The 144,179-nt window shown below is 43.8% G+C and overlaps 1 long non-coding RNA gene across 1 annotated transcript; it reads right to left on the bottom strand.

The window, feature by feature from the left end:
• Window positions 1-58,605: 58,605 nt before the first annotated feature.
• LOC138249246 (uncharacterized) lies at window positions 58,606-118,781 on the bottom strand. The gene is made up of 3 exons (XR_011194809.1): window positions 118,701-118,781; window positions 85,123-85,256; window positions 58,606-58,883 (listed from the first exon to the last, which is right to left on the bottom strand). It is a non-coding gene; the product is annotated as an uncharacterized lncRNA (long non-coding RNA).
• Window positions 118,782-144,179: the final 25,398 nt, after the last annotated feature.

Genomic DNA, 144,179 nt, shown 5'->3' with positions numbered 1-144,179 from the left:
ACAGAAACTGCTTGGTGTAGAGCATGAGCATTAGAAATGACTTTGTGTGGAGGACTGGGAGAAGAAGGAAATAGGGAGACACAGGTTCAGGAGAAATGGGGAACAAGAGACTGTCACAGTAATTCGACTACAGGGATTTTGTCGAGATTGCAGTCAGTGGCTGCATTTACAACAAGAAACACTGTATCCCAGTACTAGAGGGAGATGGCTATTCCACATCATGTGATACAGATCCGCCCCATCCAGGTGGCAGCAGAAGCAGGCAGCAGAGGCCCCGGGGAACATTTTGTTGATACTCTTAGGGTCAGGTATACCCGGTGTAGGTAGTAGTATTGTATCAATTTAAACAAGCATTACAAGAGGTACAAGGGGTATAGCTTAGAACAGAGGACCAGTTTCTGTCTGTCAGTACTTGTTGCAGGACGAAGGAGAGTGAGCTCATGCTTAGCTTGCGAGAGCATTGATCTATAATGAAGGGTAATTGCATGACTCTGACTAGACGTGATGCAAATAGTCTGAAGATGATTATGTTCAGTGGGTTCTTCCCCTTTTCTACCTTACAGTCACTGTATGGCAACTGTCACAGCCCCATAGAGTAGGAAATTGTGTGGGGGTGTCAAACTCAGTCATCAAATCTGGAAAGACATGTAGTTAACCATTAAGAAACCAATAGTTGGCATACCTCGGTGCTCACACCCCCATAACCCAGTCTAGTCCCCCATATGGGAAGGTATAGAAGCATCAACATGGGAAGATCTTTAGTATAAGGAGAGTGTGTGTTGTTGTGTTGCAGTGCTCTGGTCCATGCAAATCGAAAAGAGGATAGCAGCGGGCATTCAGATCCACCTCAATTCATACATGAAGGGGCCTGTGTTGGACCACAAAAGACACTAAAATATACACAAAAGTGATGGATGGAATGGAATGCTTGAATTAATTTCAACCACTGGTAATTGCTCAGGCCGCATCACAGTCCATCATTATTCTGCACACAATACTATCTCAGATTGGATCAAGCGATATGCAAATCAGTTTTAATCCTGCTCCAATGGGAACAGTCCAGCATGAACTTGCAAGGCCAGGTCCTCCATGAACCAGGACACAAGCAAGCCAGGTACAGTTTAGTTTCAGTGACAGTGTGTGCATGGGACACACATCTGGGCATGCCTGTCTCACATAGGGCAATGCTAAATTAGTGACAGATGGAATGTTTCACTTAGTCTCAGCCACTGGTAATTACTCGGGTCACATCTCAGTTCAATGTTATTTTGCACACCATGCCACTTCAATTTGGACCCAACCATATGCAAATCAGCCGTGACCCTGCTCCAAGGGGAACTTTCTAGCCCAAGCTGCCAGTCCAGGTCGTGGGCGAAACAGGTCCTGGGTTGCTTGAGTTCCAAGTGAATGCCAGTGGCTCCGATTAATTCAAGCATTTCATCCATCACCTATGTTGTGCAATACAAAACACAGACACAAGTATATGGATAGGAATTAACATGATTGCAGCAAATTAAAGTTGTCTGCAGGGCTTCTTCTTGTGAGTAATAGTGACTATTTTCATATTTATCTAGCTATTACTCTCTTTCCATTTCATAGAACTGTGTCAGGAATTACTGTCGCCTAATTTGATACAGGATTAGGTATTGACCCTTGAAGGATGACTGTGCTGGGATTTGACATGTTCACATGTTGATCAAAAGCAGACATCTGCAACAATGATAGCACTTGCAGGGTACTACTGAAGACTGAGAAGAGGTTTGCTGAGTGATATCTTACCATTATCCTGTCAAAGTTGGTCCAGGTACTCACCATAACATCAGAATCTTCTGAGGGTATCTTCATCAGCCCAAGTTGTTTGTGGCACAAGGTGACTTCAACTACAAACGCTATATTTTTTATTTCATTGAAAAAAACAACGGTTAACGGGACCCTATAGTTAGATGTTGAAATAACATAAAAACTAATGTTTAAAAAAAATAAAACACTAAAATTCACCAGTTATAGTTTTCTAACTATATCATGCATCCACAATGCACTGCCTAAGACCCCAGATATTGCGTCATTCATGCCATGACAAATGATATTATTAATGACATCACTGATGACATCTAAAATGACATCATGGATGACATTGATTCGGTGGATTTGCACCGTGCAGATCTTTGATGGAAAATCGAGTACAAGCTGCACTGTTACAAACTCAAATCATTCAAATTAGTCGTAATTCAGTATTCAATACATGGATGCACAAATCAATTCAGAATCGCAAATACAAAGACAAACTCTTTAACGTTGTCATATAGTAAGTCAAAGCATGCACAGTTTCCCATGATGGAAAGTTCCCTAATTTGCTAAGCTAGAAAGGTCAGAAAGGTTGGAGAGAAGTCAGGCAGAAGGTGTCATCAAGTAAAGCCTCTAAAGGTAGAATCAAATACGGATTCAGTCAAGTAAGTGAGAATGGATTTGCCAAGGAGTCTAAGGGCCTTTCTTAGATCTCGGGGGCAGGGTTACTGCATCAGAATGGTGATGGATATTCTGTCCGCTGAAATCGAAATACATTTGTTTTCTATGGTATTTAGATTTCAGTGGATGGGATATCTGTCACCGTTGTGCGGAGTAACCCCTTGCCCAAGATCTAAATCAGGCCCTAACTCTTTTGGGCAGCAGCAAAGGAAAGCGTCTCCTCTGACAAGAGCGGACAGGGCATCTGTTCTACCTACCTTATCCATGCATAATTTAAATCATGTATTCTATGAAAGAAATACACTTCCTATGATTCCAATGAAGAAAACCAATCAGGATCAAACATTTTGTGATAACACAGTTCCAGTCTTGTTTCCACCTACCACACAATGGAGTCTCTGCTGTATGACCTTCAGTGGATCGCTTGTAGGGGATGATACAGTTTGGTCAGAACGTTCCTTTATGCAGGTGCAAGGTTCATTATTGAGCTCTCCAAGGAACATACATAGATAAAAATTCACACAGAAACCAAAACTACATGATACATTTCAATTAATGAGGACTGCTACAGCTTGGCTCCTGAAGTGAGAGAAAGGAAAAATACAGAAAATCATGGCAAATTAACACAAGCCATTTAAAATCATATACATGAGTAAATGTTTGTGCAAAGCTTTTAATGATGAAAAAGCACATCAGTCCTCCCTCTGAGTATGACATCACCAGTAAGACTATAGGCATAGTTAGCATAGAGTTACTGTGTGAACATGTTTGGGTCCATGCATGGAAATAGCATATGTCGTGGAAGCAAGTGTGGTTTTACATGGTGAAAGGTATATGGTGCACTGTTTACAAATCACTGAAGTTAGGGGTGCAAGTATTCCTCCATGTTAAACAAGGAAAAGGCTGAGCCCACCTATGTAGGTTGCAGAGGTATGTTTCAAGGTAAGCTGTAGCTTAAAGAAAAAGCCTGTTCCAAAAAATCTGTGATAAAGGCCAAAGCTCCTGTTGAGAATAGATTATCCACCAGTGAATATTTAGGCATGTAGGGCTTTGCAGATAGCTGAATAATGTAAAATGTAGTGATGTCCCACTTAGAGGTGGTTTATCCCACACTGGATCTGTAAGCATGGCTCTTACGTTGCATGCCCTTGGGCCCATCCCAGAAAGGTTTGTAGTGTATTTTACCAAACTATAGAGACCTGGCAAAAGGGATCCTTTCAGCAGCAAGCGTATACTTGTCAACATCTTTACTTAGAATTGCGGGACATGTAAAGTCTTTAAGAGGGTAATTGCAACAAGAGGAATCGAAAACTCGCCATAGATGTAGCATATTGAGTTACTTCAAATCAAAAACCTCTATAGTACCCTTTAACAGTGATAGGATGATGTCATCACTCATGTCATCAAAGACATCATATGGGATGTTAAAAGTGATGTTATCAATGATGTCATTTAACGTGTCATTAGTGATGTAGTATATGATGTAATAAGCAGTGCCTCGCGTGGGGCACACCTTATAGTTAGCTCAGTAAATAAATGGTGAATTTCAGTGTTTTTTGTTTTTCAAACGTTAGTTTTATGTTATTTCAACACTTAACGATAATAATACATTAACCGTTGTTCTTCAGTGAATTTCTAGAGTTTTTTAATGTTAGCTAAGATCTTGTTATCATATCTAACTGTAACGTCACTGTAACCTTTGTTTATTTTAGTGAATTTCAGTTTATTTATGTACATTAAGATCTGAATATCATATCTAACTATAATGTCACTTTGCGTTTTTTTTGTTGTAAATTTCTTTTTTTATCATAGCTAATTCTCTTGCTGAGCATGGCCAGCGGTAGTGTACATAGGAGGTTTGTTGCTGCAGCCAGGTCGTGCACCCAACCCTGCCTTAGGTGGCAAGGTCCTGGGGGCAGGCAGCCTCTTGTGGGCCTCCAATTCACTTTTCACTTTAAAAAATGTTAGTTTTTTTTGTTTGTGTTTTTTTGGGGTACCATGGTACTCCATATTGAATACTGGGATAAAGAAAACTACAAGACCCCAGAATGCTGGGAGGGATGACTTTCTCATGCAGGGACCTGATAAAATTCTAAGTTCAGAAGTAACTCTTTATTTTGTTAATAATGAGTTAAACATATTATGCCATTCCCATAGGCCTGGAAGATTCGGGCTCCCTCCAGTTGATGGCTCCAGTTATAGCTACTGATTCTACATTACTAACCCAAAGCATGTTGGTGCGGTATCTGGGGAAGGTGAAAAAAACTGATTTACAAGATTTAATTTTAATCTCTAGCTAGGATTGCACATTTCAATTAAAGGCCTCTCTTGGCTTCGCTTTGCTTCCATTTAACTCTTCCTGTTTAATAACAAAGAAGTATACTTGGTTTACCAGAGAGGGAGAGGGAGAGGCAAAGTAAAAGGCAGAGGGAGAGACAGCGAGAGAGAGTGCATATGTGTATATGTGTGTGTTTTCAGTGGTGGGTGGAAGTCTTTGTGTTGTATGTGGATGTGTGAGTCTGTGTTATCTGTACATGTATGTGTATACACGTGTGTTTATGAGGTGTTAGTTTTTTAGTATTACCCCATAGAATTAAGTTAGCCCATCCAAGGATAAAGTGTTATTTTTTATCGAACAATACATTACATGTCTACATTGTCTTTTCTTTGCCATGACAATATGTCTCATTTTTGTGCTACATGATCGTGTGCAACACTTCTGGATGCCAGACACAACGGTTTGAGAAATTGTGTATGGTACTGGCATAGGAGCTTCCATCACAGCTGGTGGTTTGGTATGTGTACAAAATAGTCAGGTTCTTGATTTATCTTTTCTGCATTCTCCATACTCAAACTCACTGGTTCTAGGTGGTATCAGTGGTGTAACGAAACTGGAGGGGGACCCCCTGCAAAAAAAATGGATGGGGCCCCCTCTGGACTCACTCGGGCTGAGGGGGACCCTTGAAGCTCGCCAACCCATAACCCCACCACGAGGGCTGTGGGGGCCTTTGTTACGCCACTGGGTGGTATCTATGCTACTTGAGTAGAACAACCTGGAAGTCACTTTGTTTCCCAATTCTGCAGAATGGCATCAGGAGTTAAAAGTTCACTGCTGCCATTAGGTAGAATCTGCAGATCATGGAATCTAGCCAGATCTTTTTAGTCTTCAGAGATTGATGCATGAGAGTGCCAATTTTGAAAAACTTACGTTGTGCCATAATGCAAAGTGTTTATGAAAACCTCATAACCATATAGCTTTATTGTCCGTTGCTAAATGTTTGTCAATATTATATTTTTATTTTTGTGTCCCCTTAAGTTGAAGTGATTTCCTGCAGTTTTTAGATTAAGCCTTCAGGCAGCGTCCATGCTCTGTCACTTGGCGGCCTGTTTTGTCTTAAAAACACTGTAAAAACGTGTTTTTAGCCCACCTATCATTTACTATTTCTTGGCATTATTATCACTCTTCTTTGCTGCCTTCTAATGCGCCAGTGCGTGCAAGGCGTCACTTCCTGCATCATGGACCAAGTACGGATTGATTTATCTTAATTTGTGTCTCTCCACTGCTCGCGCTATGATTGAGGTACTATTTCATATTTTTTGCCATTTTTATGTAGCATAAACTGGAGTGCTTTACATGAGCACCAGTAACATTACACAAGTTCTCATTAATTTGTTTTGCCATGGCAATCCGAAGTTATTGGAGCACTTTACATGAGTTTTTTTTTTTAAAAAGCGCTATAAATCATCAGTGCTCCACGTCACAGCATTTTACTTTTTTTTAAACTTTCAGCCATGCTGCACAGGAGCTGTTTTAAAACATCCCTGAAAGTAAAAAAAAAAAAACACTATAAAGCAGCCAGCATTGACTGTGTCATAGATCTTTTATTATTTGTTACTTTCAGCCACGTTGCAAAGTGGCTGCGCTGCTGTGCAACATGACTAAAAAAATTGACAAAGCCAACAGAGCTCGGGTTTTGCATAGGTGAGACCTATTGGCTTTGCCAATGCTTGTTGTGTTTTGCTGAGTAAATGGTGTGTGTTTTTTTCCCTTTTCGCTGACACATAACACAAGTGTGAACTCAAATTGGTGGAAAATGCCTGTTATTAAGGAGAGAAATGCTCAGAAACACTTATAATGTCAGCAACATACATCCGGGGGTAACGCCCATGCTGCAGAGATCAAGGTGCAAAGTGCAGGTTGAAGACTAAAAACCAAAGGAGGTGACAAGAGTGAGAGTTTCATCCTTCAATACAAAGAAAATCAGTGGCATTCAGTTAAGGTGATTTATGTGCTGGATGTAGCTATTTGTGCTTGACCTGTGGGACACTGCCTTTCATCATTGGACAAATGCACATAGAAACAACAAACTGCTATCATGTCCTGTATTAAAAAAATGATATGCAGTATTATTACCAGTCAATAATGTATTAAGTGACAATTTAATGTGTCCTATGAGCTCTTCAAGTAGGAGTTTTCTATTAACTGCATGGAGTTTGACTCTGTATCCCAGAGACTTTTTAACACATGAGCAAAGTGATAGATCAGTCTCTGTCCTTCACACAGGCCTGCCGTGATGACCTTGAATGATCTTCAAACATAGGGGCTGATTACTAGTTTGGCAGTCAGAAAAACCCAACCGCCTGTAAGAAGGTAGCCTCTTTCTAGCATTGTTACCCCCCACTTTTGGCCTGTTTGTGGGTGTATGTCAGGGTGTTTTTACTGTCTCACTGGGATCCTGCTAGCCAGGCCCCCAGTGCTCATAGTGAAAACCCTATTTGTCAGTGTGTTTTATATGTCTCACTGGGACCCTGCTAGCCAGGACCCCAGTGCTCATAGGTTGTGGCCTCTATGTGTATCCCTGTGTAGTGTCTAACTGTGTCACTGAGGCTCTGCTAACCAGAACCTCAGTGCTTATGCTCTCTCTGCCTTTAAAATTGTCACTATAGGCTAGTGACAATTTTACCAATTCTAATTGGCACATTGGAACACCCTGATAATTCCCTAGTATATGGTACATAAGTACCCAGGGTATTGGGGTTCCAGGAGATCCCTATGGGCTGCAGCATTTCTTTTGCCACCCATAGGGAGCTCAGACAAATATTACACAGGACTCCCACTGCAGCCTGAGTGAAATCAATCAATCAATCAATCAATGCATTTATAGAGCGCGCTACTCACCGAGAGGGTCTCAAGGCGCTGGGGAGGGGGAGTGGGTTACTGCTGCTCGAAAAGCCATGTCTTGAGGCGCTTACTGAAGGCGAGATGGTCCTGGGTAGTTCTTAGGTGTGCGGGGAGGGAGTTCCATGCTTTGGCTGCCAGGTAGATGAAGGATTTTCCTCCTGTGGTGGTTCTGCGGATACGTGGGACGGTGGCGAGGGCGAGGTTGGCAGAGCGAAGCTGACGGGTGGGCGTGTAGAACGAGAGGCGGCTGTTGAGTTATTCAGGGCCCATGTTGTGGAGAGCTTTGTGTGTGTGGGTGAGGAGCCTGAAGGTGATCCTCTTGTTGACGGGGAGCCAGTGCAGGTGTTTCAGGTGGGCGGATATGTGGCTGTGGCGAGGTATGTCGAGGATGAGGCGTGCGGAGGCGTTCTGTATGCGTTGGAGACGTTTCTGTAGCTTTGCGGTGGTCCCTGCGTATAGGGTGTTTCCGTAGTCCAGACGGCTAGTGACGAGGGCATGGGTATCTGTCTTTCTGGTTTCGGCGGGGATCCATCGGAAGATTTTTCGGAGCATGCGTAGGGTGTTGAAGCATGATGATGAGACGGCGTTGACTTGCTTGGTCATAGTGAGGAGGGGGTCCAGGATGAATCCGAGGTTGCATGCGTGGTCTGAGGGGGTTGGTGTGGTGCCCAGAGCCGTGGGCCACCAGGAGTCGTCCCAGGCGGAAGGGGATTGTCCGAGGATGAGGACCTCCGTCTTGTCTGAGTTCAGCTTTAGGCGGCTGAGCTTCATCCATTCCGCGACGTCTTTCATTCCTTCCTGTAGGTTGATTTTGGCGGTGGTTGGGTCTTTGGTGAGGGAGAGTATCAGCTGGGTGTCGTCGGCGTAGGAGATGATGTTGATGTTGTGTTTGCGTGCGATGTCGGCGAGGGGGCTCATGTAGATATTGAAGAGGGTTGGGCTGAGCGAGGAACCTTGGGGTACGCCACAGATGATCTTGGTGGGTTCTGAGTGGAAGGGCGGGAGGTAGACTCTTTGGCTTCTGTCGGAGAGGAACAAGATGATCCAGTCAAGGGCCTGTCCTAGGATTCCAGTGGAGCGGAGGCGGGTTATTAGGGTGCGATGGCACACGGTGTCGAAGGCAGCCAAGAGGTCCAGGAGGATGAGGGCGGTTGTTTCTCCGTTGTCCATCAGAGTTCTGATGTCATCAGTGACTGCGATGAGGGCGGTTTCTGTGCTGTGGTTGGCCCGAAATCCTTATTGGGAAGGGTCGAGCGAGTTGTTAGCTTCAAGAAAATTGGTCAGCTGCTTGTTGACGGTCTTCTCGATGACCTTGGCCGGGAAGGGGAGAAGAGAGATGAGGCGGAAGTTCTTCAGGTCATTGGGGTCAGCCGTGGGTTTTTTCAGGAGGGCGTTGACTTCCGCGTGTTTCCAACTCTCGGGGAAGGTGGCAGATGAGAATGAGCTGTTGATGATGCTCCGGAGATAGGGGGCGATGATGGAGTCGGCTTTGTTGAAGATGTGATGGGGGCACGGGTCCGAGGGGGAGCAGGAGTGGATGGTGTGCATGGTGATTCTGGTATCCTCAGAGCTGATGGGGGTCCAGGCGTTGAGTGTAGTGGTGGGGGCTGTTGGTTCGGTGGTGGGCGGCGGGGTCTGGGGTCCGAAGCTGTTGTGTAGGTCTGCGATCTTTTGGTGGAAGAACGTAGCGAGGGAGTTCCAGAGTTCTTGTGAGGGCGTGATGACGTTGGAGCTAGCGCTGGGGTTGGAGAGCTCTTTGACGATGTTGAAGAGTTCTTTGCTGTTGTGGGTGTTGTTGTCTAGTCACTCTTTGAATGATGTCCTTTTGGTGGAGCAGATCAGCTGGTGGTGTTCACGGGTGGCGATCTTGAGGGCTGACATGTTTTCTGTGGTGTGTTCTCTGCGCCAGGTTTTTTCGAGGGTACGGCAGGATTTCTTGGATTCTTTGAGGGCGTCCGTGAACCACGGGGGTTTCCTGATGCTGGTCCCGCTTGGGTGGCTTTTAAGTGGAGCGAGGTTTTCGGTACAGTTGGTGATCCACTGTGTGAGGCTGAGGGCTGCGTTGTTGGTGTCAGTGGTGATGGCTGGTGGGTTTTGGTTCAGTGTTGAGAGGATCTGCTCTGTGGAGATTTTGCTCCAGTGTCTGCGGGGGATTTGTTGTGTGCAATGGTGGTGGGTCTCCCGTTTGAAGGTGAAGTGGACGCATCTGTGGTCGGTCCAGTGTAGTTCAGAGGAGTGGCTGAAGGATATGTGGTTGCTGGCGGAGAAGATAGGGTCAAGCGTGTGGCCAGCGGTGTGGGTGAGGGTATTCACCAGTTGCTTGAGTCCGAGGTTGGCGAGGTTGTCGAGCAGGGTGGCGGTGTTGTTGTTGTTGTTTTTCTCCAGGTGGAAGTTCAGGTCCCCGAGGAGGATGTAGTCTGGAGAGGCTAGGGCATGCGGGCTGATGAAATCTGTGATGGTTTCGCTGAATTGGGCGCGTGGGCCCGGGGGCCTGTAGACGAGAGTTCCTCTGAGGGTGGTTCTGGGGTCGGTGTGGATCTGGAAGTGTACGTGTTCGGCGGCGAGGGGGGTGTCTTCGGTGGTGGTCGTGATGTTGATGGAGTTCCTGTAGATGATGGCGATTCCTCCACCGGTTTGGTTGATGCGGTCCTTCCGGGCGATCTTGTAGCCGTCGGGGATAACTATGGCGATGTCAGGAGCCGAGGAGGCGTTCATCCAGGTTTCTGTGATGAAGGCGACGTCTGGTGCTGTTGTGTCCAGGAGGTCCCATAGTTCGATGGCGTGCTTGTGGACGGAGCGTGTGTTGAGGAGGATGCACTTGAGGTGGTTGTTGGTGCGAGGGCCGGTGGGAGGTCTGCAGGCTCGGTGGAATGTGTACTTGCAGGCTTGACAGGTGAAGGGTCCATGAGTACGTTTAGGGCTGGCTTGGTAGCAGGTGGCTGTTCGTCCGTGGTTGAGGGCGTTGAGGGAGGCGGCGTCGTATCTTAGTCGGGTGTTTTGAGCGCGGTGGGGGCCAGGGGTTCTGGCGCTGGGCACGGTCCAGGCGCGGACGGGCTTGCCTTTGGCGCGCCTTCGGCGCGCCAGCAGCGCAGCCATGCAGCGGCCGCCATAAGAGGGAAGGGGGGGAGGAGGGGTCAGCTGGGAGGCGGGAGGGAGGACAGCGAATGGGAGCAGGGGGGGCGGGGCCGCACGGGTGGCAGCGGCGGGAAAAAGTGGGAAAGCGCACAGCAAAAGAAAAAGAAACAGTGGAAAGCAAAGAGCAAAAGGGAAATGGCAAGAAACAGTGGAAAGCAAAGAGCAAAAGAGAAATGGCAGGAAACAGTGGAAAGCAAAGAGCAAAAGAGAAATGGCAGGAAACAGTGGAAAGCAAAGAGCAAAAGAGAAATGGCAAGAAACAGTCGAAGGTCAAGAGAAGAACCTGAAATACCTGAACACCCTAGCAAGGCGTGGCAGAGGCCTGGGCAGGCGGACCTGCAGCAGCGGGGAAGTGACCTACCTGAGGGTCAAGGGTCGCTGTCTCTGCCGCGCAGCGGCCGCCATAAGAGGGAAGGGGGGGAGGAGGGGTCAGCTGGGAGGCGGGAGGGAGGACAGCAAATGGGAGCAGGGGGGGCGGGGCCGCACGGGTGGCAGCAGCGGGAAAAAGCGGGAAAAAGCTGGAAAGCGCACAGCAAAAGAAAAAGAAACAGTGGAAAGCAAAGAGCAAAAGGGAAATGGCAAGAAACAGTGGAAAGCAAAGAGCAAAAGAGAAACGGCAGGAAACAGTGGAAAGCAAAGAGCAAAAGAGAAATGTCAGGAAACAGTGGAAAGCAAAGAGCAAAAGAGAAATGGCAAGAAACAGTCGAAGGTCAAGAGAAGAACCTGAAATACCTGAACACCCTAGCAAGGCGTGGCGGGGGCCTGGGCAGGCGGAGCTGCAGCAGCGGGGAAGCGACCTACCCGAGGGTATAATAACATCCATGTTATTTCATTGCCATTTTACACTGCACTTAAGTAACTTATAAGTCACCTATATGACTAACCCTCACTTGGTGAAGGTTAGGTGCAAAGTTACTAAGTGTGAGGGCACCCTGGCACTAGCCAAGGTGCCCCCACATAGTTCATGGCATTACACATGTGCACTACATATAGGTCAATACCTATATGTAGCTTCACAATGGTAACTCTGAATATGGCCATGTGACATGCCTAAGATCATGGCATTGTCCTCCCATGCCAAATCTGGTATTGGGGTGCCAATCCCATGCATCCCTGGGGCTCCAGCATGGACCCTGGGTACTGCCAAACCAGCTCTCTGGGGTTTTCACTGCAGCTACCGCTGCTGCCAACCCACAGACAGGCTTCTGCCCTCCTGGGGTCTGGGCAGCCCAGTCCCAGCAAGGCAGAACAAAGGATTTCCTCTGAGAGAGGGTGTTACAGCCTTTCCCTTTGGAAATAGGTGTTAAAGGCCTGAGAGGAGTAGCCTCTCGAGGCCCCTGGAAATGCTTTGAAGGGCACAGATGGTGCCCTCCTTGCATAAACCAGTCTACACCGGTTCAGGGAACCCCCAGCCCCTGCTCTGGCATGCAACTGGACAAAGGAAAGGGGAGTGACCACTCCCCTGTCCATCACCACCCCAGGGGTGGTGCCCAGGGCTCCTCCAGTGTGTCCCAGACCTCTGCCATCTTGAATCCTGAGGTGTGAGGGCACAATGGAGGCCCCTGAGTGGCCAGTGCCAGCAGGTGACATCAGAGACCCCTCCTGATAGGTGCTTACCTGACTATGTGGCCAATCCTCTTCTGAGGGCTATTTAGGGTCTCTCCTGTGGGCTTTTCCTCAGATAATGAATGCAGGAATTCACCAGAGTTCCCCTGCATCTCCCTCTTCGACTTCTGCCAAGGATCGACTGCTGACTGCTCCAGGACGCCTGCAAAATTGCAACAAAGTAGCAAGAAGACTACCAGCGACATTGTAGCGCCTAATCCTGCTGGCTTTCTCACCTGTTTCCTGGTGGTGCATGCTCTGGGGGCTGTCTGCCTTCACCCTGCACTGGAAGCCAAGAAGAAATCTCCCGTGGGTTGACAGAATCTTTCCCCTGCTAACGCAGGCACCAAACTTCAGCTTCACCGGTCCTCTGGGTATTTTCCAATTCACAAATGGTATAAAAGGCCACAAAATGCTTCCTAAAAATAGAATTACAACTGGACCACGTCACTTGAACGGATTTCAATGCTACCAAAGAAGACTGGTTGACTTTAATGAATCATTAAATACAGTAGACAAAGTAAGTTCAACGGACAATAAAAGCTAACAAAATAAGTAACTAAAGGTATTTTAAAATAAAAAGCAATTACAACTATGCTTCATGTTTATTTCTCCATATCACAGTACTTTTTCTACAAGAAGGAAAAATGCATGCTGCAAAAGAAAATAAAGACAGAGGCGCCAAATTACTCAAAATTCATAAACACCACCCTGAAAGTAAGAGTAGCAACCAAAGCAGAAAACTAACATTAAAGCAAAAATAACACTTGAACAAATAAAAAATAAAAACAAGCAACCACTTACTAAATTTTAGATTGAAAAATAAACTGACACAGCTCACAATTTACACAGATTGCAACTAAAGAAAACTGTGCCAAAAACTAAACTAAACAGCCCTTCAAATCAACGTTCTACAATTAAAATGAATTAAAGGTAACATCCGAAAGTGAATTAAAATGTGCACCATCAACGTTGAAATGTTAAAATTAAAATAAAATTATTATTAAAATGAATATAACTTTACCTATTTTTTTTATAAATCAGTTTACATTTTCTATACTCTAAAACCCATAAAAAAATGTCAAAAAGAGAAAAATACACTTGATCCCAAAAAGGGATGCTGGTATTAAATTACATAAGATATACTTATAGTAACAAGGGAGCCACCAGTGAGGAACACACTGGAAATGCATCAACTGTTATTGAAATACATGCTGTGGCAGGGCTACCACTGAAAAAGAAATAGTTGTTAGTGTGAGTGAAGACAACCATCTCTCTAATATTATTGAAAAAGAAGTCTGAAATATTTTACGGGACCTAAGAAACACCAGTACGAGCTCAGCAGTGATACTTAAAAATATCATAGAAAGTGCTCCTGAGCAAGCTAGATGCCAACTCCCTGACAAACCAACCCTAGACGTTTAAGAAGATTGCTAGAACACATGGAACAACCAGGGAAACACCACTATGACTTAACAAAGTATGCAGATATTTACATACTGCAACATTTACTAATCGAACATAAAAGCTTTTTACTATATGACAACCAAAATACCTATAAAACAATATTCATTTATGCTACCACTAACAATTTACTAACCTTAACTCACTGTAGCACAAGCATTATGGAGGTCAATATCAAAATACAAACATCCTATTAATGAATGTTCTTTTACCTAACAAACACAGTGCAACTTACAATAAAATGCTAAAACATATTTGCATTCCGATGGTGCTGGGCAGGTGGGCCCCTGTCCTATCCATAACATGGGCAGGGTTCCCTTTGTGGTCCCCAGCACTGGTTTTCCACCAGCCTATCCCCTGCCATGGAAAGGCTGGCGGAAAGCTGAGTTGTGATCAGCCAGGCTGTGCTGAGTTCAGCACCGCCCTCGCTGAGTACAACTCAGACCGCCGTCATCCCGTCAGGAACTATGTTCCTGGCAGGGACGGTGGTCTCCAGGTGGGTCTTCCCGCCAAGGCTGTAATGTGGCAGTTGGAACGCCATAGTTGCGGCGGTCGGATTGTCACCACGACGCTGGTGGTCCTTGGACCGCCAGCCTCTTAATCAGGCCCTAAATATTTAACAATCCCTTACACAACTTAAACCAAAAATCTGATTCAAAGTAAATAAATGCACAAACTCCTATCATTCAAAATAAGAATCTTTACTAATAACTTAGCCCTACCAAATCTTGGACCAATAGCAAGAACCCTGCTTTAGAAAAAAACATTATATTACTGCACCATTATACCTTCTTAAAACACAAACATTCATACTTTGTGAACATGTATTCCTAAATATTATAAAAAAAATAAAAAATTCTACTTTGATTTAAAATATATTCAAAAGACAAATACTCAGATTGTTAATTTGAATATACCATAATAAATATTTTAAAATAAATAAATTACAATGCAACTTAAACCATGTTAATTTAACTGAATAAACATGTTTATTCCACCTATAAAAATATAGTAAAATTATAAAGATTCATACCTATAGATAATGAAGAAACATAACATATAAAAACACAAAACATTCTACCCAATAACATAAATCAAAAATATGCAATAATATTTGTAACATCTTATCTGAAGTCCTTGTCAGTGTATTGACAATTCCAAAAAATAAAATTCCAATTAATATATAGATACAAAAGATCATCCAAAAAGAGTAAAATAATCCAAGGAAACCATCCAAAACCTGTCAAATTAGAAACAAAAATGAATGAAAAAGTAAAAAAGAAGTTAGGTTAAAAAAATAAGTTTTTTTTCCTTAACTAAAAAAATAAATACATTTAGGTGACAAACAAACTCTGTTGTCTGAAAATAAAACCTTTAAAGGAAAACCCATATAAACACATCTAAAAACGTGTACAACCCTGGTAAAATGCAAAGCACAATAATAATTCAATAAACTCATGGCCTTATTTACAAAGTTTTGGTGCAGGGCAGCATCGCAAGCCTTTTGCTGTGCTGCCCTGTGTAGATAAAGCACATTCCTGTCCTTGTCCCCTGCACTAGCGCACAAATTGCTGCCATGTGCCAATGCAGACACCCTTGCAGCGTGGTGCAAGGATGCCTGCGTTGCGGGGATGATTGTTTTTGTACAGGAAGGAATACCTTCCTGCACAAAAACAATCATGAGAGGCATTTTCCTACATCTATGTGTGCTGCAGAATGTGCCACCCTTACGCCACCCCTGGGGCTGCGTAGGAAACTGATGCATTATCAGGTTTATAAAACGTTGTAAATATGGGAATGCATCAGATTTAACAGATGTAGCGTGGGGACACCCATAGCACCACCCATGGAACGCCCCTTTCAGGCACATTAAGGCGTGAAAGGGGGACATATCTACAAGGCCATGTAAAGTCATGCAAAGTGGCTTTGCGTGGCCTTCTAGATATGGCCCTGCAGCCTGTGCCATCGGTGCATCAAAAAAGTGACGCACCGGGATCAGAGGCCGCTTGTAAATGAGGCCCTCAATCTCAAGCACAGAGAGCACACATATAAAATACAATTAAATATCATACTTCAATTTAAGACCTACAGCAATATTGCAGTACTGCAATACCATAAACTAACTAACATATACTACACTAAATAAAAATACACTAAAACCACATCCAGTTATAAATACTAGCCTAAACACCTCCTCCTACTAAACCACTGAATATTACTTTTACAATAGTCCTACCTGACCCAGAGACCAACAATGAAAAAATGTGACCGCATTCTCCAGAAAAGGCCCAAAATTACAAAATAAGCTACAAAATCAAAGAAACATGGAAAAAGGCAGAAAAATTAGAATAAAAAAGCCTTTCATCTCAAAGAAATCAATGTTACAAATGTATTGTATTTATTAATGTTTAAAAAGTACTAAATAAAGTAATTTTTTATTACAATTTCCTGTACTTAAAACAAATACTTTGGGCCTCATTATGAGTTCGGCGGTACGAGGACCGCCATGTTGGCATTGACAGTCGGGCTACCAACGGGCTGGCAGAGAAGACCGCCAAATTATGACTTTGGCAGTGATGCAACAGAATCCCCCCAAAGCACCACTGGCCCCACCAGTGCTGTCAGACTGCCACAGACGAAGTCCGCCAAAATCCAGCTAAAATTCTGAAACCGCCAGGACACTGGAGGGCGGAAAAGAGGCAGTCCCATCACCAGCACTGCCAGCCCCCCAAAAAACCTTTCAACCTATTACGACTCAAAAATCACAGTGAGGGTTCTTCCCTGCGGAAGACCAATGGTGGTGTGAACAGCGGTGGTTGGCAGTCACCACAGTAATACACCACATTGGATGAAGAAATCACTGCTAGGTTAGATAAAATTATTCCCCTCTCTTACCAGAGACCTCAGCCCGACCATCTGCTCTGTGGTATAACGGCACATTAAGAGCAGCTAAGATAGTATGTAGACAATTGGAAAGGAAATGCTATTGGCATTATGCAGAAGAGGATAAGCATGAGCTGAAGAATGCCTTGATTAAATATGAAAAAGAAATTGGGAAAGCCAATGCTGAATTCTATACAAACTCTATCCTAGCTGCTTTGAACAATGCTAAAAAAGGTGTTTGAAATTTTTGTGACTTGTCCAACCCCCAATGTTTGAAACATGAAATAGTTACCTTGCAAAGTGCTGATTTGGCAGCTTTCTTAGAAAATAAGGTTAATAAAATTTTAGAGGACATTGATGGCCCTTCCATTGTGAAGCAGTCACATTTATATGAAGGGACCACCTTGGACGTTGCCTCCCGAGCTGTTGTTGGTGAATCAGAGACGTTACAGGACCTGGCTGTCAGATTCGCTTTGACTCAATATCTGAGGAAAACTTCCTCAGTATTGCATTAGCCACTATGTTAGGATCTCCGTTAGACCCACTTCCAGCTAGACAGTGGAAAAAATGGGCAGACGAGCTCATGCCACCATTGAGGTTTCTTTGTAATCAATCCATGAGTTCAGGGATGGTACCACACACTTGGAAGAAGGCCATAGTTATGCCCATACTGAAGAAAAACCTCCAGAAGACCCAGCAGTACTGGGTAACTATAGGCCTATCCCCCGTCTCTCCTTTCCGGTGAAGATCCCCGAATGGTATGTTAGTAGGATTCTATCCCAATATTTGGAAGACCATTCCCTGCTTGAGAAAGAACAATTCTATTTTAGGCCTGGCCATGGCACTGAGAGAATCCTAGTAAGTGCGCTGAATGAAATGTGCAGGAGGGTAGATAGCGATCACTCTATAGTATTAATTTTGCTCGATTTGTGGTCATCATTTGCCACTGTTAACCACAGCACCCTGCTTACTAGATTAGTATCTGTGGGTGTTGGTGGAACTGTGCTAAAGCGGATAAAATACTATTTACAGGATCGCTGCCAGGTGGTGGCTGTGCCTCCCTACCATTCGGACTTCAGAAGCATACAACATGGAGTACCCCAAGGGTCAGCACTTATGGCCTCATTATAAGTTTGGCGGTCATGAGACTGCTGCGGCTTTGGCGGTCTGACCACCAAAATACGACTTTAGCGGTCGGACCGCTAAAGGACCGCCGCCCCCTCCGGGAACATGGTTCTCAACCGGATGATGGCGGTCGGGCTTGCAATCAACCTGGCTGATTACAACCCCTCTTTCTGCCAGCCTTTTCATGGCCGGGATCCTGCCATGAAAAAGCTGGCAGAAAGGAAGTGCTGGGGGCCACAGGGAGGCCCCTGCACTGCCCACAACCATGTCATGGCCAGTGCAGGGGCCACCTTGCCCAGTAGCGTCAGAATGCGCTCTGTCTGCTCTGCAGGCAGTGCGCATTCTGAGGGTGCTGCCTTGGCCGCTATGGCGGTGGCATCCTCCCAGTGAGTTTGGTGGTCCCGTGGTTTGACCGCCAAACTCAGAATGAGGCCCTTAATACGGTTTTATTTAATACTTACATGAAATCATTGATCTCTTTAATAAAAATGTATAATATCTCTATGATTAACTATAAAGATGATACTATAAACCATAACTATGAAGGCTATTTGAATACTGCCAAACTCACTGTGGCGTTCAGACCGCTGCACTCCTGGCGGTCCGACAACCAGATTACAACCCTGTAAGTCAGACCGGCAGGGGACCGCCGCCACCACCAGGATCACGGATCCCAAAGGGGTGGTGGTGGTCAGTGTCATGGTCAGCCACGGCGGAAAGTCCACTTTCCGCCAGCCTCCCCATGGTGGTTTCACCACCATAGAAAGCCTGGTGGAAAGCCAGTGTTAGGGGCCACATGGAGGCCCTTGCACTGCCCATGCCCAGGGCATGAGCAGTGCAGAGGCCCTCCTGGCAACACCCTTGAAATGCACACTGTCTGCACTGCAGACAGTGCGCATTCCGAGGGTGCTGTGGTACGACGGTATTTGGCTCGCAATGCTGTGGCACTGTTCCGGACGGGCTGACTGAAGGAAACAGAGTAATAAGATGTTTCTGCCGGTCAGCCCCTCCTCCCCGCGGCTTTGGGAGTCGGCTGGTCCGACTGCCAAAGTCGTAATGAGACCCTTTTTCTTTTAACAAAAATCAGCAATTTCCTTCCAGACCTTTATGATCAGTATTGTAAAAAGGATGAACAAATTAATGTAAACTAAATGGGGATAAAACTGAGTTTCTCTGTTTAATATGATCCAGTTACCTCTGCCCCATACATTTTCACCATTACCTATTGAAGTGGAGATGTTCTCTTCGGAGGCTGTCCATAACCTTGGAGTGACATTTGATACACATCTCTCTCTTGAGAAGCATGTAAATAAAATGGCTAGTGCTTGTTTTGCGTTACTCCGTGGCCTTAGAAAACTGTTCCCATTGCTACCTGCGCATGCCAAATCATTAATTTAACGGGGTGTCATACTTAGCCCGCTTGATCATTGTAATGCCTTCCTCCTTGGAGCTACTGATTTTCTGATTAAGAGACTTCAAAGAGTTCAGACAGCTGCTGCAAACCTTTTGCTGAATAGGCCTGAATAGGCCTTGTAGATCCTGTGCCTCCAACACTCTTTTGGAAGTGCATTGGCTTCCCATGGAACAGAGGATTTGTTTTAATTGATGTGCATTGTGTTTGGGGCCTTGCGGGAGAAGGGTCCACTATTGCTACAGCGTAGACTGAACAGATATGCCCAAAGGAGGCCTTTGCGGTCTTCCACTGCAAATCTTTTGCTGGTATCTGGGTTCCAAAGATCTCAACAGAGGGTGGCGAGTTTTCTCTATTAAAGCTGCTCAGTTGTGGAATGAGCTCTCGGCCACTCTGAGAGCACACACAGATCTACTGGAATTCAGCAAAGCCCTGAAGACACAGCTGTTCCCAAAGCAGTAACTGCCTCTATTTGCTGCTTTTCCTACAATTTGCCTCCTCTGTCTGAACAACTTGCCTTAGCGGCAGAATACTAGCTTGGTCACAGTGCGCTCTATAAATGCTATATAATAATATTAACAAGAAGAAGAAATAGTAAAAAATTACAATTACTGTACAAAATGTTTAATGAAATTGTATAAATACAAATATAAATATATGTACACTACAGCTATATCAAATATGTAATAACACATATTTTAAAATAAAAAAATGGAAATAAAAAAATCCACATTTCTAAATTATTAAAAACAAATAATGAACAGTAAAAATGGTGTGTATAAAAAGAGATGTTTGACAAAGTGCTTGACTTAGGTGAGGGGGAGTTTAAAGTTACTATTCTCACTCGAAACTTAACCTCAATGGGAAGTGTTGGACTTTCAGGGGCTCAGATGTACTATTTCCAATCCAAACCACATTGAGGAAAGTATTAGATCATCAGGAGGTTAATTGTACTATTCTCACTCATATTTACCCATATAGGGGAAAGTGTTGGCCTTTAGGGGAGTACAGTTTATCAATCCTACTTCACACCTAACCATGTTGAGGCAACATGTTACACTTTTGGAGGTACAATGTCCTATTTCCACTTCAAGCTTAAAAACATTAAATACATTAAATAAAAAATTATACTTTTAAATGTAAAATGTAACTAATACCAAAAATGTATAATATGCATTACACTAAAAAAATACATTGCAAAAATACATCTTAATTTAACACAAAATAAAAAAAACCACCAAAATATTAAATAAATATCAATGATCCCCTATAAATTTAACAGCTATAGCAATTTTTACAAAACCAAATAAAAACAAACAATATTTCTTTAAACTCAAATACATTTTAAAATCTTCCAAAATAAAACAATCTAGTATAAATACAAAAACAAATAAATGAACTACAATGTATTACACTCAATTACTTAAATTAATATAGAGAAATAGTTTAAAAAATCATTTAAAACATTTTGATGAAATTAAAAATTATTAGAAATGTAATGTATGTAAAAGTATTGTAACAAAGTAAATTGTAGATAATCTAAAACATTACAAATATTATACATTTTTTTCCAAAAGAATGTATCGTAAACACCTTATTGAAGAAAAACATTTAACACATTCACAATCCCCGCACTGTTTTCCTATAAACCCAACATCCCTCTCCTAAAGTAACTAGACTAATAAAATACATACAATTAAAAAAGAAATACAATATATTAAAATAAAACAAATACACTGAAGAAGGCAATATAAATTACAACAATATAACACACAATAATATCTTCTTTAACAATAATAATAAGAAATATTTGGGAAAAATGATAGTTACCAGTGATATTCTGAGCCACAATATTTTTGATGTGACAGTACTTAATATGATATTCTTTTTGCATTCACCATATTTTTTGACAAGCTTTTGTCGAAACACCATTTCGAAAAGATTGGAATTGGATGTTTCAGAAGCATCCCAATCAAAAATAATGCTTGCTTGTAAAGTCCCCAATATGCAGGATAATATTTTATGGTCAATCTCGATGGGCTCTTGCCTTGAACCTGTCTTGATGGTGAGAAAGATGGGGCCCTACCTTTTTCAAACCTTTCCTTGGATGAACAAGTTCAGTCATAAAAAACTCGCTTTTCTTCAGTGAATTTTTCCAGTGCTGTCCATGAGTCACAGAAGCTCCACCATTAATGTCATTATTAACTCTCAAGTTGACTAGTGCAACGTCATTTTCCTAGGTACTAAAATTAAAAGTCTTACCAAACTGCAAAAAATTCCAAACGCGTCAGTCAGAATGATTTTTCCTCTGTGAAATGTAACCGTCACAACAGAGCTTCACTCTTTGTTCCAGCTGCACAAATAGAAAAATATTGTTTTCAAAGCACTCTGGCTTGTTTCTAACATTTTCAGCTATGGCCTTCCTAGCTGTTAAGCCTCTAATTATGTTCATTGTAGGCCCACTCTCAGACTCAATGCAGTATCTCACAGGCTCCTGACTATGCCCAGTTTTAATCGTGCCACATTTGGAGGTAAAACCTTTAGGCCTTGATTCACTAAGCCTTTGCATCACCCTTGCATCATGCAAGGCGACGCAGGGCAACACAAAGGCTTTTTTGGAATTTACAAAGCCACACAAGGCCAGTAGTCACATTGTTTGGGAAAGTTTGTGAAGATATAGGCAAGTAAAAAACTTTTATTGTATAGAAACGTGATCCTACCTATAATAACCTAGTGGCGACTGCCACTAGGTAATTTATATATATATTTATTATATTATATTATATATATATATATATATTTATTATATTATATTATATATATATATATATATATATATATATATATATATATATATATATATATATATATATATAAATTACCTAGTGGCGGTCGCCACTAGGTTGTTATAGGTTGGATCACGTTTCTATACAATAAAAGTTTTTTACTTGCCTATATCTTCACAAACTTTCCCAACAAATGTGTGTTTAGGGTGGGTAATGGTTATTAGTGGTAAAGGCATTTTTAGGTTTTAGGGTGGGTATGGGTTTTGAGGTTGTAGGGGCATTATTAGGTTTTAGGGTTGGTGTGGGTTTTGGGGTGGTAAGGGCATTTTTAGGTTTTAGGGTGGGTCTGGGTTTTTGGGTGGTAAGGGCATTTTTAGGTTTAAGGGTGGGTATGACATTTTGGGTGGTAAGGGCATTTTTAAGTTTTAGGGTGGGTATGGGTTTTGAGGTGGTAAGGGCATTATTAGGTTTTAGGGTGGGTGTGGGTTTTGGGGTGGTAAGGGCATTTTTAGATTTTAGGGTGGGTATGGGGTTTTGGGTGGTAAGGGCATTTTTAGGTTTTAGGGTGGGTATGATGTTTTGGGTGGTAAGGGAGTTTTTAGGTTTTAGGGTACGTATGGCTTTTCGGTGGTGATGGCATTTTTAGGTTTTAGGGTGGATATGGGTTTTGGGGTGGCGAAGGCATTTTTAGATTTTAGGGTGAGAATGGGTTTTTGGGTGGTAAGGACATTTTTAGATTTTAGATTGGGTATGGGTTTTTGGTGGTAGGGGCATTTTTAGGTTTTAGGGTGGGTATGGGTTATTGGGTGGTAAGGGCATTTTTAGGTTTAAGGGTGGGTATGACATTTTGGGTGGTAAGGGCATTTTTAAGTTTTAGGGTGGGTATGGGTTTTGAGGTGGTAAGGGCATTATTAGGTTTTAGGGTGGGTGTGGGTTTTGGGGTGGTAAGGGCATTTTTAGATTTTAGGGTGGGTATGGGGTTTTGGGTGGTAAGGGCATTTTTAGGTTTTAGGGTGGGTATGATGTTTTGGGTGGTAAGGGAGTTTTTAGGTTTTAGGGTACGTATGGGTTTTCGGTGGTGATGGCATTTTTAGGTTTTAGGGTGGGTATGGGTTTTGGGGTGGCGAAGGCATTTTTAGATTTTAGGGTGAGAATGGGTTTTTGGGTGGTAAGGACATTTTTAGATTTTAGATTGGGTATGGGTTTTTGGTGGTAAGGGCATTTTTAGGTTTTAGGGTGGGTATGGGTTATTGGGTGGTAGGGGCATTTTTAGGCTTTAGGAGGGTATGGGTTATCGGGTGGTAAGGGCATTTTTAGGTTTTAGGATGAGTATGGGATTTGAGGTAGTAAGGGCATTTTTAGGTTTTAGGGTGGGTATGGGATTTGGAGTGGTAAGGGAATTTTTAGGTTTTAGTGAGGGTATGGGATTTGGGGTGGTAAGGGCATTTTTAGATTTAGGGTGGGTATTGGTTTTGGGTGGTAAGAGCATTTTTAGATTTTAAGGTGGGTATGGGTTTTTTGGTGGTAAAGACATTTTTAGGTTTTAGTGTGGGTATGGGTTTTGGGTGGTAGAGGCATTTTTAGATTTTACGGTGGGTATGGGTTTTTTGGGTGGTAAGGGTTGGGTATGGGATTTGGGGTGGTAAGGGCATTTTTAGGGTTTAGGGTGAGCATGTGTTTTGGGGTGGTAAGAGGTGTTTAGGTTTTAGAGTGGGTATGGGTTTTGGGGTGGTAAGATAAAATAATCAATCAAAGATTCATTATTCGGTCTCGAAAGACCATAAAAGCAAAAACATAAAATAACACAATCCTTAATAATTCATTGATTAATTTAAAATCATCGCATACTCATTTATGTGTGCACGACCACAATTACAGTCCATGATTGAGTACTCAGTTACTCTTTAAGAATCTTTGAAGTACAGTTTGTACGCCATGATTGTTGGATTACGAATGAAATACAATGCAGGCGAAAAAAAGCTATCTCAATCTAAAAAGTATATACAAAAAAAGAACTTATTTCAAATCAACTCAATTTTATAAATAAAATAGATAATACTTAGCGTAAAAATGTTACTTTAAAACACACCACCATTTCTAGGCCTGAGACAGTATCTGACATATAGGTAGGCCCAGCAAATAAATTCTGGACTACAAACATTGCAATCATTTGCAATGAAATGGCGACCCAGATGTTCAGATTACTGTCTTGTCCAGAGACTTTCTGACAGAGATTATGGAGTTTAAGAAATTTGCTAAAACACAACATATTTCAATAGACGGTAACGCCTGGAGATATAGTTACGCCGGGCGACATTGACGTATGTGGGAAGATTTTAGGAAAGGGATTATAAAACGTTTTCTCTGCCTGTCATTTATAAAAGAAGACTACGTGTATTGTGCTTTGTGTTGAAACAGAGTCACATGAGCAGGCCCCTAATGTCGAACGCCAGTCATTCATGGTAGGAAACGTTACCAGGCGATGAAACGTGTCTAGTCTTAAACGAGTAAGAACAAAATGATGTCTGGATTTTATAACATACATTAAGTAAGGCTGCATACCGTCCCTGGTCGAAATGAGTTGATTGTTCATGACACTGTGTTTTTTCACCTCTACAGTCCACCTCAAGTCTGCTAAATGCTTGAGGGACAGTGACCCCAAATCTTTTCTGCTTACTATCTCCAATAGTTCTGGATTTGCATAGTGTTCTATATGACCCATATCTTCGAAAAAGTTCCTAATATACTTCAACCATGGAACTTTTAAGGAAAATCTCGAGACCATACAGTCCTGTAAAAGTGCCCAGTTTAGGCCTGCGTGTTTTGTGGTCCAAATTTTCTGCCATAACAGTGTAGGCTGTATCATTATTAGGTCCACTAAATAAGAGACCCCTAGTTCTGCATGACAGAAAAATGAAGAAGTGCCATTTGGTACCAATAAAAGATGTCTCAGGAAATCATTTTCCACAGATTGGAGCGAGTTACAATGTGTGTGCCCCCATACACCCGCCCTGTGGCAGTAGGGATACATTTGACTCTGTATACTTTTAACATATTCTGTGGGGTAATCGTCCCCACAGAATATGTGAGAGGTTCTTCAGAGCCATGGTCGTCTTAATGGTCTGTAATTTCCTAATTTTTACACACCAAGCCCAGGAGCCTTCTTTGTCAAACATTATTCCCAAGTAAGAGAATGTTGAAGTGGTATCAATTTTTCCATCTTGCATAATAATGTCACAGGTCTTAAGTGGCTTTCTACCGCATTTCATAATATTTTTTTAAGTTTTAGAGCGGTTGACGTTGAGGCCCAAGTTTGACATGCATCTAGCACTAGAAGTTAAAAGTCGTTGAAGGGCTAGTGGAGTCCGGGCCATGAGGACAGCATCATCTGCGTAAAGTAAGGCCAGAATCAGGCGGTGACCAATTTGGGGAAGATCTTTACATTTACTTATTAATTCTGATTCCAACTTGTTTATATATATTGAAAATAAAAAAGGTGCTAATACACAACCTTGATGAACACGTCTATGTATGCCAAAGGCACCAAGTACATTCCCCTCTTACCCCATATCTCAACCTTGCCCTGATTCCTGAGTACAGCTCCCGTATGAACTGAATTATTGTCAGGTCTACCACTAGGTCATTTAGTATTTTCCATAGTTTGTCATGGACTACGCAATCAAATGCTGAAGACAGATCTATGAAGGCCAGATATGAGTTACCTATCCCTGTGCGAAATCCATATTGTAATTCAGATAGGATATTATTTGTTTCTGCCCACTCTTGTAATCTGTTTAAAATGATTCTCCCAGCTATTTTAGCTAATGAGTCAAGAAGTGAGCATGGGTTTTGGGATGGTAAGATCATTTTTAGGGTTGGTGGGGTTTTTGGGTGGACAGGTGTGTGTGTGTGTATATATATATATATATATATATATATATATAATAATGCATGTTATGCTTACCTCTACTTTTTACCATGCATATGCCTTTACCAACCATGCCTTTACTACAAAATGTTTGTGGTAAAGACATGCATGGTAAAAACATTTCGTGGTAAGTGCATGCGTGGTAATGAGCATGCATTGTACTTACCACATTGTAAAGGCATAGTTAGAAAGTACATGCGTTGTTCCATCATACATCAATTCACAATGGACTGCCTAGCCCCAATGCGGCATTCTTGCATAATGATGTAAAGGTGCTAATGTTGCATGTAGGATTGTTTATGTGCAGGAAGGGGCACCTTCCTGCACAAAAACAATTCCCTATGGCTTTTTCCTCTTTCTGTGTGTGTTGCAGGATACTGCAATGGCATCGGAGACAGGGCACAGTGCACAGGGACCAGTGCCTTGGAAGATGTAGGCATCCTCAGAAATGACAGCAAGTCTACATATTTTTGTGTGTTTTTTCCTGGGAAGGTCTTTTGGTAGATTGTTCCCTTTCTGGACTGGATTTGACTTCTTATTCTTCAAATGTATTTGGGTGCATCCAGGAACAGGGGCTGCAGGCCTACAGTCATGGTCACATATATTTGTAGATATATAGATCTATAGACACAGATATATGTCATCCTCGTCTGATAAAGATATCTTCATCCTGCTTCTACATCAGGGTTTAAACTCTGAAACTTTCAGACAAGCAACTGTCAAAGCTGATGATATCCCTTTGAGAAACACCTAAAAGAAGTCCGTGCCTTATTAGGTGAGGTGCAAAAAAACAGGAGCTGGCTTGAACCTGCTTTATAGGTTCCAGTGTTGTCTTATCCTGGGTGGATGAGGTCATGGCTGTAGCACCTTGGTATCACCTATTGCTGAGGGAAAACTTTTCGGATCCAGTTTGTCACCTTGAAATATTTATAAGGTGAGGTACCTGCAGGAAAAATATTAATCGGAAATGGTATGACGTGATAAAAAGACAGTATGTTACAGAGGATAGTGGAAATGGAGATAAGTAGGGGAGCCAAAACCGAACCATGGGGACCCCAGACAGAAGTGCACTAGAAGAGAAAGCAGAGTTAGCCGGTGTGATAGAATATCCCGTAATATAACAGAAAAAAACAGGAATTCCCAGAATTAGCCATCATAGAGAGGAACACTTTTTACAGACTCAGGTAAAATGGTAGTTTGCCATTTGTGTGCTCCACATGCTCTACCAACAAAGCAATTTATTGCCGTTTAGTACCCCCCCCGGAGTCCGCAGTGGTGCCCCCATAAGACAGCTTGCTGCAGACGTCCTAATGTAGCACGGTCCTTGTTCTGACTGGTTTGTGACAACAAGGGAAACTATTTTATTCAAATGGGCAGAACGAACCCTAGTTACAGAAGTGGAAATATAGATCTGCAACTCATGGTGGCATCAACAATTGCATGTCTAAAGTCAAAATACAGAGAAAACAAAGCGTGTCCAATGTTGGCCCAAAAGAGCCAGGAGCTTGCCAGATTTTCAAGATATCACCATAAGGTGAATATTCATCCAATAAATCTAAATACATTTTATTTACATATTCAAAGGTTATCCCGTATATGCGACAAACGCCTAACTCTTGCCTTCCAATGCGGTTGAATTGTTAAAATGCATTTATTTTTTTATCAGTGTAGCGCGCGCAGTGTATGTGTGCCTGAGATGCCGAGCCCCAAAGAAAGTGGGCCCTTAGCTCCAAAAAAGTATTAAACGCTTAATACTTAATAAATGCGCTCTGCTGTTTCCAGAGCAGCAGGAAATAGACGTTCACAGCAGCAGGGCGGTTATTCCCAATTCATTAAACCAAAAGTGCGTATTCGACCTTCCGTCCAGCAGGAGAAACGGTGTCTCGCTCACGTCTGAAAATCATTTTTTACACTGAACATTATTTAGCGCGCGTTCGCTTTTGTCCTCTGCTCAGTTTAAGTGAGTGGGGAATTAAGATGTGGAGTTGGTGGAAATACACATTTCAAGTCTCAGGTTTCTTCCAAACGCGTTCGCCAGAGACTGTTCCATATGTAGGGACACAGACAGATTGGCATCATTTGACACGCAATACACACAAGCAAGCACAGTGGGCCTGGTACTTTAGTTGACTTGTCACACCTCACGTGTGAAAATTTACCGACTCCCAATAATCTCGCTGCAGAGAACGTATGTGTCTCATAGAAAATTATCCGTCTATCTTCGTTAGTTGACTCAAATCTCATGAATTCTGCTTCATAGAGGGGCCTGGAGAGTAAGGTGGGTGTCTTAATGCAGGGGTGTCCAACATCCTGTTGCTTTTGCGAGCCAGTAAGGTATCAGAAGTGAAGAGCCATGGATAGACAGAGGTCACTACTCATGTGTGAAAGTTTAGCATCTTTTGTAGGTAATCCAGGATCTTTTTATAAAGCAATTGTACAATATGACAATAAATAATAGTCTTGCACCCAATGGCTTACTCAATGGTACCATTCTCGTCTTATAACAGGACTAGTCTCAGTTTGGCTAACAGTCTAAAAAGTTGATTTCAGGTATTAGTCTAAATGTACACCCGACCTTCCATATTTAGGATGCTGCCTCAGACTGCTGCCTAAGGTAAATCCAAGGTTTTTAGCCTGTCAGAAATGCCAATGGAAACATCCCATATGGGTCACACATTTTGGGAGATGCTTGTTTTTTTTAGCCAACCACTAAAAGCACGGGTTGGTCAGTCTTAAGGAGGAGACAGCTGTCTTCCATGTACACCTAAACAACAGACAAAATGTTTGAGAGATGCATGCTAAATCCCTGCCACTTTTTGAGAAAACATTGGTCAGTTGAGATTAATGTATATAAATGTGTTTTATGTGGAAATACTGAGGCTCTGGTATGGACCTGACCATCTTGCCATCCATGTTGGACATCTATGCTAAGTCTCAGGTGCACTGAACTCAAAGACATCAACACTCACCAATTTACCACTAGGCATCCTCATAGGCCCGGTCCTTGTCCCCGTCCTCTTCTCACTCTACACCTCTTCCATTGGCAGTACTGTCTCCTTAGTCTGATTCTCCTAGCACATCTCTATAGACGACATCTAAGTCATGATGCGCTTCCTCCTTTTCTGATTTTGTCTCTTTCTAGGCCCTCTAAACTGGAGGCCCATACTACCAGACACCCAGGCAATTCCCTAACTCAAGGAATTCAAAAATCACTTTAAGTCACTTTTTTCAACTTAGAGAGGGAGACAGATACTTCATGCCTCCCTGTAAAAGATTAATTTATACAACTGCTACTTTATCTAACCATTGTTAACCATTTCATACTCATTAATCCATATACTGTATTCCTTCACCAATGCAAAGTAAAGTTCTTCTGTTTGAAATTTTGCTGCTTTCAGATTAATGCAAATAAAGTATAATTATATTTGGCTGTAGTGAATAAACAGTATGTTTTCCGTGAGTTTTTTTGTGACATAAAATAGACAGCAAGATTAAAGGTTGAGTTGCCTATGATGTGGCTCGGCACCCAGAGGTGAAAAACATCCCTGTAATTGACTTTTTACCCGTTTGTTATTTTATGTTATGTGTGGTCCCCCAAATCATCTATCTCTGTTTCAGGTGATATTCAGGGACAGGGGAGTAACGAGGGATTCATCCATAACATTGTGTCAAAAACAAAAAAGATACCTGGCCTCTTGCCGCTCACCCCCACCACTCTCTGCATATTCTGTTCCCAACCCACCCATAGAGAACACATTTGTGAATTGCTTAATTTGTGCAAGTGCTGAGCAATGGCATTCATTTTCAGGGACCAACATGTTTTTCATCATCAGACTTTGATCCAGAGCAAAAGAGAGCAAGGCAGAAAAGTGAGAAAGGAAAATACAACCATAAAGAGAAAGCAGTATTAAAAAAGATTCCTGTAAACCAAGATAAAGAGAAAGAAAGTGTATGAGAGTCAAAGAAAGAGGAATGAGGTAAACCAAGACTACAAGCCTTGGTATTCAGCGAACCAGGCATTTAGAAATGATGTTTAAGGCTCCTAAAAACATGGGTCCCTGCACTTACTTTTTTTATTAAACAGGAACAGATACTTGAATGTGTATTGACAACTGTGGCCTTGCTTAACATTTCTTCCAGACTGAAAGGCAATTTATACCACAAAGCTTTTTTTTTAATTAAAAATACTCCTACTCACTAACATCTTCAGTTACATAATCTACCTGGAAAATATTGTAACATATTTCCTCCCAACTTAAAGTTCCAGGGAACTGCAAAGACCTATTTGTCTGGAACCATTCGTGTGATTTTCCATTATTCATTCACACTGAGCGTTCCATACAGTAGTGTAAAATAATACAAGAAATCCAAGGTAGCTCCCTCGGATTCGGGTTATTCAGTAGATACAAAGGTTGAAATAGTTCTCAAGGCACACTATTTCCTCTTCTATTTTTGGACCAGAGTATAAAAACAACATTGACACTCATCATTGACACTTATGGCCTGATTCACAAAGGTAAACTTACACTTTTTTGTGAGTTTAAGACTGTTTGCAGTTCACAAATCAATTTCATGAGTAGTATTTTTACGACTGCCTATCTTTTTATGTGAGGAGTCTCCACCACAAGTGGAGACTCCGCAATTGTAAAGATACTACCTATAACATTTCTTTGTGAAATGCAAAAAATTATACACTTACACAAAAGTGTAAGTTTACCTTTATGAACCAGGCTCTTACTCTCCAAGATCACCTGTGCAGCAGAACTTGTGAGATTGCTGGATTAGTTATATTTTTCTTTGCATTTTAACACATTGACCTTCATTTATAGACGGTTGGAATGTTAAATAAAAATCGTCATTGTGCCATTGAAAGTAAAATGGTATTACTGAAATACAAATGCAGTAATAGCACTTACCTGTGCAAGAAAGCTGAGCTCATTAATTCCAGCAAACATCTAGTATTAACAACACACCGTTAAACGCTGTTTACGCATGTCCTTTCACATTTGTGCATACATTTCCTTCATCATGTGCAGTAATGCAACTACAGATTTAAAGCATTACTGCAAAAAATACATCCAACAATGTCACAGATTTTAGGGGTAAGTTTTAGAATTAAACTCTTGAAACCAGTCGGATATTGATTGTGACTACCCAGCATGCTTTGCTGTGCCTCATTAATAAAACATTTTTCACAATGGAAGCTTCATAAAGAGGAAGTACAACCATTTGCTGACATTTATGTGAGTTAAGACCGTGGAAAATCTGCAAACAATTTATGCTACAGTTAGTATAAGGTGGTAATGGGACTATGAGCCTTCCCAAGAGAGGCTTGTGACATCCTTTTTGGTGTATCCCCAATGTCATATCTAGGGGTGAGTGGAATTCGCAGGGTTTTAATCTGCGGAATTCTGCGGAGGTACAGAAAAACTCCATGGGATTCCACCAACCTTACTGCACAAAAACAATTGTGTGCAATTCAGGCACACTTGCACCAATGGTGCAAGGTTGCCTGTGTTGGCGCTTGGCAGCCACTAGTGAGAGCAGGAATGCACCATATCGTAGTAGATGTGGTGAATTCCTGCCTCCTCCACTTGACACAGTGCAGCAAGTTGTCTTGCTGCGTTGTGCTGCAGAAAATATTGATAAATCTGGCCCACAGTTCCTAAATAAACAAAAGTGAAGGTATATCATATGTATGCCCTATGGTAATCAGGTTGCACTAGCGCCCTATTTTGTACATATAAGATTAATTCATGTTGAACTCAGACTTGAATTAGAGTTTGGCTGATGAAGGATATCCTTTAAAAAGCAGGGGATGCCCTGCCTGCCTTAATCAGACTGTATACGTAGGGGAAACTGACATCTACTGCTTTTTGGTAGTTGCCAAACCTTTATCAGAGCCCTTGAAAGAGCGAGACCTCCCTCTCCCATCAAATATTTACACTATCAAAGCAGCACTCAAATTGTTACACGGTGCTAGGGCCCTTCCCAGGAGGCACTGAAGCTTGCACCACCCACTGCACCTGCCAGCAGTGCCGGTAACAGTACCAAAAAAACTGCTAACCATTTCACTCCTACAAGTGGGACACTTCAGACTATTCAGGGAAACCCAAAGCTATATGAATGTTGTGGAATTGCCTGAATTATCATTTTTAATGTAGATTAAATTATTAAACATTCTTGTACTTATCTCAAAATTAGACAGACATCGCCACCTTGTGATGAACTGTCATCAGTGCCGGTATTGAGAATAAAGTGCTGGTGCCGAGCACTGGAAACCACCAGCTGAAATTAAGCACTGTGTCAAGATGTTCATGCATTAAACATGAATGGAGGGACAATGGGCACGCCCACCATCCTAGGTGATGCAAATGTTAATTGGTATCGCTCCCTAGTCCAGCCTCACCCTTCAAACACCAAGGACATCGACTCACAATCATTAAATTTGACACATTCAACTAACTGGAACCATTCCAATCATGACAATATCCGGGGCCTAGTCAAAAAAGTGTTTTAGCCTACCCAAAGTATTGTATTGCAATATTTGTATAGCACTTGCTACCCCAATGTGGGGCACTGAAGCACTTGCCTACATGGGTAGCATGCTACATCATGGAAAGTGTGTGGTTGGAAAGATGTCTTTGTTTTGATTCTATGAGGTAAGTGTCTCCATGTTGTTTGTGATGACCACCGAGGTGTAGTTAATGTGCTATGGGACACAGGGCATAGCAGTCTGTTGGATGATAAAGTGTGAGAGACGCAGTTTTATAGTCTTTTAGAATGCGGGTAGTCTTGGAGAGCTAATACTCCAGTAGTACTGTGTTTCGTATTATTACATGCCTTTGTGAATTAACCACCAGATATCTGATAATGGATTAAAGTGGGAATATCCAGGGAATAGTTGCATACAATTGGTAGGAATAGAGAGGACTGTGCCCTTTTTGCACTTTTATTAATAGGGAGTTTGACATTTTGGAGCTGGTTCACATTGGCATGTAAGAGTACGTAAAAGAGTACTTTTGTAGTAATATTACATATGCTGATAAAAGCTTTTGTGAATCAGCCCCACAGTTGGAGAAGCCGCTGACACCGCCTCGCCTGCTCTTGAGATAGTAACGCTGCTGCTCCACAGTCCTCCATTGCTCCCGCTGGACCGGAGCGCTGCCCTGGAGCGCTGCCACTTCACTTGTGATGCGCGCATTCAAAGGCTGCGGAGCAGGAAGACAGCTTCAAGTGGCTGCTGAAATACTGAGCATACAAACATGTCAGGCGCTGTCGCCCTTCCTTCCATCTCACATAATCATACATTAAACGGCTTTACCAAAGAGAAATTGCAAAAAATGGGCGCCGGGGAAAGCCCTCAACGAAATAATGGAATTACTTATGAAAGTAGTAGAGGTTTTTTGAGCAAAAAAGGGCATTAGCTTTGGCAAATGTCCAGGGGCAAATTTACAGGAAAGTGGCACATCGGTTCCAATGCGCCACTTTTCTTGCGTCGTCCCTGCCCCACCTAACGACACCATGGTTGCACCATATTTACTATACGTGCACCATGGTGGTCCTTAGGACAATAATGTCAACATTTTTGATGCTATTGTGGAGCTTTGCTGCACTAGCATCAAAAATATTGACGCTAGGGCAGCAAAGCACAAGGAGGTCCATTGATTAAAATAGGTGCATCCTTTTAACGCCTGCTCTGAGCAGGCATTAAAAATGACGAAAAAAATGGCACAGTGAAATGTAAACTTTATGCACCATTTTTTCGGGCCTCCCTGCGTTGAACGCCCCTCTTGCATACATTATGCCTGGTGCAGGCATAACGTGGCACAAGGGTTTACAAAGTGGCCAATGCAAGAATTGCACCACTTCGTAAATACAGCGTGGGAGAAAGGCGTCCTTAGCGCTGCCTTAGCATAAAAAAATTGACGCTAAGGCGGTGCAAGGTCGCAGCAAGGGCTTGTAAATTTGCCCCTTTGTTCCATATTTGTGCAGTTATTACAATGGCAAATTTGAGAAAATACACTAAAATAGCCATTGTGTCTGCAGTTAGGCGCTATATTTGTGCATGCCTACTACCGACGATCCTAAGCATGCAGCTCTGTACTGCATACATCATATACTGCATTTCGTTAACGAACAACCTTTTCAGGGCCTAACATTCATGAAATAGAATTTTGCGGTCTCATAGTATCTCTGTGGGGTCAGCCTGGGTCTGCGTGTAGCCCAATATAAGACAAGTGGGTAAACAGAGCTGGCAAGAGGGGGATAAAACAGGGCTGAATAAACGTGTTTACCTTATAAATATCTCGAGCACCTAGGCAAACACACCTGCTGTCTCAATGCCACATGGTACAGCTGCTGCAAACAAGCAACTCCCCCAGGCAGATCCAACGAGTAAGAGCTTAAAATGGAGGCTCCCGGCATCTACGTGACACCTTGTCAACTTTGTGAAAGCCTGTGCAAGGTTCGGTCACACCAGGCCGTTCAGACACCAGATAAGAGGGATTCTTGTGATACACACACGCACCTCGCTTACACGATGCGTGGCTGACAGGTCTTCTGTGCTGGAGGGGGTTCATTCTTTATACTGATACACAAAAGAGACACTTGAACGTTTTCTGACTTTTGTCTACAAATGCTCCAGCACCTTTGTAAGGGGAATTGCACATTCATGTGACAAGCAGGTGCATTTTGGGAATCGTAGTCCTGGTTGCACCTCAATTAAAACCACAGGATTTAGGTTTTACATTACATTGGTTTTTACAGAAGGAGAAAGATGGCCCGGATAATGGGGTACCTGGTGACGTGGGAGCATCTGGGGAGCTGCGTTTTATGGGCACTACAGGCATGTTAAACACTATTTGGCATTGCAGTGCACTGGTCGGCTTTTGTTCTGCTTCTGAAGTGGGCTCTTCAGACGTACAGTCCAGAGAACGCCCTGGTGTTATTTAGTCGTATTCGAGGCTGTAAATGTAGCTTCAGTGCTCTCATTAGAGACACCTACCTGGGAGACTCCTAAAACTCTCCTATTTTGACCTGTCTCCACAACCACCCTCAGGTAGGTCAAGGTTTACCTGCCCTCGCTCAACAATGATGATAAATGACCTTGCTAACAATAATAGATGAAAAACCCAAGTGTCGGCTCACAATACCAACAAGGATTTGGAAGGCAATGGGTCTCGCATTTGTTCCAGTTAGAGCAATTAGCATTGTAAATTATTAACTGGACTTTTCTTGCCACATAAATTGAAAATGAAAAGTAAAACAGTTGCCATAAGCGAGCCGATTCAAAGCGCCTCGGCCGCCATGAGCGCAAAGGAGAGACACAAAAGGAAAAAGACGTTCGATTGCAGTCAAACGTATCAGCAGTTATCCATGTAACAGGGTTGATGGCCAAGGTGGTAAGAAAACTGCCCCAAGAAGGGACAAACGTAAAGCATTTACCAATGATAACAAAGGATTTTTGAAAGGCAAGCCTATGAACGAGTGATCGTGATGGGCCTGCAGTGGGTGTGGTTAAAAGCCCACAGAGATTACAACACATCAGAGCGCTTGCGCGCTTGACCTAAAAAAGCCTATTATATATCCTGCAAAACCGTGACAAACAAGCTGAACAAATTCTATTGGGAAACCGTAGACACCAAGTCTACCAGTGAGCACATCCTTTAAAACTGTGGCATGTGCACTAAGCTGTGGCATGTGTAGAGTTGCGCAGCAAAGGCCCAAGGTGTCAAAATGCAAGCAAAAATGGGCTTGCTACCTCCTGATGGGGGTAGTAAAGGGCAGCCATATATGGGGGGCATGACCAGGCGCCAATGCAGTAGGACGTGAGCTCTGCTGCTCCCGTTCAGTGACCTCCCCATCCACAGCGTGCCCCCTTAAATAAAGGGCTTCCAAACATCCCCTTATGCCCATTTGGGGCCCTAGAGGCAGTGCAGCTTCAGGAGGATCCCTGATGGATCCATTTGGAGCCTGAGTGCAGAACGATTGGTGGCTAGCGCGCAGTCTCTGCCGCGATGAACAAGATGGTGGTTGGGCGGCTGTGAGACCCTAGAGCCTGTTGTCCCCGATCAGTAGCGCGTTGGAGAGGAGCCTGTGAGCTGAGCAGGGTACTGCGAGGGACGAGCTCCTTTTTCTGTCCCACACGACCTTACTGGTGGCCAGCAGAGCGGTGGGGAGTGGCGAGGACGCACAGTGACAGTGACAGCTTGGGGCCTGTAGCATGGGTGGGCCACAGCACTGGCAGTGCTGCGTCGACCAGGCCCCCCGGTCTGAAGTAAGTGGAGCGCCTGTGCTGGGACGCTTGGGGAGAACAGACCGGAACCAGAGACGATTGCTGCAGCCAGGAAGAGGATGCAAGAAATTCTCACTACCAGAGCATTGTGTAGGGTGAGCTTCTTCCCTGCTCCCCACAGAGCTCCACATCCTTGCCGGCCCATGAAGCAGCAGGGGGTGCCGAGGACATACAGCGACAGCAGCAGCCTGAGGCCTTTAGCGCAGGTGGGTGGGGGGCCACTCCAGCTTGGCCCCACCCGCTGGATCCCCAGGCCTAAAGTGAGTCAAGCGCCTGTATTGTAATGGTTGAGGGGCCAGCCCGGAGCCACAGATGATTACCGCACCCACGAGGGGCCGTGAGGGAATCCACCAGTGGGGCGCCATGAGGGATGTGCTTCTTCCCACCTCTGTACGGCGCTTTCCATCACCGGCGGCCCATGGAGCAGGGGAGAGCGCCGAGGTCGTACAGCTACAGCAACGGCCTGGGACCTGTGGCATGGGCGGGTGACTCCTCCAACTGGGCCCCGCCCGCCAGTCACCCAGGCCTAAAGTAAGGATGGCACTTGTGCAGTGACACTTGGGGAGACCACCGTGGGGCAAGGGACGATCGCCGCAGCCAGGAGGGGGCCGCGAGGAAATTTCACTGGCGCAAGGCCTTGGGCACCCATGTAGAGCGGGGGCCCAAGGGGGCACTGCCGGTGGACTGCCTCCCATGCGCTAGTGGGGGGGATTGGAGAAGTCCTGAGGGTGCCCGCTTTCGTACTGCTGGTGGTGAGTCCACTGACTAGCGGCTTCTACTGACTGGGAGCCGGGGAGAGCTTATACGAACCTGCCCCCCTGCTTAATCTCCTGTGTTGCACAACTGGTGAGGCCCCTCCAGAGCATCAAGAGGGAGGCAGCAGAGGGGTTTTGAGCCTGGTTGTTGCGAGCTTGGGCCCCTCTCCTCGATAATACCATATAACTGGACCTGCCCTCACTGGTGAGAACCGGTAGATAGCCGATTACTGGCATCCTGCCAGGGGAAGGGGGCTCTGCGCCCGGCGCAGGACTGACAGATCCCCTGACCAAACTGCTGCTGGTGCCTAAAGGGGGGTGTTCGACCAAGGCCTACACTTCCCCCTTCCCACAGCAACAGTGCTCCTGATGAGAGGCTCACTGGTCACGGACGGCCGCGGAGTGAGTATGATGGGCAAAGTCCCTCAGAAGCATGACCTGGAGGACCTTCGTTGAGCCAGCACGGCACCGTACGGGTTTATCTTCACTGCCAAATGTGGAATCGCACAAAGGCCCTTCCTTACAGGACAAACTGCAGGCTATTACAGCCTCCAGTGAAGCCCTTGAAACTAAAATTGATACACTAGGAACTGACCTTAGTATCCTAAAGGATGATCATAGGTGCTTGGTATAAAGGGCCTATGACCAACAGAACACTCCCTAATGCGCCTTCACCCCGATGTCACTAGCTTACAGGAGAAGCTAACCCTCATGGAGACAAAAGTCCGACTGCTAGAAATTTGGACTGACGACAGGGAAGGCAGGTCAAGAAGGAACTGATTACTGGCCTACCCGAACATTCTAAGGGGCAGGATATGCTGACATTCCTGGAGCGCTGGCTGCGAGACGAGGTGGCCCCAAAAGGACTCCCCCTCCTTTTTTGCCCTTGAACTGGCACATAGGGTACCAGTTAGACCACCCGCACCTGGAGCGCCGCAGCGACCTGTGGTGGAGTGTCTTCTTCACTACCAAGACCGGGACCATATCCTAGCCCAAGCCAAGAAGAGGACAGACCTCCGAATAGACAACCATAAAAGAATGATTTTTCCCGATTTCACGAAGGGAATTCAAAGACAGTAAGCCTCATTCATCAATGCCAAATATCAACTGCGCCAGAGGGGAGTGCAGTACTCCATGCTGTTCCCGGCTCATGTGTGGGTGATCACATCAGAGGGAACCCACTTCCTCCAAACACCACAAGAAGGTGTGGGGCTGGACTGAGGCAAACCCGTAGGATCTTGTCAGGACTCACCATGATGGAAAGTGTAAGGTCTGAGAAAGAGACCACGGCATAAGAGAGAGTTGCATGTAGGAACCTCAACCAAGGCAGAGGCCCAACTGGTGCAGCAACGCACAGTTGAAGAAGTAGCAACGTTGAGTGGTGGGAAGCTGGGAGCTCACATGCCAGGAGCGATGGGGGAATTCTGGGCCTCAAACCTTCGAACAATGGTAGTGACAGTGGTTTTGAAGTCTCTGTTGAAGAACTTCTGGTAGTAACACCTTGCACAGCAGACGATATGTTTTGACCATATTGATGTACCGGCTCCACTTTATTATCTAACTGATGAAGATGAAGTGAAGGTCCTGCGGGGGTACGCAGCCCATTTAGGCGGGAGGATAGTTTGGTACTGATCCTTAGCCCCATTGGGAGCCTACAAAGTATGTAGTGTAGAACCAAGGGTTTTTCATCTGGGGGCTCGGATGGGGGGACTCAGAGGGGAGGCGACTCGATGGTCTTGACCCTCTTTGCCTGAAAGTCAGGTGGAATTTTCCACACTCAGAATTTGGCCCCTATTTTGGTTACCTGTTTGGATGGGGGGGCTTGGTCTTACTTGTCCTGGGAAGGGGGAGTTCTGGAACTTGTTATTGTTATTGTTGTTGGAATGGTTGTTTGGGATTGGTGTGTGTCCCACAGCCCAGTCCTCAGGTGGTTGGGGTGGGGCTATTCATTCGCAGTCATAAACCGAAGCTACCGATGGGTGTCCTATACCATAGCATAGCTATAGTATGGCGGCTGCCACAGGACTTAAAATCTTAAGTTGGAACATTCAGGGGATGCACACGATGCACAAGCTCCACAAGGTCTTTTCATACTTAAACAGGAGGGGGGAGTGCACATAGCACTATTGCAGGAAACTCACATTATCGCAAAAGAGGTGGTAGCCTTAAAGCACAGATGGAGATGTCAGGTCTACTATACCACATATTCGGCTTTTGTGAGGGGGGGATCCACCTGGTAGTCCCCTTCCAATGACTGCCCCAGATGATAGATCCAGCGGGACGCTATGCAAGGTGCCTGGACGATTGAATGGCAGAGATATAGTCCTTGGCAGAATCTATGGGCCCAATGCTGAGCAGGTATCTTTTCCTGGGGCCCTTTCTCGGACCCTGGCCCCACAATTATTGGGTCAGTCATTCTGGGGGATGACTATAATTGTTAACCGAATGTGTCCTTAGACCGCTCACATCCCCCTCTGTTGGATTCCCCATTGCCCCGGATGGCCCGAGCGTTTACAGCTTGGTAGGCAGACTGGGTACTGCTAGACACATTGCGCTGCTATAATCCGACTGTCTGCAACTGTTACTTCTGCTCCTCCCTTCATGACTTGCATTTGAGATTGGACACATTCCTTTGCACCCCGGCGATCCATGAACGGGTGGTCTCCGCTGAGTACTTCACCAGAAAAATCTCAGACAATAACCCTTTGCTGTTAGGTTTGGAATGGGGAAGAGCATGCCCCAATATTCTGTCATGGAAGTTGCGCCTTGAATCCCTCGAAGACCTAGTCTACTGCGACGCTCTAGGATCATGCATTACGTGCCACTTCGAGGACAATGCAGGGATCGCCTCTACCTTGCAGGTCGAATGGGAGGCATTCAAAACAGTCCTTAGGGGATGCTGCATTGCAGAATCAGTGGGGATCCGGAAGATTCTAGTATCTGAGATCCTCCACGCGGAGGCAGTCTTGTGCAACTGTGGGCAGCGTAGACCTGCCCATCCTGAAGTTCCCTCCAAGCTGTTGGAGGCCAAGGAGAAAGTGTCTGAGCACACTGAGAGGTTGTGGTACTTCGATTATTGAGAATACACAGTGCGAGCTCATGCTGAGGGGGACAGGGCAGAAAGCATGCTGCCGTGGGTGGCGAACCTGGCAAAACAGGGACATTAACAGAGAGTTTAGAGAATACTACACCAGGCTGTACAGTAGTGCCGGAGGAGCAGCCCCCGCTGAAATAGAAGTTTTTTTAGCCCCACTGGACTTGCCTAGGGTCTCGCCCGGGGTGGCCAAAGGACTGAGTAGCGGTATCACCTTACCAGAAGTGCGAGTGTCTCTGAAATCTCTGGCTTAGAAGAAGAGCCCAGGGACAGACGGATTCCCAGTGGAATTTTACTCCACCTATCCTGAGAGTCTGGCCTCTAAACTAACTGAATTATATAGAGTGGCTCGAGATACTGGACGACTCCCCAACTCCACCTGCAAGGTTCTCATGGTGCCCTTCCTGAAACTGAGTAAGTCGGCCAAGGACAGGCGAGCCTACTTCCCACCATCCACAACAAATAGTGACTACAAAATTCTAAGTAAAATCTTAGCCTCCTGCCTGCTCCCGCATATGACCTCTCTTCTAGATCGCAACCAGGCGGGTTTTATCCCAGGTCACAACACGGCCTATAATATACATAGGCTCCTTGCAATCTTGGAGGTCACTGCAACCAGGCACCAAAATACACAGTGTCCCCAGCCAGGAACCCAAAAAACACAAAACTGTATAGCACAAGTAAATCCATAAATCTTTCCTGATTTTATTCTATTGGCTGGTCCTGATGAGACCTGTTATCCTTTAGAGGGTCAAAACGTCATTGACTCATGTTGGGTGAACCTAATTAACATACCCCCTTGTTATTGTTTGAGTTATTCTACATGGACAATTGATGGTTCTAGGTCACTTACTTTGGAATTATAGAAAGCCTCAAATATTTACGGGTTTATTTGTGCTATACAGTTTTGTGTTTTCTTTGGGATCCTGGCTGTGGACACTGTCTGTATTTTTGTTTTGGTCACACTTTATTGTTTATATATAATTTATTTGACAATACTAAATTAATCTTTAAGATTCAGAAGACTCTGCATCTTGTTAATGTCATAATGCGCCTTTTCCGTCATCTTGGAAAATTATTATTTGGATATTTACGTGGTTTTCATCGAATATTCATGTATTACTGGACAAGAACAAATGGGTTTGAATATATAATGTGCCGTAGATAGAGGCATGACATTGACCAGCCCCTGGTACGTCTGAAAACCCAATAGGAGGAGGATTTAGATACCAATCTCCTGGATGAGGACTGGGAGCGTATACTGGAATACATGTGCAAGGCAACAAGAAATGTCAGGTTCATACTTATTAATTTTTATGTCCTCCACAGGGCGTACCTCACGCGTAGCAGAATCAAAAAATACTTTGCCAACACAGACGTGAAATGCCCACGATGTGCTGAGGTGGGAGCGAGATTTTTCCTGAAAGACTTTTGGGAAGCCATCACTAGCAGAATGGCAGAGATAACTGAAAGAACAGTTCCTTGCACCCCCATCACTTGCCTGTTACACAAGTTTCCCCATACGGCAAAAACTAAGGTAACTAGCAATTTTCTGGACCTGGCATTTGTCTTGGTGAAAAAAGAGGTGACCAGAAACTTGAAAAACCCTTGAGGGCCAAAAATAGTTACATGGCAACAGGAGCTCATTGGGTGGGCATCCTGTGTGAGTACGATACGACTCCAGGATGCCCAGGAGAGTACGGGGTACTATGGAGACAGCCAGGGCTTGAGAGGCCTTAGTGGATCAGCTACAGCACCGGAACCTGTGACGCCATTAGAGACCTAATTTGGATGCTGTATATGCATGCTTTCAACAGGTAATCCTTGAAATAGACTCTGAGACCTTATGCATTCCATAGCTGTGAACCTCTATGAGATGCTATGGCTGACAGAAATCCCATAAATAGTTTTCTTACATAAAATAGGATGTTGGCGCTTATTCATTCATGAGTCATGCAGGGACACACACCAGAAGGGGGTAGGAGCGGTGGCTGGGTAGTTAGGGTTTTGGGAGTTTCTGGGTGATTGATAAATGGGTGAATTGGGACTTAGTACTCAAATGCAAGATGCAGTGGGCTTCACCATGAATAGTCTCAGCAAGTGATGCTGCATAACATCATACGGGTACTACTGTTTTTCATGAGTTGCAAATAGTGATGAATGCTTTTCCCAAAACTGGCAATTTCCATTAATACAATGCTGTAGGAGAAATTTGTTTTCCAGTTCTTGGAGAGGTATTATAACACTTATATCCCTGAAGAGTAGGGACTATCATTAAGTGTCATTACACTAACTAATTATGCTTCTCTGTTTTGTGTATGAAGGTGCTTGCCATGGTATTGGCTATTTAGTTGGACAACTATCTCAAGTCAGTTTTCCACATTGACCATTTGGAGGCCATAAGAGAACACTACGGCATGGACAAAATACACTTGGCTCTCAGTCTCATATCTATTATTTAGTGTTTGTGGCTGATTTTCCTCCAGATGTGCTCTCAGAGTTGAAAAACCCAAATCACAATAATTCTACCTGACGTGACTGACTGATGACATTCTCATGCTCGCTCTCCCCAGCTGGCCCAGGGGTCTCCAATGAGTAGCCCAGGAACTAATGGTGGCTCACCAGCACCCTAGAAGTATCTGTTTGAGGTGAAGCCAAACCCAATACCACATTTAAAGGGTTGATACATATGAAAGAAGGCAGCACTGCTCATCCCAAGACCTCTAGACTGGCAGAGAACCAAACAAATGACAGGGACTCTTGATAATGGTGAAACACATACTGTGTCAGCCTATGGGGTTGCCACATGACCATCTTCCTCCTCTCTCAATCTAGCAAAGTCATATGCAGGTTGAACACACTGCGGCTTCTGCTCTGTCAGTCACACTATGTGTGTGAACAATGGACCAGGAAAGAAGAGTGCAACTGGTATTCAGAGCAGAAGTCAGTGTGCCCCGCCGATATGTGAGACAGCAGGAGCCAGAGTGAAAATGAGTGAGTTGGAAGCACGATCAGCCCAAGAGCTGAGGAAATCAGAATCTGGATCCAAAGCAGATACAATTAAGAGCATTATGCGCATTAATCTGTGTGTGTACATTTAGGTGGGTTTATGTGTGTCTGGTATTGCTTCTCTGCATAATAAACAGTGCAGCTCCCTGGAAGCTACGCCTGATGTCAAGGACTAGCAAAGGTACAGGATGCCCCCCATTAATAGGGATTGATCGCTTGCACAATTGGGGACATTCATGGCATAATATTGACAGTGGCATCCCTGACACGTTTCGAGCATTCATGGTCTGGAGACTCTATGGGGGTCATTACAACATGTAACCGCCGTGCAGGCATCAATGCGGCTGCACTCACGTGGTCCCCATTACAACATCCCCGTGGGCCGGCGGACGCAAACCTAGTTTACGCCCGCTGGCCCAGCGGGGATGCCGGCAGTGTTGCGGCCGTGAGACGGGTGTAGTAGCACCCGTCGCGCTTTTCACTCTCTACTATGCTATGCAGACACTGAAAAGCTGCATGGGCCCTGTTAGGGGGCCCCAGGACTCCCCTTACCGCCAGCCTCTTCCTGGCGGTGCAAACCGCCACAAACAGGCTGGCGGTAGGGAAGTCATAATCCCCAGGGCAGCGCTGCTTGCAGCGCTGCCCTGGTGGATTATCACCGCCGGGGCTCAAACGGCGGGAAACCGCCGGCCCCGGCGGTGCGACCGCGGCGCTACCGCTGCAGTCGAAATATGGGTCTCCGTACCGCCAGCCTGTTGGCGGTACGGACGCCACTTTCGTAATGACCACCTATATTTCCCCAAAAAATGAAAACTCATATTTTGAAGGCAAAAAATAGGTTTTTTTAGAAAAAGCGTTTTCTTCCAGAAAATTTGTTTTGTTTGCCCAAACGGAAAGTGGTATTTGCTAAAAAAAAAAAATTATTGATGTTCCAATAAAGACTAAAGGTTGCGTTTTCAAAACACATTGAAAGCTGATAGTTTAATTATATTTTATGTTCAATTGGGGGGGCTTATTGATGTGGTTATGTCTTTTGTGCTACAGGGTACACTCTGCTTTGGCTGTTATTCTATTAGTTCTGCCGAGGCATTTCATATTTATAAGCTTGTTCTGGCATTTCTGCTATTAACATTGTGTTAAGTGCTTGGGGATCAGCCCTGACAACTTTGCCTAGTGTAATGTTAACAAATGCTGTCACTGTATTACAGTGATAGCATTTTCTACTAGCTCAGAGGATCTTTCTTGAGCAGAAGTAGCTCTCACTATAGAAAAGCATGACAACCCCCTAGTCCAGCCTTTCCCCTTAGAATAAGTAGGTATTTGCATTTTTTCTAAAAGCCACCAGGGAATCAAACCACCACATAAATAATAGAAGTGATGGAGCATTTTCTGTATCCTCTAATTTGAGGTTGACGAGTCTTAGCATCCTAGCAGAGGTCTATGATTAATTAAACACGACATCAATCAGCATTTAATTTACTTTGGCCACACAATGAAAATCCAAATTAGAAATAAAGTTAAAGGGTTTATTACAAGTTAACACTGAGGTTAATGTAAACAATTCTCTAGAAAATACTGTAAAGATACAGAATCAGCATTGGAAAACCAAAACGGAGAAAAAACTAGATTCTAATCAGCATAAGACATATTAAGTATTCAGTTATCGCAATGTAAAATATGAACAGAAGAATCTGGTGCTCCAAAAACAATTGCTGGTCATTTCTCTTACACTTTAATGCAAGTCACATTTATCTAAATACACTTACCGAAGGCGAAGGGGAATCCTCCCTGAACACTGTCACTAGTTGACATGGGTAGAACTACAAGCATGGGAGCAAAAGGTAAAAAGCAAATAAAGGACAAAAAGGATCTGGAAAAAGGACTTCTAGGGCAAAAAGAGGCTAACTAATAAAGGTAAAAGCTAAGTAAAAAGGTAAGGTGTCAGCATTTCAGAAGCTCGGTCAAGAGTCTCAAAGGGTCATGTGGAAATCTAAGTCACTTTCAGCAAGCACTGATAAAATGGAGGGCAAGGGAAAAGAGATCTGTATCTCTCCAATTCTAAGGGAATCTGCCTTCTGGCTGAAAGTACTGGTTAATACGGTGATTAGTCCATTTGGCAACGCCCAAAAATCTGTCGATCGCATGGTTCCATCTCTTCACATTGCACGAGGTTTCCAAGACCTTCCTGGGAAGGTAGCTGTCCTTGGTCTCCTGTACATCTTTGCAAAATCATGAACGGGGGCAGCCTTCGCATTCTCAGTTTCTCCATGTACCTTCTCCAAGGATGTTTTCTCAGGCTGTCTATGAATAAGACAATAGCACATCTATCCCCAAACTAACATTTCATGTGAAAACACCTGCAATGAAATGACACAGTAGCAGAAAGGGCAAACAATTTCTCACATCATGAAAATCTAGGCCTAGCACAGTTAAGCTAACAAAGAATTAGATTTGCACATTTAATTCATTTTACTCTAAGCATGTCGACTTTGCATTATATAATATGTCATTTACATTCTCATTTGATACTTCATGATACAGTTAATGTAAAAACGAAATAGAACTGTTATCACATGTAAATGAATATGCTGGAGAACTACATTTTTCAACATTAGCCAACAACATTAAGAGACACGTTATGAAAATCATTATTGTTTTAAAGGTAAACACTCACTAGTAACATAAGGGCGGTTATAAAATTATAATCAATGGTTACATTTTAAGGAATGTGGTTATACCACACAATACATTTTTTAACACTACAGTGAGCACACTTAATTATTGACTTTGAGTGTACCACTTCACATTAGTTACGCATTAGTTCATACATTCTATTTTCATTATGATCACATATAAATCAACATTGTGACGTCAAAGGTTGCAGCCATTTCTTCACTGCACAAGTAGCAAGTTCCAGCATGTTGGTCCTTGGATGGAGAATACTGCTTTCTTTTAAAAGTAGATTCATCCAAGGTTCACACACCAAGTGGAAATGTGATTTGTATCTTCTACAGACAATGAAACTGGTTATCCAACATGCTTGCATATAATGCATTGCATAGTACAAGCAGGCATTAACAGCAGTTCCCATCATGCTGACCTTATTATGAATCAATAGTAGAGATATAATATGCTTTGCTTTGCTTAGTTACATAGAAGCCTCTTCAAGGACACGTGAGCCTCGAAAGTAACTCTCTGACGTTTTGCCTTGCTATATGGAATGATGTTTATCAAACAAATTTGGAAAGGCATGTCTTGCAAACTGGGCTGTTTTCTTAATCTTCTTTCAACCAAAAAGACAAGTAGCTCTGTCTTGGAGCTGACTGGCTGTGGATTATAATGATTCATCTGGCATTTCACTTCCTATAGAACATTTTGAAATGTACTTGAGGATGTGGGATCACGGGTGAATCTTACATGCATGTGGGTGTAAACTGCATGCTATTGTACAGGCAAAGATATCGAAGAGAAGCGCTAGATATACCTTAAACCGCATGGGAGTGAGGGAAGCACTGTGAGACACCCCTCCTTTGACACAAAAGGGAACAACCTCCTTTGACATGAAAGGGCTGAGAAGCACTCTGTTATTCACCATCCCGAGAGCGTCATCACAGAAACCTAAAAGGGCTGTTAAGTCCCATGCCTCGGCCAAAATCCTAACTGAATGGGGGAGAAACAATTACCACACTTAAGATGTTCTACGAACTGTTCTCCCACTACCTTCAACAGCACTTTAACTAGAATGGAAGATAGGAATTTCGTCTAAAATAGGTTATAATAGTCAGGTCTATACAGTTTTTTCAAGAGTGGTGCGGGCGCCAGGGAAATTTCTCAAGAATCATAGCAGGAATCCCCCTCACCAAACTACTTGACTTCCTTTGTTTGTCCTGGAGGTCAGTCTCTCCCAAAATGATAGCTATGAAGTGTTTAGATTTCCAGTAAGGCAGAAGAGCTTGCACTATTTTGGGCATCAAATGTTATTGCTCCCTCACTATAAACATTAACTGACGCCTTGTACCATGTGAAATACATTGTGATTGAACATTAGGCTGTATTTCAAACACAGCAATCATGCTAAAAAACAAAACTGATAGCCATACCCACATCCCTCACTCTGCGAGCATACGTTTATTTCTATTCCTCAAGAAATTATTCCAAATAACACAGCAAAAGGTACTAATAACCCCTGCAGATGCCTGCCTTACCCGAGTGAAGAAGGCAATCACTTACTGGCTACCATGCAAATCTCCAGCAAAATCACAATTGCCTTCCATCAAGAAGTACAGTCAAATTAAAATACAGGTAGAAATAAGGGCCAGATGTACAGAGCTATTTAGCATTTCTCAACTGTCCGAATCGCTATTTCAGGCTGTGAAGATTTGCAAACTGGGCGTTTCAGATGTACAAAGCCTTTAGGGAATTGCAAATTGTGGTTTCTACCCAGTAGAAATCGCAATTTGCGATCCTCTGATTAGGAAATCACAAAGAGGGATTACTTATTTGCAATTCCTAGTCAGATGTACAAAGCATTTCCTAAATGCAAATTGGGCATTTAGGAAATGCAATTACTGTTGACTTCAAGTCGATGGTAACCATGTGCAAATTAAAAAAAACACCCCAAATGCTTTTTCAAAGTGCAATAGAGCACACACATGCCCCTTGGGCATATGTGTGCTCTATAGGTGCACCACTATTTTTGAGATGCACTTTGAGGGGCCTGTTGCCCATAGCCATCCTTGGTTTTGCATTTCCCAAATGGCGATTTCCTAGTAGGAAATCGCTATTTGCAAAATGCAAAACCGGCCCATTGTCACAAATGGCATGGGATTTCTTATTTGCGAATTCCTAATATCAATTCCTACTTTGTAGGAATCGCTATTAGAAAATGGATTTCTTGGTATAATGCATTTTGCGTTTCCTAAATAGCGATATCTATGAAGTCGTTATTTAGGAAATGCAAAATTGCATCTATGTACATCTGGCCCATACTGTATTATTTTAAAATGGTTTGTAAAGAGCAAAAACTGGTGTATAAGCTTTTTCTGTGGGCCTTATCGCACCAAGCTTTGCAGCAAAGCCTCAAGGCCAGCTACTAAGAGATGAGAGACACCGCTGTTGTAAATCATGGAGCTCCACAAGTAAAATGGAGGGATGTTAGGATGCTAAATACATTAAAACCTAGTATGAAGATCTGCTTGAACATCTCTGCATCTGACATGTTAAATTAATCTGTGGTATTTTTTGGCAGTTAAGTTTTGTGTATTCATGTCACAAGATTAGAAAGAAATGTATGGAATAACTTGATGTCATGCAGCTATTTATTGCAGGATGAAAACAATTTTGTTGGCAGTGCACATGCTTTGGTTTTCTACAGCGAGGGCGAGACAAATTTATGATGCATTATATTGACTTTGTAGAAAAATATTGTGTCTATATCTACTGACATGCCATTTTTTCATATTGTATTTTAGAGGAAAATTAGCCTAGAAAGACAAATGTGTTTCAAAATCAATAATCCAGGCTCAGAACAATGATTGAAGACTGTAACTAGCTGTAAGAATTAGTGTGCATTGCAGGACACATTGATAATGCACAAGTCAAATGTGCCTAGGTATGTGATACATAAGTAATACACTCTAGTGATAAATCGTGATCAACAAGTCTATCAACAAACCCATGATCAGCATAGCCAGTTACAGCAAGTTCTCAACAATCATATAGGGTCAGTGTTTTTAAAGTCGACAGCGTTTTGATCCCAACAAAAATGATTAACAGGACTCTGGGATACAACAAGCCAGAGAGAGGCATTCAACCTTGCGACCCGGACTACAGACGAGCTTGCCACTGTGAGCTAACTGGAGCCCCCTAGCGGTATCCAGCATAATTTCAGCTCAGGCCATTCCCACCCACTCTATTTCTGAGGCTTGTCACAAGGGACCCCCTGCTTTTTAAAACTGCATTACCGCTCATAACCTCTTTCTCTGACATCGTGGATCCCCCTGAGTCCTGATGATTGAAATGTCATCGACTTTAAAAACACGGGACCCTATGTGCTGTAACGGCCATGGTGTTCATGTGTTTGTTGATACACTTGCTGATCACAATTTATCTTGAGTGTACCACGTCTAAAGAAAGCACCAGGCGTGTTTATTTTGCACCAGTATTCACTGTGTCGCTATGTTTCTTGAAATTTTTTATTATAAACTCCTCTGATTAAATTGTAATCACCATTTGGTTCTTTCCATATAAAGTACTGTTACTAGGGACCAGGGTGTTCCTTGCTATTACCCCAGGCCCACAGTGATCCTCGGGTCTCCCTGGTTGAAATATTATTTATATTTTAACATGGCAAGACCCACTGTCTGGTCATTAGTGGAGAGTTTATTCTTGTGGTTGCAGGTGGCAATCACCCACATTCATTTTTGGGGTTCAAGGTTTACTTTTCATTAGACTTGGCCCAGAAGAAAAAAGGCGAATGAGGTACAAAACAATAGAAAACAGGGGAAAAGTATCAAAGAAAAAAACCTGTCAGAGTGAAACAAAGAGAAGTATAGGGAAGCCTTTGTATTCTGCAACCTCAACATATGGCAGCGCCAGTAGTGGCCTCAAAAAAACTTTAGGCCCCTCCACTTATGTTCTTTACAACGTAAGCACTGATTCATGCACAACAGCAACAACCCCCCCCCCCCCCCCCCCCCCACACAGACCACACTATAAACCGACCAAGCACACCCTGCAAAACATTTTGGCACCTTGTCATGAGCATGACACTTTATACATGTATCTACAACATGCATGCCAAAAAATACTTGTCACCCCCATCTACGTACTCTAAACAACGCTTTTTTTTTTTTAAACCAGCCCAGACAGGCACTGAGCGCCAGTGACTGAAAGTCTGTCTGAAAACAAGACACGTACAGCCGACCTGTAGTTTACAGCAGCCGTTAAGGAAAGCGAACTGGAGAAAATCTCCCTGAGCCATTTGTATGCAGGAGAGTTAACCCCCAAAAACCGTTAAGCCCAGAAGTAACGATGCTGTGATTTAGCAGTTGCTGAGAGTTAAATAGTTCCAAAAAACTATGATGAAACATAAATCAGCTGCCTTCCATTCTGCGGCGCAACATTTTTCACAAACACTAATCTGCCCTCAGAGGCTCTGGAAGGTTCTAGCGCACGTGCGCCTCCGAAGGGGTTCCCTGTCCCCCGAGCGAAACAAAGGGCTGGAGAGAGTTATGACAGGTCGTTTTTTCAATCTGACTGCCTGGTCCCAGGGGAAACTCCTCCGAATTCCAAAATGAGTCCATTTGATTTATACTAGAAAGGCTAACTCTGCGCAGAATAGCGCGTGACTCTCCTTAACGCGCGCGCACACGCGCCCTCTCGCTCGCGCTCTCTCCCTCTCTTGGTCGCTTGCACACTCGCCACCTTCATAAGGATAATAACCTCTACAAAAACGTTATGCTAAGTCTGTTTGGAACCTAAAGCCTTATTCCTCACACTTTTGTCGCCGTTGTGATGATCCAAGATAAAAAAGCATTTGCAATACAATGGGTCTTGCATTTGTGAGCGTTAGAGCTAATGGCGTTGTAAATGACAAATGTCTTTGTGTTTTGGTTTGGAGTGGATGCATGTTGTGTGGAGTGGAATTGTGTGCTGTGGATTGGATGTATATGGTGCGTTGTGTAATTGTGTTGGAGAGTTGAATTATGTGATGTGTGTAACACATGGATCGCTAGGCAGAGAGTGAACAGCCGCCTGTGTCATTCTTTACGCATACAGCGCCGCAGGAGCTCTAAAAGTGCAACAGGAATGTGCAAAGGGCTCTACAATGACGCAGACCCAAACTCTCTTTCAGTGCACTGTGCTACACAGAACAGCTACAAGAGTGAAGTAAGAGCAGGGACATACCTCGGTGTCAGAAAGTGGAGTCAATTTTTACAGGCCCACCTGATATAAATAGCAGCCAGACAACGCCATATGATCAGAAATGGTGCAAACCATCGTGCAAGAGATAGCAGCAAACGGAGGAGGGGAGAGAGCAGCCTGAGAAGGAAGGGAGAGAGCGGCCCAAGTACAAACCACCATACTACAACCAGAGCAATTAGAGGGCCGTGAAGGATGGTCAGACCCACACACATAAAGAGATCAGCCACAATCCGGTCAGTGAAGGTGCGAAGGGCACCCAAAGCCAGGTCATTCAAGAAAGACCGACTAGACACCGTGGACGCACCTCTGCTCTATCAACAGTAGCCAGTGAAGTCGCACAAAGCCACCCAAACCTAGAGAGAAAGCCAGTCTCACTAGGTCCTCACTCCCCAACTAAAGCACTGCCAAAGAGCAGGCACGGAGCCCACAAGGGATCAGAAAACAAAGACAGCGCTTGGCGCTATAGAGAAAGCAGCAAGAAGGAATGTGAACAACATCACTTTATTGAGGATGCAGTCAGGGCAGTCACATATGAAGATATGAGACAATATGCACAAGCAAACGTGCAACGTGTTTCAAAAATAGTCATACGATATAAATAAAGACACCGGCCCCTTCAAGAAAGCAGCCAGTCGAGGATCCTCAACCAGACACCAATTAAAAAGCGGCAGCAAAGAAATCAAAGCAACATTATAGGCAAGTCAGTGGAAGCCAAGAGATAGGTGTGACAGCATCACAAGGGAACACAGCCCTCGTCATGTCGAATGTGCGCTCGGCAGGGTCAGAGAGCCTGGGGTCCACCCAGGGGCCTTCGCTTTACTGGGAGTGAGGCCAAGTGAGGCACAGTCACTATCATAGAGAAAACAGACTGTCTCTCCGCTCCCTGGAGTGCTGTAGAGCACACCTGGCGACTAGACGCTCGTAGATAAGGAAGTGTGGGATGGACTCGTAATGTGTTTGGAGGCCTAGGATTGGAGCACTCCTGTCACCACAGCCAGTCCATGTGCGCTGCAGAGAATTGGGACGCGCCTATTGGCTGTTGAGTCCACATGTGCCTCGGTAGTGTATAAAAAGTGTGAAAGGTAATTAAGTTAGTTGTCTGCGGTGGTGCGGCACAACCTACAGCGCTGCAGACTTTTGGGGTGGAGAACCAGGTTCGAGTCTCAGCGCTGGCTCTCCCCGTGATTACAAAAATATGCAGATCAGGAGCAAATAAAATTAAATAAACAATGGCATTTCGAACAGAAACAAGATTACAAATGGCAATGGTTAAACATCCGAAAGCAGGATGGGGCAGAAGGTATAGAGTGGCAAGCAGCAACAGGTGGGAGGTGGTGGTGTGGGGATGGCACCAGCATGGGGAGATTAAGCTAGTCATCGGTGATCACTGCCGTGCAACTGCAAACATAATGAAACAGTACCTCAATCACAGTGTGAACAGCGGATGGGCACAAATGAAGTTTAATAAATCTGTGCTTGGTCCCTGCTCCACTGACAGAACCGGAAGTGATGTTTGACCAGCACTGTCCAATAAGAAGGCAGCAGAGAAGAGGGGTGCTATAGCCAACAAATAGTAAATAAGGGGGGGTTTCAGAGCTCTTTTCTAATTACATCTCACAAGCCATACACATGCACTAGCACATGCTATTGCTGGCTCGGCCCTAAACATAACAAGCACACTACTAGAGTTTTCGGGCAGCTCTGTGGTTTGCTTCAGGTGAGCTGCATGTATCATCACTTGAACATCACCAGTACTGTTGGTCTGTTTAATCATTTGTGTAAGGGTAGGTTGTGGGGGAGTGGAGGGTTGAACAAAAAACGCCTCATTCACTACATGTCTAAAGATGCAGAATATTGCTTTCTGCACGAGCTAGTATTATATGGAAAGGTTTCTGTTTTTAGATATTTCATGCTCGAATAATATTAGAAAAAAAAACACAAACAATTCTGTGATGGAATAATGCGTTCTACTCACATGGGGTCATCAGTTAACGTGGGATTCGTTTTTCCACACCTATTGTATTATGGCTTAAGGCAAACATAGGTTTTCACGTCAGCACTCAGTTCGTGTCAGCAGTTGCTGGTGGTAGGCATTTGCACTCATTTTTGGGGACTAGAAGTTCTTTCCCCGAATCCCAGGGCAAAAGATAGAAAGAAGAAATGGTAATTAGATAGAGGAAGACAAGGATATGAAAACAGTGACAAATGAGAACAGCATAGTTGAAAAAAGTAGCTGGAACAGTGAGAAAATGAGACCAAAGGTTGAGCATGATAGACCAAAAAGCCATGAGTGTAAATCAATGATGAACCAGCAGTGTAATGCAAAATAATACCCCACCTACAGATTGTGAAGAGGAGGCCCTTAGTCGCCCATTTTTCACAGATATTCATTGGCCTTGAGCTGAATGGGAGTGGGGGCAGAAAGGCTGGTGGCCCACCGGTGCCAAAGTGGCTGAAGGGACTTGTGTTATTCCTTTGCAACCTGCTACTTGGCAGGACAAGCAGAGGAATTCTACAAAATCTTTGTGTCTCTGCAATTATTATTTTTACATATTAAGCCTGAGTTTGCTGTGCTGGCAAAAATGACAGCTACTAGTTAAAGCTTTAATTTATGATCCATATCAAGCATAATAAGTATTTTACAAAGCTGATGAGTTTTAAATTGAATATGCAGATGTACATCTATTGGTCTTGTCAGTGCTTGTTTGTTTTGTTACTATGCAGTTTCAAGGAACAAAAAATCAAAACGGCCCCTAGTGCATAAGCATGCTCACACATGCATGTGAATGCACAGGCAGCCATGTTAGCATGGTATTCCTTTATTCATTAATGGAAGCAATTCCAAAATGACTGTTGGTGCTTTAGCACAGATGAATGCACACCAGAAGCCATCTGAGAATGGTTTTGTTGCGCAGAAAAAAAGATTCAGAGCTGGCTAGCCATGAACAAGCAGATAGAATTAAAAAAAAAAAATCACGTAGGGTATAGAGGTAATCGCACAAGCATGGGAGTATGAGGTAGAGCTAATGAGGCAGGGGGAGAAGAGAGCCAGTAAGGCGACATGCGCCAATGGAGTGCTAAAAGCTGAATAAAAAATATGATGATGCGCTAAAGAGTTTTGCATTTGCAAACTCTGCGATTCACAAATTCAAAGGCCTTGCGACTGCAAAATGACTTCTTAATGTGTACCAACCCCATTGTCAATTCAGTAAAGACTTTCTGAATTTCAAAATGGATTCACTGACAATCTGAGTTGCAAATTGGAGGGGGTATGAGAGGAGCGTCCCTTCCTAGCTGCAGTTCACAATGGTATGTACCAGGGAATGGTGAGTGAAAACTTCTTAAAGGAGACTGTAACTGATTTACATTGGACTGCTTCCCCTTTGGGTGTTATGTCAGCAACCTCTGGAGAAGGAAGGAGAAGCAAGCAGTGGTCTCTGGGACCACTGCCTGCTGTCCCCTCTCCCTCACCGCCCAGTTGAGTCCCTGAACAGCAATTTTTTTTTTTTTAAAGGGCCCAGACTGCTTCGAAAAAAAAATGTACCATCTGGGAATGCAAACACACAGGCCCTTGTAGTCCAACATCTGCATGTTTGTAGCCAATCATAGTGGGTTGCAAATAATGAACTGTCTAATTACTAATATTTAGATACATCATTCTGTAACCTCCTGCAACTGTAAATTGTTCAATATGACATTCAACAACATAGGTTACATACTTATCTTAGAGGCAGGATACAAAAAGTTGGTGTACAATTTGCAACCACTGTGTGTGTTCTGTCTCTTTGTTAATCAGCCCATACTACTTTCACAACAGGATTAGAAGGAGCCGAAGGATACAAACTGATCCAATTAGAACCTGTGGTAAAGGAAAACTACTCCAGGGGCAGGACAAAAGCAAGACTGGAGAGGGAAGTGATTCAATAGGAACTGGGAATTGAGAGGAGCTAGATGGCCATCCAAACACAGGTAAAGGGCTGAGTGAGAGCTCTTTACAAGTGTAGGTTAAAGAATGGGATCTAACACTGTCTGAGACAGATAGTAAAGCTATCTGTAGGCAGACTGCAAAAAAGGGTGGCAAACGACTTAGGGGCATATTTAAGAAAAGCTCCACTTTTCTTCGCCCTTTAGAGCCCCCCTACTGCCACCATGTGTGCACCATATCTAAAACACAGCGCACCGTGGCGCAGGGTAGGGGACAGTAGCGTATTTTTTTTATGCTATTGATGTACTCTGCAGGATTAGCACATAAGGGCCCATGGTATCCAATGGCACGCCTCCTTTTAACGCCTGCATGCATTGCACTACTTTGTAAATATGGCACTGCGTTTTTGGCCTTCTAACGCCACATTCACCTCAAAAAATGATGCTAATGTGGCGTTAGAATGGCGCTAGGGGCTCTTAAATATGCCCCTTAGACTTCAAAAGTAAAAAAATATATGTAACGGAGCCACCATGGTCGCCCTCATGAAACTATGCTGATCCTGGCGCATATTACCAAAAACCTTCTGCCTCTTCTTGAGAAGAGAATACCCAGAAGAAAGCGAGCACACTGAACTCTCAAGGACTCCAGCCCAGAGGCACCAGGCCCAGCTGCATTGTATATTACAGTGAGCAGTGGGAGAAATAACTTCACATTACACTGGAAAGGTCTGGCACGTATAAGGTCAGAGGAACTAAAGTTGGTCTTTCCTAAGGTCTCCTGATGAAACGTATCCCCTGTTTTATTGCTTCCACTTGCAGGTAATAAAAGTTCATGGCACATTACTTGTCATATCTGAGCGCTGCGTTTCAGGAAGCCCGGTGGTAAACCTGCCAGTCACCGCACTCCTGCAGCCCGTGTCAAGTGACGCCATAGGCGTTGATAAGTGCTAATGGCTGTCGGGGTCTCCGGTCAAAAGGGTGCTAATTGGTGAATTGGTCCAGGCAACCAGGCAACAGAAAGTTTTGCAAAATGTCAAACATTTTCCCGAGCAGATTTAAAAAACAATAGCAACGTGCACTTTAGGGACTGTATATCTGAGGCTGGCCACACAATATGGTGCTATAAACATATTTTTGTAGCACAATATTTCAAACTTGATATTTCTGCAGAACACCTGGAAGCACTCTGGTGTCGACAAACGTATGATTTCTTAGCAGTAGTCTTTCCACAGACGATATACTCAATATTCAATTATTTTGCGACATCACTGGAATAAAAACAAATGTCAGACTGTTCGTGCTTTCAGTAACAGTTTATTTACGGCAGTGATTTATGAGAAAGTTAAGTACCCGCTCTTGTGATATAATTGTAAATTTCTGAAATATAGGGTTTAGAATAGCTTAAAGTCAACTATTGTTTTTTTTATATTGTCTATTTTTTTCGAAAATGCTAAAATGGCTTGTGAGTTTTGCAATCAGAGCCACCCAGCACCCTACTTGGCATACGGGACCTGCAGGCTTCATTGTGAAGGTACCTAACCTTAGATAGGCTGTGGTGTGAGAAACAGAGTGTGAATTTTGAACTGATGTATTTTTTGAGGGAGAAGTTGAACAAGGCAAAGGGTATCCATGAACTTCAGTACTATGATGGATGGAATTCAGAACATTTTTGCATTTGAATTCCATCCTGCCTGAAATATCCTGGCAAACATATCAACATGAGGCAGTCAAATACCTAGCAAGTTTTCTCAGCTAATGTGAGTGGCTGCCTTTCAATCAGAATTGTTACCCTTACTTACTTAACCCAATCTGATTGGCCTCAAAGTGACGAATCAGCGGACTTGAGCACTCAAAGCCCACTAGGATTGCCTTTGTAGTTTAGGATGTGTGGGAGGCCCCGTGTTAGGAGCAGGCCTGCTGGCTCTGCTTAGAAGCACATAGCTATCTGTGCCCCTTTCCTCTCAGAAATCTGCTTCCATCAGCTGTGAATTCCCAGAAAGAAGAATAACCATACCTAGTTGTGACAGTGTAAGCATTAGGTTCATGAGTCCTGTCAATGTTGCTTGATTGTACAGGTGCATAAAGTAACATGGCAGGTAGGTGGTGAGTGAATGTTGATGTCCCAGTGAGCGGGACAGGCATCTCTGGAAGTGTGTGAGGGTTCATTAGCGTGAAAAGATTCTGTGAGTAACTCTGACCTGACCTCGACATTTAGGTACAAGGCAGCTGATCCCACTGCATGGTAACGCCTGAAGGGTCAAAACGCTGGGAGTCCATGGCTAAACCTCACAGATATAATCAGACACACAACTACCCAAGAACTGGAAAGATACAAGGTGCTTTCCATGTGTGCTGCAGGGTGCTTTGGTGGTCCCCAACGACCCAAGCAGAGGCAAAGAAAGAGGCTTCTAAAAATAGCAGGAAAATGCCCTGGTAAGCAGGTACAGGTTTTGAAGGTCATGCAACAAGATGTTTTTGAAAGCTAAGAAAGAACTTGCCCGCTCTTTTATTTAGACACATGCAGGAAGAACTGCACAGCGTACACACCTGGACTCGAGCAGGGTTTCACAGCACTGAAGCCCAATTCTGGGAATTCAGGATTTACTCTCAAGGTTCAATAATACTATATTTTGGGCAGCTGGAATACTGCAATTCCGCAGCTGCATCTTTCTCTTCATACCTAAGGATTTGCCCCATAAATCATCATCTGCTGAACAATTTGCAGCTGTAAAACAAAGCAGGTTTCTAGCTCAAAGAATCCAAAGTTACTAAATTGCTTCACACAGAGTGCAACAGCTCTCCACACAATGACAAAGTTAATTGCCCATCTTTTACTCATTGCATTCAGGAACTGATGCAGTGAGGATTTTGCCCGGATGGTGTTACTATCCCCCAACTGATGGAACGGTAGACGTGTTGCTGTCTGCAGAGGTAAATTTAAAAAAACGATAGCGTCAAATGCAATTCATTCAGGATGGAAATGAAGATATCTTATTTGACAAAAAAAAAAATGTACTGTTCATGAAAATTCATGATTGCATCACTGCATTTTCAAGGTCCTTATTTCAGGAGGCACACAGAGTTTAGCAGAATCTGAAACAGGCATCACTTATAAACCAATGGTTACAGGGACGTTATAGTTAGACTCGCATTTTAAATGTACAAAAACCATAAAAGTATTTCCTCAAACATTTTACTGCAAATATTACATTGATATTATCAATAATGTTATCAAAGATGTCATGAGTGTTGCAATATGCAGGGTAGTTAGCAGTGCATGGCGAAAGCATGAGTTCTAGTCACCTTAGGGCACAAGCTATAGTTAACTATAACTGGTGAATTTCTATGGTTTTATATGTTTAAAATGTGAGCCTAACTATAACATCCCTGTAACCTTTGTTTTTTTCAGTGAATTTCTATTTTTATTTTAACATAGTTATCCTTAACTGAAGAAACTATAACTCATGCTGTAAAATAACACTAATCTAGGATAGATAGACAGGTTTACTGAAAAAAAATGAAGGTTAAAGTGACATTATAGTTAGGTGTTGAAATAAGGTAACAGCTAAAAACAAAATAGCTCCTAAAATTCACAACTTATAATTTGCTGAGCCAACTATACCTTGCTCCCATGTTGGGCATTGCTTTTAACATCACATATTACATCATTCATGACATGTTAAATGACATCATTGATGATATCACTGATCACACCTCAGATGACGTTACTGATGACATCTGTGACAACATCATACAGACATACAGCATAAAGTTACTGAAAGTACATGAAATAGGTCTTCATTTTTGTTTCTTTTAATTCCATCTGGATTGATTCCTGGTGTCTTCCTCAAGGGGTCTGCTCCTGCCGCAGACCCCATGCCACGCACAGCCTCCTGCAACACCAAAATATAAAAAGTGAGCCTACTGGCTTTATCAAGGTGTGAGCATATCAATATATATATAAAGCAGATCTATCATCTTTCTCCGAACACCACCAATATTTTTTATCAAATGTATATTTCCAGAATTCACACAATACAATGTTTGTTAATATTGATTACTATAAAAATATTAAATAACATTTTAATTAAAAAGCCTGTGACTTTTCACATAGTTTATTATTTTTGTGGATGAAATATGTCAAAATAAGTAGTCATAGCATATTTTTTTAAAACAAATAAATAAAACAAACACGTCTCACAGTCTTTCTTTTTAACATTTTTTGTCCCAGAAAATGTAATCATAAAAACAACCACAAGAGCACCTTTCCCTCCAGCTGCAGAGCATAGAGCTCCAACTAGCAGCTTTAAAAAAAATATGATAAGCTCTCCTGGGGTCATGGATTCAACAACCCAGGAGACTTGCTGTTTTTTTAATGCTGCTGGGGGCTACTCTTTATTCTAGGGGCACCACCAAGCTAAAAAATATATAAAAAATAAAGCCCTTGCAGGGCATTATGAGGCCCTCCTTCAAAAGGCACATTTTTTTATACGGGGAGGGAGTCTTCATGACAAGCCCCCTACAGCCCCAGCCGGCTCTCCAGCCAGCAGCATATAGGGTGCTGTCAGGAGCTGGCACTTTCTCTTTGCTCCTGCCTTGGGGGAGCAGCGACGTGCCCGCACTTTCCCAGGCAGGGAACCACAGTGTCCGTGGTTGGACTCCCTGGGGCACAGTAGATTGATGCACCCTGGGTGATGGGGTCCCTGGGGCCAATATCGGCACATGGACTGGGGGAGCATGGCTTCCCTTCTATTAGTATTTATCCTCAGGGAATGTGGTGCCCTGGGACCAAAATAGGCTCTCAAGGGGAAGCCATGTGCCTTTTCCCTTTCTTTAAAAGCATCGACCATGGGATGGGGTCCCAGGGCCCAATGATGGTGCGGGGCTGCATGCCCCCCTCCTGTCTATTTGTAAATTAGCCCTGGTGGATGGGTTCCTTGGGGCAAGGACTGGCTTAGGGAAGAGGGGGCCACTCCCAAGTATTTCAGAAAAAGACCCCTGGATCCTAGGCCATACAGGGGGTCCAATTATTAAATTTTAAAATGCCGGCAGGCGCCTTATTTTTTTTTAAAAAAGGTGCAATCCCACTGGAGTCCTGCGATCATCACTGGGTTTTTATATACATATATTACCTAGTGGCCGTCATCACTTGGTAGTTATAGTTAGGACCATGTTTCTATAGAAAAAGCATTTTTTTTACTTCCCTATATTTTTTGCACCATTTGACAAATCTTCATAACATTTTCCCAAAAAAAGTGCGCCCGTGATTCTTGCTGCACATGAGAAGTTTCAGGGTGATCTGTGAAGTGGGAGCCGAGAAAAAGGGGGGGTCCAAAAACGTGTGTTTCCCATAATAATTCCCATAGGAGCCCAAACTGCTGGATGGAATTACACCAGATTTGGCAGAAATCTAGATTTTATTCCGGAGATTGTGTTTTTGGGCATTTGGTGTAAACCCGTTCAGTAGTTTTTGAGATATAAAAAGGGAAAATAAATTTGTATATCTAGGGCCATGGATCCTCCCTGACAACTTTGTGAATAATAAGAGTTTGTGCATGGAGCTGCAGAGCTCTGATTGGCTGCCAACACTTCAAAGCACAAAGTGTTGGCAGCTATCTTGGGACTCGGCTTCACAAATTTGCAGGAAAAATTATAAAAACAAAAACTAGCGTGGGCTGCCATGCTTATTTTCAAGAAGCCCCTGGGTGGGCCAGGTCCCGGGGCATTGACATTTCCACCTTCCTGGGGCTAAACTCACTATGTGTGCGGGGGGGGACCCTCCACCCCCACAGCCTGGGGATCCACCACCTCCCTCGGGCACAATTTAAAAAAAATGCGTTGGGGCCACCTGCCCCTCCCCCTCCCACAGTCCCGGGGACCGCCACCTGTCTGGGGCACAATTTATAAACAAATGCAGGAGGGACACCCGGACCCCTGAAGTCCGTTATGGACCCCCGGCCCAGGGGACCACCACCTCTCCGGGGCTGTTTAAGTTGGAGGGGGCAGCCCCCCTCATGGAGCCAATGATGACCCCCAGGGTCAACTCCTGCTATGTCCCGGGGTGCTTTGACAGCTCCCGCCAAGTCAGAGCAAACATTTCACTTTCTGCAATTGAGAGCTGTCAAACAGCTCTCATTTGCACTATTTGTTTCCCGGCGCACAAATATGCGTGCAAGGAAAGAGATGAAAACATTGCTCCGACAAGCATGGAGCTGCTATTTCAAGCAGCTCCCTGCTTGTGGGAGCAATGCCGGCTTCCGCAGGATGCAACCCCCATCTCCAGCAAGAGAACTGCAACATCAAAAATCAATTAAAAAAATAAGCGGAGTAGGTGTCCCTTGGGGAATTTAGGCACTGCAGCCAACCTCACTCCCTGCATGGCTGAACGCCGTTTGAGGCAGGGGGTTGGTTGGCTGTGGGGAGCTCGGTACAGTGACTGGCTGCAGGCTAGGCCCTATGGCAAACCCCATAGCATGCATGGCCTTGCACGGCAGGGATTTGGCATAGTTATGGCGATAAAAGCCTAATTTACATTAACAATCTCCTAACAATTCACTGAAAAAAACAAAGGTTAAAGTGATATTATAGTTAGGTGAGAATGCCAGTTGAAACATTACATTTTAAACTTTAAAAAAATAGACATTTTGCAGGTATAGTTAACTGAAGCAACTATCATTCACATCCTTGTCATCCCCTGTTTATGATCTCACATATTAAATCACTCATGACATATTCTATGACCTCATTGATGGCATCACTGATGACATTACTGTGCATGGCAGGCGCGAGTTCTAGTGTGGTCAAAACATCAAGATTACAAAACTATGGAGGAACAGAATATCAAGGGTAAGTATATTGTTTTTTTCATGGTAGAGATTTTAAATTATTATATACTTAAATATTTTAGTGTATACCATTGCAATGTATTATATTTTGTTCATATTTCTGTTGCAATTTTAATGAGAATTACATATTAGATTATTGTTTTCTAATATTACTTTTTTAATATGTGGGATATTTTTTCAGGTTGTAGGGTTTATTATTATGGGATTTGTTTTTAAAGCTATGTTGTTTAATATCAAGCTATTATTTATTAATTATAATAATTAACTTAATTGTTATCATTTTGTTTATATGTCTTAATATTGTTTTACTGTGTTATAAATGTGTATACGTTTTAGAAGGTTATAGGGTTCATTGAGGGATTAAGAGGGTATTGTTTTATTGAAAAGGTATATTATTAATAAATGATTATTACTATCTAGATTACTGTCTTAAGTTGCTATTATATAACACAACGTATTTGTTTGATTTATGAAAATTGTTAAATTATTAGGGTTTATGTTTTTGCATTTTTAAAAAATATTTTATAATTTAAAAATGGATTGTGTATTATTTGGGCAATTTAGTCACTTTGGGTTTTTTTTGCTTACAAAGCTCTTGGATTCACTCTAAACACCAACTTTTCCCTCAAGGAACACATTGAAAAAATGGAGCCTGGTACCATCACTCTCTTCTAAAGAAATTCAAAAGTTTCTTCTTGAAACTGACCTCATACTATTGTATCTGGATGGTGGTAATGCCCTACCCCAGACCTCCAACACCTGCCACTGGCACCACTTAGGGGCATTCTACATGTGGCAGCACATCCCATTCAGTGCCTGAACTGATAGGATTACATCACCTCCATCCTGATGGAATCCATTGGCTCTGCTTGCCGGTCTGTACCATTTTCAAAACTGGCCGTGCTATTTACTAAGACATCAAGACCATCACCCCCACGGATCTTATAGACAAGCTCACCAATTCTGGTGGTTCGCGCACATCCGCAGCAAGGACACCATCTGACTCCAGACTAAAAAGTATTAAAAAGAAAAACAAAATAGCAGGCCTTTTCCATTTATGCTTCCAGTATCTGGAACAGTATCTCAGTATCCATCAATATTGCCCCAATGTAACTTAAGTTTAGAAACAAATTAAAATCTCACCTCTTTATAGAACACTACATAACAATGCATCAATTGCTCACAGCCAGGTTCCACCTTTATTACTCATTGACCTTTTGCTTGCCTTTGATTATGTACACTGCCCTAATAGAAATACCACAGGCATGCACTACTTCAAACACATGAAAATCAACTAATTAATGAATTTAATTAATGCTACTTTAGTTGATTTTCTAGTGGTAGGATGGATGTTGACTACTGTAATTATTGTTTTTATATATACCTTCTGATTTTGTGTTTTTTTGGAAAATCGTTAAATATTGGGATTTTGTTGCTACACTACACATCTTTATCCCGCAGTTCAATAGAAAGAGGCAGTTCAGCATACAAGAAAATTATGTCATCTGCCATTATGGCTGGTACTATAAATTATCACTTGACATAGCTCATTTGTTCCACATGCAACCTACAGCTCTGACATTTCATTACTGATAGGTTGACTGCAGTTCATCGTTTCAATGTCAATAAAAAGGGCCTTGTTGAATTGGGCTATAGTGATACATCATTTGTAGCATCGCTATGCTGTGAAAGGTAACATGCAATATTTCAAAATAACCTTTTATATGCAATTGTTATCATGGTAATAATCTTTTAAGTTTAAAGAAGTAAGCTTATTGTTTGGTCAATATAATTCATTTGTACATGGGCCTATTTTCTCTTAAATTAACAGTTGATTTCCAGCCATCTTTCTTTTGTTGTTAAATACTGATTTTTTTGAATAATATAAATTGATTTTTATCCTAAAATTTTGAAATACCAGGGTATTGTTGAGGGGAGGAGAAGGAAAACGTTCCCTCTCCTTGTAGCCCAATCCCTGACTCACTGTTTTTTAGTAATTGTGCTATGGGATGTTTACCATAATAGTATGAAAGGGGAGCTAAGTTACTATGCATGTGTCTCTGGATTTAAGGCAGTTCTGTTCTGAAATGCAATAAGGGTTTATGATGGTGAGGCCAAGATTTGCGGAAACAAATCCTTTAGAGGGAAAGTGCAGCATGATCTTTTGCGTAGACTGGGATCCAATGGGGTGAAATATGAAATAAATGTATGAAGCTCAAGCTTGTTTAATATTATACTTTGGAGAGTTATATTTCCAGTTCAGAAAGTGCTTTGGAAGCGTGGAACCAAAGACAGAAATCCTTTCCTTACATTGCCAGATGTTTTCCATGGACAGAGGATGTCCGTAGCTTTGGCAAGATGCGTTATTGAGGTAAACATTGATGAGTATTTTATTGACACTGTTCATATATGTGGAGTACAAACAACAAGTATTGGGTAAAAGTACTGGAATGCAGAGACAGTCTGTCCCTGGTGCATCTTCAGAACTGATGATTTTGACCTTGTGCAGCGCTCCCAGTAGCGGCTTCTGTTTTAGGGCGTGGGGGCCCCACCCTTTCAATTTCCAGAAATTAAATATGCATTGCCTATGTCTTCTTAGCACATCAGACCTTAGTAAGTAAACTTACAAGGGGACGCGAATAGGTCGATTAACCTTTTGACTACGCTTAAGATGTTCCCACCGTATATCCCGTACATACAAACAAATAACAATCAATCATTAGCATCAATAATCAATAGCAATTAACAACATTAGTAATCAATAAGAGTCAGTAATTATCACACACCATGACCTTGCAGTCATGAATAACCACACCTTTATGTAAAAGTTAGAGTATTTATTTCCCTATATTAACAATGCTAAGGTAATGTAGGTTAATCTCAAAATCAATTGATAAACATACAGAAACAACACTGGCTGTCTGAAGCGGGGAAAGAAATGCAATCTAATCAAGGCTTGAGCTACTACACATTCTAAAATTACAGTGTAAATGAATAACAAGAACAACTGCGCAAACAATATTACATACATTTGGTTTCAGCAAAGAAAAGACATCAGCTGTTATTTCATATAGTGAACTTCATCAGTCAGAACCCTAACTAACACCAGATTAGAATTAGCATGTTTGGGCTTCATGCAAAACAATTTAGTCAACACCAATTCGGAAAAAGATCTAACTATGGCTGGATCAAAATAGCGTGGTTGGTACCCACAAACAAAAGCAAATAGACATAGCAAACAACATCATCGTCAATATACGTATCCTCAGTTTGGATCAGCAAGCTGTGACAGTCTTCGTCATCAGGACATCAGTTCGGTCAGTAAGGCATCAAGATTCAGCATCAAAGTTCAGAAAAGGCAAAGTCTTTAAGCAGTGACGTTAAGCACATCTCTTCTCAAGATGGTAAAGAAAGTAATAGCGGTACGGCAACGAAAAATGGGCAAGTGGTCTCTTCTTCTCAGTGCAGTCCGGCTACGTTAGATCTCCTAAAACTACTTCCCAAGTCCCTATTGGTCAAGGGATCACATGTTCATACTTCGTCCAGTAAAACAAAAATTTCAAATCTACATTTGTACTAGTACATGGTTCACATGTCGATGATTGGCTTCTTTCATACTGTTCTCATCATCCGGCTCGTCAGGTATCAATATTGTTGCAGCTTATACTCCAGTCAGAGGATCCATTGTATTCTTCTGAGAAAGTCAGTCTTACACACATTACATAAAACAATGTTGCATTAACAAGTACAGCATCTTCTAGCATGCAGTTTCTCACGAGAAAGAACTTCAGCTGCGAGCACATGGACAGTACATTGGAAAATCACAATGTAATTCTCTTAAGCAGACATTTTATTAAACCTAAGAAATACAGCTTGACATGAGGCCGTGCAACTAGGCCAAGACCTCCGCTAAGTTAAGGCATACAATTAATAAAGCTAGTACATAATGCATAACCCTTAAAATGGCATATTACTACATTAATCAAACATAAGCTCAACATCTCATATTAATAAGCCATTAATAAGTACACTTCGTGAACACTGGTGGCCACAGTGGTGGGCGTACTTTCAAATGCGTGCATTATTTTTCTCTAAATTAATACATTTTCTATGCAAATTCAACACTCAGAATACATGAATATTCACTAATAATTTCATTAAAAACTCAGTGTTAACAGTCTTAAAAGCAGTGCTAAAAGCGCATGGTTGCCTTTGTACTGAGCATGATCGTGAAGTCAGGCTCTGAAAGGCAAACTACAGCACATATCCGGTTTACCTTTTCACAGCATATATATATACATATATATACATATATATATATATAACAGTAAAGAGGCTACACATTGTTGAAGCCAAAAATGGCTTTATTTTAGCTGAGTCTGTTTCAACAGAAGTCAATGGGGAAAATTCATTACCCCGATTATATTTTTTTTAAAACTCCCACTTTCCCGATCTAAAATGTTGTCATCTATGTCAATGCAGCCATACAAAAGGCCTCACACAAACCTCTGCATTTGAGAAAGTTGTTTGGACCAGTTTGCTTTGGGAAACCTTCCCCAGCTAAAACAGACTGGCTGTTTTTTTTTTATATTAGAGGCATAACCCATTTGCAATTTTAACACTTCGTTCAGGTGACAAAGCCTGTAAATGCGAACAGGAAGCTCCACAATCTTAAAACGTGTGTGCAGGCATGATTAATCGAAGTCAGAAAGAGCGATAGCAGCTCAAAACTAAGCCTTTCCCGTTGCAGCATTAGTACTGGGTGCCATGGGACCCTCTGCAGATCCCGCTCCCCTGGAGCGAATCAGACCAACCATCCATATCTTTTCATTAAGCAGAAGACATTTTGTCTGAGCCCATGCTTGAGGGATCCTTTCTTATTTTTTCTACCTTTTGGCAGACTTCAAGTCTGCGCAGTACAGAACGCCATGACTTTGTGCCAACTCAAAATGCGATAATCAGTTGCAAATGTTTCAGGGTGGAAGACTGATGAACGCGCTAACGTCGTTGTTTCCTTTCTCACATTTATGTTTTTGTAGTTTTAGCGTGATTTTGGAGTGTTGGTTTAGGAAACCTCCACTCGATGTATGAAACGGCTTTGAAACGTCCGGGACGAAGCTTCCGGCGCAGTTATTTAACATTCTCAATTACCATGAGACAACATATGTTGCTCACGCGCCAAAATGTCCTATAGCAACAAACTACAGGGAACTTCCATGCAAGACACCTACGGTGAAAAGCACAGAGACTAAACACAAATAAAGCGAAGGACACAAGGTGACGGATTATAATGATATTTTTGATTTTGTTTTTCAGAAACAAGGCTCTGTCAAAACACAGAAAATAAATGGGCTTGTGACTATCACAGTAATAGGTACAAACAGACCCTTAAGGAGTACCCCGGGAAAGGCAGCCCTGGCTATGCAGGCATTTATTGTGATGCTAATCCAAAGGGTTGCCCCTTAGCATAATAATAGAATATTGTTCATAACTCTATGTCTGTCTGAAATTTCTCTGCCAATCCGCCCTCTGCTGCCGCACTCACATGAGGAAGAAGCCTGGATAACACCTACTCTGCCAAACAACACTCTTTACTGAGAAACATTCAAACCCCGCAGTTGTAGCGGCCTCACCACCCTCCGCTGCCCAATGCTTGGGCCATTGGGTTGATCTGTGTGTTTAAGTTGGCTTGTGTCTGGTCACATCTTTTTGCTATTTTTTTTTTAGGTTTATGTGAAGTCTATCATAGGGGCTGGCATAGCTGGCACCACCCTCTCCTCAGAGCCTAGCAGTGGCTCACCCGAGTCACCAAAGCACAGGTACCAACAGCATCCTGGGCCATGGTTGGCTTTCCCAGGTTCCCCAGAAGACCAAGGTTCATCTCAGTGTTTCATATTGGAATGATGGATGTGTGGACCCAGGCATTGGGGTGGTGAGTGCTCTGACACTGTGGGCCAGGCTCGAGAGCCTGGATAGCTGGCACACATAACTTTGAGTAGATTAAGCTTGTTCAGGTGACACCGTAAAAGAAAGAAAAAAGTCAGATCACAATAAGGTACCACTCGCCTGTTACAATAATAATACTACAGTGTTAATGATCTATTAGTTGACCAATTATCCAAACTCTGTAACCTACAAGTGTTACCATTTTTTACCATTTTGTCTCAATTACAAGTTAAACACCAGTCTCTAAACCAGAATACTTCACTACCAGTATCCCCTTGACAGATATGATTGATCTGCTTAAAATCACGTCCAAGACAATAGGCTATCAGGAGTGTCTGAAGCTGCGCCTCAACTTTGCCATATTATCCCACTGCAAAACTTAAAACATGTCCTACAAATGCAGTATTGATGAACATGCAACTTTCTTGGCAAATGCAGTTGTACTATGGAATGTGACCCAGCAACTGCCCTTAATTTTAATTTTTCTATAAGTCCTAAGTGGTGTAGTGACAGAAGGCACCCATGACAACTTTTAGTAATGGTATATAACTTGGAGGTGCCGTGGCACACTGTGGCAACTCACACTTGAATCTGCCAGGCATGACCATCTCTTTTTCTTGCTATGAGGGTGGGGGGGAGAGGGAGAGAGAAAGAAAGAGATATCTATCTATCTATCTATCTATCTATCTATCTATCTATCTATCTATCTATCTATCTATCTATCTATCTATCTATCTATCTATCTATCTATCTATCTATCTATCTATCTATCTATCTATCTATCCACGTAGATAGATAGCAGATAGGTAGATGATCTGTTCACTCTAGTAGACCAGACACACTTTGGAGACTTTTTTGTATACTTTAATGTGATACCCTAAGTGAGACCAGTATGCCCAGAAGTGGGTCCCATGCACACTCTGCCACTGGAACCAAGCTATACCTGACTGATGAGACCTAATAAGGGTGAAACTATTCTCAGGTTGCTTGTGTTCCGGTTGAGGGAGGACCTGGCCTGGCAGTTCAGGCTGGACTGTTTCCATTGGACCAGGGTCTAGACTATTTTGCAAATTGCAGGGTCCAAACTGAGGTGGCATGGTGTGCAAAGTAACAATAAACTTGAATACGGCCCAGAGTAATTACCAGTGGCTGAGATTAATTCAAGCACTCTATCCATCATGTTTTTCTATACTTATAAATACCAGCAGTAAACAAAAGCATTACACTTAGGAAATGCCTCCTTGGCATGGTTACCCCCTGGACTTTTTGCCTTTTCTGATGCTAAGTTTTGATTGAAAGTGTGCCGGGACCCTGCTAACCAGGCCCCAGCACCAGTGTTCTTTCCCTAAACAGTACCTTTGTTTCCACAATTAGCACACCCCTGCCACTCAGATAAGTACCTTGTAACTGGTACCTCTGGTACCAAGGGCCATGATGCCAGGGAAGGTCTCTAAGGGCTGCAGCATGTCTTATGCCACCCTGGGGACCCCTCACTCAGCACATGCATACTGCCTCACAGCTTGTGTGTGCTGGTGGGGAGAAAAAGACTAAGTCGACCTGGCACTCCCCTCAGAGTGCCATGCCAACCTCACACTTCCGGTGGCATAGGTAAGTCACCCCTCTAGCAGGCCTTACAGCCCTAAGGCAGGGTGCACTATACCACAGGTGAGGGCATATGTGCATGAGCACTATGCCCCTACAGTTTCTAAGCAAAACCTTAGACATTGTAAGTGCAGGGTAGCCATAAGAGTATATGGTCTGGGAGTTTGTCAAACAGGAACTCCACAGTTCCATAATGGCTACACTGAAATCTGGGAAGTTTGGTATCGGAGGTTGCGGAGGTAGGGGACATCTCTTGGCCTACAGGATCCATATTGGGGGGACTCAGAAGGTGGTGGCGTCTATCTATGCCCCCAATGAGGGTCATGAGAGATTTATCCTCGGGGCCCTCGCAGAGGTAATGGCTACCCAAGATAGACAGGTGCTTATTGGGGGCGACTTCAATATAGTGCTACATCAGGAACAGGACAGATCCATCTCACGCTATGGGGAGTCGGGGCCATGCACGCGAGAGGCCTGGAGGGTTTGGAGGAATGGGGCTTAGAGACCTGTGGAGGGAAAGACACCCCAACACTAGGGACTACACCTTTTACTTGCACGCTCATAAGACCTATGCATGTATAGACTTTTTCCTGGGCACTAAGGCCATTGAGCAGAGGGTGGGGGACATAGATATAGTCCCTTGTGCAGTATCGGACCACTCAGCGGTTGCCCTCACACTTAGGGCCCCCCTCGGACATGCTGGTTCCCACCTGTGGTTCCTGCGACCCACACTCCTGATGAGGCCGGAGGTAGTCTCCCAGATCTCCAAGGCTATTTCCACTTACCTGGAATCTAACCCTTTTGTGGGATGCACTGAAAGCGGTGATTAGAGGAAAGTTTATAGGGATTTCCGCAGCAGATAATAAACTCAGACATGAGAAAAGGGCTCAACTGCAGCTGCAGGTGACGGAGCTCGAAACAATACAAAAGAGAACGGGGGGCCCAAGAGTCTGGAGACTACTTAATGCACCCCAGTTGCAGCTTGCGGGGATCAACCTATACAGGGCGGAATATGCAGCCCTGCGCTTGTGACACTTTTATTATGTGGGCGGCAACAGATGCGGCCGCCTCCTGGCCAACAGACTTAGGGCTCAGCACCAGGAGGCGGAGGTGACATCAATTAGACTCCCGGGGGCACCAGTGGTCACGAGCGATGCACAGATCGCCTCGGCCTTCCGTGACTTTTACCGGGGACCTGTACTCGGCACAGCGGGATGATCCTGGGCCCTCGATCCATTATCTGGAACAGGCCCGAACGGGTAAACTGAGGCCGGAAGAGGCCGCCGCTCTTGAGTCTTCCATCTGCCTGGAGGAGGTCATTTCGGCCATAGCCCGACTTGAGGCCTCGAGGTCGACTGGGCCGGATGGATTTTCCGCAGCCTTTTACAAGGCGTTTTGTTCTAGCTTGGCTCCCATCTTGACCCGACTCTTCAACAACATCAGGGTACCGGGGGACCTGCTGCCGTATATGCTGGACATGGCCATAGTGGTCATCCCGAAACCTGGAAAGGACCCGGAGGAGTGTGGCTCTTACATGCCTATATACCTATTTCACTAAATGTTGATTTTAAGCTCCTGATGGGCATCCTTGCGACCTGTCTGAACCCCGATGCCTGGCCTTGTGGACCCTGAACAGGCGGGCTTTTTCCCGGGCCGACAGTGTGGAGACAACACGAAACGTCTTCTGAACACGGTGGACAAGGCACAATGCGCGGGGCAGCACTCAATGTTGCTTAGCATAGATGCCGAAAAAGCATTCGACCGTGTCCAGTGGTCACACCTCCACGCAACGCTTGGACACTTCGGCCTGGGACCTCGATTTCAGGCCTGGATAGAGGGGGCATATAGCAAGCCGAGGGCCTCGGTTAGGGTCAATGGGGTGTCATCCGCTTCCTTCCCGGTGGGCCGCGGGACCCGACAGGGATGCCCGCTGTGGCCCTTCTATCTTCGCTCTATACATGGAACCTTTCACGCAGAGAGTGCAGGATAGGCGGGAGGTAACCGGGGTCAGATTCGGAGGGGAAGCGTACACGATCGCGCTTTACTCGGATGACGTTGTGGTGACATTCGACGACGCGTTGAGGTCCCTCTCAGTCTTTCTAGAGGAGGTAGAGGCTTTCGGAGTGGTATAAGGCTTCCAGGGGAATCTCTCAAAGTCCTGGGCGCTTGACCTGACACTAATGGGGGAGATGCTGGATGAGCTGATGAAGCGCTACCCCTTTCAATGGGAGGAGAGCTCCATCCCTTACCTGGGGCTCTGGGTGGCCCGAACAGTGACAGAGACTGCCTCTATCAACTACCGGCTCCTCCTAAGGGGGACCAGAGCCGACTTCATTGAGTGGCAACGCTATCCCATCTCGTGGATTGGTAGAATAGCAGCCATTAAAATGTCTATCCTCCCCAGGGCCCTCTTCCTTTTTCAGACACTGCCAGTGGAACCTCCATCCGGCTCCCTTCAGACACTGCATAGAGAAATTAACCACATTATATGGGGGGGTGGGTAAGAGGCCTAGAATGGCCAGTGCCCTGGTGGCACAGGCCCCGGTGAGGGGGGGGCCTGGGAGTTCCAGATGTGAGACAGTATTATAGGACCACACAACTCTGGTACCTGGTGGAGTGGTCCAGATCGTAATCAGACAAACGCTGGTTATTCATGGATTGGGCGGTAGCGGCCACTCCTTTGTGGGGGATCCTGTTTCTCCCCCGCCATCATGGGCCAGGGGGTTTATATTTGTCCCCTGTCACCAGAGTCACAATGAAGGTGTGGGACCAGGCAAACCGTTCGGGCGACTTGACCTCCTTCCCGTCCCCCTTGATGCCCAGAGTGGGGAACCCGGACTTTTCCCCGGGGCTGGACAGCCGCGCTTACCGGGACTGGACAATCTCCGGCTGATACTTGGTCGGGCATCTGTTCGGCGAGCGGGGCATCCTTTCGTTCGAAGATCTCCGAAGGTCCCAGTTTCTCCAGGAGACAGAGAGAATGCGTTACCTCCAGATCAGGCGCTGGGTAATACACCCTTCAATTAGGGAGAAGGCCTGCCGTCCCCTCACACAGTACGAAAAATGGTTGTTGACCAGGAAAACAGACAAACTCCTTATATTGGATCTGTACGATCTACTGCAGTGCGGGGTTCCAATTCCTAGCATCCCGGGCCGGACTCATTGAGAGGCTGAGCTGGGGAGATCCTTGACACCGGAGGGGTGAGAGGAGATTCACTACAGGGCACACCACACAGCGCGCTGCGCCACGAGCATGGAGACTGCGATAAAGATAACCACTTATTGGTATCTTACCCAGGTTCGACTTCACCAAATTGACCGTACATAGTCACCTTTCTGCTGGAGGGGGTGCAACGCTATGGGCACACTGACCCACTTACTGTGGGAGTGTCCGAGGCTGGCTGGGTACTGGGAGGGGGTCCTGCAGGACATCGACACTCACATGAACACCCAACTTCCACGCTTTCCAGCCTATATTCAATTGGGTCTTCCGAACCCCTGACATTCCTGCTCAAGTCCATACGGGGTCGACAGATAGGCCTGGCTCTGGGGGAGGCTCTTCAAAACATACTGAAACACTGGGGAACGTCTCGTATTCCTACGTAGGCGGGGTGGTTACAGAGACTATGGATGATCCTGGGGATGGAGAAGATCTCCTTATCCCTTTTATTGCAGGGGGACTCTTTTAGAGAGGTATGGCACCCATTTCTGACATTACTTTCTGGCGAGTTTAGGGAACTGACATGTCCCAAGTTCTTGTGACTACTTCGACTACACGAATAGGGGCCCATTTGACACGTGTGCGGGGGACGGGGAAACTTGCGACTCCAACCCCTATCTGATGGCGTGACTACAGGTTAGCGCTCTCGGGGGAGGGGTGGGTGGTCGGCGGTTAAGGGGGGAACCGGCCTGTTGCCAGGTTCTAGTTGGTTATTGTTGGGTGCTGCGTCGCCTTTTTGTATCTTTATCCCTACTTCCCTGTTCCCTTTTCCAGTCTTAAATTTCAATAAAGAAATTTGAACAATAAAGCAGCATCAATGTCAAGGCTTTCCCTGAATCCCAACTGACTTTTGTTTAAGTGCTCCTCCAGATAATTTGAGAGCCCTAACCCAGGAACTGAGCTTAACTAAAAAATGTATTCAAGATTTCAGTAATCAGATGAAACAAATAAAAGATATGCAGAATAAGCAAGATATTTAAATATATGTGGACATCTAGGTGATTAAACAAGTGAGTACGCCTTAGCATTTACTTCTCCTACACATATTTTTCTGAGGACATGTGCCTTGCCATCATATCCCTGCCTCATCGACATCTATTGGTGATCTGTGATCTCCAGTGGACATGTAATTCCAACATATGATCTGAATACTACTTACCTCACTCACAGCTGGTAACTAACCCGTTGTTTATGGCCACGGTTATTTGCATCATGGATAATTTCCTTTGTGTACAGGATCAGGATCTTCTTTGTCCCTGTCCTTCTGCAAGGTGTTATTCTGCCCAACCTGGGGGAATTTTTGTGGATGAGGGTGAGCTGCCGGATAGCCCACATCATTTGTGAAGGACACAGCTAATAAAACTTAAGGACCTGGTTCATGAAGACCCTGCAGAGACGTTGTAAGTTTGTTCCCTCACAGAGTGGATTTCACGTAGCATCTCAGGATTACATCGCAACAGTATCAGATTGCTTGGACCACCTCAACGTGCTGAATTTGCTTGTGCAAAATTCCCTCCAGTCTGTGTAATTGATGAATAAATGTGCTTTGACCACTTAAGAAACCACACGCCCTTGTTATATGCGCAAGTGTTTCCTACAGGATTCAGAAATTTCACAGGAAGTGACATAACGGAACTTACCTACAATAAGTGCAAGATTAATAAAATGATAATAAAGTTACCGAAGCAGATATAATACTTGTTTTGTAACTACCCATGTATTTGCAAGGGTGATGCCATGGCTTGGTGGGGTGCGTCCATGATGAGCCACAGCGAACACATGTAATATGTATAATCTCCTTATGCTTCAGTATCGTCTTAGATGATAAAGACATTGTGTTATGCACAGATCTGGGGCCTCATTACCAGTTTGGCGGTCATAGCACCGCCAAACTCGCGGTGGCAGTTGGACTGCCGCATTCCTGGTGGTCCGACCGCCAGATTACAATCCTGGTGGTTGGAACACCAGGAGACCGGTGCCTCCACCAGGATCAGGGATCCGGAATGGTTGGTGGTGGTCAAAGTCGCGGTCAGCCACGGCGGCACCGAGTTCAGCACTGCTGTCCTGATCACGACTTTCCTTTCTGCCAGGCTTTTTATGGCAGGGTCCCTGTCGTGAAAAGGCTGGCAGAAAGGCAGAGTTGGGGGCCACAAGAGGGCCCGTGCACTGCCCACGACCATGTTGTGGGCAGTGCAGGGTCCCCCAGCCAGCACCCTCGGAATGCGCACTGTCTGCTATGGCTCATCACATTCTGAGGTATATCAGATGCCAAAACTGTGTTCAAGAACTGCCTCATGTTCTATGTTCAGTATCATAATGTACGGGTACAATCACATAACCAGTTCAGCCTTGAACATTGGAGAAAGAGGAACAAATACCCAGCACTTACTTAGGACTCGTAGATATAGCCTTGAAAAGTCTGAGATGCTTCATAATAAAGATGAATTGCCCCAAAAACACAAATCCAGCAATGCCAAAATCGTTGCCAGCGCAAGCAGTAAATTGTATTTCTGTGGCGCAATGTAACATTTTGAAAGAGACAGTTATATGGGGAATTACTAACATGGGTTGAAGTAACAATGTATGAGGCCCTGCTGCATTTGCAACTGCAGTGAATTATGAGCCAGTGATTGTATTTTCCAGCTACAACTAATGACATCATCTTAGGTTAGGCCTGTTCTTGCTCTGGCCACACCAAGAGACAATTCAGTGTATGGTATGTTCTCTGCAATTTGTGTGCTTTCAATAAAAAATGAAAGTCGTATCTTAAATACACCCAGGGACCACTCCAAGAGCTGCCAATAGAGGAATACAGGGAGGTAGGTCTGAGTGCACGCGCGCAGGCCCTGCTCGGTCACTAATAGATCACAGATCTCCCCATAAAACTAGACAGCTGCTGTCTTCCCAGCATCATATTTGAACGGATTTAGAACATTCTATATGAAGGGGAAGCTGGCTTTAAAAAGTAATTTAGCTGGAAAACTATCCATCTTTTTCTCACAGGACCCTGTCTGTTACTGGTAATGCTAAAAACATAACTTTTACTTTCCTCCCTTTTAGCACATTGCAGAAACGAGGCACCGTTATCAAAGGCCATAGCAGCGGCGGCCGCTGCAAATCTCAAGGGGAGTGGCAAAGGGGGGGGGCTGGGAGGGGATAAAAATAATAAAAAAATTAACTTACCTCTTTCTGTCCCTGCTGCCGACACCTGCCGCCTCTATAATCTTCTGGTGTCCCAGCATTCACTGCTGGGACACCATCACCGTCTCCCCAGCAATCCTGGCGCTGCTTATATGCTATAAATAGCATGTAAGCAGTGTTAGGATTGGTCTGAGCGGCAGTGACTGCCGCTCAGATATAATCCTGGGGTCTGTGCAGTTTCTCCAGCCCGGCTGTGTATGAAGCCGGGTTGAGAAAACCTAAGTGCTCATGTGTGTTTGTTGGGCCTCAGACGGATGGCCAAACACACATGTGCACTTAGTGCACTCTCCCCTCTTCCCCCATCCCGCCCCTCCCTACACTGCTGTGCCAGAAGCAGAAAAATAAAATGATAGAAAACTATTATTTTAATTTACTGCTTCTGGCACAGGCAGTGGGGCGACGCTACTTCACCATAGCAAAGGATCCTCCCCTGAAATATTGTAGAGTGTATTTGTGTATACTGTACTGATGTACAGTGGAGTGCTATAGACTGGAGTGTTGTTCAGTGTAGGAGCATATATTGGAATTTTGTATACTGAAATAGTGCACAGTTGGGCCTAGTGCCTGCTACAAGAAACGCCCCAAAACACAACGTGGACACATCACATTTTCCCAAAGAAAACAGAGGTGTTTTTTGCAAAGTGCCTACCTGTGGATTTTGGCCCCTAGCTCAGCTGGCACCTAGGTAAACCTAACAAACCTGTGCATTTCTTAAAACTAGACAGCTAGGTGAATCCAAGATGGGGTGACTTGTGGGGCTCTCACCAGGTTCTGTTACCCAGAATCCTTTGGAAATGCCCCAAAACACAACGTGGACGCATCACATTTTACCGAAGAAAACAGAAGTGTTTTTTGCAAGCTCACTTGTGTAGGTAGGCCTTGTGCTCGCAACAGGAAATGTCACAAAACACTATCTGGACACATCAAAATTATCAAATACAAAACTACCTATTTTTGCGGGGGTGGGAGGGGGATGAGGCACCTGCGCTTTTGGTCCTGGGCTCAGCATCCATCTAGGGAAACCTACCAAACCCAGACATTTCTGAAAACTAGACACCCGAGGGAGTACAGAGAGGTGTGGCCTGCGTGGATCCCCCAATGTTTTCTTACCCAGAATCCTCAGCTAACCTCAAAACTTAGCTAAAAAATCACATTTTTCCCACATTTCTGTGTGGGATCACCACACGGGGACCAATTTCCTACCACCCAACGTTCCCCTCAGTCTCCCAGTAAAAATGATACCTCACTTGTGTTGGTGGGCCAAGTGCCTGTGACAGGGAAGAGCCAAAAACATGTTGATATTGAGTGGGAACCAAAGCAGGACCAAAAGGGCAGTTTGAAAAAAAAACATTGTTAGGCTGACAAGTGCAGCAGAATTTTTATCGCTATAGATGAGACAATATTGGGTGGTAGGAATTTTGTGGATTCCTGCAGATTCCGGAAGGTCCCATCACAAAAATGTGGGACAAATGTTTGATTTCCAGCAAAGTTGGAGGTTTGCAGGGCATTGTGGGTAAGGAAATGGTGGGGGGTGCATGTGAAGCACACCACCCTGGAATCAACCAGATGTTTAGTTTTCAGATGTGTCTAGGTCTTGTGGATTTTTCTACATGGCAGCGTCCCAAAGTAAAAAAAGTGCAGCCCTCACCATTCCAAGTGGGACAGTTTTGAGAGTTACCAAGCTCTCATGGCCCAAATGTAAAACCAAAACCCAAAATAATCAAATGTCCTCTTGTTTGCCATGGGATAAGATGTTTTAGTGTGCGAGGGAGAGCTGAAAGACTGTTAGCCCCTTCAGTTCAGGTGGGGGCATAACCAAGCCCATACTGGTTGGTCACCACCACCCCACAATTTTTTCATTTTTGATTCCCTGGCATCTAGTAGACTTTCTGCCCCCCACCCCCCAGGGGTGTGGATCGGGGGTAATTGGCCAATCTGCCCACTGGTGGGCAGAACATCTTTGGCCCCATTAATTTGGGGTGGGGGTATGGCCATACCCTCAACCTCTTATTTTGAAAAAAAAAATCTTCCCTGGTCTCTGGTGGGCTTTCTGCCCCCCTTCTTGGGGGCTGATGGGCCATTCGAAGATAGGCCAATCTGCCCCCACGGGGGCAGTTATGGCCAACAGTAATGGGCCCCCGTGGGGAGCGAGCCTTGCCCAAGGGGCTGCCCCCCCAAACAAAACACACACATACACACACACCAATCCATGGTGTCTAGAGGTTTCGGGGCAGATTGGCCTAACAAAAATAGGCCTATCTGCACCCAAGGGGGGCAGAAATGGCCTAAATACAATTTGCCCCCCAGGGGAGGGACCCTTGTCTAAGGTGTCGCTCCCCATACATAAAAACACAAAGTAAAAAAATATATATATATATCCCTGGTGTCTAGAGGTTACTGCCCCCCCTGGGGGCAGATCAGCCTAATTATATTAGGCCGATCTGCCGCCGGGGGGGGCAGAAATGGCCTGAAAATACTTTAGCCCCCTGGGGAGCAGCCCTTCCCCAAGGGGCCGCTCCCCTTATGCGCAAGTATGAATAAAAAGAAATAATCACTGGTGTCTAGTGGTTTCTGCCCAATTTGGCCCCCCGGGAGCGACCCTTGCGTAAGGGGTCGTTCCCCAGACTCGGGTGTGGGAGGGAGGCCCACAGGTGCAGGACTAGCTGGTCTCGTCTCAGTCACCTGGGAACTGTGTGCCTGGACGAGATCAGCTCGCCCCAGGCACCCTTGGGGTTAAAATAATAAAGTCTTATTTCCAATAGCTGTGAGCTAAATATTGAAAATGTGATACCAAATTAAATGTTATAATAGATCCAACACTTGCCGACGTTGAATTTAATATAACTAGCACAGGGAAAGAGTTTTAGAACTCTTTCTGAAAGTTACCAAATTCAGCCCTGTAGTGCCCTTTCCTGATTGGTCAACCTCTGGCAGCCTAAGTCAGGCTACCTTAATGAGATGTGAAGTGGCCTGGGCTGAGAGAAAGGAAGCATCTGGTGGAGAACTGTTGCAGCGGATGGCAGAGTAGGAAGGGGGAAGAGTAGCTAAACTGGTCTTCAAAGAAGGGAAAGCCACTTAGAACAGAAACTGGACCTCCCCCATTTCCAGCTCCACCTCAACAGATAGGAGCCCCAATGATTAGATTAGGAGAGGGGCTGGAAGGGGTGTGTTGAGGGAGACTTAGCCATACCAGTGAATGGACTCAGCCAGATCTAACCTCCAAGAATGATTTTTTGCCTTCGTGGATTTTTAGATAATGTTGCTTTCTGGGATTGATTTTTGCCACACTTCATAGGAAGTGGTCATCACAGAGAGTGGTGGCCTGCACCCCATTGGACAGGTGCACCCCCCTGCTTCCCCTCACAGGAGCAAGGATAATATGGCAGAGCTCCTACTCCACAATTCAGATCCCTGCTAGAAGAAGATACTGGAGAAGAAGGACTGCCCTGCTGGACCCTTGGCCTTCACCTGGACACTGTATTCACAAGCACTGCACCAGCTGCACACTTTGGGCTTCACCAAGAAAAGGATTTTGCCTTGCTTCTGCCTCTCCAGGAGTGGACTCCCTGTAAGCTACAGGCACAAAGGAGCTGCCCTATGTCCCCTGCATCAAGTTCTGCAAGAAGAGCCCAGCTGCCCAGCATCCAGTGGTCATTTGAAGATTCTGACCATGTGCATTCTGGCAACTGTAATCTCAACTTCCAAGGAGCAACTCAGAGCTTCTGGGAAATTGGATCAAGTTTGTGGACACTTGAATGACTCAAAAAGGACTTTTGGAAGAAGATCCAGACGTTTGGAGAAGTGTGGAGCAACTGTTTTAAAAAGCTCTGTAATTTGAAGAGGTGCATTGTGGGAGTTGTAGTCCCAGACCCCAAGAATCACGCCAGAGCCTCTGACCCCTTGGTTAGTGTTGTGCACTACTTTTCAGGATCAGGAAACACTTCAGAAATTAAGTGGAGCAGTGTTTCATCGTGGGTGGCCTGACCTCTGGACTTTGTCCATTTCCAGTGCAACCATTTGTTCAACCCTTTCAGGGCTATATGCTTGTAAGTGCCAGTTTTATTTTTAATCTTTAAATATTCAAATCTCTGGGTCCCTACTTTGGATTTCTGTTGTTTTGGTGTCATTTTAAAGATACAAATATTTCCTATTTTATAAATTGATGTTGGATTTTTATTATGTGTTGTGTTTTACTTATTTACTGTTTGTTGATATTAAATGCTCTACACACCTGTCTCCTAAGTTAAGCCTAACTGTTTGTTGGCCAAGCTTCCAAGGGTTGAGCGAAGATTAATTTACTGAGACGTTAACTGGACCTAATGGGGAATTGTGGCCTATTGCTTAATGTAGATACCTACCTTCCCTTACCAATAACCCACTTTCCAACAAGTAGTGTACAGTAGAGTGCTGTTCAATTTAATAGGGTTAACCATAGGAGTGTAGTGGTGTACAGTGAAGTGTTGTTTAGTCCAGTGGCACAAATGTAGTTTTGTAAAGTGTAATAGCATAGAATGGATTGTGGTACAGTGCAGTGCCATATACTGCATTTCAGTATAATGGAGTGCCACTGAGTGGAGTAGCATACACTGGAATAGGGTACACTCCAGTAATTTACTGCAGTAACTTACGAAGTGGAGCATAGTTGAACAGCATGTAGTGGAATAGCGTAAAACGGAGTTGCATACAGTGGAATAGTGTGCAGTATCAAGCAGGACAGTGTAGGGGTGTCCAGAAACTGGCATACATGAAAGCATAATAGAATATAGTGGTGGACAGTATAACAGCATAGGGTATAGTGGTGTAGACTGGAGAGGCATACAGTGGTGTTCAGTGGAGTAGAGTGGAGTATCATACAGTGGATTAGCATGCAATGTAGTTTTGTATACTGGAGTGTCGTAGAGTAGAGTGCCATACTGTAAATAGAGTAGAGTATAGTGATGTAAAGTGAATTACTATACAGTGGAGTGACTTAAAGTGGAATGTGTAAGTTAAAGGAAACATACCGTTAAAGTGTGTGAAAAGATCTTAATGTTATATCGCCAAAATATACATTATAATATGTAATTGTTACTTTTCTGTTTGTATATGTAATTAGTGTAAGTAATGTTAACCTTCTAAGTTGTATAAAAATGCTATGGGATTCTGTGCTAAGCTGACTGTATACCACAATAAATGGGCTTAGAACTGGGTATGGGATTAGTTGATGGCTGTGTTTACCAATGGTAAATCAGCCATGTAGTTTTTATTACAAATTTGCAAGTTTGTATGGTAAGTGTTTTGCTGACTTCTGGGTTAGGGCTTGACATATAGTTAAGTATTAAGTTTAATTGTTGTTAAAAGCCTTTTACCACTTTATTTAAGTGGTAATTGGTTAACTTTTTTGAAATAAATTTGTATATATTATCAACCGTTGTATTTTTAAAAAATTGCCCCTTAATAACTTTGGAACCATTTCATGAATGTGCAAGCTTTTTCCGACTTGAATGTCCGCAAAATTTGCGGACTTGGTCCACCCGTTTCATTGTGGAAGGAGTACATTTTTTGCAGGGTTTGGGGAAGGTGGTTCAAAGAAAAAAGGGGGTCCGAAAACATGGTAAAATCCAATGTATCTTACATACAGTTTTGTATTTTGTGTTGTGTGAAAACTGTCAATCTGAACATATTGTGGTGTGAAGATGATTATTTTCTGTAGTGCAGGTAAGTAGTGTAACTATTTTATAAGTTTTAACGTATTTAAACTTAGTGATATCTGTTGTTGCAGAATTTTAGTGAAACGTGGGGGTATTTCGTGATAGTACCATGGTACACAGTGATCACAAGTCATGAGCTGATTGGCTAATAATTGGCTTTACATAAGTTAAAGGCAACTATGTTGTTTCTAGGAACGCTTTAGGGTTTATTATGACTTTGGCAGATGGAAAAGCCCGTCTGTCGAAGCCCCGACCGGTAGGTTACTGCCAGTGTGGCGGCCTCCCCACTGGGCCCATTACGAGTTTCCCACTGGGCCAGCGGGAAATGGCCTACAGCATTATCTCTGCCTCATAATAGAGCCGGCGACAATGCAGTAGTGCATAGGCTGCAGCAGCACCTATCGTAGTGTTCAGACTGTGAACATTGCACCGGGACTGGCCAGGGGGGCCCCTGCACTGCCCATGCCAAGTGTATGGACAGTGCAGGAGGCCCCCCTGGGGCACCCTGCACCCCATCACTGCCAGCCTTTTCATTGTGGGGTTACCGCCATGACACCGCTGGCGGAGAAGGGGGTCGTAATCCCCAGAGTGGTGATGCTTGCAGCGCTGCCCTGGCGGATTCCGACTGCCAGCACCGCCAGACCATTGTGTAGAAGAAAACCGGTGGTCGACCGCCAGGGTCGAAATGAGACCCTATATGTTAATCCAAACACAGCCATGAATGGCCTTTCGGCATGCGCAGCGGAGATTGTCCGCAGGGTGTAGCCCTCTATAACCACCCAACCTTGCGCCACTTAGAATGAGAAGTGTTCTGACATATTGAAAAGAAAATGTATTTGACAAGTACAAAGAGTGAGATCTCCTTTCTGTATGTACTTAAATATTTGAACTTAAAAAGAATTTAAAGTTGAGAAAGGACAACTGACACACCTAGACTGGAACCCTCAACCTTCTTTGTGAGAACTTGACCACTAAGCTACAGGTGATTCCTTACTGTGCAGTACCCAGGCATCTCTATGACATTCAATCCAAAGATGGTGATGAGATAAAAAAACGTAAAAGTTCCATCACTAGGAATGTTTAACATTTAAAAGACGAGTAAATAAACAGACCCACTGCCATGAGATACCAGGATTTGAAACTTCAACCTACTGAGTAACACCCCAAAAGCTTTACCAGTAGCAGATTCAAGCAAGTACGAGCATTTTAACGCTTGCTGAAACCGGAGTGTTTGCTTTTGATCGGCGGGAGCTGTCAGCTCCCACCAAATAAATGCGAGCAGCTACGTGCCAAAAGTGGGCACCCCAGGAGGTGTCACCACCACCTTATAAAAGCGAAAGTGAAGCCATAGACACAAAATATACGAGGGCTTGTGCCCCTTCATAGTGAATGTTTCCTTAAACCTTAAGAAAACAGACTTGCAAACCATGTCACTGACAAGTAAAACAGAAAGCTTGTTACATTGCTTAAAACGTGATTGTTTCTTAACAAATTGTTAGAAAAAGAATGCCTAGTTGAAAGCAAATACCTACCAATTTAAAACCTGGAAGAGCACGATGCTGACAAACGCATTTTTTTTCAGATAGGTAACGTAGGGGCAGATTTACTAAAAGTGGCACTGCACCGGGTGCAGTGCCACTTTTCCCTGCGCCCCTTAGCGCCTCTCTACCGTCACAATGTGTGCATCGTAATCAAAATACGTCGCACCATGGCACAGGTTAGGGGACAATAGCGTCATTTTTCATGACGCTGTTGATGTCCACTGCAGAAGTAGTGCAAAAATATTGGCGCTACTCCTGCAGAGTACCTAGGGGCCCATTATAAATAATGGAAGCCCTGAGCAGGCGTTAAAGTGCCGTACAAAATGACGCAAGGAAATCTCTTAGATTTCCTTCCTCCATTTTTTTGTCCCTCCCCTAATGGGGGAATGCCCTCTTTGCATAAATTATGACTGGCACATGAAAATGTAGTACAAAGGGTCACAAAGTGGCGCAACGCATGCATTGCACTACTTTGTAAATACGGCGCAAGGATTCTGGCCTCGTTGGGCCACATTAGCATAAAAAAAAAATATGCTAATGTGGCGCAAGGTGGCGCTAGGGACTTATAAATATGCCCCATGATCCTCACTGAATTAATCTGAAAATAATCCAATAATTTCCAAAACACATAAAACACGCAAAAGACACAATAAACAAAATGATACTTTCAAAGGCATATTTATACTTTTTTGCACCGAATTTGCGACATTTTCTTTTACACAAATTTGGTACAAAACTAACTCCATATTTATACTTTGGGGCTAGAACCGTCTAGCTCCAAATTTATGGAGTTAAAGTCATTTTCTGGACGTGGAAACCTACTTTGCGTCAATGAGATGCAAAGTAGGCATACCCGTGCAAAAAATGACTCTATGGCCTTAGAGCCATATTTATCCCCCCATGCTAAAATCATGCATTGGGGAGGGGGGGTCAAATAATGGTGCAAAGCTTGCTTTGTGCCATTATGTAACGCCTGGGTCAGGGCAGGCCTATAAGCCCACAGGTGCCCTCCGCATGCCCCAGAGACACCCACACCAGAGGGACAGCAGAGGATGGGGGACCCCATCCCAGGTAAGTATAGGTAAGTACAGGTAAGTATTATTTTTTTTAAGTGCCATTGGGGGCCCTCAAATGAGCCCACCTACATGGCCCTTGGTGCAATGGCCATGCCCAGGGGACCCTGGTCCCCTGTGATGGCCAGTGGGGTGGCGGGCATGACTCCTGCCTTTTCTAAGACAGGAGTCATGTGGTATGGATGGTTTTGCATCAGAAAATGACACTTGGCTGGTTAGAGTCATTTTTTAACTCTAACCTGCCTAATGTCATATTTTGGTGCAAACCCCCCTTCTTCCATACCGCCAACCCCACCCGGCTAACATCATTTTTTTATACGCTAGCCTACCCTTTGCACAGGCTTGCACCATTCCATAAATATGATGCCAGGCTGGTGCACAGAAATGATGCAAGCCGGTGCTAAACATTTTGGTGCAAAATCAGGGCCTCAGTACCTCCAAAACGAATCCCTTGCTTAGCCCAGTGGCTATTATAAGATTATCAGAATATACATAGGAGAAAAATTGTTGAAAAGGTGAAAAAATATATACATAGGGTATCATGTAATCCTCATAGCTCACTGGGTATTGTCAGCATCTATCACACTATGCCTGTATGCACAAATTAAATTCCAAATGACATCCTCATCATTGAAAAATTACATTGCATACAAAGAATTCAAAGATAGTTTGAATTGATACTTTCAGAAGAGAAGTTCTAGTAGTGTTTAAAGCAGGACATCTGGACATGGTTGTTATGCTCAGGAGCACTGGCAGATTGTGTAAATAAACAAAAATGTGCTGGTAACTAAACTTGGTGTGACAAAACCACATTTAACTGAGGGACTACTCTTACGTGTCAAATCAAATATATTACCCAATATTAATGATGCACCTCAATAAGAGACAACCAAGTTGTCAGCAACGATAACAGGACAAAAAAAAGAATAACAAAAAATTCAGTATACAAAACCACGTTATCTAGTCCATATGCTGGAAAATTCTGAAAACACCACCCCACTTGGATATACTTACTTTGAGGTCAGCCGATGTGTACATGGAGTGCTTCACCCACATTCAAGCCTCTGCTATTGAGCAGAATAATATATTCTGACTTCAGGACTCTGAGTTTTCTCTCCCTGTCATCACAACATGTGGATTTGGCAATCCTGTCAATTCCAAAAAATGACAAAAGGTCAGGGTTATGCGCATGTTTTTTCAGACCAGTATCTAGCTACGGGATAGCTTTGACTGCAGTTCTTTGTTGCTCTGAGATTCTTCAGTACTGAGAAATATGTATATGTTACAGGGACATTATAGTTTGGAAGAAAAATTAAAAAACCTTAGAAATTCACTAAAAAACACAAAGTTTGCAGGGACTCATCATAAACTTTATTTCGGCATCCAGTGCCATAAAAGTCACACCGTACCACAATAAATAATAACTTAAAATTAATAAAATTAAACTTGGCTAAAAATAGATAAAACATGATAATGCACAAAATGCAGTACAATAAAAGAGGAGTGTGGCAAAACACAGTTCCGGGATACAGTAATGGTGCAGAAATGAGCATGTAAGACTGTTGGGACATAGTGTTAGGCAGTCTTAGTCAATTTCCTTCTGATGTGCCACAATCCTCAGAGAAAATTTGGCAACTGCAATAGCAATGGGCAGACTGGAGTCTGATTTCAAAATTCTCATGGCTGCAGCGTGATCTCAAATCCCAAGCCATTTGCAGGTTGGCGTCAGCCATTTCCTTTGTAGGGGAGCGTAGAATGGGCATGCAAAGATGACATGGGCAGTTGACTCCTGGTGCAGGTTGCAGTAGGGGCATAACTTGTTACTAGGGGCCTTATTCTGCCATCTGCTGGTAAAGGTTTTGAGAGGAAGGGAACTGAATCTGAATTGCATATAGAGCTTTCTATTGGTTGGATCAAGAATGCTGTCCAGGTAAGGTTCTAGCAACCAGGTAGAATTAAAGTCCAGAAACTCAATAGTTAGTCACCCTAATGAGAGCGAGTGAGATATAGACTGGGTTACCCACTCCCAGTAACAGGACTTCACTCTTTCTTTGGTCGGTGGTGGCCCTGTGTATGAAGAGTTCCATGAGTCTCCCATTCCAATGGCAATCAATGCTGTCTTAACTGAATGGATACACCGGATCTTATTGGAGGTGTCCAAGGAACAAACTTCCCTAAACGTGGTGGCATAGGAGGAAAGTTCCGGAGTTGCCATGATTCTCCTCCAAAACAACAGCAGTCTGAGACTGACTGGCAGCCTGTGGTTTGAGGGCCAGATCCAAGTGCAAAGGAAGAAGTGGGGTGCTCGGGGGCAGGGAGCTGAGCTTCCTCATAAACATATTCTCAGTACGTGTAAGCTCTTTTGCATCCTCAAAGCCCCAGAGTTCGGCCCAGTAAAGTGCTGCGCTAACAGACTTCATATTATAAATCTGGAGAGCAGCAGCTATTGCTCGTGTGGTTGATGCATGATGCTCCCTTTGAAGGACGCCCACTAGCTGGCTACATTTTTATGATGCAGAGTTGATATGGGCTTTCCAAGACATTTAGGGCCTGATTCTAACTTTGGAGGACTGTGTTAAACCGTCCCAAAAGTGGCGGATATACCACCTACCGTATTACGAGTTCCATAGGATATAATGGACTCGTAATACGGTAGGTGGTATATCCGCCACTTTTGGGACGGTTTAACACCGTCCTCCAAAGTTAGAATCAGGCCCTTAGTCAGATAGTTAAATTCCCAGGTATTCAAAGGTGTTAACTTATTCTAATTTAGACCCGCCTAGGGAAAGGTTCCCCCTATATGACCTGTGAAGGTTAATGACCATGAACTTGGTTTTAGAGGTTTTATTTCTAAGCCTCTCGTGGAGCAGAAATCGTCAAATCGATTTAGCGAGGATTGGAGGCCCATCAGGGTTTTGGATACTATCAGGGTGTCATCTGCGAATAAAAGTGTCGCAATCTTTTTGTTGCCTAAGGCTGGTGCGTCAGAGGGCTGCAAGGTTCACTAAAAAACACAAATGTTACAGGGACGTTAAAGTTAGGTTTAGATTTTACACGCACAAAAGCATAGAAATTCAGCTGTGACAGTTAGAGTTATTTTAAGTAACTATAACTCGTGCCCTAAGGTAACTATAGCTCGCGCCCTCGCTGTTCACAGTTTTCTCATCAATCATTTTACTGCAAATGTTACAGTGATATTATCAATGAATGTCAAAGAAGATTTTGTGAGTGATGTAATATCTCGAGTAGTTAGCAGTGCATGGCACAGGCACGAGTTATAGTTCCCTTATGGCACAAGTTATAGTAGGTGTAAAATCTAAACCTAACTATAATGTCCCTGTAACCTTTGTTTTTTTGTGAATTTCTAAGGATTTTAATTTAATTTCCAAACTATAACGTCCCTGTAACATTTGTTTTTTTTCACTGCATTTCTAGGTTTTTTTAATGCTATTTCCTAACTATAACGTCCCTGCAACCTGGTGTGTGAATAGGTCTGTGAGTGGGTGTGTGAGTGTGTGGTGGGTGTGTGAGTGGTTTTGTGTGTCTGTGAGTGGCTGTGTGAGTGGCTGTATGGGTGTGTGAGTGGGTGTGTGAATGACTGTGTGTGTGTGTGTGTGTGTGTAAGTGGGTATGTAAGTGTGTGAGTGATTGTGTGAGTAGGAGTGTAGATGTGTGAGTGAGTGTATGTTTTCTTTAAATTGAAGTCTGGCTTCCCGAACCATGAGGATTCGGGGAGGATGCAGGGAGGGTCCACAGCTTCTCACATGGTTAAAAAAAGTTTTGGGGAACATTATTTGCCCATGAGGACCCCTCACAGACCCCTCCATTAGTCCCATGGGGTCAGGGTACGTCTACCCTGACCCCTTCTATCACTTTTTATCTTTATTTTCCCAAATGGGAACCAAGTCTTGATGAACAAATGGTGGCTGCAATTTTGCTCTAAGGTTGTGGCCAGCCAATCACGGCATTGCTGTTGGTGCATGGATTTATGAATCCGAGGAGGATCAAGGACGATCCGTGCAGGACCCAGGCCCTTATATATACAAATTTATTTTTCTTTTAATAATCAAAAACTACTGAACGGATTTACACCAAATAATAAAAGGGCACTTTCTGGACCAAGAGCCACCTTTCTGCAAATCTTGTGTAATTCCGTCCAGCGATCGGGGCTGTAATTGTGCTAAGAAAATAACCCACTGGGAATTCCCATGGGTAAAATGCGTTTTGGGATCCTCCCCTTTTTTCTCAGGCACCGCTTGACAGATCACCCCGAAACTATCCTGAAAGCAGCTAAAGTGAGCGTCAATTTATGGGGGAAATTTTGTGGCGATTCATCAACCAACGCCAAAGATATAGGCAAGTCAAAAAACGCTTTTCCTATGGAAGCTAGGCCTGACTAGTGGCGACTGCAACTAGGTAAAACATATATATATATATATATATATATATATATATATATATATATATATATATATATATATATATATATATATATATGTATATATATATATATATATATATATATATATGTATATATATATATATATATATATATATATATATATATATATATATGTATATATATATATGTATATATATATATATATAGGGAGAGAGAGAGAAAGAGGAAGAGAGAACGCAATCAAATGAAGTAACTAAATTCTTTCTTTGTGATTTTCTATTTAATGCAACCGCAATGGAAAATGGTGTCAGCGACAATAGAATAGCACTGGTCTAGTATTTTGCCAAATATGTGTAAATAATAAAGCACTTCCAGTGTGTCCAGCAATCAACAACATTGGGGAATGGCTGAAAAATGATGCGGTCATAAGATGAAATGCGATGAACCCAAACAAAAGCAGAGGCGAGCCAGAGGCCTGAGGGGCGTCCCAGTGTGAATCACTGCCAACACCAGTCATTGCTGAAACAAAACAGAAGGTTAGACGAGGAAAACAAGGGCGGCGCGAGGTGTGAGGGGTTAGTGTCAACCAGAGTAGCATGTAAGGTAATGACTCTGAAATATTACAGCATCAAAAATATGAAAACTGCTGCAGGGTTAAGGAAGGGAAATAGCTAAAGGTTATGGCACATTTATTCAGTTGGCATTCCCTGGTGACTGTTTTTCCCTAGTTGCTCAACGGATAATTTAAACAAATATTTTTAACGTGTGTATAGCTGTCATTTTTTCTGATGAAATATATTGCATTTTTCTCTCTACGAAAAAATATCATATCAGTGAGAAATGTCTTTGGAAACCCACTGTGACATTGAATCGTCAAAGCAAAGCAAACTAGATTCCAAAAATAAACAAAATGAAAAACGTATTGATTTGTCTTGTTGATCAATACCAAATGAGATGGATAGATGCAACAATTAAGGCATTATTAGTAGCACTTTATAAGCAAAGAAAACCCGGTAGCAAGAAATACTGAAATCATTGTGCCACGAAGATGACCTATGAACATGGACATAACATAATATAGGGAAAACATAAGCAAGTAGTTTATGTTCTTTAGCATTATTGCTTTTTTAATATAAATAAGTATACATATCCCGAGTGTACCAATATATTTTCTAATTCAATATAGTTGTTGTTTCTTATTAATCTGAAGCGGCCATTGGCCTCAATTATGCCTTCTAAGTTTCACAGCTCTGGTAGGCCCAGAAGCCATTTTGTTGGTAGTAGTATCTTTGCAGATTTCTGCAAAGAGTAACCTCGTTTTAAGTATTATCAACTAGGTGGATTTCAGGATTTCAGGAGAACAATGAACTCAGTATTGTAATCATGAATGATATTTTCTCCTCAAGAATGACTCACATTTGGTCCAGGAGAACATCCTGCCACCTGCCCATTCTATTAGGTTTTGCTGAAAGCAACATGTTTCTGCCTCATGATTAGGTTCCATAGACGTGTACTGAGAGAAAACATATATAAAGTGTCCTGAGTTTCATTTATTTAGCATTACCTTCTAAAATTGGCATTTTTTGTTAGAAAGAGCGCTGGGCAGTTGAAATAATAATAGTCATTTGATTCTTTGCTGTGCTGCTTGCTATTTTTGCATTAAACACAAGTTAAATTGTTTTGCCTTCCCAATGTGCGGTGTTTTATTTTAATAACATAGCATAAACATAACATAACATAAAATAGCACAACATAAAGTAACGTAACAAAACATAAACATTTCTAAAGTGCATGTTCACACACCAGGGGGTCTCTAGGCACTAGGCACTATTAACTACAGATGCTTATTCCTACCTGTTAGACCTGGCATCCTTGGTGTGGTCTCCTCTGTCTTTTTCCCCTCTGCTTCCCATGTTTTCACTGCTAACCAGTGCTAAAGTGCAAGTGTTCCTGTGTAAAGTGTATGTGCAATTGGCTTTTCCTTAATTGGCATATTTGATTTACTGGGAAGTCCCTAGTAAAGTGCACTAGAGGTGCCCAGGGCCTGTAAATCAAATGCTACTAGTGGGCCTGCAGCACTGTTTGTGGCACCCATATTAGTAACCCTGTAAACATGCCTCAGACCTGCCACTGCAGTGTTTGCGTGTGCAGTTTTAAACTTCCAATTCGACTTGGCAAGTGTACCCACTTGCCAGGCCAAAACCTTCCCTTTTTATACATATAAGGCACCCCTAAATTAGGCCCTAGGTAGCCCCATGGGTAGGGTGCACTGTATGTTAAAGGTGGGACATGTACTGATGTGTTTTACATGCCTCCATTGTAATAGTGAACATGGGTAATTTCTATCTAGTGCATCTCAACCTCATATTTATGCTTATAACAGGCAATAATGGATATTTCTGAATGTACTACTGAACACGCTACAAACCACAACATACCTCCCTGAATTTGTTATCATTGCACCATGTTGCACAGATGTGAAATTGGACTGGATCACAACAAAAAACATCCAACAAAGTAGTGAGTGCACACCACAACACCTTCACAGTAAGTATTTGTCGCCTCTTCTTTCCTCTTTAAACTGAATGCTGTTGTCACATCACCAAAGCGACTTTCTGCAATCAAGCACTGGTTGGTCTCCCGCTTCAATGGAGAGAAGAACTGTCTTTTCATTGCACAATACTGCCTGACATAGAGTGAGATTTTAGTCTTTCACTCGGGTGCTCTTTTTCCCCTGGAGTCTGTGGCAGACGGAAGTAGACAGGTATGGGCCTCACTGTCTTTTCTAACAACAACCATTGACAAAACTAGTAGGTCTGGAGTTTGTTGCCATCTTTTAGCTTTGTCAATGCTTCTTTTGCCATGATTTTTGCCGAACTTTATAGCTGGCAAAGCTAATGGGAACTTGTGAATTTTAAAAAGCACACCGCTAAAAGCCAAAATATGCTTTGGTTTAAAATAACACATGTTGCCATAGTAGTCCCTTGAACTTAAGGGACTATTTTGTGTGTGGATGTGCTCCTTATGATAGTGCAGAATGGTGTCACTCACAGTGAAGTAAGCCAGTGGCTGAAATAGACTGACCCCTTGTCCCACGCTGAATGCTGCAGTGGCAGAAGAATGACCAGGGCTGGCTTTAGCGCTGGTGGCGCCCTGTGCGACAGTCTTTTTTGGCACCCTCACCCCATGACCACCTCCTCAGATTCCCTCACTACCACCCGGCAAATGTGCCCCTCATCTCTTCATAACCCCCCTTTCACATACATTCATTTGTTTTAACACGGTAGTAAAGGCTGGCTTCACTAATCCACTTAGCTATCCACATAAAATACAGTGCTGTTGTTTGCAGCAGGCATATTAACCCTCTAAGTTACTTTATGATGAGTCAAAGCTGCTGCTAGACAAAACTCCCATCTCTCTCCCTAGCAGGAACGTTAATCACAAGAGGTATCTTGACATTTTAATTGTTTCCTGAAGGCTGGACGCATAAGGAACTTTTCAGCAGGTGCTTTTAAATCACAGGTTTCGTAAGTCATTGCTAAACACAGCCCCCCCCTGAGGTCAGCGCCCCCTCAATCCAGGTCAGCACCTGGTGTAGCCGCACTGCTCGCATAGTCCTAAAGCCAGCCCTGAGAATGACACTACAGCAATGAATGAAGAGGACTGGCTAAGAGCCCTTATAAGTAAGTGTATTATACATGTAATTTTGGTAAAATAAGTTGGTCTTGGTTAACGCCAGACCAAAAAATGGTGGGACCTTGATGACTGCAGATACTGTTACTGAACCCCTGTGTACTTTCTGGTATCCTTCCAGGTGCAGATGACAGGATGATGCTCTAGCAGGAGCGTCTCCTCCATAAGGGTGGAGGAGTGTTGCTCCCCCCCAGCAGCGGCAGCTGCAAACCTTTTCCACAAAAACGATTATAAACTTTGTTTATTATCGCTTTTGTCGAAAAGGAGCAGGGCCACTCCCCCTCAGAGCGCATGTGTGTTTGGCCGTCCGTCTTGGACCGGTCAAACACACATGCGGGGCTGGAAAGAGCCTGCACATTCTTCCAGTCTGCCTGGGAGCACACAGCCGCTGCTTCGAGTAGCGTCTGGAGTGGTGCAGGGCAGGCTTGGAGCCCGGGCCTGCAGGCAGAGAAGAGGAGAGGAGCAGCGCGGTCGTGAAGGCGGCGGTGGCACAGGTAAGTGTTTTTTTTACATTTTATTTTTAATTTATCCGCCCATCCCTCCCCCTGTTAATCCTCCCTCCCCCGCGCTCCTCCCCGCCCCTTCAGCATTGCACAAGCCACAACTGAGCTCTAGTCAGTGATGAAGCTGAATGCAGGCATGCTTTCAATGCATTGTTTGCTTCATTTGTTTTGAGGCTATGCTACTGCTGACACTTGAATTGGTGCTTATGCATTTGTGATGTGGCACATCAAGGGATGCTCAGAAGGCTCATGGAGGAGGACTGTCATTCTGAGCTTCAGGTGAGATTCTTAAGATCAGTATATTAACAGATACAGTCGCAGGCACTCAAAACTAAGGGCCTCATTTATTTTTCTGTAGATGGGATACTCTATCACAAACTAACAGATATCGCATCAGCAGTTTCAAGTGCATTATATCAGATGGCATTTTTATTATAGCGGACGCAATATCTGTCATGTTTGTGACGGAGTATCACGTCCGCTGAAATATAAATCAGGGCTTAATCTCCTAAATTCAGTTGTGCTTGTACAATTTGCAGACTGATGGTCCTGCTATTAGTGCCATATCCCTGAAGCCATGGAGTTGTGAAAAATCCAAACATCATCCAAAAAAACAAGTGTAGCAAATGTGCCACGCCCATTCAGCAGGAGAGTGGTTTAGTGTGGTATGTAGCTGGTGGTGCATTTTGTAACAAACTCATTTACAGACAGCATATTTTTCATTTAAATGGCCACTAATTTTGCATGAACTTGTGGTTTTACTGGTTAAACTATACAGCACACAAAAGATAATGGGCATATTTAAGAACAGTGGTGCTGCACCCAGGGCAGCGCCACTTGCCTTGCGCCCCACTACCTCCACAATGTGTGCGCCGTATTTAAAATACAGCACACCATGGCGCAGGGTACAGGGCAATAGCATCAGAATTTCTGACTCTATTGATGTACCAACATTTTTGAGCTAACCCTGAACAGCGCATAGGGGCCCATTGTAAGCAATGGTGTGGCCCCTTTTAACGCCTGCTCTGAGCAGGCATTAAAAATGCAGAAAAAAATGACACAAATAAGTCTTTTGGATTTCTTTGCAACATTATTTAGCCCCCCCTAATGGGGGAACACCCTTCTTGCATACATTATGCCTGGCGCAGGCATAATGTGATGCAAGGGGTTACAAAGTGGCGCAATGCATGCATTGAACCACTTTGTATATGTGGTGCAGCGTTTTTGCCATAATATCGCCACAAAAGTGTAAACAAATGGCACTAATGTGGAGATGTTATGGCGCAAGGGGCTCCTAAATCTGCCCCAAAGTGTTGAAATCGGGTTTCAGCGAATATTTCTCCTTTGTGCATCACCAAGAACATCCTCTAGATTTCTTTTGATCCTATTAAAATCCCTTGTTTCATTCACACTTCCGAATTACAAAAAAAGTGCTTTTTTGTGCTCTCCTAATTGCTAATAGAATTTGAAACATGAATAGTTAATTTACCAATATTTAAATGTTGTGTTGTAGAAAAATCTGACATCCCACAGCCTTTCCATTCGTTTCCTCTACCCCAGCAGAATTGTCACCTAGATCACTTTAATCAAATCCTCTCACTTTGCAATAAGAGAAATAAAAGTACTCTCCAGTTTCCCAAAAAGCAGCAACTTGACAGAAGACATAACCTGACATTTGACCTTTGTCTCTTTGAATGCTCAGCAACTGTGACAAGATAAACGCAAAGTTTAAAGGCAGCTTTATTGCTTATTCACCCTTGAAACGCTAGCATGATTATTTCTGGGGGTGCTTTAACACAGCTGCTTCCAGCGCCTATGCTTAAATATCAATCAAGAATTTATACTTTTGTGGTATGGCTGTATAATTATGGAATGAAACACTCTTGATACCTTGGGTGGGGTCTGCAGACCCATATCTCAGAGGCTACGCTGAGCCACTTTGCGTGGCTTTTCATGGCCTTGTAGATATTGTGTAAGGCAATGGTTCACAACCTTTTGCTTTCTGTGGAGCCCCACTTTATCATTACTGGAATCCAGGGACCCCAATGAATCAATATTGTAATCTGGGGACCGCCCACTGAGTCATTACTAAAACCTGGGGACCTAATCTGTTGCTATTATTAAATTTTCTAAGCTGTCGCTGACCCCTTGAAAAGGCTTTGCAGATACCCAGGAGACCACAGGTTGGGAACCACTGGTGTAGGGCAATGCAGAGTAAGTTGCTGTGTTGCCTCAAACTGATTTGGGGGCATTCCAGGGGCATCACGTTTGGTTTTCCCAATCAACACCCATGGGTTTTGACGCATTCCCAGATTTACAAGGATCTGTAAACCTGGGAATGTGTCAAAACTGTGTAACAAGAAGAAACATCTTTGTTTCTCATTGTTTTTGCCTCTTTCTATGTGTGCTGTATACTGCAGCACACATAGAAATAGGAACAAGACACCATTGTTTCTTTTAATGCAGAAAGGTGCCCCTTTCCTGCACAAAAACAATCGTGCCAGCAGCGCAGACACCCTTGCACCATGATGCAAGGATGCCTGCGTTGGCAACAAATTGTGCGCTTGCTGAACAGACAGGAATGTACTGTATATCGTAAATTCGGTGCATTCCGGATAGGGTGATCAGATGTCTCAGATTTCCCCAGACAGTCCCGGTTTTTAGAGGACTGTCCCGGGTCTCAACGCTTCTCTTCAGTTTAAATAAATGTCCTGTTTTTGGGGCCAAAGGTCAGATTATTAAATAAATGTCCCGGTCTTTGGGACAAAGGTCAGATCATCTAGGGAAACATAAGCTAAGGACACCTGCAAAGTATGAATAATTAAAGTAATTTATCTGTTACTGTCAGGCAACACAGTCCCCTGTATGCTCCTTGTAGAGAGATGGAGTGGGGAGCAGAGAGAGGTGGGTGGGGGTGGGTTGGGGGTGCAGGGTGGGAGGTCAAGCCATAGCTAATTTTATATATGTAGTATTGTAAATGTGTGTATGTATATGTATATAAGTGTGTGTCTATATATATATGTATATATATATATAGACACACACAGACATAAATAGGCACACATTCACAAAGCTACCAGTAGCAGCTCCTCTGTTTGGGCGGAGGAGCGTCGTCGTCCCCCGCCAGCAACGACAGCTACAAAACCTTTGACAAAAAACGATAATAAATTAAGCTTATCATAATTTTCTTTAAAAGGTGCGGGCCACAGGGGTGAAGTGCACTGAGGGGGAGTGCTCAGCACTCACCCTTCACAGCGCATGTGTGTTTGGCCGGCCGTCTCAGGCCAGCCAAACACACATGCGATGTAGGCTGTCTCGGAGAGACCCTGCACAGGTTCCCAGCCAATCCTGAAGCTGCTCTGAGCCGCATCAGGATTGGCACAGGGCAGGCTGGGAGCCTGTGCCTGCAGAGAAGCGTTGAGGGACAGAGGCACGGCAGAGGAGGTAAGTGTTTTTTTTATTTTTATTAAATGTAATGTTTATTCCCTCCCGCCTCTCCCCCTCTTTTGCCTCCCAACCCCTTCCACGGCCCTCGAGCCGCTAATGAAAGCTACGCAAAAAAAAACGGGGGACAGGCCAGATATAAAAGTGAGAGTAAAGTCTTAAGTCCTTCTTTTATGTCTGACCTGTCCCGGTTTTTGCTCCTCAAAATCTGGTCACCGTAATTCCTGAGCTTTTCGAATTGGCGTAGAGCAGTGTAGCAAAAAGACTTGTGGCACTGACGTACGCCAATTATTTGTAAATAAGCCACAGGATCTTTATGTTTATTTAATGTGTAAAGTTTCTAAAAGTGAGGTCCTATCTACTCTTTAAAATGTGCGTGCTGGAAAGTTTCAAGAATAACAGATGAGACCTCTCTTTAAAAATCACAACATAAATTAAACACTGTCACAAATGACCTCACAAATCCTGAAATGTAAAAAAAATCTTTCTGCCAGTCTACCACTGTCTCCACCCAAGGACTCACGATTTACGCCCTATAGTGCAATGTAATGCTTTTGAAGGCCATGCAGACAGGCAATATGTACCAAGTAGTATGAAAAGCGGGCATTTGTCAAGAGCATGGTTATGAATAATTAAAGAGTATATTAAACACAAAAAGGTTGCGTGTCGTGCGTTACAGATGTGATCATTTCGGAGATGGGACCACCCAGCTAGAACGCCAACTCTTCTATGTTATTTGTGCAATGATGAAAAATTGCCAGCATCTGACTGGCTTTGTGATTAGTGGTTTTGTTTCTGGAGGGTGGTTTGTTTATCCCGCCTGGTTACCTGGAGTTAACTTTGGATTCCCTTGACTCTGATGTGCTCAGACAGCATTATATCTCCACTGCCGTGAACCAGGATTCCAGAGCAGGGCTGAGAAGCGGCAGATTATACCTCTCTGATAGTTTAATAAACACTGAAGACTCTGTTTATAGTGATCTTGATAATTACACACCACTTTTGTTCCATTCCTTTGCTCCACACTGTTGAGGAATGCCATCTGGATGCAATATTTTGAAAAATGTGTGATTGGTTTTCCTTCTGATTGCTTTAGGCCAGCTGAGGATTCAACAAAAAAGTCCAAAGCAACACGGTGAGCTGGTGGTCCTGCATTCTGATCTGCTGAATTAACAGTACCAACTGCTGTGTCCATATCTGAGGCACTCACATTTGCAGTGTTGTGTATGGCTCACATGCACTTGCACTTTTGTAAGCATAATTCTCCATACATAGCAATTCACTGCTGCTTACTGACAACGCAGCACTCACCTCCTACCACATGCCACCATAGCAGACACCGAAAGTTGCTTCTTCTTTTGTCCCAGAAGCCTGGCGAGCCACCCACATGCAACAAAACACTAAGGGGCATATTTGAAAGCCCCTAGCACCTCTCTGCACCACCTTAGTGTCATTTTGTTTATGCTGAGACAGCATCAATGAGGCCTTTTGCCCGCATCAAATCTACAAAGTGGTGCAATGCAAGCATTGTGCCACTTTGTAACACCTTGCACCACATTAGGCCTGCGCCAGGCATAATATATGCAAGGGGGCTTTCCCCCATTGGGAGGCCCAGAAAAATGGTGCAGTGAAATTTACAAAATTTAGCGGTGCCATTTTTCACGTCATTTTAAAGTGACTCTTCCATTGTTTCCAATGGGTCTCCCCAAGCAGTGCTGGACTAGCCCCATCATTTTTGGGACTAGTCGAGAATGCGTCACAGTAGTGTCAAAAATGTTGACACCATTGTGCTAACACGCACCATGGTGCTCTGTTTTGTAAATATGGCGCTACCATGGTGAAGTTAGGGCGGGTGCAAGAAAAGTGGCACATCATAGCTGATGCACCACTTTCTAGTAAATATGCCTCTAAGGGCCTGATTTAGATATTCACGGATGGGTTACTGTGTCACAACAGCAATGGATATCTCATCCGCCATAATATGAATCCCATTATTTTCTATGGGATTTAGATTTTGGCGCGCAGGATTTTCATCACTGTTGTGACAGAGTAACCCATCCGCATATCTAAATCAGGTCCTAACTCTCAAAACAGCACAGCAGTGAGGGCAGCCCAACTTTTCCCTGTGGGTTGGGGTTACATGCACCCTAGCACACATTCATGCTTGTTGTCACCTACTTGACATTCTCGCACCAGTTCTCACACCCTCAGAATACTGAGGTGGCAACAGCACTTGAAAATATTTGTCTCCTTTGCCAAGCTAATAACTAGCTTTGCCAAGCAAATAACTTGACACATGAAAACCAAAACCTAGGTTTTGGTTTTAATTTGACAAGTTATTAGCTTTGCTAGTGCTTGTTGACACTTGCATGCACATGCTTGCACAAAGTACATGTGAATGCATGGGCAGCAATGTTGGAAAGGCTTTTCGCTGAAAAGAAATACATTCCAGGATGGCTGCAAATGCATATGTTGCGACAAATACGCGCAGGTGTCAAGGCTCACTTGCACATTGTTATGCATGTTTGCCATACGTCATGACACATGGTGGACATTTTTAATTCAAGGTTCTAACATGGTTGATGGTCATGTTAAAAATAGTAATTTAACATGTGAAAATAAATTAAACAGTCTGAAAAGGGTAGCACGTGGCCTGCCAAAACTTTGGAGCTGCTGGTCCTTTAAAAAAAACCATAAAAATAGTTAAAATTGGTTACCCGGCTAGCCGGATGGGAATGGGATGAGGAACAGTGATCACTGAAGAGAAGGTGTATGGAAAGGGAGTGTGCTGGCAGGTGGGGCAGGGATAAAAAGGAAAAGGAGGCAAGATCCAGGAAACACATGCACTCCCAGGAAGTGCACAATAACAATCAAAAATAGTACCCACATGGGTGCAAAATAAGGATAGAAGTCATCCAATCAGAATGCTGTAAGACCGAAATACTCCCAGGTGGGACAAACAGAAAAGCAGGGAGGAAAGCCTCTGAAACAAGAGCAGACAACTGAGATAGGCATCCAAGAAATCCAATTGTGACTTCTGGGCTGATCAAAAGTCCACTCTTAGTATGTGTAAGGTACTGGAAATAATAGAGCTCCCAACAGACAACCAACGCTGACTGCAGTCGAAACCTTAAGAATGTGGTCTACATCAGCAATGGAAACCTAAAGAACGTGGTCTGCATCAGCAATGGACCAACAAGTCTAAATGTATATATTCACTATATACTTTTAAGAAACAGTCATATATAATATATAAAATTATACTTTTGGTGCTATCAACGGGGGAAATATTTTTCAGCTCTGTGTTATCAGCGACATCATAGGTAATTTGAGGTTTGCTATCCTTATCTATGAATTACCTGATTTACCAGTGCTGGCACTTCCATTACACGCCTACTGATGGTGGCACTAAGGTTATTGCAGAGGGCATGAAAAAGTAGTTTTTAGTGTTCGAGGTGTGTTCACGAAGGAATATTTTTATTTGGCTGGTGCATTGTAATCCTTGTGCTTTTCTTGAGAATGTTGACAGCTACCCATCTACAAATGCATTTCAGAAACCTTTTTTCCAACAAGTGTAATTTACTCCTTCAATTTACTTTTGACTAAGTCATACCTATTTACAGAAATATATTCACTTTTTTGCGGTAAAAATTCTATTTTTAGGGTAATAATATTTTATTTTGTCTTGTATTCGGGCAAGGATGAACATATAACTGCACTAGAGCACTTCATATGAATAACCCATGGTATACAACAATTAAGAAGAAAATATTTTCTAGTGTGAATAGAGCTTATTAACTTGCAGCATGGGCACAAGGCTTGCAAATATTATGGAGAGGTAAAGGGAGTACATTATCTGCTACAATTTAACATTAAAAAGAGTTGGTTGGAAGGGTCATGTGGGCATGTGTATTGGTAATTACATAGGGCCTAATTACGAGTTTGGTGGTCTCATGACCGCTAGACTCGCGGTCGGACCACTGCACGCCAGGCAGTCCAACTGCCTAATTACAACCCTGTCAGCGGGACTGCCAGGGGACCTCCATTACCATCAGGAGCGTAGTTCTCAATGCTTAAAGCACCTCTGTGCTGATCACGACCTCACTTTTCGACACCCTTTTCATGGTAAAAGCCAGTACTGGAGGCCACGGGGGAGCCTGCACTGCTCATGACATAGTCTGCCACGACATGGTGAAAGCCAGTGCTAAGGGCTACAGGGGGGGGCCTGCACTGCCCACGACATAGACTGCCCAGCACCCTTGGAACGCACGCCGACAGTGTGTGACAGCATTGGCCTTGGCTTCATGAGGAGCCGAGGCCAATGCAGCTGCACGGTTTTCACTGGGCTAACCAACGGAAACCTCATATTTCTGAGGTTTCCGCCAATCAGCCTTGTGGAAACCATGTAATGAGGCCATGGGGGAGACCTCCAGATCTGCGTCGGTCTCCTCTAGATGGGTCTGGCCAGTGCTTTATTTGTAAATAAAACAGTGCCGGTGCCCAAAGCCCTCCTGTTAAACACGCGGCTGCTGCAATTAAATGTGGGAACACAGACTACTGAGGCAGAGAAATCCTGAAGCCATCTCCGGCCTCTTCAGTCGATTTAATGCCACTCCTCGTCCCTTCAGATCAATCGTTACACCTTTCTGCTTTCCCCTTTGTCACGCTTTTTCGTTTTCCCCTTCCTCCGTCTTTCCCATATGTGCCTTTTGCCCACAGCAAATGTATGAGGCAGAAGAATAAGCCCCGGCCCTCAAAAATAAGGGCCGGTGCTCAGCACCGGAAACAACAAGCACAAATTAAGCACCGGGTCTGGCAGGCCAGCGGTCGACCAGCTAATCTCGTAATGAGGCCCATAGTGTGCAGCTAGTTGGAAAGGTACAAAGAACTGTACAGTAATGGGGGTTACAGGTATGTCAGTTAAGGATTTGCATTGCTGAATTGCATGACTGTTACATTTTTCATATCTAGAGTTACCCTGTCACATATCTTGGCATGCTTTCTTTTATGAATTTCCATATGATCACAAGACTTTCTTTCACTCTCATTCACAGATCGAAATAGAACCCCGAAACCCGGGATCCAAACACAACAGGTTAGTGACTGGACCTTATCTCCGTCATTATATATTGTTGTTCATGTACACATATTTTAAATTTCACTAATGCCATTTAAAAAAGAGGTTCAAGTCTCTGGGCTGTATTTAATTCTGGACAGATGACCTACTAATCCACCAGGGAGACGGAGTAAATGACTCCATCCCCATAATGGAGGGACTACCTGTGTAAATTTATAAATGACTCCCAAGCAGGCAGGCATTTATAAAAGCATTGGCAGGAACCGCCATCAAGTAGGCTTGTTGTTGATGTATTCTATACTTTGCTGCACGGTTGAGTCAGCAGGACGCAGCCCTGTAGCAAAGAGCATTATTTTTTTATTTACAAAAGGAAAATCCTGAAACAGGATTTCCTTTGTGTAAATAAAAAAAAGTAATGCTCCCCTTGCCATGGAAGCCATCTCCCATGGCAGGGGCATTATTTTGTTTTATTGTCCCTCGCTGCCAGGTTTGCTTGGCGGTGACAGAAAGTAAAAAATTGCTATATATCCATTCAACTTAATTTGGGGGGCGGACATGTAGCCAGCTCTTACTCCGCAGGGCTGCCATAAAAGTTTGGCCATAGCAGAGATAGAAAGTAGTACATTTAGATTGCCCATATTTCTAAAAAGTGTATAATCTCTATCAAACTGAGAACTTGACATCACAAAGTATTTTCTGGTAAAGAGTATTAGTCCCAGATTCACAAAAAATCGGGCAGCGTAGCGATGCGTGAAAAAAACACAGCACTGCATTGTGCAAATGGAGAAAAACGTATTTCCTAAGATTTGTGTGCCAGTGATGTCATCAGTGTACTAAAAATGCTGGGCCATATTTACAAAGAAGTCACAACACAGCGCACACTATCTTTGTAGATAGGGTCTTACATCAAAACTCAGGGGTGGTTCAATGGGAACTCTCATGGAGCACAGATGGAACACTCCTTTGAAGGAATGTAATGCAAGGCAGCACATTGAGCTGCTTTGCTTTACGTTGGACTACAATTTAATGCAAATTGTGATTTGCGTTGGATTGTAAATACCAACCGAACACTTTGCACCGAATCTACGTTAAAAAAGTATTGCAAACCCAAAACAAAGTTTTTGTAAATCTGGACCCTGTGTTAGTATGATGCAAAGATGGGTAACATCTGTCAAGTGTACTCAAGACACACTCTCCAGCACAAATTTCTACACGCAGACAGCTGCCCACGGTTACGCCAAATAAATGCATAGATTTGTCAAGAAGTCATGCAACACAGGACAGCAAGCAAAGATACTGTGCTGCATTGCGTGAAAGGGAGAGAGCAGAACAGTCCTATGTCTACTAAGATGTGCCGCTGTTCTGCTCTGTCTCCGTACTGCTGCACTTTAGGCAGCTAGGCACAAATGCAGACACCCCTATGCCAATTGTGTAAGGGTATCTGCGTTGTTTGAAGCATAGGTTGTGTCCTGGCAGGGTAGTTCCCACTTTGCATGCATGCTGTACAATGCAGCATTTATACAAAGTGGGAAAATTAGGAGAAATTAAAACATGAAAGCATTTCTCCTTGTTGTGCCTGCCTTGAGGTGGCGTACAATTTTAGTGCTAATCTCTCTCTATAATTCTATGTAGATAGAGATTTGCACCAAAATCCATTGATGGTTGCATGGAAACCCCAGATCACCACTTAGGGAAGGCCCTTTTCACACAAAATAACACAAGGGAGTGCATTACACAACGTTGCTTTACTTTAGTAACTAATCAGCACAAATCTTGATTTGCATTGGATCCCATCTGAACATTTTGCACCTGTTTTGTGTTAGAACAGTGTTTGTAAATCTGGGCCTAAATGTTTACTTCTGCCGAAATTGTGCATGTGCCTCTTTGCTTTGCATAGTACCTTAAGGATTCCAGCAATCGCCCGCACTCAAGTTTAATACATATGGGCCGAAGTTTTCATCTTACAGGGCAGAGGATTTCAAGTCAATGAGGTATTTGGTTTGATTACTAGAGAGTCCAGTTATGCAGATACAGCAGGGGCGGCTCCTCCTTTAGGGCGGAGGAGTGTTGTCCCCTGCCAGCAGCGGCAGCTGCAAACCTTTGAAAGAAAAGGATAATAAATTTGGTTTATTATCCTTTTCTTTGGAAGGGACGGGACTACGGGGTGACAAGCAGCAAGGGGGAGTGCTGAGCAAAACATACATGCGCAGAAGGCTGTCTCCAGCCCGGCGCTGGAGAGAGGCTGCACGGGCTCCCAGGCTGCCTGGGAGCAACCTGGCTGGGCGCTCCCAACCAATCCTGATGCTGCTTTGAGCAGCGTCAGGATTAGCCGCAGGGCAGGCTGGGAGCCTGTGCCTACAGCAGCAAGACAGGAGAGGAGCAGCGCGGGCACGGCGAGAAACGAGGTAAGTGTTTTATTTTTTACATTTATTTTAATGTTTATTTTGCACCCCCACACGCGTACAAGCCCTCCCCCTCCAAACACCACAAGCCGCTCCTGAGATACAGCAGACACATATATTCTTGCCATTGATATGTAAATGTTCAGTCCGTTGGACAAATTTTGGATGATTTATTTCTGTGTTTTCTCTTTTCTGTAGGGGTCATGAATTGTCCATGAGGAATCAGTCCCATCTCTTCAGTTCCCCACTTAGGAGGACAAGGTTTATATCAGTGATTCACAGATACTACTTTCGGAATATCATAATATCCAGTCACTTCATAGCCCTGGCTGCTTGTCCTAGGCATTCGATCATAGTAATTATTCTAGGACTCTGAGTTCCAGAGTAATGTCACTGTTAATTAGTACACAGAGTGTGCTCAGGAAGCAGGTACGCTTGAGGTATTCTACACAATTGCTATTCTGCTATTACAGATGATCTCTCTGTGAGAGTCAAGGCACCAGCATAGCCAATGAATAGGATCTATTGCCCCATACCTCCTACGGCATTGATGTCTCCAATGTTCCCTCCCATTCATCATTCCAAGTACCTGGCACTTCCAGAAGAATAGATAATTAACATGTTTTGTTCCAAATCAAGCAGCATAGAAAGCAAGCCTGAAAAAACTTAAATAAAACAAATTATTTCTGCTATTCGCTTGGCCAGCGGTTGGGGTACTAGAAAATTGGACCTAGTTTGTTACAGAGATTTCTTTAGCTTTTTATAGTTGTGGGCTTCTCACACTATTTCACAGTACCAGAGTTTTTGACTGTGGTTTCCTCTGCAGTCGAGAAACCTATTGACCATGTCAACAAGTCTTGTTGTACACAATTGTGCTGACAATTACACTATTCAAGGGTTTCAGGCATTAGTTTCTGGGTCTCCAGTGTACCCAGAGGCAGACGCTGTCTGAGGTGAGCTATTTCTGCCTTCTGTGTCCTAGTGGTCCTGCTGTTTGAGGATTCTTTGATCCTCTGCAGCTCCTGCTATCATACTTCAGGCATGCCTCCTTGACACTGGTGGATCCTTGAGCCAGGGGTGCCTTCAGGCATATTGAACCTGATTAATGAGGCTAACCATCTCTCACACCCTCCTAGCTGCTCCTTACTTCTCACTACACTAACTCCTGGTCTTGCAAATACTTTTTTATTTAAATGGGCCAATCTCTGTCCTTTCTGGTGCGGCCTTCTGCTTCCAGTTGTAGACGATTTGTGTGCGTTACTATTTTTGGGCATCATTAACAATGTGCAGAATGCATTTTCACACTGTATTTCACATCTATACACTGATATAGTACCACAGCTTTTGAAAAAAAATGACTATGATGCATTGAAGTGTGTTTTTCTTATGTATGTTATTTAGGCCACAAATTATACATGAACGCCATCTTGTCCAAGATGGAAGTCACCTCTGTCACTCAGGTTCCTACCCCCCACCTTCTCTCCTTGCAATCTCTGTAGCACACAGTGAAGCTAAGATGTACTAGTTTATATCGACTGTTATTGTTTTTGTGCTTTCAATGAACTTTCAGTCACTACTTCAAACATTTACTAAGGTCGTTCCAGTGGTTCACAGTGCCTATTCATTCATATGATACATTTTTTTTCTTGTATCTAGTTTTGTTCTAGCATCTCTGGATAACATTAGCTTAGAGGGTGCTGAATAATTATTCATGTAGTGGGATAGTGCTTAGACATTAAGGCAATGTGACGTTTATTTTTCATTTGCTCTGATTTGTCAATGAATTGCTACATTTGCTTCCACCACTGGGTGATTGCAGATTTTGTAATTTCATCTGCGAAAATAATGAATAAACCCCTTGTTTTTCAGAACTCCAGAGAAGACTTTTCCAGTTCTACTGCGGATCCAATCTGCTACTATTTTGATTTGGATGCCCACTTGGGATTTATAAAAATTTCTAATTTTTGCACTCTCTGTACAACTTTCGTTGACAACCTTCTTGGCATTGGAATTGTACCACTTTATTTTTTAAATCTGTAATAAAACCCTTTTATCTTTTCATTGATCTAGAACTAATTTATGTAATGGGCCACCAATCTTACCTATTTACATAATCAATGGTAATTTCTGATTTTATATATTTTAAGATGTGTCTCAACGTGGGGACACAATGCCTCATTAAACTGAGATTTAACACCATCTCCCATTCTGTAAATGTGGGAGCTGTGTCTCTAATAAAATTGTGAGATATCTAAAATTTCAGAGTACCCCTTCATGCTCCCACACAAGCCAGGAACGCTTCCGGAAGCCTCTTTTCCTGACCAACTTTCCCTGTTGTTTTAGGCCAAGTTGGTATCCTGCCTCATTATCACCCACTAAACCCTACAAGGCAAACCCTGCTAGCATTGTCTGTGTGTTTTATATAGTAATTACACACTCAGTGAGCACTGAATATAGAAGATGATACTTGTAGAAATTTACAATAGCACCTTTTCAAGGTATAATCCGAATAGCTGCCTACCTAGTTACAGGAGCAAAGACATCTGAGCACATCTCAGCCACCCTAAAGCACATTCATACTCAAGATTGCGTGTGTTACATAGAAAGCAATCCACACTACCCCACTTCCTGACCTTTACGGTAACCAAAGAAAAAGGTTTCACAGAAACCACCTAATTGTGGAAATACCTACATAAAAAAAAAATCAAAACAAAACAGGCATTCTCATGCCTAGTTCTGCTGACTGTCAAACTCTGTTCCAGACTACCTCAGGCTAAATGCCAACCTTGTTGCTTTCATGAAAGACATAAAATAGTAACAATTCATCAGACTATACTTTCCTGATTGAACTCAATGTTAACTCATCTCAGTTTTCTCTGTAATGTCCATAGTTCAATTGTTACTTGTAAAGTGTGCCATTCCTCAGTAGCTATGATAAATACTTTATATAAATACATAACTATCGAACTAACTAAATAAATACATGCTCAACGTTAGTAGGAATGACCATAGTTTTTAAAAGATATTTGAGCTCATAAAAAATGTTAGGAATGGGGTTGTTGGTTGACTGGGGTATGAGCCCTGGCCAAGCAGCAGCCACAATCCTAGACAGGGTAAGTGTCAGACAAACCCCAAATTACCCTGTGCTGACACTGTGCTAGCTTGGCACAGAGAAGTCAGGCTTAACCTAGAGGCAATGGGTAAAGTATTTGTGCTACACTTCAAACTGTAAAACAGTGAAAACACCACACAAAAAACATAAAAAATATTCTAAGGTAGAACAATAGATTAGCATTTAATAAATAGCAAGACCAAAACAAGTAGAAACTGAGTTATGAATTTTTAATGAATAAACTGTAAAATAGCACTTAGAAGCAAGAAGTAGCAACCGGGGATGTCTGGTTGCACCAGACAGAGACAAAATCAAAAGTTCAGTCCGACCATGATGGAGTGTGGTCTAGCTACAGGGACAAGCCACTGAAACAAAGTACCTTAAATCTTGGTTGCGGAAAGTTGTGTCGGTTCTGAACCATGCAGTACAAGTGAAGCGTTGATTTTCTCCATGCAACAGTGGCGATGTGTCGGTTACGAGATGTGGCGAAGCTGGGGATCCTGCTGAGTCAATGTCGAGAATCCAGGTGCCGGGGCTGGCGATTCGAAGACCAGTGTTGAGGTTGCAGTGTGCAGTTGAGGCAATGATTTTGTTCTGATGAGAGCAGAGGCTGTAATGAGAAGTTATGTCGTCATCGTCAAGGCGAGGACATTGCGGCTGGAAAAGCGTTGCAGTGGAAGTTCGAAAGGTGAGGCACCAGTTCTGTTCCACACAACAGCAGCTATGCATTAATTCTGCTCCCGCAGCAGAGGATGCATGGGTTTTTCTGGAGCAAACACCTTAGGCCCACTACCAAGGGTTCAGGACTGGTGTGGCACCACTTGGCAAGGCAGACTTACAGATGGAAGGGTCCAGGTGCAAGAGCAGGTTGGTTGGGAGTCTTTTAGGATCCCAAGAGTTCAGTTCAGGAGGCCAGCCAGCTAGCCCTTCAAGTCACTCTAGGCTAAGGTGATGCAGGTCCAGTCCTCTCCCAGGCAGGGGAACAGCAGGGCAGCACAGCAGGGCAGATAAGCAAGGCAGGAGTCCAGCAAAGAAGCAGTCCAGCAGAGTGGCAGTCCTTCAGCAGCGCAGCAGTCCTTCTTCCTTGCAGAGTCCTCACACATCCAGAAGTGTACTGAGTTGGTGGTGTCAGAGGTCCAGTACCTTGGAGGAGACTTCAAAAACAGGCCTTTGAGGTGCACAGAGGACCTACCCTTCCTGTCCTGGCCTGACTCCAGACTCACTACAGGTGTTTATGCAGCCCTTCGGGTGGGGACAGGACTTGGCCTACAAAGGTGTAAGTGAGGCTGTGGCCAATTCATCCCTCTCATCCTGCCAGGATGGTTTATCAAAGCCCATTAAGTCACACCTAAGTTCCCATTGTGTGTGGCTGTCTAGGGGAATACACAAAGCCCAGCTGTCACCCACCCCAGACAAGTGATTAGAGGCAGGCAGCTGGCACCAAATGGACAAAGTAAGAAAATGCCAGCTTTCAAAAAGTGGTACTTTTAGAACTGCAATTTAAAAAGCGACTTCACTATAAATTGTGATTTTCAATTTTTATTCCAGAGACACAAAACTCAAAAAGTTTATCTCTTCCAGATTGTGAATTATGCTTATAAAATGTGATAAGGTAATCCCAATGTTAGCCTATGGTAGAGATAGGGCTTGCTGTAATGAAAAACGACTTTGGGAATTTTCACTACCAGGACATGTATAACTTAAAAGTACAAAGTCCTGACTTTTAAATACATTGCACCCTGCCCTCTGGGCTCTCCAGGGCCTACTTTAGGGGTCAAATATGTATTAAAAGGGAAACATGGCAGTGTAAAACTGCACATACAGGCTCTGCAATGGAAGACCTGAGACATGGTTAAAGGGCTACTTAAGTGGGTGCCACAATCAGTGCTTCTGGTCTACAAGTGGCATGTAATTTACAGGCCCTGGGCATTTGTGGTGCACCCTATTAGGGACTTATAACTGAAATAAAGATGCCAATTAGGGATACGTCAATGTTGCCATGTTTAGGGGAGAAAGCACAAGCATTTTAGCACTGGTTAGAAATGGTAAAGTGCACAGAGCACTAAACCCAGCAAAATCAAGGTCAGGACAGTGGAGGAGGTAGGCAAAAAGTTGAGGGGCTGTCAGGTATTATAATAAACTTTGCAAACAGCCATTAATTCTGCGACCTCACTACTTTGAGGCCTAATCCAGATACCAGTGTACTTGAGGGGCATGACATTCATCACAAGGTTCCAAAATCATCTACTAGTTCACCCTGTTCTTTTCTTTGTCATGTGAGGCACAACAGCCCACACAGACTATGGGGAAGCCTTTAAATAGCTTTTTGCTGTACCCCTTCTGTGTGGATTGAGCTTCTGCGTCAATGTTATTTCAGTTTTTTGCTCTGTTTATGAGAATGAGCTGTATGAAAGACATGCAGGTCCTCTTACCTTTCAGCAATTAAGCTCTTGGTGTTCTGTTCTACATGATACAAACAAGCCTGTATAACTGCAAATCCAATTTGCAACAGTGGATCCTGGAGTTTGAAAAGTTTCTAGATCAGATCTTTTGACTTTTGCATAAATTGTAACTTGTTAAGTCTGAATTATTCATTTTCATCTAGAACAAAAGTATGAAAGTTGTGCAGTGGCAATACTGTTGCTAATAATTCTAGTTCTACAGTATCTTAAATGTTTTTATGTTTGTAGCATTCTGGTTGTATACAGATGCTGTCAGACAGATGTAAGAACATCCATCTCCCAAATAAATGGTTTTACTTCATTTCTATTTGTATACGTGTTTGGGACAACCAATTCCAAATTACATGTTTTTTATACATGTAATTTACTTACCTAGTACTAGAGATAGACTTATTAGTTTGTAAATATTAATATAGGATGTTGAAAAATAAAACGGCAAACTAAACAAATAATGTTTGTATATTTACCTTGTAAAAGCTTCCATCTCACACACTGGTAAAGTGTTCCTGGTTCCTGTTAATTATGTTTTATGTTCCGGACCTAATCATTTCGAACAGATGCTAAGCTGTTTATAAGCGATCTCATGAGACATAGGAGTTAGAGAATGTAGCACAATACGAGAGGTTTATTAGGTGTTGATAAGTACATGCAAAAGGGAAAGGAAAAAACCTCAACAATTCACAGATGTCAACCAAGCTCTTAAAAAAGCAAAGGGCTGTTGTCAATCTAATATATGATTTATGCAGAAAGACTCAAAAAATAGGGCGAGTTGGTGTGACCTCCTCTTCCGTCTTCCTCTTTTGAGACCTAACAACCTAAGGTTTGTCTCTTTACACAGAAAGAATTTACCTATCTTAGCCCCCTCTAGCATTTCCAAATCTGGAAATTCTCATTGTTCCCTATTTAAGGCTCTTCCCTGCTGCGTGTCATAAAAGGGGGCCTTGCCTACAGACCCTCCTATTTTTCTGTCTGATTGACAGGCGTTACCCCTTTCGTTTAACCCAATAAGCTAGGTATTCTATAGATTTTTTTTAATTAGTTTAGCCAGTGCTTAATTTGTAAATAAGAAGGTGCGGGTGCTCAAAGCCCTCCTCTTAAACATGCGGCTGCTGCAATTAAATGTGCGAGTACGAAATACTGAGGTAGAGAAATTCCGAAGCCATCTCGGACCTCTTCAATCCATTTAAATCCACTCCCTGCCCCTTCAGCTCACTCCTGCAGCTTTCTGTTTTCTCTCATTGAGACGTTTTTTCATTTTTCTCTTCCTCCGTCTTTCCCAAGCGTGTCTTTTGCTCGCAGCAAATGCTTGAGGCCCTCAAAAATAAGTGCCGGTGTTCTGCACCGGAAACAACAAGCACAAATTAAGCACTGAGTTTTGCCCCTGCTTGTTTGCCTCTGCAACTATTTTTTAGCCTGCGCAAGATGTACCATGTCAGTCAGGCTTGGAGGACCCTTCACAGGCATTCTTTCATCGTTGTCATGAGGCATCTAAAGACAGCTCAACATATTCTACGGCTGCTCAAGGCCTCCATCCTTCTGACCCATTACAACATCTGATCAACCAGGCAGAGTCTGTAGCATTACAGGCATTCCAAGGTGTCTGGCATAATGGAGCCTGATTTCAAAGCTGAGGTCCTACAGAATCAGTGAGACCACCATATTCAGCAGCTTTAGGAGAACCTACTCTTTCTGAATCCATGACCACTTTCTGAAGAAGGTTTACTTCCTCCAGCAACATCAGAGGCAGGAGCTGGAGGGTCTTGCAGTGACGGGGGAGATCTGCAGACTCATAAGGAGAGATTAGAAGGAAGTAGAATGGCCAGTCCTTCCCAGGTTTCTAACACAGCAAATACCCCCTTTTCCACTTTGGTGACAAGTTCCTTTCGTGGTCAAGGTGGATTCCCAGATGGGTGACCATCTTCTGATGGGTGGGTTCCACGTTAGATTCTAAAGTGTTCTGATGTAATGTGTTCTTGGTCTGAGCATTTGGAATGTAATGTTTTAAACACTGGGAGATGGTTGCTGATTCTGGCTACAGCCACTGGTTGCATACATAGATGCTAAATAAATACATTCAACATTACCTTGGTATCCCACATATATGCAAGAACCATACCTGAAGATGCTTCTACAGTGGATGCCATGGACAAAGATGTGGATTTTGTTGTCTAAAGGGCTTACTTTGTTTCTAACTCTGCAAATGCTTTGCAATCTACATGGTAGAATGTCTACGGAGGGATTTCCAGACCCCGGCAGAGGAGACACGTGTGGGAAAGACTGTATGTGATGCTCCATGTGGGACCAATGAGACAGAAAATCCCTATCTGCAAAGAATTTTAGAAAGGAATTTGCACCAAAATCCTGTCCCTCTTTGAGGCAAACATATCACAAAAAAATGTTTTCATTTCTCCTTGTTTTCCCCTCTTTGCATGAGTATTGCATTCTACAGCACACATACAAAGTGGGAAACACCTTACAGCGTAGTTTATGTGCAGGAAGGGACCGCTTCCTGTACAAAACTATGCATCCCACCCTTGCACTATGGCACAAGTGTGCCTGCATTGGTCAAAGGTGTTCCAGCGCAGGTAGAGAGCATGTTAGTACTTATGACCGTGCTCTGCTCTCTCCCGTTTAAGCTACTTTACTTGCTGTGCTACGTTCCATGATTTCTTAGCAAATCTAGGCCTTAGAACAGAACTTGCAAGTGATGGCCTGTCTGCAGAACGGACAAATTACTTTCCCATTCTGCATATCAGTGTGCAGTTTCAATAACACCTGCTCAAACCAGTATGGAAGATTATCATTGTATTAGACATTTAAATCACATGACCTTCTGCATCTCACTGAATTGCCCAATCACCAGCTTTTTGGGGTAATTTGGGAGTGTGTAAATTGGCCCTTATTGGAAATACACGGAAGAATAATTTGGAAAGTTTACACCCAGAATCACTGACACCGGATGTAATTTAAGGATATGCTTTTACCTAGGAATTCTCAGATATCCCATGTGTAATGAGCAATTGCTGGCTTTTTGCATGGATATATTCCATCAGGTGTGATTTCACGAGGAGGCCACTGGGAACACCCGCGGAATTACGCACAATGAAATACCGCCTGCAGAATAGTGCATTACTTTTGGTAGAAATTTCAGTTTCAGCCCTTTTGAGCATTGTGAGTGACTGTCAATGAGGTCCTTGGTCAGTGCGAGATGGAAGCTCTGCCCAGACCATGAAGCATCCTCTGCAGCGCCTGTGCCGCTCCTCAGCGCCTAGAGAAGCATCACGTCTGCTGCCATCTGCGTGGCCTCACCCTGGGTACGGGGGTTGTCTGAGCCAAATCTATCTTCAGTGTGTGAAGCTTGCCTTCTAGACAGGACCCCATAAGTTATAAAGCCAACAAAAGTAACATGTTGTATCCCCGATGCAAACACAAATGTTTTTTTTCAATGAGTAAATGGATTATGGACTTTAAAAGAGGAGCTAAGAAGGATATAGAAATAAATAAGAAACCATGCCCCCGAGCGGAGGCAGATACTTTTGCCCCCAGAGACCTCAGCCAAAAGATGTATATGTGTGTGTGTGTGGTCTATCGCTTGTGCTGTTCCCCATCAATCGAAAGGCAGAGGTAGTGCTTAATGACAGGGACAGTGCTTAATTTGTAAAAGAATAAGTGCGGTGCTGAAAGCTCTGCTCCAGAAGTGATATTAAAAAGCAGTGCGCTGAATACCAAGGCTGCAAAGGGTTGATTTCACCTCAGGCCTCTTTAATCCACCACCAGACACTGGACAGAGGTCATCATTAAGTGGGTGGCAGGAAGCCCGCCAGTCTTGGGCATCCACTACCCTGTTGGAGGAGATTCCGGCCTCCTTGATAAGCATCAGAGAGGTAACACAGCTTCTGTGGCACGTTGGGGGGCCCCAACCATTCAGGAGCCCGCCCAACCCCTCAGGGGAGCCCCATTCCACCCAAGACCAATGAATATTTGTGAGATGTGGAAGATTCTGGTGCCCCTTTTCACATTTTGCACCAGGGCCTTTCATTTTACGCGAAGGCACTGGTGGAGATGTCTATGCCTCCAAAACCTTCTGATTATTGGCTGCTTCTGCGCATGCTCCAAAGACCAACCAGTTTGTAGGGTGTGTGCCACATGATTTTGCAACCGTGCCACAATTTTTTTTTCCCCAAGAATTACCTTCCTCCCAAAGTGGGATTTTGTTATTGAACAACAAAACAATCACTGGTCCTGATAGGGGAGGTGGAGTTTATTGCTAAGCCTAGGTGTTCCTACGGCGGAGCCAGCTATGGTTCTGCCATTAGAAAGGCTACAGTTCTCCCATCTGTAAATGGGGAATAGGGAACTGCAAGTTTGTACCGGGTGGCGTTAACTGGGAAATTGTGCTGCCAGACTCCAGGTGAGCGGCAGAGCTTCCAAACTGTGCAGCCTTGGATGGCCTCTGCTGCATTGGAATGCCACCCATTGCAAGATAAATGTATGTCTCCAACACCAGTGTGATTAATTTATCTACGTCCAAGGGGTGACTCCTTCGCTATGTATGGCGAAGGAGCGTCACCCCACTGCCTGTGCCAGAAGCAGAAAAATAAAACAATAGTTTTCTATTGTTTTATTTGTCTTCTTCTGGCACAGCAGGGCAGGGCTGGGCTGTGGGAGGTGGGAGGGGGAAGAGGGGAGAATGCACTTAGTGCATATGTGTGTTTGGCCAGCCGTTTGAGGCCGGCCAAACACACATGCGCACTTAGGTTTCTCCAACCCAGCTGCACACACAACTGGGCTGGAGAAACTGCAGGGACCCCAGGCTTGTCTCTGAGTGGCAGTTACTGATGCTCAGACCAATCCTGGCACTGCTTACATGCTATCTAGCATGTAAGCAGCACCAGGATTGCTGGGGAGCCTGTGATGGTGTTCCAGCAGTGAATGCTGGGACACCAGAAGAGGATCGAGGCAGCAGCAGCGGTGGAAAGAGGTAAGTTAATTTTTTATTTTTTTTGTATTCCCTCCCAGCCCCCCCAACCTCTCACACCTCCCTTTGAGATATTTACAGAATGTAACTCCACTGTACCACACTCCACTCTATGCTATTACGCTGTATAGCACTATTCTGTTTGCCACTACACTTGTGCCACTCCAATATACGCCACTCTACTGTATCTGACTTCATTCTACGCCACTCAACTGTATGCAACTCCACTCTACGCCACTCAGCTGTATGCCATTTTAGTATATGCTACTCGAGTACACTTCATTCCACTTTATTCCACTCCACTATCCCACAATATACTGTATATTCTGTACCACAGTAGATATTACAACACTATCCTCCGGTATAGTCTACCATACTCCACTTACTAAGACTCCACTCCACGAAATTAAACTGGACAAATATTACAAATTTGTTAGTAACATTATGAAAAACATTTAAATTCACAAAAAAGCTTAAAGATACATTATAGTTAGGAAAACTTTATGTTTATTATAAAACAAAACACTCAAAATTCACAAACATTAGAAATAAAGTTATATTTATCTCTTAGATATATGATTTACACACCACTTCTGCATTTGTTTATTTCTTATGTGCGACAAACCCAACTTAAACTAGACAAATACAATAAATTCAAAACTTAGAGTTATGTTTTAAATATAATTTACGCACCACTTTCAAATTACTATGTTATATTTAGACCACAACTTTATACTTACGCACCACCTTCGAATTAATGTAACCCACGCACCTCTGTACACAGTCTTGTCACCTCACTAGCCACACTACATTAACTATAACTCGCCCCTTCCCCATGCACTAGCTATACCTTTGCATATTACAGAAGTTAACTTTTGACATCAGAAATTATATATTTTGCCAGAACACAGTGCGTTGCACAGTGGTGAATTATATTTAATGTAGTGTGGCAAGTGAGGTGACAAATGCGTATGCAGAGGTGTGTGAGTTATATTAATCTGAAGGTGGTGTATGTGCTAATTCAACCATGCAACCCATTTTCTGAACTAGCAAATATTCTTTGAGAATCTGTGCATGGCCAAAACGCACCCATAAGCACCCATTAAAATTATGCTACAGGGGACGGCCAAATTATGTGGCAGGGTTAAGTAAATTATGCTGCAAGATAAGGCAAATTATGAGGCATAATGTGGTACATTTTGAGATAGTATTTATTATAGTGTCATGTTTACACTTGTTAACACTGTCTAGGCATTGATTGAACCTCATTAGTACCGGTTTAGCACACAAATACAGCAATAACCAATAGAAAGGTGACCAGTCAACGTTTGTAAAGGGTCTTCCACTGCATGGCAACAAGTTTTGCTGCAATTTTACTAACTTTTGAACCATTTGAGCTTGGGACATTTTTTGGTTAAAGTCTACAAATTATGTGGCAGATGATGGATTATGTGGCAAATGCAGAAAATCTACATTTAACAAAAAACATTGCAGCCGCACAATCACATAATTCCAGTAGCCCTGCCAATAAGAAGAATGTTTTCATGCGTTGGGACTAATGTTCCTTTATGTGTTAAAAAAGACTGCCTTGTTGTTTATTATGTGACATGAAGCCTTGAGGGTATTATAGAACAATAAAACATCACTTTGAGACCAAGTTTGGTTTATAGTGTAGGCTTGGAATTCACTGTACTAGAGAGGGCAGAGATCTACACCTTCTATCAAAGGCCGAGCCCCAGAATTTCTACCTCTCTTTGGACATCCTCTCCATCACTCCACTGTGTTGTTCTCTGGGCACCCAGAACTAAACATCACTTTCATTCGATACATGGGATTTTTAAAGCATTGTATTCAAAACAGGACTGATTTATCTTCTGATAATTGATATTTCACACCCTAGGGCTCCAAACCACACAATGACACTTATTTTGTGGTGCAGCATTACGAATACCTAGTTTAATGGTCCTCAAGTTACTGGCCTCAGAAGGATGAAATTCGAACATGTGAACTGTATGTAGATGCAAGACATTTCAGAGATGAGTGCTGAAAACGTTCAGCCTTTTTATTTTGTATGAGGGATGCAACATTATGTCGATATAATCTGTACAGAGATGTGTCTATTTTAGATTCCTTCTGAAAGCACCAGGTGTGCTACTGCGAACAGCATCCGCATTCTGTTGGATTTACATTAATCTGAACTGTTGTCCCTGTCATGTTTCCAGCAAGGATTACCTTTGCAGGACAACAAATCTCAAGAAGCAACAAACACTCTCCTATTCCTCCTCTGATTGTGCCCTCATAATTGTTACTGGATTGCGTTGCCCTTGCGTCACACATGGTGTTGCCAGGGCAACGCAATACTAAAATCAGATTTGCCAAGCACCGCAAGGGAATCTTGCGTTGCCTTGCCCTGCTTGGTAAATCTGAAATAACGCAAGACACAGAAGTCACTTTCTTGTGTCGCTCTGCCTCAGACAGACGTTCCATGTGTGTAGCGTTGGTGTTCCCATGTATCCACCCATGGATGTTGGCACATTCCCAGATTTACCAAGACTTGTAAACCTAGGAACGTGTAAAAATGCTACGCCTTCCTAGTGCAGGCGCAAGGAAAAATGTCTTTATTTTTCCTTGTTTTCTCTTTCTAAGTGTGCTGCATTCTGCAGCACACTCAGAACAAGGAAAACCCCTCAGAGGACTTTGTACAAAAACAATTCTGCCTGCAACGCAGGCACCCTTACACCCTGGCGCTAAGATGCCTGAGTTGGCGCTAGGCAGCAGATTGTGCAGCAGTGTAGGCAGAGAGCAGGAATACGCCATACAATGGTAAATATGGTGCATGCCTTCCCTCTAGTCTTGTTGCATTGTGTTGCATGGAAGCCTGGTACGTCTGGGCCAGAGTATTTGTGCCATGATGACAGGTTCAACCTTACCACCAAGAGCCACTAGCCTCTGATGTACTTGCTAAAAGAAAGAACTCAAACTCTCCCTTTTAGGAGAAATCTCACCAGCACAGAAAAAAAAGTCCAAAGGTTTGGGGAATCAAAGACGGAAGCATTATTTCTGCCTGTATCTCTGCAAAACCTCCCCAGAAATTTCGATAGAGGCCTGAGGGTGTTGCAGTACGAATCACACCAGGTAAAATTCGATACCCCGCAGCTCAGAATAAACTGGGTGTAATAAAAAGCACATATTCTGAGTTTTCTTATAATAATGAGCAACAATATATAGAATTTGGTGCTTTCTGTGCAATAATCCATATGTACAGTCATTTGCAAGCCTTTTCTTCCATGGTGTGTTTTGACAGGCTTGAACTGCAGTAATGTATCCAGGTGGTGCAGAATTTAATGCACTTGGTAATTACCAGGTGTAATAAACTCCTCGCCACTTGTAATTCCAGTCCCTGTGCATGGATGGGAAAAGTTTTTGCACTTGCAGTGTAGATCGGTCTGCCTCATAAGCATGACCTAGTTTTTATGCAAACACTTGTAAATATCAATATGGCTCTGTGAACCGAACAGCTGCATAAGCGCCTCCTATTACACACTTACATCACTTGGAAGCTAATTCTCCAATATGGATCCTCATCGAAACAGATGTATAGTTACCAAGAAATAGAAAACATTGCAATGTAAGCCGACGACGATCCATATATATTTTATTTTATATGTTAAAAAGCAACACATTCGTTCGTGCAAATGGCATGAGTAATTATTATGTAGAAGTGACCTGAGTAAGGAGAAAGAGGGTTCTCTATTTACAGAGTTTATTACAAAACGACCGTATTCAGATAAAAAAATAGAAAGGGATCATTTGTTTGCACCACTTGTGTTACTTTTGTATTAGGAAAGGGAGAAGATGGCATTTGCCATAAGTGGACTAAGTCATCTTTCATTATATCTGCTGTGCTTCATAACAAGAAGTAAAATGCAGAAATACGTGGCCTCAAATGTTCTTTAAAGTGAAAGATGCGATTAGGTTAAAGGTAAAAGCCATTTATTCGAGTGTTTATGCAAAATCAGCGTCCTCTATTTTTTTGGAAGGTTGAGGCATCATCTGTGATTTATTTTAATAAATGTATTTGTCATCTAAATTTTTTTAGATGCTATAAATTTGCTAAACGTGATTTCACCTTCCATGTATCACTATCGCAAAAGGTGTGTTGGAATTAAAACAAAAACTTATTGCTGCTATTACATAGTCAGCGAACATAGTAATTATGGTTTGTTACGTTTTTTGTCCCAGTTTACAGATTATTTTTTTGTTGACTAATATGCTTTTATTAATTATATTTTTGTAAACAATAGTAAATTTGCTTACGTCACTGTGGTCTAAGTAAATGAAATGTCTAATGCCAGTAATGCCCGTGTTTATATGTATGTTTAAACCCCATTACGTATTTTCCAATCATCATGTGAGACGCTCTGAGAACCAGCACGGCACTTTCTGAACCGGTCATGGCGTTCTCGACAAACTTTTAAAAACCTCTGTTTTACAATTTAAAAAAATGCAATATTACTACCTGCTTAGTCGTGAACTTTGACCAAAAGCTCAGCCGATATCAGGCACGGCTCCCGGCCTGATGCACCCGGCAAGATGTGTCCCGTGTGCATTCAGCGGTGACCCCCGATAGCGCGCGAGCTGGTCAGCGTAGCGGGGCGCCTAGAATCTCGCGCACACAACGACATCAGTGTAGTCAGTGGTTAGGGGCCGCTGAGGCCCAGCGGCGTTATGTGATTCTGATGAATGCGCTGCAAAACACACGTTTTTTCGTTTCAGGAAGTTAAAATATGTGATAAAAGATGTGTTTAGCTCCATAATGCTGATAAATGCACTGTCAAAAAAAACAAGCTTTCCCTTATTTCAGCAAGTGAAAAATATATGATGAAATGTGTGTTCAGCGCCATAATTTTACTGTGTGCGGGGGTATGAGAAGATTTAGCAACATCAGACTATTGTCAAATTAAGCCACATAGAGCGCGCACATCGTTCTTCAGACGGAAAGGCGTCTGCAGTAGCCCTGGTGCTCAAGAGGAGAGTGCGACTGCTGCCAAAAAAAGTGAAACTTTTGAAAGGCCACAGCGACATCTAGAGGAAGGCTTCAGTATTTCCGAAGCTAAACAGACTTACTGACGACAACATTCCTCCCTACGTATTCGTTCAACCCTTCTCCACTTTGCCACCTCACCCTTATTGGGGGTGGCAGACACTCTATTTATATACCAAAAAATGCTAAACTATGCCTACTCACTCAACCTTGAAATGTTCCCTACTCAGATGCAAGGCACGCTGAGCAAGTAATTATATACATCTGAAACAATACCACTTTTAATATGAATGTGTCGTTAGAAAAAATATTAAAAGATGTAAAAACGTGATAGCAAATAATTCAGCCAAATTGAAAATGTAGAAATGCGCCCGGTCTTCTGGGTATAACAAGCTACAGATGGCACTCCCATCCATGAATTATGTTTCCTTTGGCACTTTCGTTTGATGTAAACTAGTGAGACAGATCAGATTTTATTAATATATTAGAGGCATAGAAGTTAGCATATGGTGAATAATTAACCTGCATTTAAAGGCTAACAGAGAACATAACAGGAGTTGTAAAATGTGCATGTTTGAATTGTGGTGGACCATGTGGCCCCTATTCGCATAAAACACCACGTTTTAATATGAACGATTTTGCATTTATAGTGTTAACAGAAAGAGTGTTTTAGTAAAATGAAGATTAAGAATTGAAAATATTAAATGAACATGAATTAAACATACTTATATTGATTTAAATGGGGTTCATTAATGTGAGTTACGTGTGTGCAGAAAAATAAATGCACATTTAAAATTGTTCTAACGTAAATAATTTTTGCAATTAAATAATTTGCTTTGCATATTTGATTTGAATTGTAAGGTGCACAATAGGCTTATTAAATTATTAATTGTATTCATGTGTATTAAGACTTTTTAGCTTGACTAGGCCTGAAAGATTCATTTTGCAGCAGTAGTGGAAAATCACTTGTTTATTCTATTCTTTCTGACCGGAAATTTTTCCTAGGTTGCTAATGTGATGTTGAATGTCCTATTGTATTGAAGGCAAAGAACATGTTTGTTAGTTACAATGTTGCATTATTTGTTCTAGTTGTCGAACAAGACAGGAAACTCAATGATTCCCATGAAAATGTATTAGTTCATTTAGTGTACCGTGAGAGAAGATCATGATACAAACTGTTAGATAATGTAATATTGTGTACAGACTGTGTAAAATCATTGAAGTGACAATGCACAATAGCTGAAAAAATCCAGAATAGTTGCAAATTTGATAGTGCCATCGGCAACCATTGAATCTGACGCCTGAAGTGAAACCAACTGAAGGACCAATTAAGGGACCAACATGACTGCATCCAACCAGAAAGGAAGTACAACACAAAGAGAAGGTGCACACACATGACCAATGTGCCAATGGTGTAACAAGAACCCCCGCAACCCGCACGGTGCAGGCGGGACCCCAAGCTCGTGGGGGGAGGGTGCCCACAGCACTGACTGGGTTCATGGGGCAGGGGGCCACCTAGAGGTACTTTGCGGGGGGCCCCCTTAAGTGTTGTTATGCCTCTGCACTGTGTGTCTAAGCTGAGGGTAACAAGGTGAGTCCCAGCAGCACTGCTACACTGACCCAAGTTGAACTCCCACACAGCTTCTTTCCCCTTCTCCTGCACATCTGGGGACACAGCCACAAACAGATGTAGAACAGGACACCAGTTGTAAGTGGATGAGAAGTGGTCAAAGCCGACTTAAGGTTCTGTGCACACCCTTTGTTACAATCAAAAAGTATCTAAACAAGTCATGGGATTAAAACCCCCGAGTACACCATCACCAGCATTTAGAGAGCAAAATGGAACATGATTCAGAGCTCCTGCTACTAACATGAAACACATTCAGATTCAGGCAGGAGTTTGCTCACAAAGTGACACACAGGACATATCAGCAACAAATCCTTCAAACACCTTATTGAACATGTTGCACCAGCACTTTGACAACTTGTAATATGGCTTGTCCAAAAATATGTAGACATGAAAGTAGTCGCCTACCGCCCATCATCTACTGACACCTGGCCTGTAAATTGATTAAGGGAGAGAACAAGTTATGGCTCACTGTGGCCACATGTGAACCTAAACACAATATCATCTGCAGCTCTTATTTACACAATGCTGGGAACATGCTCAGAGCTGATCTACCTATACAGGACAACTAATGGCGTGCTCAGGAAGAGGTAACTCCAATGGCGAAGATGTTACTGTGCCCAGAACCGCCTATGCTGCAGACGGCTACTGTAAGTGTAGCAAGAAGATTGCAATCATGAAGTTCATTTATATTTCCTACTGGCGGTCACCATTAGGTAGTTATAGTTACGATCTACTTTCCATAGAAAAACTGTCTTTTGTTTTGCTAATAACTTTGGGACCGTTTGACAAATCCTCACAAATTTTAAAAACTAGTTTGCCAGTCACCTCAGCTGCATATGGATGTTATGCACGACTACAGCCCAAAGCGCTGAACAGAATTACACCAAATTTGGCAGAAAGCAAGATCTTGGCCCACAAAGAGTGCTTTTTGTAATTTGGTGTAAATATGTTCAGTAGTTTTGGAGTAATACAAAGAAAAAATATTTATGTATATATAGAGATGTGGAGATTCTCCAGATCCGACAGATCTCAAACTGAGAACGGATTGGCTGCCACTGTGCAGTTGGATTAACATATGATAATTAAATATTGCTTAATGCAAAAAAAAAAAAAAACTAGAAATTCACTGAAAAAAACAACAGTTACAGGAATGTTAAAGTTAGGAAATAGAATCAAAAACCTAGTAATTCACTGAAAAACTCAAAGGTTAGCAGGCCATGGCTGGGGCACTAGTTATAGTTACCGTAGGGCATGAGTTAACGTTACCTGAGATAGCTATAACTGTAAGTGATGAATTTCTATGGTTTTGTGTGTGTACAATCTGAACCTAGCTATAATTCCCAGTAGCTTTTGGTTTTTGAGATTTTTGTAATTGTATTTCCTAACTATAACATCCCTTTAACCTTTGTTTTTTTCAGTGATTATAAATATATGTATCCGTAAGGAACTGCATGTGGTTGCTAGCATACTCCTAAGTGTCAGTGGTGCTCGGTTGCCACCCACCCACCCATGCATTTTAAATATCCATTGCTTTCTTTAAACATAAAAGAAAGGACTGGCACTCCAATAGCTGTTCTTCTGCAATCTTCAATTTGCTGAAGCACGATCAATGCATTTCAACTGTATTCAGCGTTGATCAACATATTGACACCATAGTTGCTTAGCTCTGTATACATTCCTTCTCATTTCATCACCAGTGAATTAAACATAAATGATGGACCAATTTAAATAAAAAAGAAATGCCATCTTATAACATGCATAGCTTTCAAACTTTCTATAACTAACCTATGCTTGTCTTTGCGCTTTCATGAATATAAACTTGTATTAATTTTTACATTCAAATCCATGGGTTTTCTGTGTTTTTCAGTCACAATCTTCAACTCTTTCTGACTTCCCCAATAACACAATCAATTTCTATAACTTCATTGAATGGTCAGCACAGTATGAACACAACCCTAAAAGTGGTTTACTCCAACACTTAAATAGCCATTCTATCGTGGCATTACAGTTCATCATAGTTCATTCACAAAAGGTGCATTATTCATATGGCAAATATTCAATACACTTATCATCTATCTCCTGAATTTTTCTGCAATTCCCAATCACAATTTTCAGCTCTTTCTTATTTCCCCAACAACACATATCATTTTCTTTAACTTCATTGAATGGTCATCACAGTAGAAACAGTACCCCAAATGGGCTTTACTCCAACTCATCAATAACCATTCTAATGTAGCCTGACAGTTCATTATAGTTCTTTCTCAAAAAGTGCATTATTCATATCACAATGTTAAATTCACTTATCATCTATGTCCTGTCTGTTCAACTACATTGTGTACGCTGCACAAAGAATAACAACCCTACTGGGTGAATTAATCATTTTGCTAGGATCATCCGCTATCAATTTCTGATGTGAATGAAAACATAAATCTGCAAAAAACTATTTATATTAATGTCCCAACATTAATGGTATCAAATGCCGTGTTCGGGAAATTCATACGATAAATCACAAAAGTATGTATTTCTTCATCAACATTTAACCCATTAGACTATTTACAATCTATTTCTAGAATCAACCTCTAATTTTCTTAATTCTCGTTTGGCTCCACCTTTTCTATTTTTATGTACTTGTGCTATATCACTATATTGCAATTTCATTTCATTGCTGTTATGAACCTTTTCAAAATGTCTTGCTTTTGGGTATGTTGCATCACTATTCTTTACTGCACTCAGATGTGGTAACATTTTTTATGTAGTGGTACTATGGTGCTACCTATATATGTCTTCAGACAAGTAAGCATATATACCGCAAACTTACTCTCGCAAGTTAGTCTTCCTCTGATTTTTATATTCTTTCTAAATGGTGTATCAAACAATGCAATACGTACTCTGTGTCTACAAGCCTTACACTTGCTGCATTTCACAAAACTCTCTGAGGGTGTCAACCAAATATTCTTACCCATAACAGTTTTCACATCACTTCCAGGTGGTCTGGCATAGATCTTGCTCATCCAAAACTAATTAAGGGTTGTTTAGGCACTTGTTCTTCTATAATTGCATCACTCCTAATTAAATGCCAATGCTTGTTAATGGCCACTTTAACCAGTTAGTGTTGATGGTTGTTCTCAATGGGCAGGAGCTTTCAAAATGCTCCTGCTGTGGTGAAGCATGTTAGGGCCCGTGCAGGGTCTCCATTGTTAATTGCACATTTTAGCTTGGCATCTTTTTCTGGTGGTGACTTTTTACATAGTTTTACATTCATGTGCTCATATACAGAGAAGACACGGTACATGCAGCCTATTCCTTGTAAGTGTTGCTGACATGCAGTGTGTACACTCTGTCCAATGCTAGGCACACCGAACCCAATGCCCTTGTATCATGATTGTCCATTGGAGACAGTTATGAAATTGCAGACAAATCATTGCATCAACTCCGTACCTTTTACAAAGTTTGATATGAACAATATATTCATTATATGAACTGCTTCTATGCTACATTCAACAGAGGAGCACTTCTGCTGGGATTATCCTGTAACGTGGTGTACTGTGAACAAGAGGCAGACTCTGACCTCCATCCTGCAAAGGACAATAGCATGCACTACATCAGATTAGCTTCCTGGTTTCCTGGTACGTGTTACCCAGGAATGGGGGTGGGGGGTTAGGCTGTCCCAATTGATGTGGCAGAGGGTACTCCCACTATGCTTTTGATAGCGTAGGTAGTAACAGACAGGAATGTACCAACACAGTAACATTATCGTGGTTGAATTGTTTATCTTCTTTACCATTCTTATAATGCTGGTTACCATGCTTTATTTCATCTGCCTAATAATCACAGCTTGTGTCTTCTATACAAGAATACAATTGTGTTAATAAATGTTTGAAATACATTATCTTATCTTTCTTGTGACTTACCATGGGCACGCAAAGTGACAATGAAAGGATAGATCTGTTTCCACTATTTCCTTGGGAACTCCATTAGTCATGTTTGAGACTGTTGATACCATCTGGTACCCTGAAAAGTTTAGGAGTTCAGATGGGGCACGGAGAGCTAGCTAGGAATTGTGTAAAAATTTCCTGATGGTGTAAACGGACTGAGTTCCTCCATCCTGAAGTTTCTGTTGACCCGATACACAGTCCTATTTAATTCATAGAAACCATATAACGTGGGACCACCAACGTCCTAGGTCAGGTACTTATTTAATGGGTCTCCAGAGTAGTTCTTACGTATGCCCAAGGTCCCCTTTTCACCTTTATACAAAGATATCCAGGGTGTTAGGGATTAATCCTCCTAAGCTTAATAGGAAATCACTATTTTAGTTTATAGGTTGTTCAAGCTTGAACCTTCAAAAGGATCACCCCACCATAGTATTTCCTCTTTTAGCCCTATTCTTTGAAATGTTCAACCCAATTAACATTCCAGCTAATTATAGACATGCTGTTACAGCACATTTATTGGCAGAGGGACTCCTTCTTATGAGTGGCGATGTTACCTTTGTGGTAGAGGCTCACAAAACATATAAATGCAAAGTTTTTCATTGTTGGGTCAATTTTCCTGCAGCGGATCCCACAACACAAACATTTCATACATACACTGAGGCTGCAGTACCTAATCAATACAATCCATATGATCAATTAGAAATTGTATTACATTTTCAGGTACATCAAAATTGGTTACAAGGTGCCCTTCCTACATCCACTTTTAAATGTTAGACTGGGTCCCCTTAGCAATGATAGGGCAGCATAGCCAGTTCAAGCACCATACACAAACATAGCAGGATTAAATGTTGGTGAACTCCATACCCTGTACACAGGTCTGGTTAGACTATATAGATGTTTAACGCAGTTTGCCATGTGTACAATTACAACTGCCTCAGGAAGAACTGTTCGAGCTATGCAGCAGCGGTTAGCTGTGCCTTCAGTTAGCACTGTCACTATTAACGCAATCATGGGTAAGGTTCCCACTAGACAGGAGGAAATTCAGTTCTGGATTGCACAAAAAAACAAACAAGCCTGAAGCAGTGGTTCCCAGTAGTAGACCGCAAGATAAACATAGAAGCAGTGTGTAGTGGTGACTACATGGGCTGCAGTGTGTCCTGGCCACTGCAACACCTGTCGGTGTGACACACAGGTGAGTGACTGTGACCTTGCCCCATCCAGGATGAAGCACACTGGGCACAAGGGCCCCTCCACCACCAATGGAAGAAGGCATCCACTCAGCCCCTCCTTGCCAGGATGAAGCACACTGGGCACAAGGCCCCCTCCAGAACCAGTGGAAGAAGGCATCCACTCAGCCCCTCCTTGCCAGGATGAAGCACACTGGGCACAAGGCCCCGTCCAACACCAGTGGAAGAAGGCAACACCTTGAGAGACTGTGGCTTTGCACTCCCCAGGACCAAGCAGTGGGCAAACCACCCACTTGAGAGACTGTGGCTTTGCTCTCCCCAGGACCAAGCAGTGGGCAAACCACCCACTTGAGAGACTGTGGCCCTGCACTCCCCAGGACCAAGCAGTGGGCAAACCACCCACTTGAGAGACTGTGGCCTTGCCCTCCCCAGGACCAAGCAGTGGGCAAACCATCACTCCACAGGACCAAGCAGTGGGCAAACCACCCACTTGAGAGACTGTGGCTTTGCACTCCCCAGGACCAAGCAGTGGGCAAACACTCACTTGAGAGACTGTGGCTTTGCAATCCCCAGGAGCAAGCAGTGGGCAAACCACCCACTTGAGAGACTGTGGCCTTGCACTCCCCAGGACCAAGCAGTGGGCAAACCACCCACTTGAGAGACTGTGGCCTTGCACTCCCCAGGACCAAGCAGTGGGCATGGAGCCCCCTCCAGGAGCAGTGGCGCTGTACCATCTTTTGTCTGAGGTGCCCCCCCATTCCCCACCCCCCTGAGGTGCCTGTGTGTTTTTGACCTGATGCCCTTGCAGTGTTCTTTCCGTATTGAGGCAGGAGTCAAGTGTGGGCTTGGCCTATGTGTTTTGTCCCAGTGGGCCACGGACAATTGAGTGGGCATTGTCCCGCATTTTGTTTATATTGTACATACTGTTTTTGCTTTATGAACGTACTTCTAAGTATTACTAATATTACACTCATTTGACTCCATTCTTTTTGTCCTTGCATTATTCATGAGGGCTACGGGGTGTATATGTAATATTGTAGCATGTGTTTGTGTGTATTGTGTTGGGGGTGGAGGTGTTGCGTGTTACATGTGTGTGTGTCACTCTCTTTTTCCTCCCCCCCTCCCTTGTGTGCTAGGTGCAGTACTCACCGTGGTTGTCTTCACCGGCGTTCATGCTTCTGGTGTATGAGAAGATACACCAGCATGGAGAAAACCTGTAGCTCGGGCTTCATGGCATCCTGGTTCTTCCTTGAGTGTCGAGAGGTGAGTGGTTTCCCTTCTGTGTTCTGTTTCCGCCGTGCTTTCGATGGCATTGGTACCGCCCCGGAAAAGCTGGCGGATGGGCGGGCTGTAATTCTGTGGGTGGTACATTGTCTTTCGCCTGTCTGTTGGCGGTTACCGCTGCGGTGTTTGTTGCTATCGCCGTGGCGGTCGGAGTGTTAAAGTGGCTGTATGTGTTGGCAGTTTCCGCTGTGGTCATGATTCCATTTTTTTTATCGCCGGCCTGTTCTTGCGCCGCATTTTTTAGAGGAATGTGCTCTTTTACAACGACCAAACACCATAAAAAAGCTATAATCACTCTTAGGCTTTCTGAACGTTGGTAGAACATACAGTACATACCAGATTGTGTACAATTTAATTCGCTCAGATTTCTGCAGAAAACACTATACAACAGAACACACGTAAATTCTCAAAACATTGCAGACTGATATGCTTGCATCCAGACACCTACATAGTTGTGTCAACGTATCTAACTTAGTGATCCACATAATTGCAGGGTCAACTGGCTGTACATATGTCATCTCCGAAGAAGGTGATACAGAGCTGATTGCTTATAAATCGTATTTATATTCCAATTATATTCCAATGCTGAAATGCATTTTGCATTTACTGAAAACATACTGACTGCAATTCAGACAGCTGTTATAAAAGAACAAAAATTGGCCCAGGGCAAACACATAATTGTTTTAACCCCCATTCCAGCCTTAGACACTGTCATCAAGGCCAGCTTTCCTAATATGAAAGCCATTTATCCAAGATGGGTACAGTGGGCCACTTCCTTAACACCTATTAATGTAGACTATGGCCCTCATAATGACATTGGTGATAAATGCCGCTTACCGCCGTGGTGGCGAACATCCATTCGCCATATTCTGACACACACACACTAAACAAATAGAATACTGCCACAAACACATATCCGCCAGACCAAAGGTTAGTGGTAAATTATCGGTACGAACACCCATACCGTTACGCCAACAAAAGAACGCCCACCACATTATGACCCATGAATTACCACGGCTGACATTCAATGACGGTAAAACATTGGTGGTACACACAGGCACGGTCAGAGTGGCCACCCAAATACAAAAGAACACAACATTGGCCAAAACTAAAATCACACACCTGACACTGACACTGACGCACACACCACACCCACCCACAGCACTATAAAACACACACCCACATTACCCACTACCTTTTACCAACATGAAAAATAGCCACGCAAGTCACAGCAATAACTACACACACCACTAACACCGATCCATCCATCATGCACCCCACACCCCAACACATTATTCAACACCCACTGCACAACACACACCACACAACACCCATGTCCCCCAAAGGCACCCCCGTTTCACAGATGAGGAGTTGCAGGTCATGGTGAAGGAAATAGTCAAGGTAGAGCCACAGCTGTTTGGAGCACAGGTACAGCTAATCTCCATTGCCAGGAAGATGGAGCTATGGCAGAGAATCGTGGATAGGGTGAATGCCGTTGGACAGCATCCAAGAACAAGGGATGACATCAGGAAGAGGTGGAAGGACCTACGGGGAAGGTATGTTCCATGGAAGCAAGGCACCAGCTCGCCATCCAGAGGACTGGTGGTGGACTCCCACCTCCTCCCCCACAGCTGACAGCATGGGAGAAGCAAGTCTTGGCAATACTGTATCCAGAGGGACTCATTGGAGTAGCCGGAGGACTGGACACTGGTGAGTCGATATTTACTACCTATCACCCCCCATTCCTGCATGCCATCTCACCCCCCACCCTGACTCCCATCACTCCACCCCATCCCACACAGTGCACCTACACATTTGACTAACCACGATGCCAAGCCATGCTTGCCATACCAATGCATGTACAGCCCTCCCAGCCATGCATATACACCCACCACCAATGTATGCACAGCATAAAGAACAAACAATCCCACAATACATCACCATACACAAACAAAGGTGGCAGAGCAACAGCAATGATATAGGGAAAGCTAGGGATGTAGAATATGTCACAGACTTGAAGCATAATACATCACTTACATCCCCACAGGTTCCCCAGCCAATCCCAGTGGCGAGTAGGTGCCACGACTATCCAGTCCCCCGACAGAAGATGCCCCCCAATGATGACAGTAACTCTGGACTTCTGGATCTGGATGAACTACCTGGCCCATCAGGGACCACTGGTCAGTCGCCCACCCCAGCTCACTCCCAGTCCACCACAGAGCCTCTCCCTCAGTATCCAATACCACAGCACCCACCCAAAGTCCCCACACCTCTTTCCCCAGGACACGTCAATCAGCAGTGTGCCCACCTATACAGGGACCCCAGTCCACACCTCATAGCCAAGATAATCAGGGTTCTGGGGTCAGTGGCAGTGGACACAGGCACAGGGGGGCAGGGACACTTGGAGGACAGCTGTGCACCAGGGTGAGGACAGGCCCAGGGAACCGACTGTCCAGGAGGCACTTACTAATGTCCTGGGAGCTTACAACAATCCCAGGACAAGATGGGCCAGATTATTAACAACATGCAGGAGAACGAGCAGCTGCAGGAGGTACACCATGAGGAGATCAGGAAAGATTTGCAGGCCCTCAACACTACCAGGGTCTCCATAGCAGGGGTGCTGGCTGATATGGCCAACATCATGAGGGAATATACAGCACACCAGAAGGCCCCTTCCATTAGCCAGTCAACTGAACAGCCCACCACATCTCCTGCAGCTAGTGGAGTGGAGGACCGGCCACAGGACCCACAGGCCACCAGCACCCCTCCCTCTGCAGAAGGTGAACCACCCCGCAAACGTACCTCTGCAACCCAGACATATACCAGAGACACTTGCCAGGACCAAGACCACCGCCAGGAAATCAGACCCTCCTGAATGTCCCCCATGTGTTCAACTGTCTTACCTTGTCCACTTTGAACTGCCATTGCTCCCATTTCTATGGCCCCTAGGATACTGGACCTGTGCTACAAACAGACTGGACCAATACCCTAGACTTACCTCTACCATCACCCCATTCCATTGCACTATTTCTTCTATAAATTTCACTATAATAAACACCCTTGAGCACAACTTGAGTGATGGTGCTTTATCTGATGAAAATGTGCAATTATATTAACAGTTACCTCTTGTGCAATTGACATGAACTTTGTAATAGTATACAAATAATAATGACCTGTAACTGTCTGTGGTCATCACATCAGTAAACAGTTGTAATAGCACCAACATCTGCAAATTGAGAAGGCATAGGTGACAGTCAGTTGAGATGCAAAGGAAGTGAATGGCATCCTGCTAGAGCCACACAGAAAACATAAATAATTAGAGGAATGGTCAGTTCCACTTTCTTACCTGTGTGTCATTGGAAGTACTGATGTTCTGTTGTCCACATCCTCATCCTCTGCCTCCTCATCCTCACTGTCCTCAGTGTCCACTGCTGCCACAGGGGCATTTCCAATCTCCTCCTCCTGCAGATAAGGCACATGTCATCTGAGGGCCAGGTTGTGCAACATGCAGCATACTACAACTATCTGGTAGACCTTCTCAGGGGAGTAACACAGGGATTCACCTTTCAGATGGAGGCATCTGAACCTGGCCTTCAGGAGGCCGAAGGAACGTTCTATAATCTGCCCGGTTCGCCCATGTGCATCATTATACCGATTCTCAGCCCCTGTCCTGGCATTCCTCACAGGGGTCAGGAGCCACAACAAGTTTGGGTAGTCAGAGTCACCTGCAAGAATAGAGGGAAAAACATTAGCCTTACCCAATGGTATGGAGGATGACTCCATTAGGCATAAACTGACATACTGGGTGGGGACTCAGGCTCACCTATTAGCCACACCCTGTGCCTCTGTAATTGTGCCATCACATTTGGGATGCTTGTATTCCTCAGGACGAAGGCTCATGCACCGAACCAGGATACTTGGCAGTGACGTGGGAGATGTACTGGTCTGCCAGGCAAACCATTTGCACATTGAGTGAGTGGAAACTCTTCCGATTCCTGAACACCTGTTCATTGTGCCGGTGGGGGGGCAAATGCAATATGTGTTCCATCAATCGCCCCAATAATATTAGGAATATGTCCCATTGCATAGAATACAGCCTTCACAGTGGCCACATCTTTCACTTGGGGGAAAGCTATGTAGCTGCACATGTGTTTGAGCAAGGCATACACAACCCCTGCCAGCACTATTAAGAACATTGGCTGTGACATTCCTGCTTCCAACCCCACTTTCACTTGAAAAGAACCAGTTGCCAGGAAATGGAGCACTGATAGAACTTGCACAAGAGGTTGGATCCCAGTGGGATGACGGATAGCTGAAATTAGATCAGGCTCCAATTGAGTACACAGCTCTGTGATAGTGTCCATGTCCAATCTATAGGTCAGTTTTAAGCCTGTCCTCCAGTGTAGCCAAGGCCACAAGGGGTCTGTACATGGGCTCTTGCCTCCTCCACCTATTCCTCCGCAGTGGTGGGTCTCTAAGGGACACTAGAGTGAGAAGGGTGTCACAAACTGAACAATGGAACCACCACCCCAGTGTAACTGAGCATGTATGTAATCGGACCATGTGAACGGCAATGTATGTACAATTTACAGCAATGACGCAGTTTCCAGTTTCTGATTGTTGTCCACCACCATAAAATGGCGACCGCCTGTCCTGTAAGTATGGGCAGGTGGAAGTGATGGAACTCTGCCGGCGATGGGCGTCATGGCGGAAGGCGGTCTTGCACCTCCGTGCTATTCCTCATTGGCTAAAATGGGATTCTATGGAGTACAGTGTCCAATGGGGATCACTGGCAGCGGTGACAGTGTACACCGGCGCGGACGTGACTACCATTTTCTGTCTATAACCTCACTTGATTCCTGACTTTCCACAGGAAAACACCTACCCTGCGTATGCTGCTGTAACCTGTGTCTGGATCCCACCATGGCCTGTGTGATAGGGGAAAGGGTCCCGGCCTTCACTTCGGAGGAGTCAGAGTGCCTGGTGGATGGGGTCCTACCCCTGTATGGCAGCTGTATGGGCCTCCAGACCAACAGGTGAGTACACCATGGGGAGGATGCATGCAACAAGGTTGCATGGAGATGTGTGTGCTGGCAGTGTGTCATTTGGGTGTGGGGTATGTCTGGTGGTAGTGTATATGCAGGGCTCCGGGTGATGTGTGTGCCAATGGAGATGGAAATGTAGTTTGTGGACATATGTGTGACAGGCTGGATTGTATGGTTATTAGTGTCCTCCTGTCTGTGTTACCTCTGCAGGTCAGCGCCCATCAGAAGAAGGGATTGTGGCGTGCCATCGCCAAGGATATGTGGACCCTGGGGGTCTATGGCAGGCAGAGCACCCACTGCAGGAAAAGGTGGCAGGACCTGAGACGCTGAGCCCGGAAGCCCGCAGAGGCCCAGCTGGGGATGGTCTCCAAACGAGGGCGGGGTGCCTGACGGAACCTGATCGCCCGCATACTGGCGATGGCCTACCCAGAACTGGATGGGTGCTTGAGGGCAGAACAGCAGCCACAAGGAGATGAGTACAGTGAGCATGACAACCATTTTTGTTGCCTGGCATGGGATCCTGGTGGTGGGTTTCAGTTAGAGGGTATCCCTTAATGCCAGCTCAGACATTGCTGTGTGGTCCAGCTCAAGGTAAATAGGTGTATAGCAAAATCGTGTATCCAAGCTAGGTGGCATTCCATGTCAGGCAAGGCTTAGTGGGTCCCAGGAGGGGTGCAGTTGGCGGTGGTTGGCTCACATATTGCTGTGGTACGTAGCTAATTGAATGCCACTGTGATACTTAGTGCTCAATTCTGATCGGTGTGTGTGATGATAATGGGTATGCCCTCTATACGGAGACTGAGGGAGCTGCATCCCACAGGACCCAGGAGGCAGAGTCCATTGATGCCAAGGGGACAAGTGGGACAGACGGCGAGGGGAGCACCACAGCAGAGACAGGCGGTGGCAACACTGACTCTGATTCCTCCCCCGAGGGGAGCTCCCTGGAAGTGGCGGACACCTCTGGAACCACCCCAGCTACAGGTACAGCGCCACCCCCATACCAGCACCGCCCTCCCAGTAGCCCCCCACCGAGTTGCCGTGCCCGCTCACCCAGGAGGGTGGGCATCTCCTTCGCCCCAGGCATTTTAGGCCCTGCCCCAGTCAGCCCTGCTGCCCTCTGTGACAAGCCTATTTACCTCCTGGAATCCATGTCTGTAGGGCAGTCAACCATAGTGAATGCAATCCAGGGGATGGCATCCCAGATGCAGCAATGAAATGCATACCTGGAGGCATCCATGGTGGGTTGGTGGCCCTATAGTGATCGTTTCAAGCTCTGGCCTCCTCTCTGCTGGCAGCCAGTGTCCCTGTTCCTACCATACAGACACATTTAACACGAAGAGTGAGGTTAGGTACCTTAAGTAATGATGGACCTACATGTCCTATGTTTGCCACAAACACACCTCACACAGGCATACAGAATATGTGAATAGCAGATCTACGAGTTTTATATAATGAATTAGTGAGATCATATAGACGATTAGTCCAGTTCGTAATGCGAACATTGAACACAAGACCAGCGCGTCCAGCACCGTCAGTAGCTGGTGGTTATCAATTGGCTACTGGGATTAATCCACAAACAGTGCATACTATTATGGGTAAAGTGCCCACGGAACGGGAAAAAATACCGTTCTGGATTGCCCAGAAAACGAATCAGCTGTAAGCTGTGTTTCCCCATACGGGACCACAGGAAAAACATAGATCGCTCACTATGTGCTTGCCTTTTGGGATGGTTCCCTCGGTGGATGACTGTGCCACATGGGGTACAGTCTTCTCTGCCATATATACTACCACACATGATACCCGACACTTGCCAATTTACCGGAAGTGTTAAAACAGAAACAAAATGAGCATGGGGCTGCCCCAGCCCTGGATTTGGGGATGAAATTAATGCGTAACTTTGACGCCGTATCCTCAATAATACTCAGTAATATTAAAGGGGAAGCGGTAGCACTGGCAATTCACAAGCGTCTCTGGGAAACTCCACACCAGGAACAAGAGAGACAGCTACCGAGAATAATTTCCGATAACTGTACCAGTATAGAACGAGATAGTTTGGGAGCCAAACCTAAGAAATTGGAGTTACAAGGTACCGCCCAAAAGGAGGGCACAAAGCAGGCACAAGAGGGCTCTAAGAAGCGCTGGGACAAACAAAAGGATTTCAAAGAAAGAAGAAATAAGAGAGCTGATTCTCCACACCTGGAGAACTCCGAAAGGGGATATAATCTCAGAAATAGGGAGAACATTAAAACTCCAGACAGATATACTGATTCACGTCCCTCTCGTTCCTTTCAGGACGCACAGGATAGACGTAGAGAGAGAGGGGGGCCATCAAGATCGATGTCCGGAATACGTGAAAGAGAAGAAAGACTCACAACAGTCTACCATTAAAAAAGAAGAAAAGACTCCTCAGCAAAAGCCACAGTTTAAAAAGAAGAAGGTGGCAGCACTGACAGCTAAAAATGCCAGTAAAATTGAGAACACTGTTGAGGAACAAGACGTGGGCAGTGACTCTGTTAGACAGCTCGGCAGAAGTCACGATATGTCGGCAGAGTCTGAAAGATCATCTGGATGCGACAGCAACTAGCGATTACATCGCGGTTGAAACAGCGGATGGCCGCGTTCTCCCCCAGATAGGGTTTATGATTTAAAATTTCAGATAGAGGGAGACGTGGAGCGCACTATTAGTGTGATATTTTGGGATGAACTTACTAGTGATATCCTATTGGCCGAAAGAGACTGGCCACCTGAACACGTCCACAAGCTCCCGCATGGGGAAGGTGTCATTTTGCCTTCTTTCTCCGATCTTGTTCCGGAAGCAGCAAAAGAAGATTATGGTGCTGAATGGGCTTTAGCGCAGAGACCTGCGCTATATCGCAATCATGTAGGTTGGGATAAGAAGTCTCCTTGTCATATTATTCCCGTTAGGTCTACACCCCAACCGCAGCCACAATATCCTGTCAAACATGAAGCAAAAGCTCCGGTGAAGGAGATCCTCACCCAACTTGAGTACCAGGGAGTAATTGAGCCCTGTACATCTGCATTGAATAATTCATTATTCACTGTTGCAAAGCCAGACCATTCATATAGAATAGTCATTGATTATAGACACTTAAATAGTCAGACACGCACGTATGCTATACAAAATTCATTCAGCACAGCACTGATAAACAATACAGTGCGTAATAAATATAAAACTACATTAGACATATCTAATGGATTCTTCTGCCAGAATTTAGCACATGAAAGTCGGGACCTGAGTGCATTCTCATTTGGCTCTCAGAAACGCTTTTGTCTAAAAGCCCAGCCCAGGACTATTTTCAGCCCGTGTAACATCAATATTACATGATATTGATTCCGGAGGTGTTGTCCTATGTGGATGACATATATCTCACAGACGACGTCCTCGACATTCATCTTGCGAGGGTCGATCGGATCATTTTGGGATTTGCAGACCTCGTTACAAATTCAATTTTAAGAAAAGCAAGATAGCCTTTCTTAGCGTATTATTCCTGGGATATGAGCTATCAAACGAGGGGAAGAGCCTGGCCCCGCACTTTCTAGAGAAATGTGCTCAACTACACCCTCCAAACACACTTAAGAAATTACAGTCATTACTGGGTTTCTTCAATTTTGGCAGAACATACATTCCAGATTATGCACAACGCATCAAGCCACTTTATGACTTAGTTCAGCCCAATTTTTCTAGCAGACACTGGACAATTGAACACACACACATCCTTAGGGACATGCAACAGGACATGCTAGAAGCTAAACACTTACACACACGTGACAATAAAACAAACTTGGTCATCAGAATAATTGCTGGTGCCATTGGATTTACTTATGTCACCTTTAATGATGATGACACGGTACCCATAGCATATAAATCACATTTATACTCAAATGCTGAACAGCGTTTTGCACCTACAGAAAAGATTCTGACGGCAGTTCAGATGGCCGTCATAAAAGAGAGGCCACTTGCCCAGGGGAAATGTATTATTGTCGTCTCCCCGGTGCCGGCCTTAGAGGCTGTCACCAAAGCAAGCGTTCCTAACTCTAAAGCATTACATCTACGTTGGATTCAATGGGTAACGTCTCTGACCGCCACTGATGTTGATTATATATTCGATCCAAAACTTCAGACACAAGAATTTCTCCAGTATGAACAAGAGTACCCCGCTCCTCTAAATATCTTGCCATTAGACAGCTACCATACTGTCATATACACTGATGGTTCGGCGCAACCGGCTTTAGGTACTAAACATCAATACTCGGCAACTTGCGCAGCCGTGAGCGGAGTGATGGAAGATGGAGTTTTCCACCTTCACAATACCTACACGCAGACCTTAGGGGACTGCACAGCCCAGTTGGCTGAGCTTAAAGCTCCTATTCTAGCACTCGAACATACTGAGACAGGATGCCAGACTTTGATAGTCTGTGACTCATATTACTGCTTCCAGTCATACAATGAATATCTCAGTAATTGGAAACTGAACGGGTTTAGAGATTCTAAAGGGAACACCCTTAAACACAAGACATTGTGTGGGAGGGTGGCTGATCTTAAGGATAAGCTACTGTGTGTCCATGTAGTCCATACATTGGGACACCAACGTATAGGAGTACACGTTACCGGTAATACATTGGCTGATGAAGCGGCCAAAACAGCAGTAGCTACGGCTTCTGTGGCTGCAGTGACTCGTTCACAAACGAGAATGGATAATGAAATATTGATTGCCGTTAAAGTTTCGGCTGCAGGCAAGCCCCTTCTGAAAGGATACCCTACAAACTATACTTACCATATCAGTGCACTGAATGTTGCTTACACAACGATTCCTGGGGTTGGAGATCGAGTGATCCCCAATGAAGACCAGAGATTAGATCTAATTAAAGCAGCGCATGAGGGTGTAGCTTCTGCACATGCTGGTATACAGGCCACAATAACACTCCTACAACAACGCTTCTGGTGGCCTGGTCTGTGCAGACGAACAAAGCAGTATGTCCTTTGCTGTGACATTTGCCTGCAGATCAAGGGCTCTAATATCAAACGCCCACCGTAGACATCCCTCTTAGTGTCCAACAGGCCACTACAGTGTGTGTACCTAGACCATTGTGGTCCCTTACAGCCTGATGGTGCATACAAATAAATTTTAGTCGCTGTAGATTCTTGTTCTAGATTCCTGTGGGTATGGCCACCTCGGTCGGCTGACGCCCGGACTGTTATAAAAGATTTGCTGATCTTTATCGGTACATATGCGGTTGCAGCATTCCATTCGGACCAGGGCCCTGGATTTGCCTCTAAGGCATTCAGGGACACCACGGGGATGATGGGTGTTGAACTCCATTACTCCTCACCATACCATCCTGAGGGAAATTTGGTTGTGGAGAGGCGGAATCGTGATCTAAAGCAGTCCTTAACAGCTCGAGTATTAGGTTCAGGCCGCAGTTGGTTACACCACCTATATGGGGTCCAGAGAGCACTGAATAATCTGCCAAGACGATCCTTGGGGGGACGCTCTCCATATGAGGTTCTTTTTGGGATACCCATTTATGTCCCAGATCTTGATGCCCCTGGTATGGTGGCAGCAGAAACACCATTTGACATAAAGAACGTCTCACTGTTTTACAGGAGCTTCAACAATTTCGTGATGACAAATCATCCGCAAGTGCTGCCACCTTGGGAATAAGGGAATTGGAGAAAACTTCAACTGGCTGGATTCCTAAAGTTGTGGGTCTGGTTCGTGAGAAGATCGCTGTGAAGAATGAGTTCGGTCCATCATACAGAGGACCTGTACCAGTCTTGGGAATACAAGGCACCAGGGCTGTCATCTTACCACCACTGTCTGGTTCTGAGACGAACAGATTCATCTCCATTGATGACATCAAACTACACCATGTGGCCGATCCTTCACAGTAGACCAGGAGGTCCCTTGGGTGGTTCCCGATCCCCTCTCACTACCCAACAGGACATCCATCTACATAGTAGGATGAACATCACTACTACAGACTATGCAACAATGTCAACTGCTGTTCCAGACACCTCCTCGACCATGGGGAGGGCAGAAAATGAACTCTTGTTGGGTCCAGTCACATCTTCAGTGACCACCCACTTCAAGATTTAGCTGTATTTTACACAAACACATCACCGACTGATGACGTTGTCTACCAAGAGCCTCCACGTGAAGTGGACCAGAGTACACCGGCTCCTGTGTTTGCAGAGACTGCCTCTGGCTATTTCATTGACATTGATGATTTTTCTTCAGATTCATCCACTACTGTGATTGACAATGTTTCAAAAAGTGGTAAGCTGTATCAATGGCTTAAAAAGAACTATTTGAAATACCCATGGAACTACTTGTGGTTCTGTTTGACATTTTTTGCATTATTTTTATGGATTGGTTTTGTGACTGTTTTCTTTTTGCTTATAAATGGTCACTATATTCCTGATCGCTCCTCTGTGGAGCCTGTTGATGAAGTTTTAACACCACATCATTCTTCACATAAGGTCCGAAGAGATTTGTCCCATGTAAATATTACAGCAATACCGATTACTGATGGGATTGTGTGGGACAAAGTTCCATTCAATATATACGGGCCTACAGAAATTATTCAAATACCATACGTGTTCAAAATTTCAATGACTGATGTAATTACACCTGATGTTGTCTCTGATGATTGGGATGTCCAAACAGTTGATTCCATGCTAACTGAAATGAAGGACTATTCCGCTTTTGAAAGTGATGATGTATATGATTATATAATGAATTATGGGGAAATGTTCTGCTATAACAATTGGGGACATTACTACCTTCACCGTGCCACTAGATACAGGCCAGTATTGAACTACACACAGTGGGAACACTGTTCTACAACACTGGTGGGGAGTCCAAAGTATTATAGCGATAAATTTACATACTTTTCTGGGCATGATACAAGAAAAGCAGAGTCATATTATTTTAAAATACCTCTGGCACAAATTAGGAAAATGTTGCTAACCGATACAAAACTGATTTATTCAGATCCCTTTGTTTCCCGGCTCGCAATTGAGGGTTACGAATACTGGAAGAGCACTATTGACTTGAAAAGTGTATGGGGAACACAAGATTGGCAAATACAGGGTAGGGAGGCTTTATTTCGAGCATGCCTTATTTCTGTGCAAATGATTTTCTTAAATTACACTATTCAGCAGACATCCTGTCTGGGGTTAGCAAAAATTAAGGATCTGAACACGCCCAGTATCCCTACTCCGGCAAGGTTTAAAGATTGGCAACACTTCCTTAATATCACACAGGAAAGGCTAGATGCAATGGTTAAGGCTGGTACTTATAATTCTTCACTTTCCAGTCCCGGCGAGTGGTTAATATGGCCCACTGACACTAATGAGTGCCAAGTGCGTTTTTTGAACTCGTCAGGGGTTTTTTCAATTAACAGGCCAGACCCTCGTTTATATCGGGTCAACATACAGGTATAGTTACAACATACAGTGTGGGTGAGCTGTGCCAGCAATGGGTACAAACAAACACGTTAGCCGCAGTTAAGAAACACCTGAACACTCTTTCTGAAAATATAGACTTGCAGGATTTTCTGCTGGGTCCTAGGAAACGGTGCTCAAAAAGGTTTTTATATGCTATGTACAATGAAATTTGGAAACTTTCCCAGATTGAGGCTGCTGCGCGTTTAAGGCAACTGGATAAAGAACATTTAGAAAAAATATTAACTGTTGTCGACAACGGCATGAATACACTGTCCAACAGGATTTATTCACTATCAAATACAGTGTCGTCTGCTATTGATATCACTCAGACAGACTTGTCCCGGTTATATCATGGGCAAACACAGCTACATTCCATCATGCAGCTAGGTTGGACATTACAGACACTGAAAAGTGGCCGCATTCCATGGAAGTATATTAATGGGAGTGAATTCTTCACTGCTTTTAATTTTTCCAAGGAACAAGCGACAATGGCTAAAAGGGAGGCTAGTTTCACCCTGTTTCAGGTAGAGAAGTTAGATAAGTTGCCCTTCACTGTAGCAGAGAGTCCTTCAACTATCTGGCTCTTACATGGCATCATTAATTTACCAATTTCGACCTTTCGTTTCTCGAACTGCCTGAAACATCTTGCAGTGGGAAGATATGAGCAACTAGGAGATAGCTATAATGAGGAAGAGTGGGAGTTGCCCTTTGACTATAGATGTCTGAACAGCGAAAAGGAGGTCTTTCTTAGCGGAAGTGAATGTGAGACTGCTGTTCGTCATTCTATGATATGCAAGCAGGTGTCTCTTCACGGTCTTTGCAATGGAGGGGTCGCGAATTAGGCCTGTTTTCTTAAGGGTACTCCCGTCCCCTTGATTCGCCCGGTATTTCATTTACTTTCCAATGGAAGTTATGTGGTACTGAACGATCAAAGTTGTTGCGGCATGCAACCAGGCATTGCCTACGCAATCTCGGTCTCGAAGGTCATTACGTGTTGTGGACATGTTTTGTTTCCCCCCACACGAGACATAAAAGTATCTGACATGTGGCCCCACATAGATACTATTAATGTGAACTATGACAAGCTGAGTAAGCTAAAGGCGCTATTGTTTCAAAAACAGATCGCCTTGACATCCGCAAAGGAGACGTATGCTCTCCAGATTGCGAGATCATCAGCCGAGATACAATCCCTTCTAAATACCAACTTCCCCAAACACTTTGGAGAACTGGTATCCAGAATATTCAATGCTTCGAGCACCACTGGGATTTTTCATTTTTTTAAGGCTGTCGGGTCTGGTTTCATGTCCATCTTGCAGACTGTCTTCGGAGTCATCCCATCAGCCATCCATTCTCTCTTTTCAAGTGTGTTTGGTGGCTTTCCGATTATTATGGATTTGATTGGCGGACTACTACTGCTATTTCTTCTGATTCGCAGTGGTTGTTTCTTTCCAGCAACTCAGAGCAATGGAGCCACTCCCACCAACTCCACTGTGCTGTGAGCGCATGGTTCGGATCTTCGGTGCACCTTTGCTGGTGGAACTGGAGCATGACTGGTCGTTGTCATTTCGGCCCCTTCTCTGGTGCGTACAACTGGTCTTCCGCTGCATATGGTGCCTCTTTGAACATCTGCCTATGGTCTGTCTTGCTCTTGCACCGACATCCCCTGTGGACCACGAACTGCTGATGTCCCCGATGAGGGTTCATACACGGTCATGCCCCTTGAGACTGAGGTTGCTCCGCGAGGCCACCTATGAGCCTTCCATTTTGAGATCTATCATGGACGAGGACACTGCAACGGATAACGATACACCAGGAAATACGGCTCACTACTGGTCTGTGGATCCGTTTGTCCGCCCAGCACTCGACTTAACATCAGATGATGTTGACTCATTTTTTAGGTCCTTGGTTGGTGACTTCGATGACATTCTTCAAGATCATGCGTACAGCAAATAATTTGATGAATTGACTTGCCATTCCCGATTCCAAATTATGCATTTAGATTGACATTTGCTTTTGCACGCTGTGCTTGTCGTGGTTGACATTAACATCTCTGTATGTGTTTTAGCAGATTTGTTTTAATATGTTTTTAACACATTCTAAAGATTTTTTTAGCTTGTTTTTTGCTTTTAGCTTTTAGTTCAGAGCAAGTTTTAGCATTCGGGTTCCTGTACCTTCGTCATACCTGTTACGGCAATGGGGAGGGTGTAGTGAATCCTAGTTCGTTTTCATGGGATAACAGGAGTTAGCTTAGCATCTGGCTTGCAGACTTGTGCCCCTGTCACCTAGTGACTTTTAACCTACTTAGCTTTCTCTGTCTTAGCCCATTTAATTATTTATTTCTTTTAAGATGGCTGCCTTGTTTATAGTTAGGCCACTTGTTATGGGTAACATTATCAGTGTCACCGCGCCAAGGCGTCAAGATCAAGCACCAAAGACAAACAAACAGTAGGTGTTCACACTTAGGGATTTTCCCTCTCTATACTTTCGAGGGATTGTTTATATTAATTGCCGTCCCAAGCATGTCTGTTATCTATTGTTTAGGAACACACCTACGTCAGGGGTCCTTGTAGATCTGTATAAATACATCACACTTTAGACAGATAATCAGAGGGATTCCGACCAGAGGGCATCGCCACCATCGATGATAACGATGCTGCAGTCGTTTTGACGCTGACCCAGTCTTCGTGTCCCTGCGGAGTCTGAGATAGATACCTCGTTCCAAGGTAACGAGGGTTGGGGGCTCCTCTCATGGACATGGCATTGGCAGATTAGGGTTAACAAACCCAGCTCTCCTTTAGGTAGGAGGTTAGGCCTTTCACACTAGGGTATATTACATCTTGTATGTCTTTTTTTTACGTATTGCAAGATGGTGGGGTTCTTCGTAATAATGACTCTCGTCTTCACAATTCTGTTTCTTGCATTATTCATTATCCTAATCATTGCAGCCCATGCAACTTATTGCAAATTGCAGTTATGTTAAATAAAAACTATTGAAACTCTACTGCATCTTTGTCATGGCCTGTGTTTGTATGAGACATGATATATCTGTGAGAAAGGGGTAATCTCCGTTTAACCACGACACTCCCTGAGATGTCTTATTCTCGAGTCCATGCGTAACGTCTGCCATAAATCACCTTTTACTATTGTGTTTCTGGTGAGGTGCTGCTAGTGAGCCGGTAAGGTTGGGACAACAGTTGCGACTTGTTGTAGGAAAGGCGTAGTCGCCTACAAACAAAAGTACTGTCATCCTTAAACCAGTAGTCTTGCTCAGAGCAAGAGTCCAAACTACGACACCTCCAAGGTTTGCCAAAGATCCCACTCCACCACCAAGGAAAGGGAAGGTTCTCACTCCACCACCAAAGAAAGGGAAGGTTCCCACTCCACCACCAAAGAAAGGGAAGGGTCCCAGTCCACCACCAAAGAGAGGCAAGAGGCCCCCTCCACCAGCAGAGGGCAAGGAGCCCCCACCTCCAACAGAGGCAGCCAGGGTTACACCTCCACCAGCAGTGGGCAAGGAGCCCTCACCTCCAGCAGAGGGAGCCAGGGTTACACATCCACCAGGAGTGGGCAAGGAGCCCTCACCTCCAGCAGATGCACAGCAGCCCCCACCTCAAGCAGAGGCACAGCAGCCCTCACCTCCAGCAGAGGGCATGTAGGTCACCCTCCAGGCAATGTTGTGCATAGAACCAATGAGCATATTCCCCACTTCAGAAAATGTGGCCTTAGACTCCCCACCAGAGACAATTAGGCAAGGAGCCCTCTCCAGAACCAGTGGGCATGTGTCCCACTACAGCTGAGGTGCTTCCCCCTTCCCCCTGAGGTGCCTGCCCATTTCCAACATGATGCCCCTGCACAGTGGATTCTGGATTGTGTCAGGAGTCAAGTTGGGCCTTGGACTGTGCCATGTGGCCCTTTTGTACTTTGGACTGGCCATTGGCCCATTCTGGACATTGATGCCTGTGTTTGCTTTCGAATAGACAATATGGTGTCTGTTGGCATCAAATTACAGTGTTCCTTAATTCTCAATGTGGTCCTTGTTTTAATTTAGAAGTGGGTCCTGTGACATTGGTTTTATTCTGCAGCTGGTTCTGTGTATGGTGTGTGTGTGAATGGTGTGTGTCGTGCGTGTGAGTGTCACTCTCCTTTTCCTCCCTCCCTTGTGTGCTAGGCGGCTGTACTCACCGTCGCCGTCTTCGACGGCATTGGTGTTCCAGGAGAGCTATGGCGTAGGAGAGCATTGGGAAGACTTCTGGTTCTGGTTCCATGGCGGTCTCTCTGTGTCCCTGAAGGTGAGTCTTTCGTCTTCTGTGCGGTGTTTCCACCAGGCTTTTGATGGTGTTGGTACTGCCCCGGAAATCCTGGCGGTTTTCCATGTCATAATATGGTGGGTGGTACCTTGTCT

This window comes from Pleurodeles waltl, chromosome 8, assembly GCF_031143425.1.
Source record: "Pleurodeles waltl isolate 20211129_DDA chromosome 8, aPleWal1.hap1.20221129, whole genome shotgun sequence".
NCBI classification, from domain to species: Eukaryota; Metazoa; Chordata; class Amphibia; order Caudata; family Salamandridae; genus Pleurodeles; species Pleurodeles waltl.
Note: the sequence above shows the minus strand (reverse complement) of the source record. Positions and strands in the feature narration are given on the sequence as shown.